At 39.5% G+C, this 144179-nt stretch overlaps 1 protein-coding gene across 1 annotated transcript; it reads right to left on the bottom strand.

The window, feature by feature from the left end:
* Positions 1-59333: 59333 nt before the first annotated feature.
* LOC122805820 (extracellular calcium-sensing receptor-like) lies at positions 59334-134671 on the bottom strand (the record flags this gene model as incomplete). The annotated part of the gene is made up of 6 exons (XM_044076081.1): positions 134414-134671; positions 120516-121352; positions 112418-112645; positions 82184-82307; positions 64642-65525; positions 59334-59345 (listed from the first exon to the last, which is right to left on the bottom strand). Coding segments are annotated over exons 1-6 (2343 nt in total), but the record flags the coding sequence as incomplete, so codon positions are not given.
* Between the last annotated feature and the right edge of the window lie 9508 nt (positions 134672-144179).

The following is a 144179-nucleotide window of genomic DNA, read 5'->3' as shown; positions in this document are numbered from 1 at the left end:
ACCCTAATATTTTCCAGTACATCAAGAAAAGAGGAGTGGGAATCCTGGGGCATGATGGGGTATCTGTAGCAAGCTACAATTTGGATTGTAGTTTTGCCCAGAGTTAGTTGCACTTGGATAACCTCAGATGCATTATGCTGAGCAACTAGCCTGGAGGTGTGGATATCCTTAATGAATATGGGCACACCTTCACCTTTGGTGTTTCGGTCAAGGTTACATGGCTGAAAAGTGTGGTATGAGTTATTGCCTGGTAGTGCAGGGGTGCTCTCTGGAGCCTTGAACCAGGTCTCAGTCACTGCACAGATATCGAAGTTCTCCATTTTAAGGAGTGTCTCGAGTGAGTGCATTTTGAGAGTTAGACTTCTAGCATTGAGTAGCATTACCCTCAGTTTTTGCTTGTCTGTTCCTGTTACAGTGGTGAATTTGTCATTTAAACCTTGCCTAAAAAAGGCACTACAGGGGCGGTAAGAGCCTTAGCCAGTATCTGGATCCCAATGGTAACAGGTGCAGGGCACCTGATCCCGGGAACTATCGACCTATTAGCCTGACGAGCCTGGTCTGCAGGTCCATGGAACGTATCATCATGGAACTCATAAACAAAGACATTGGTAACCTCCAAACTCTGTATCCCACCCAGTTCGAGTTTGTGAAAGGCAGATTATGCCTCCTGAACCTGACTGACTTCTTTGAGGCAGTCACCAAAGCCATAGATGAGGGTAAGGTGGTTCACACAGCCTATCTTGACCTCGCCAAGGCTTTCGACACCATCCCCCATTCTGGAATTATAGCTAAACTCACTAAACTAGGTATAAATCCCTATGTCACAAGATGGGTTGCCAACTGGCTCACTGACAGAACGCACACTGTAAAAGTTGCAGACTCCAAATTTGACCTCAAAGCAGTGACAAGTGGAGTACCACAGGGTTCCGTCCTGGGACCTCTCCTGTTTGGTATCTACTTCTCTGAAGTACAGGCTAACACAGAAGGCCTCTGGCTAATGAAGTTCGCAGATGACTGCAAACTAGGAGCCATAGTCAAGTCCCCAAATGATGTGGACATCCTACAGAAGGGCCTCACTGAGACAGAAGCCATGGCCTCAAGCTCAATGCCAAAAAGTGCAGTGTCATCCCCTTCGGTAAAAACTCTGTACCCATGAACTACCACATAGACAGCAACCTACTTAACACCGAATGCATGATAAGAGACCTTGGGACCCAGGTGGACAGTAGTCTCTCCTTTGATGGTCACACCTCATCATAAAAGGGTTCTCATCCAGGAAAAAAAGAGGTCATTGTTCCCCTCTACTCGACACTCATTAGACCCATTATAGAGTACAATGCCCCTTTTGGAATGGACCTCACAAGACATCTGCAGCAGCTGGAATTGCCACAGAAGTACCTCACAAAGAGGATTACTGGCCTCAAACAAATGCCCTACACTGACCACCTCAAAAAACTCCAGCTTTACTCCGTAGCATATCGCCTACTCTGAGGTGATCTCTGCCTGACATATAAAGCTATGTCAAACCCAGAGCTGCTGGACATGCTACACCTAAAGAAATTCCAATCCCTCCAAGCTACATGCTCTAGAGACCTAAACCTTGTCACCATAATAAACAGGACATGCTGGAGGGATAGATTTCTGTCCCAGAGACTTCCCATACTCTGGAACAGGCTACCCATCTATGTCAAGCAAAGTTCTTCACTAGCACTCTTCAAGAAAAATCTTGATGAGTGGATGGGAAATAGGAAATACACCCTGGGGATCACTTCTGTGTCTCTGCTCGACAGTGGCACAGGAAAATAACTTTCTTGGGTGGCGTAAGCCAGGGAACCTTGTTGGTTAGGCTTATGTAGGCCCTTGGTCCTATAGCCTAGTACCTACCTATGAACCTATGAATTTCTACATTGCCTCAAGATGCCCAGATTCATCAGATAGACAGGAGAGAACACTGGGAGCTGACCCTTGGACATGCCTGAATAAAAAAATATTTTCCTCTAGATAAGTTAGGAAAGTGAGCATAAGAGCTGTTTTTTTCTCTAAGCAAGTGAGAAATGTAAGTACAAAAACTGTTTTCCTCTAGGTAATGAGGAAGGTTGAGTGCTATAGTAATTAGTAGCTTATTTAATGCTTACAAGTTCTGAACAAGTGCTGAGCATGAATAAGCAAATTTAAGTGCTAAAACTAAGAATCTGTTTCTGCACTAGACAAGTTAGAGGACAGAAACAAGTGCAAATGCAGGCTTTCAAATCAGAAAGTTGAGAGAAATGGAAAAGATTGCCCAAACGGCCAATAACTACAGTTTCTGGGCCAGAACCACTCCTTATGTGATAGACAGGTCACCTAGTGCTTACCACTCCCACTGATAAGCTAGAAGGCTTCCCTCCAACACAGAAAGGCTTGGGGTTCTCAGAAGCTTACATACAGTCCTGGATACAGCAGATCTGTATCTGGAACACTAGTTACAGGAAAGGGAGTAAACAGGCTTACAGTATTTTTTTTTTTTACAGAAAAGTAGCTAAAACGACAGTAAAAACAATTCACATACAGTGCAAGCTAGCACACTTGAGTATGTAGCAATATTAGACCAAAGACAGTTTAAAAAATGCAATGAAATTAAAAAGGACTAAAAGCAAGTGCAGAAAAAGTTTATTAGGTAGAATGTGGTAAAGAGATGGGACTGGGGGAGTGTCCCAGATCAAAACTACAGTAGGGCGGGCAACTGCAAAAGCCACCAAATTTAAACTACAAGCCAGAAATAAGGAGAGTGGGTGGGGCAAAACCGTTTCAGCAGAGATCTAAGCAACAATTAACAGTACAAACTCTAAAACCAAAAAAATATACTCAGCACTGTATATTTGCAGATAGAATGAAAAGCAGTCTCTCAGAACACAGGTTCCAGCAATGAAATGCAGACTGTTACTAACAGGTCTAATTTTATGCAAGTGATCCTTGAGTTAGATAACACACAAGCTGTAAAAACCAGTTATACCAACTGAAGACACAGAAAAAAATAGGGGGAGGTGGGGTAAACAGTTTCAGCAGAGATCTAAGCAACAATTAAAATTATCCAAAAATAAGTATATGGTGGGGTAATTACATGTTTCCTCTATCCATGAGGGCAAACAGTAATACACTGGGGGTTCATTTGCTGTTACCCATCCTTCTGTCCAGATTACATTTGAGTAAAATAAGATTTGAATTCATGAATTCAAGCTTCCTTAACTAGTGCTCTATCTCCTGAGCTACAATGTGACTCCTGTCATGACCACTAGAATGATTTGATCATGTGCTGCAGTTGGCTTATGTATGCTGGGACCACTCTATATGTGCATTTATGACACATCAGAAGATGCTACTATGTATATCGACAAGGTAGGTTAATTACTTATCTGACATACTAACTACTGACTGTGACTAGAGCTAACTGCTGCAACATGCGTTGTTCTAACCCTTTGTTGTAAGGAGTATTACCACTACTACTAATAAAAATAATAATAATGAACTTTATACAGGCTTTCACTGGGGGCTAGTTTAACACAGTTTCCTCCAACACATTTAGGCATATCAATACTTGTAACCACTAACCAGCAATGACATGTTGAAGAGCATGTGTAATGACATGGTTTGCTTTCAGAATGTTTTGAAATGCTGCCCTCCTAAAGTGAGGATTCAAGCAGTGCATTTGTTGAAATCTCTTAAAAGTTTTTTTGGTCTCCTCAGACCTCATGGTGCCGATCCAGCTCCAAGTGCCCCACATCCACACAGGTCTACCAGCCATCCTCCTACCCCCTTGAGTATTCTATTTGCTGTGGTCAGCCATGGATCATAACAGCATTCTGGGGTACAGCTGCCTATGCTTTTGTCTAAGGGGGGGCTCTTTTTATACGCCCTACCCACTTTCTCTTTCCCCACCCCCAGCCACTTAAAGTTTTATTCTCTTTAATACTTTAATTTTGCTCTTTAATACTTTAATTTTATTTTCAAAGTAGGATTATCCCTACAAGCTTTCTGAATGTAGCTCACATGCCTGCATGGACCCATGTCATCATGTTTAGCATAGTGGTTATAATGTACAACAGGGGATGAAAGCATTTCAGTGAACCAGTCACTTGGGGAGGAGCAAAAACAACATTAAAAAGTAATACTCACCACCAGGTTACAGAGATAATGGTCACTCAGAAACAAGTAATATTAAATGAATACATAAATCTGTGCAGCTGTGTTCATTAAATATTACTGTTGTCCAAGTGCCATTTCAGTCACCTAATGTTTCTTGCTGGGGCATTTTACAATGATTGGTTACAAGGTCAGGTAATTCAAAATAGACATAACTCCCCTCACAAATTATATGTTCTGTTGACAAGTGAAATAAGTTTATTGGAGAAAAAAACTGTCAGTAATCAAAAATAGCAGAAATCATTCATGGTTAACAAGTGATAGTAGGGATTGATTGATTTTTTTATCCATTAATGCATTAATTTGGTAGGTTAAATGAATACAAACCCTTTGCTGCCATGACCAAGGCCTATATTAACAAGTCAATATAATATAACTGACGTACAATAATCTATTTATACCTGTCAAGTAAAGCAAATGCTAAGTTAATTTTTTTACTCCCCTCCCCCATGTCTACAGACTACCTGAACAATTGGTATGAATCATCACTGAACAACAATCACAGAGACAGTCATCAGTGGATTTTGGTTTACTCCCTAGCACCCCTCAATGTGCATGCCTCCACAAATGTTCTAGGGGTGGGTGTGAACTGGTTACAGATTGGGGATATCACTATCTCACATGGGTGATGCCCATCAGCATCCCTGAACCCCTAGTAACCACATGGTTTCTATTACTTTTCCACTCTTCACTAGGTATACATTCATGAGAATTGCACCTCTGAGACATCTCTTTTTTACCACCCATGGACAGCCAAGTAGGATATACTTCACAATTCATTGCACTTTCCAGCTAGTTCCTCTGCTGCCCAGACCTCTAAAAGAATCAAGATTGTCTTGGTCATAGTCAGGACTTCATGCCTCTACATCATAAAACTAGCTTAATCAATTAAAGATACAATAATTTATAAGTAGTCTATCCTGCACAGACTTCAAAGGCTATACCAGCAGCAGCAGCGTGAAAAAGAGCAAAGTTCAGTGTGATACGATTAACCATGAAAATATCATACAAACAGAAATGGAAATCAGTGTGATACGATTAACCATGAAAATATCATACAAACAGAAATGGAAATCAGTGTGATACGATTAACCATGAAAATATCATACAAACAGAAATGGAAATCAGTGTGATACGATTAACCATGAAAATATCATACAAACAGAAATGGAAATCAGTGTGATACGATTAACCATGAAAATATCATACAAACAGAAATGGGAATCAGTGTGATACGATTAACCATGAAAATATCATACAAACAGAAATGGAAATCAGTGTGATACGATTAACCATGAAAATATCATACAAACAGAAATGGAAATCTGGGCTGAGTATTGCAGAGTTAATAATGACTGACGGAAAAATGATAGAAGGGCAGGGGAAGTAGTACATGGAAGAAGGGAATGTTCCCTTCTCCCACATCAATGTCAGTGGTGCAACAGGTAGCACACTCACCTTTGGTGCTGTCTTACCAGAATGTTGTGTGGTTCTGTTCCCATACCAGGTGACTGGATTGCTGATGCTGCAGTGCCCCATAAAGGGTGCTGCATTCCTGACTGAGTCCCCCTTTGGATTAGACACCTAAACCAATATCCCATCTGCTTGAATCGGTGGTAGCTCAGGTGGACGGAAATAGGGGAAGTTCCCCCACTGCTCTGGCCAAATTTCCCCTAGTAGTATAAACAACACCTCAGGTCTTCCCTGAAAAGAGGGAAAAGAGGTCATTAGCTTAGTGTGACTAACATTGTCAACAAAGGATAGATGAATAAAATAAATAAGGTGAGGAAAAAGGAAGACTGAAAAGATTGGGAATATCAAATGTCTGAATGTACGAACTTCAGTGGAAAAGGGAGGAAGGCAGGTGGGCAACATCATAATGGTTATGAGACATGAACACCAATGAACAAATAACATAGGCATGTATAAAGACGTTTTATCATATGTAAAACCCTCAAGCAGTGACAGAGCAGACACATGTTATAAAGCCAGGGACCATAGCAACACAGAGAATATAGGATCATCTTGTGTGTAAGTATACCTTAACATCCTGTGAAAAACAAGATTTCAAAGGGAGTAGTACATAGCATGTGAAAGCCTGTTCTGTGATTAGAACATTAATCTAGTTTGTCAAGAACCCCAATCCAAACTAGTAAATGTACAACATGAGATGCCTAGAAAGCATGTAAGCTGTAACGAACATAACCATCTATACATTCCTGTGCTTTCTAACCTATTAATGAATCAATCAATTAATTATTAATTGAAGAACCATTTGCTGGGATTCAATTCATTATATGTAATTGATCATATCCCAACCTGTCAAAAACAATGTAAATAAATAACCCCTTCCAGTTCTAAGTATGCTAACTTCAAGACCACACAATAGTGGGAAAAAGGAAAACCTTCCCTATCCCATTATACTATGAACCCACTTAACATCATGTGATCAATCAGTTGTGTTTTAATTGGTACATTAAAATACATAGTGTAGCAACAGACATATATACATATACATAGATAAACACACACACACATGCGGATGCATTCAATATGAACGCCATTAAAGGACCCATTTCCATCTCCATCTCTACACTTTCTGTTCTTTTTCATACCTTTCTCCCAGCATAACTGACCCCCATGACCCCCATGTTTCTTGCAAAATGAGATGGAGTATTCATCCAGCATCTCAGCTATTATCCCTGCCTTCTGTAATCAGAGACCCATCACTGCTCAGCCTGCTTGGGTCTGTCCCTCTAGTCCACTCTCATTCCAATCTTCCGTATCTTTTTTTATCCCTTTTTCCAACTCATTTTTCACCTACACACCTTTGCACGCCTTTCATCCTATGTTGTCCTTTTGCATGTATCCTTGTACTATATGTTTTGCATTTCCCTGAGCTCTCCCTTCAACCTCAAATTTCCAAATGAAAGCATCATATTCCTGTGTACCTGCACTGGCATTTCCTTTTACCTGTTTTTATCTTTTCATATCAATAGCCTACAGTACTCAATCCCTGACTCACTCCCAAGGCTTGCTCAAACTCTAGGCTTGTATCCAGTATCACATGAATCATCTCTGACCTTTGCCTCAGCTTAAAATAATCCACCCCTAATTGTTCTGATTATAAATATCGCCCTCTCTAAATATCACAGTGACACAGTCACTAAACTTTGACAACTTCCTCACCTGGACACCTGACCCCACTCCACCTTGGACCTTCCCAGTCAACCAATGCAAATAAATAAATAAATAATACCTAAATAAATTATCTCAACTTTCTGTGGTCTGAAACATCATTCATCTTTCATTACTTCTCTACCCTGGAGTTTGGACTGTGCCATCCTGCTACTGTCAGATTTAGACCTCCCTTGAAAAATAACCCTTTTTCCTCATGTTCCACTCCTTTATTCTCACCCTGCCGCTGAGCCTCCTGCATGTTTACCAGTGATGTCCTGGACTTATCCACCAGCATACTTCATTCCTTTAGCTTACCTGCTAGGGTTTTTCCACTAACTTCTGAGCCTAACCACTTCCTCCTTTTTTGATGAGGTGGTATTTTCCGCTAACTTCTGAGCCTGACCACTTCCTCCTTTTTTGATGAGGTGGTATTTTCCGCTAACTTCTGAGCCTGACCACTTCCTCCTCCTTTGATGAGGTGGTATTTTCCTTTCATCTCTGGCCTTGCATTCAATGTCTTCCTGCATGATAATTTCTATGACTCCATTCCTTCCTCCTGTTCTTCCTGAACAATGTATTCCCATGCACCACCATGTCTTATGCATCTTGCCACTGGTTCATGTTTTGTGATACTAGTCATGTCCACTTTTACATTCTACATCAGTTCTTGCAGCTTTCCCACCTTTCTTCCATGACTCATTTTATTGCATAGTAACATTTTATACCAATAATCAGTGAAACTAATCCTGGATGGGGCATCACAGAATGCATACAAACACAATCTCACAAGCAAGACACTCATGCCTACTCGCAGTCTGGACAACTGACAATTTACTATGGCACATTTTGGGGCATGGAAAGACTCTGAGCCACCTAGCAAAAACTGAGCAAATATAAGGAAGACGTGCAGACTATGCAGAAAGCACCCCTTCCAAGAAATGAATTGGCAGCCAAGGACTGTGAGACAACAATGCTAACTGTTGTACCCTTATGCAGACCCTACAAGAGATAGTCACCCCAAAATATTAGGCATCTTTCCTTGTTAAAAAAGAATGCATTTTAGAGGATATCTATATACAACAAAGTATCTCTCTTTTTAATAAATCAAGAGTGACAAAGTTTGAATCTGATTTTTTGGTAAAGGATTGAAAATCAGTGATGGAAGTATTTAGTAGATGCATTGAAATTCAGTTTTAGAGTCATTACAGGGTCACAAATAAAGCGACAATAAAAAGGCTTCAAAAGAAAGCAACGTGACTATTAAGAGGGTATACAGACTGAACTATGAATGAAAGCTGGGATAAGGAACATAATTTATGTGTGCAAAATATTATGGGAAGTCTTTGAAGGGGTGGATTTGAAGAAAAAGAAGTGGACAAGAGGACATCAGTGAGAAACAGGAAATTAATTTAAACTTAAAGAAGTCCTATTATCACATGGAAGGCAATGGGCATGCAGAATGATCATCCATTGTCAGTGGTATATGCTGCCTCAACTAAATCCTTTAAGAAGGAATGCAGTAGGAGGAACAGAGGAAGCTGGCTTACTTGCAGAACGATGGCTGTTAAGACCATAGAAGGCTACAAAGACAAACTGACTCCTTCTGCATGTAGTACAATGTAACTCCACAACAGAAGTAAGTACTTAATGAAGTGTATGAAATTGTTTTCTTATGATTTCATTATCTGAAACAAATGTCCTTTCCCTATCTCTTGTTCCATTTCATTTGTCCCTGTGGATGCTACCTTAAACTTCAGTCCCTTTTTCCAACTACTACAGGAAATATCTTTTTCCATTGTCTTTGGTTAGTTTAATGGTTGGATGTTTTCTGTAAAAGTCATTGTTGTTTAATTTTGTTATCACTGATGACATCTTGATATACGTGATGTAAGAACATGGACAGGCAAGTGTACTGCCTTGCACAGCAGGTAGCACACTTGCCTGTGGTGCTAGGAGACCAAATGTCTGTGGGTTCTATTCTCACTCCAGGTGACTGGATTGTTGACATTGCAATGTAGTATTAGGTGGTGCTGTCTTCCCACTGTGTTGTCCTTTGGATGATATGTTAAACCAAGATCTCATCTGCAGAAGGACTGTGAGACAGCAGGTCAGGTAGATGCAAAAGATAGCCCCGTCACTTATTAAAAAGAGTAGGTGAATCTCATTAATTCCCTGATTAAACTTTCTTAGTAGTTTAATTACCACCTTGGGTCTCTCCTGAAAACAGATCACCAGCCTATTGGAGTAACGTAGTGAACAAAGGAAAAATAAATAAAACAGGAATGGGTTGGTATAATGGTTAAGGTCTTTATCTCACAGATACAAGGTACAGGGTTTGATTCTAACCTCTGGTTGTTGGCTAGGTTTGTAATGGCATGCAAACTGATAGCCAAATATTTACCTATGAACCCATATAAAGAAGAAAGAATGAGTGAGCTGCCACCTGACAGATACATGAGAAATGCTGGTAACGTGTCAAGCTTTAAGATTTCTATGCTGCCATGAATGAAATACCATACCACACTAAAATATTAAATCATTTTATCATATTATTGCAGTTTCAAAATACTTTTATTTGTATGTCTGTTATTCATTTGCTTCCTAACCTGTTGGGAAAGCCAAAAAATATTTATGTAGTTTTTCAAATATTTCATAAAGTATGAAAAACTGTATCAAAGGAGTCACTGACTAAAAATATACCCAGGCTGTGCAGTACAGGGCAATTGCATAAAATTGCATAAAATGATCTTTTCATAAAAAAATAATGCCATCTTCCTGAGTGAATGCTATCATGATTTAACAATATTTATTCATTTATTTATTAATTTAGTCTTTGTTAGCCAGAATAGAACACTGATCTAGATGAACATTTTTATGGCTCAGCTGAGGTGTACATTATCTGTAAATATAGACAGTCAATGTACGCATTAGAAACATTACAATCAAAATAGATATTACATGAAGCAGAACAAAGTGAATGTAGTACCATGCATTCAGAAGTAAACCCTCCTCGGGATTCATGAAGCTCGGCGCAAGGCCGACGTTAGGCATGCGCCGACCGTGTGGCATGAAGATGGTACAGTAGCACTAAATGCATATTAATGAAGGCGTGCTGCTGCCACAGCCACGTGCATAGGGAAGGAGTGCGAGTGCATAGGGCGTGTCGAAGTGCCGCAATGGAGACGTGGAAATGTCAGCTGTCGACGTGCAACCTAAAATGCTTGCATATAACAATTTGCAAGCAATAGTAATCACATCTGTCAGTGTCCGTGGATACTGAAACGCATGCAAAGCATGCAAGACAGTTCCTGCGAACACAAAATGAAGAAGCAAACACAAATGCATAGCAGGGAATAACGGGTCCCTATCCCTCGAACAAATGACATTGAAAACTGTGTGCCCATGGTCCAACGCAGTGTAGATAGTTATACCAAGTGAAAGTGAAATGCATCATATGTTAGCGCGCCGCCAATAGGTACATCCAGCCCAATGGTCAGGGTCACCAGCTGACCCATATTGTGAGGGAGAGTACACAGCTGGGCAGATGTGTCCATAACAAAAAACACGATAAATGTAAATATCTACCGACCATATGACCGAATTCTATCCCACAACGCATGTAATAGTCACATACAATAGGTATGTCTGTATTTAACATACCATATGTGACAGGAAATAGAATAAGCATGTAAACAAAACAGAAGGCGCATATAAACTGCTACAACAGTAAGGCAACATGTAGGCTGAAAGGAACAGTATTATCTGTAGTGTTGACTGTGGGTACGTGTTGTCCAGTACAATCGGATATGTGTCTGGAATATATCCCATCCTGGACATAGGAAAAGGTGGCATCCTACCAATCATTAGAACAGTCGACCAAAATCTGCACATCTGCTGTCCAAGCCGAACTTGTCAGGATGTGTCACAGTTGAACGGGTATTACCCGGGTATACCAACCATGTCATGAAAGTTAAGTATGGACGTGTACCTATGTGTGTGAGGTATAGCATGTGGAAGGTCAAACATGGCAGGGTAGTCCACACAACCATACAGGTACCTGACATATGTAGGGTATGCAATGTGTTACCTTGACCGTGTCATGGGCCATCAACCAAAGCAGTGATGGATGGAGTGTCAGGAATATGTGTGTGGGGGGATGGGTAATGGTATAATCCTCAAAGGCGAGACTGTGTCATATGCAGAATAGGTGAACTGGAGGTGTATGAGGGAGCAGCGGGTGAAGCAGAAAGAAACAAAAAAACATGTATACACATCTGCAATACAACCAGACAGGCCATAGTGTAGAACACAATCCCACAAACATATGAATATTAAAATGTGCAATACAAATGTACAGAAATGTCACCGGCACATAACCACAGATTGGTCCTGATGGAACAGGCCATATCAAATGCAACACACCTGGATGCATAATGGACTACCCAGCATCCCCTCCACAGCACACAACCTGCCCCCAAACCTGAACATCCACCAAATCCAGCCATATGTGGCCTACTAGTTTGGCGCAGCCACATCTACACATAGTCACCACTACACATATGTAGTAGATAGTGTCACCCTAGGCAGTGTCAGGATTGCAAATTATGTATCCCTTGCATGTAAAACCCCCAGCACATTTTCGTAACGCCAGAAGAATGGTCGGTATCGGTCTTGTTATTTTCGGTTTTGTTAAATTTTTGGATATCCCTCATGGGATAAGTAACCTGTGTAAACATTAGAATGGATATCAAGACACGATTTCCAGTCCTGTAGACATCTGGACACAAGTTAGAATGTGCAGTAGTGGTGCACGAGACTATCCAGCCCTAGATGGTCATGCAGAACCTACTACCCAGGATCAAACACCTGCCCGTGACGCTCGTGTCCTGACACGAATAAGCGAGAAAATATATTGCACACATTCACATAGTGGCACATGGTATAAGGTTGATGAAGGCACTGACGTAAACAGGATACCCCCTGATGCACTGTGTGAGGGACAATTACTGTGTGTAGGTGTGACCTGACCAACAATGATACAATGCCAAATGTCCTGTGATTGTAGGAAATAACTATGTACCATACTGCATGTAACAGTTGCCTAAAGTGGTCACATCAGGATAGAATAAACGTAATTTGTACAAGAAACAGGCAAACAACAAAAGTGCTAAAGGTATAGGCTCACAGCTAGGAAACTAATGAATGTTCTAAACCTGCACTGACCATGGCTATGTGTTAGCCTAAACAATCTGGTGTCCCCAGGAGGGTTACCACCCGTCCCACTTTGCAAGGGACAGTCCCTCTTTGGGCAGTTGTGTCCAGACAAAAAATATTAAAAATGGCAAATGTCCTGAGATTGTAGGACATAATTATGTCCCATATGTTATGTAATAGTTGCATAAAATAATTATTTCTGTATCTAAAATACCTAAATGTTACAAGAAACAGAATAAGCAACTAAACCACTACAAGAATAAGCTTTTATTTAGGCAAAAAAGTAAAGTTCTATCCTTTGTACTGACCGTGGGTATGTGTTGGCCTGTAAAATCTGATGTGTGTTCTGAAAATGTCCCATCTTGGCCATTTGAAAAGGTGGCAACCCTAGTCCCCAGAATAGATCCCAACCTGTACATATGACAATGTCAATGCTACCAATGGTCAGAGCATTCGCACAATAACTGGCCAGCCTCTTAACCACTCACAAAGCCAGTGACCTTTGGAGGAAAGGCGTTGAATGAGAATGACTACTTACAACAATGAAGAGTAAAAGACGCATTTAACTGCAGAAAATTAGTAGTATTACGAATCTGTCAACACGTTCCAAGTTAATAGTACTAATATGGTAGAAGTGTCCGTGATTGTCCCTGAGTTGACATAGCCTTGTCCCTGTCACTGTAGAAACGAGTCCCCGAGTATCGCAGCGGCCCATACACATAAGTGCACCAACCAACTGTCAAATCTGTTGACAGGACTATTGCATACCTGTAGTGAATTTATAATTGATGTCCAGAATAATATTAATTGTATCTATAAATGAATGAAATAGTCAAATGGGAAGGGAAACACGTGGAACCCCCCCCACCCTGCATTATGTAGTGGAACCACTCCCCGCCATAAATTATGTAGCACTGACCTAATAACACCCGCGTCTGTAAACACAGGTAAAAAGTTAAAATCTGGAGTAACTCTGTCCATGTGCTACATCTGATATTTGAACAGTGCCAGGGCAGTTCTAGTCAGCAGTCGGCCGAGCCTAAACCCAGACCAAAGCACATGAACACCCTGACAATCAAACACGCGTATGTGCGAGGACTATAAGCGTAGGAGTTCTGAATATCCTTGGAGTGATTAGACATGCAGCACGGGTCCAGAACAGTAGGAAACAGGGAATGTTGTAAGTGTAGTACTGCGGTTTTCCCAGCAGGAGAATGGATGCCTGCTGTGTAAGGGAATGTCAGAGTAGCTATGAACCGTGGGTGTACATATAAATGAGCCAGAACAACAATAGTGTAGTGGTTAGAGCATCCGCCTAACGTAAAGGCATTCCCGGTACAAGTACGAGTGTAGCACATATTAATTCTGTAATGAATGCCTCTGTGCTGTAAAGCCAACATTTATACATGAAAAGGTGATCGCGTTCGCATGGGTCCGTTAACCGGATTCCATCAATCAAAGTGGTACTTTCATAAGGAATAAGGCACATGTAATCCCAAAGAAGTGCCAGTAAACATATGTAACTCAGAATAAGTAGATGCAAATGTGCCTGCGTGGGAGTACGCAGCTATTAGCATAGCAAATGTATGTTGTCTTGTACAGCTGTAACTTTTATATAGATATAGATATGTATATATATATATATATATATATATATATATATATATATATATATATATATATATATAGATATATATATATATATATATATAGATAGATAGATGTGTATAGATAAATATCCACAGACATAACAGAAATATGCAATTTTATATATATATATATATATATATATATATATACATATATATATATATATATATATATATATATATATATATATATATATATATATATATATATATATACATATATATATATATATATATATATATGTATATATATATATATATATATATATATATATATATATATATATATATATATATATATGTATATATATATATATATATATATATATATATATATGTAAGGAATGCCAAAAGATGAAAGCAAACATAAGGGTTGTGAAGGGAATCTAGAGCAAGTAAGGAATTGTAAAGTGCTTGCAGCATATGTCAGATAAAGCTGCACAAGTGTGAGTAGAGTACCGCTATTCACACCAGAGGCAGGGTTATACCAATGGCCATAACATCGTTGAAGTGCTACTTCAACATTGTAAACAGACGGAATGTAGTACATGTTGCGACCACCTACACTTGTAACCCGCAAACCGTTCATAATCCATAACACCAGGAAAGGCAAGTATGTGCAAATATGAATGGATGGTGAGCCTGTGAATACAAGAGGCGGTACAAAATGTGTGTAGGGCCCCAACGCTCTGGAGAGGGCAATGTGTAAAGGTGTGTCATGGCTGCGATATCAGGTGTATAATGGCTGTTATGCTTGGAAACTCAACACGGGTGTGCTGGAGAAACTATGGATATGCGATTATGGACACAGGAGTGCTAGGGTATGTTGCGCCAGGTGCAATGGAGCAGCCCGTGGAGGTCAGCTAGTACGTAGGTGCGATTCCCAGATAGAGCATTGTTTGCATGGAGACATGCATGAATGGGCGTTTCTTTGATGGACATTGTGCATCAGGGCTGGCAGCCCTGCACGTAAAACCTGTATGCCACCCATGAGCGGAACAGAGTTCTGCTGTGACAACCGCAAACCGGGAAAAGCAGAAAGACACAATTACATGAAGACATCAATACGTTGACGTACAATCTCAGTAACACAAACACTCAGTCTATCAACAGTAATAATATGAATGTGCACAGAAACAAACACAGTAGCAGGAATAATAGGCTGCACATACAAGTAATAGGTCGAATGACACTGTATCACATCACACCTATCAGCGGCACCCCAGACATGAAAACTGTGCGACATCTGTCCGCTGTATAATGTGCAATATACTGATCACAAGTTCACCGGAGTGAAGTGTCGCTGTCATAATGACTAAGGCAATAGTATGCTGTTGAAGCAGGGATAAAACCCAATACGCATGTAAGTGTCTATGTCCGGAAATGTATAGGTTAACGGACACACAGATATATAGATAGATAAAAACGTGTGTATATATATATATATATATATATATATATATATATATATATATATATATATATATATATATATATACACAGATATATTTATACAGATGTATATATATATATATATATATATATATATATATATATATATATATATATATATATATATATACACACACACACACACACACACACACACACACACAAGGATATATATATATATATATATATATATATATATATATATATATATATTTATATATATATATATATATATATATATATATATATATATATATATATACACAAACAACAGGTATTGATATATAGACATACACACAAAACAAATATATATGTCATTGTAGATATACACATGTACATAACTAGGTTACTTTACAGCAATCAGGGGTAACATATCTACAGCCCAGAAATATGTGACTGGGAGGTCCAATAAATAAACGTTGTACCCCCCACACTGCCCAGCTAGGCTGGTCAGACATACAGACAGGCAATACAGATCAATACACTGCTGCTGTCCAAAACACCGGTAGGAAAGTACCAGTGGGAGAGATCTGCAAGGTCTACACTTTAAACATGGATAACGGAGTCCCTTGCAGGACCCCAGAAATTCAGGGTACGTGTGAACCTGCTGTCATCGATGCGAGCAGGATGTAGGTGTACATGGAACAGTAGGTTGTGCAAGTGTGATAATACATGGGTTGACAAAATGTACGACATGTGTCCTGAGACGGGGAGAGTGGGCAATGTGTAGGGGTGTGCTCATACACCAACTGCGCTCGCAGTAAGTATTTGTCATGACTACTGTAGAGGGGTGCCAGTTAGGTGGACCATGGGTATGCAATAATGGGCTTAGGTGTGCAGGTGCTGGTTGGCAGAGATGTAGTAGGCCCACCCAGTGGAAGTCATTAATATTCATATGTGGGCATAGCATACGCCTACACCTCCCAAACCTTGAGAGCACATCTACCGGATAGTCTGTAATCCATCGGGGGAATACATAGAGACCAAATCAGTGCTGTGTACCCGATTAGCATGGACGTCCATAGTTATGAATCGTAATGTAACAAAGTCCAACTAAACACTTCCAGAACTAGTGATATTAGGTGGACAGGTGGCGGAATACAGGTAATGACAGATGACAACATGTATGAGTCATAAACAGCATGTACCTCGACAAACGTGAATGAATACATATGCTCTGTGAGTGTAAATGTGTCTGGTTAATAGAACCAACAGTCTAAATGTGTCCCACAGGGTGTTATGCATTGTTCCAGATACAGTGTTCATTCACACCCATTGGTATGTGAGGTCTGCCAGTGACGGAAAGTGCATAATTTGCTGACCACCTTAGGTAGATGATAGCATAATAGATGAGGTTCAACACCCATATGCCGTTGAGGGACACATCTGTCTGGGCAGTTGTGTCCTGCAAAATGACAGTTATGGCACATGGCCTGTGACTTCGGGAAAGGAGGCTATATAGTGTGTGTAGTGGTGTCAGAAATTAATTTGTTGTATCAGAAACAGCTACATGTAATAGGAAACAGTATTAGCAATTATAATGCTACAAGAATAACCTTAACGTATGCAAACCGTGGAAGTCGTCAGTTTACCACTGGCTATGGGTATGTGTTGCCTTGACACATGTGATAGCTCTACATATAGGATCTATAGGGCCACCACCATTCTGAATGGCCAAAGTGGAACCTGCTCTGTAGAAATGTCAGACGTACCAGGGCAGAACATACCTACAGTCATGCATAATACAGAAATATACATATCAGCACAAATCAAAGTGTAGTCTAGCAGCAGTAAGGTTGCTTATGCTACTACATATAACATATCGATGTGTCAGGTATACAAGACCTGTAACAAGCAACCACTACAGACATGTAACAACATGAGAATGTCCCCTAATCAGGACAGTTGCAATGGCTAGAGTATTGTCCATACCTCTCAACTGTCCCTGATTTTCAGGGACGTCCCTGATTTTGAATGAAAGTTTAACTCTGTCCCTCTGAATCCCTCCTAAAATTAGTGATTTTTTGAGGAAAGGTGGTGAATTACACTTAATGTCTAATGACAATAAGTAAGAGTTATAAACTTCTTTTACTTCAGAAAATGTGTATTAATTGATATGCTCTGATTCTGTCAATGTTTCAAGTTAATAGCACTACTTTTTTAAAAGTGTCCCTGATTGTCCTGATGTTTTCTTGACTTGTCCCTGATTCAGTAGAAATTCGTCCCCGATTGGTTGAGAGGTCTGGTATTGTCACATGACATATGCCTAATGAGGGACTGTCCCATGCAAAGTGGGAAAGGTGTCACTCCTACAGTCTCCCGTCGTGCAATCTGAAAGGTGGAAAACGTACAGTAGGTATACGGTAGCATGACTCGGCGGACAGCTGCATTAACAAAATCATATTCACTTGTCAGCATTGCAGAGTATCAGTTCCCATGTATCTGGCAGATGGGAGCAGATCGTATGAGGAACACGCATATAATATGATTACGCCACTGGACAGGCCGCCGAGTCCGTACAGTCGAATGCCTGCTGTCGCCAAATGGTTACACATACCTGATACTGTAGTGATGTAGTCCGATGTAATACGCATCACAAGGGATTGCACACACCCAGCGTGAGTGACAAATGTAAGCAGAAATGTTGGTGAGCGAGCGGCTGTAAGCGTGTTTGTCTACCAGTATGCCAGTAGTGCACTGTCAAAGAAATGTGGAGTCTAAATGGGTATAAGGTGCTGTAACCAGAGGTCAGCATTGCTTAACACTGTGCAAACCCATGCACAACTGATCCCACCTGCTGGAATGTGCCTTACCTAGTCCGTATCCAAAGGCATCGGTCTGTCCACAAACAAAGAACCGCCCTGTTCACATGTTGGTAGCAGTCCCTGTGCACATAGCGCATGTGAATTAACAATAGACCATGGCATATGTACAGACAATAGACCACACACACACCATACAGCGCAGTCATCCAACAGTATAGCATATGTACTGGCAGATATGTCTGGACCACTGGTGCATGCATGCCTGGCCATCTTGTTTTTCAGTGTGTGAGCATGCCCAGTATGACTGTTACGCATGTTGTTGACCGACATTACCATCATACCATCATGTGTGTGAGCATGCCAAGTATGGTCAACTGTATCGCATGTATCACATGTCCAGATAGTTAGTACTGTGTTGCTGACCCCTCCGTTCTACACAGACTGGTGTCATGCTGTGTCTGCAGGGTAGCTAATGGTCATGTGGCATTGACAGTTGCAACATGTCTGCATAGCATGGGGGGACATCCGACCGCAACCACAGTCCTACACAGCACCGTGGGTGGTGCACATGACTCTCACATGTGTAGGTTGGACGTGGGGCACAGCTGACAGTTGTACACATCTGCCGCTACTGTACTGGTATGCCAGGTACTCCATGTCAGTGTGTGGACCTACCTAAATTGCTGGTTGGAGGGATGCCAGTTTACATCAGATCCCAGCTTTAAATACCAGCACAGTGGTGTTGGACGTCCTAGCTTTCACAACCTACATCAAACTGCCTGGCCTGCTGCAGTCTGTGTGTGTCTTAGGGGGTTGGGGTCATTCATTGGGCATATCCATAGGCCATTGTATATCATTTGTCTGTATTGGTCCACACCTGTCCAGCTGCATGGAATGTGCGTGGGTTGTACGGACACACATGATGGTCAGCCCATAATCTGCAGTGGGTTAGGACACCCTGTGTACTAATGGCTAGCATTGTGACCCCCGTATGTGCTACAGAGGTCATGGTGCCACTATGTATGTGTACTGTCTGCTGCCCTAACTTTTGGCCACCACAGTCACTTGTATGCTCACACACATACCATAGCAATGGGTAAATACACATTCTAATACATCTGCCAATTGTTAGGTCGATAGACGTACCCTGTAGGTGTTCTGGATCTGAGGACGGTGCTGGAGGGCTGCCTATGTCGGATGCACACAGTGCACCTCCTATACATGGCCGAGCACAGGTAGTGTCATGTTTGGCATCCATTGTACTGTGTACGGGTCAGAGAGGGGAAATCCATGGGTACCTACTGTGTCAGTGCATATGCCTTGTGTTGCCTATTTGCCAAGGGCAGGTCATGCTGTGCACGGCCTTTCGCTGACTGTGCCCTGCTCAGGTTGTTCCTTCACCAAGTCACACTGTGCCTGTACAGGCCTTGGCAGTGGTGTTGGGCTGTGTGGCCCTGCCCCATGCTGTTCCTGCTGCAACTGTTACTGCAGGATAAGATTGTGTAGCATAGCAAATACCATAACAACTTGTGTGCATGTAGCTAGTGAATACTGCAGGGCTCCACCGGATGTGTCCGGATACCAGAACCGTGAACTGAGCATCCCAAACACATGCACAATTATATGTCTTGCCTGTGCATCCGCCTCATTATGGTGTGAGTGTTCAGGTGTGTGTGCATTGCTGATGGGTGTAATCAGCCATGACACCAGTGTTTACCCAGCATCCCCCACTAGGAGACTGTAGGGGATGTCCATATTGGGATTGGTGTGGTACAGCTGTGTCAGAAGCCATATATCGGAATCATCATAGCTTCCAGGGCAGACAGCACACACATTCAATCTCATGCCCTGGCCATCGCATATGGCCTAGCTGTTGGAGGGTATGCCCCTGCAGTGACTGTAGGCCCTACTCCACTCACTGGGTGGTGCTTCCATGTGTATGTGTGTGCAGGCTATAGCACCCAGCACCCCAGGGTAGTCATCCATGTGGTTGAACTGATGCATATTGCTGGTCTACTAATCACGTGTGTTGAGGACATGTACGTGCTCACTAGCATGTGTTGACATGGCATCTGTGAACTGGTGCAATAGTCTGGATGCAGACGCCTGTGAGATACCCATGATATCCCCAGTTGTGCTGTGTGAGGTACCTGTTACTAGTACACCTAGGCCAACACATACCATGGTATCCACTGTGATGGGTTTCCCTCGGCCTGTTTGATATGTCAGGTGTGGCAGGCACAGGTCAACAAGCCACTGTAGGAGGTCTCTGTCCACCCCATAGTGCTCCACCATCCTCAGCTCATGTAGCCCCTGGTAAGTCACCCTGGGTGTATAAAGTCTTGTATCACCCCATGTTAGAAAAAATATGTATTAATGTGTGTATGCTTAATGCCAATTAATAACCAAGTATTTTAATACGCTTTTCATTCTATTTTTAATGCACTGTATTTTATACAAATTGAGTTTCATTTGAGACTGAAAAAGATGCTCTTTGCAAACTGCAGTATGCTTTCTGAAACTTGCAAGTTGCCTTCTGACCTAGTAACTGCTAGCACAGCAGTATTCATGTTTATGCCTTTTGGAAATGTACTTGAGAAGCAGGTGCTTATCTGCTAGGTCAGGAACGAATGAATGAACAATTCTATATTCTGTAAATGTAATGATTTTAGACAATTAGCTCTGTTCGAAGGATGGGAACATGTGCAGCTGCAGTAACTTAGAGATAAAGTAGACAAAGGATTATTAGAGAAATGAACTGCTAGCATTGTGCTTGAGTTAGCCATAGTATCTTGAATGGTAACATAACATGTATCTAACTGGGAGTAATCAAGGCCATGTTGTTTTCCTCAGGAAGTTTCACATAAAAATTGATAAATCAGCAGAAAATCATGGGAAAGATGGTCAGCAGATGATGATGAAAAAGGTGGTAATCTGTTACGTCAGCATGGTAGGACATAACCAGTTTAAGAATGTATAAAAATGAAAGTATTTCCTGTTTCTGGTTAGACAAACTCTGTATTAGCATGTTTTTGTCTCCTTGCTGCAAGATTAAAGTGCCTTAACCTGAACCTACCGTATTTTGATCATTTTTAAAGTATAATTTTCCTTTGACAGTTTGGTCCTTCGGACCGGAAAGTACCTCTCACTCTAGGCCTAGGTCAGAATTGGGCCCGGTGGCATGCATCCGTATGGAGAAGAGGCCAAATCAGCTCTTCTGCTTTGAAAGACCTCCGACTGAATTGTCGTTTGAAAGAGGCCAGCCACTGTTTCTGATCTGGGATTGGAGGACGAGTCAATGATCCGGTGGATCAACTCATGGAGGGTCAGGTAAGGAGGAATTACCTTATTTCTGTTTTAAGATCAGGGACTAATTACAGAACTGTTTTTTGTCAGGTAGATTTGCATGTGCAGATCAGGGAGAGAAAAAGCGGTTACTGTTTTTGTCATAGATCAGGGAAACAGAATAGGTAGGCAGTTATTCTAGATAAACTGTGAAAAGGTATAGAACTGTGGTACCACGTGATAAAAAGGGTTACGTAACAATTTACAGCTTAGCTAAGGCAACAATGGGAAATCAGTGCACAAAAAGTTCCCGAGACCCGCCCCTAACTGAAGACGCGAAATATATGCAATTACAGCGTGCCGACAATGTTAAGTATTACACAAAATGGGTTGATAAGTATAAATTTGATGGTAATTTAGATAAACTTGCACTTATGAAACTTGTTAAGCAATTAAAAATAGACACGAAAGGTCAACTATAAAAGCAACGACAATTAGGAGTCCCTCAGGCACATAGGTGGCTTGAGGAAGCAAATCGCAGGGAACAGAGAATAAAGAATTCAAAAACAATGTCCTTAGACAAAGAAGATAATAACTTGGTAATAGCAACGGCCCCTCCTTCGCCTCCTCCGCTTCCCTTACCAGAATACGAAGCGAGTGGACAAACCGATCCACCTCCGCTATACCCAGCTGTTCCTGCAAAATCACAACTGTTTGTCAGGGATCTTATCGAGACAACGTCTCGAACACGTGACTTGAGGAGGGAGATTGAATTAAGTGAAATAAATAGAAAATCACAGGCTATGAGCGAAGAAGAGATATGTCCACTCATAGAACTACCAAATCCTCAGGCAGGACAGGATCCGACTCTTTTAGTTTATAGACCATGGACATCGGAAGATATCCGGAAAGCCACAGAGGGAATTCCCCACCCAAAAGTGAATTTTCAAAAGTTTTTAGAAGACTTACAGGGTATGAGATTAAGTTACCATTTGAATGGAGAGGAAGTAGAAAAAGTAGTTAGACAAATTGTGGGTCCAGATTGGCACATGATCAGTGGCGACTGGAATCCTCATGATGCACAACTTAGACCACTCCCACATACTAATGCAGAACTGGATGGCAGAGTGAAAGGTCTGACAGACCGAATCTCTGAAAAGTGGAAGCCTAGGGCTGATTGGACTTGCATTAATCAGTGCATTCAACAAGAAGGTGAAACAGTTGATAGATATTATGCTAGACTGTTAGAATGTTTTAATAACCACTGTGGAATGCAGATACCAGAAAACCAGACACAAGATTCCTCATATGAACAACAGTTAAAGAATGCATTCTTGAAGGGTAATATAACTCCCATTAGCAGCTTTATTACAAAGCACATGGTAGATCATCATACAAGTAGATTACAGCCATTACTTGAATATGCTAGACATGCAGAGAGACATTTTAATAGTAAAAAGAAAAAGAAAACTCAAGTATTTTCGGCAGAAGATGGGTCAGAAGTATTTGTAGTACAAACTGGGAGAAAGGGTAAGAAAAATGCCCAGGGAAATAAACAATCTGACAAGTGATCAGCAGATTTCGAAGAAAGAAAGAAAAAAGGTGAATGTTTTAAGTGCGGGAAAAAAGGACATTTAGCAAGGGATTGCAGGCTAAATAAGAAGGTGACTACAGAGAATAAGGAAGATGAAGAATGACTATATGATAGTCAGGAATCACTAAATGAAAATAAGCAGGAAAAGACAAATGCAAATATGATAGCAGGAGTAGAGGACGTGACAGAAGGGGTAGAGGATGTACATGAATTTGCAGACATCGAAGAAGATGAAATTTTGGACTTAGCTTTATTGAGCTTAGAGCTTTACTTAGCAGACAAAAAATCAGAAGTGACGCTTCTGGTATAGGGGAGGGAAGTAAAATTTTTGTGTGATTCAGGGGCTTCACGGACCCTGATACACCCTTCCAAATTACTGGAAGATTCAGAATCACCAGATTATATACTAGTGAAGGCAGCTAATGGACAGCTGTATCGGGACCCACTCTCCCATGGCATAGTGATAACAGACCCTGTTTCAGGGATGACCCAGAGAAGTAAAATTGTGGTTTCTGCAAAATGCCCAGTAAACCTTTTGGGTAGAGACTTAATGCAGATATTTGGCATAGCCGTAGTTCCAACCATGCAGGGTATGGAAGCACAGCAACAGATGGATACTTTTGTAGTGCGACCGGAGGGTGAGACATATTATTGGTACAGCCAGGACTTAGTTACGACTGGTCCAGGGGCAGTAACCGAAGAACTGATGAACGTAGCCATCAGTAAGTCCCCCTCCCTCGACAGTGACAAACAGCATTTGTTGCATTGTACTTTATATCACTGTAATAGACCAGGACCTGATAAAGATTATGAACAGGAATTGTTTCAGAACCATGCAAACAGACTAGTGTTACGAAATTTGTACTGGGATGCAGAGGGAAACAGTGTAGTGAGCTGTTCATTGCCCCAGGAATTTTTAGCACTTTACAAACCTAATCGATTGCCACATGTCAGCTTAACTAAGAATAAAAATTTGAAATGGGCAGACTTAGGTGAAAAAGTCACAAAATGGGAAAAGCAGACAGAATTAGAGCTCTCTGAACAAGGAGTACAGAAACAGAAACTGAATTGGATTACACAGACACACCCAGCTGTGCAATCACAGGCTAGTGAGAATAGTTGAGTGTTGCTCTTATTAGAAGAAGAGAAAAAAGCCTTGCGAAGCATACCAGACATTCTCTGGTTAGCAGTGAAATCAGCTGTAAGACTCATACAAACAGCAGGACCAATTACTATTACACCAAAGTCAGCATTTAGACCCCAGAAGAGACAGTATCCCTTGGGAAAGGATGCAGAGATAGGAATCAAACCTATAATAGCAGCCTTACTTAAGGAAGGAGTTTTAATAGAATCTCCTGATTCACCATGTAATACACCCTTATTTCCTGTCAGGAAAGCAAATGGGGAATGGCGTATGGTCCAAGATTTACAAGCTGTAAATAATGCAGTCATACCCAGGGCACCAATGGTAACAGACCCACACACCTTACTGAATGATTTAAAGCCAGAGCAAAAATATTTTTCTGTGGTAGATATTAGTAATGCATTTTTCTCGATACCGATACACCCTGACACTGACAGCCAATATTGGTTTGCATTTACATTTCAGGGAAAGCGGTATACATACACAAGATTACCACAGGGATATTGTGAAAGTCCAACAATATTTGCACAAGAAATGGCAAGCAACCTGGCGGGATTTATCCCACCAAGAGGTAGTCAGATTTTACTTTATGTAGACGACATTCTGCTGGCAGCCCCCACCCAGCAAGAATGCAAGGAGGACACAATAGCTTTATTACAGTTTTTAGCTACTCAAGGTCACAGAGTAAACAAGGGCAAGCTACAACTTTGGAGAAAACAAGTTAAGTACTTGGGATATGTAATATCCAAGGAAGGTAGAATATTAGACAAAGATAGAAAAACTGCAATATTACAGGCACCTAGACCAACTACCAAGAAGGAAATGATGTCCTTCCTGGGAACTACTAATTTTTGTCGAAGCTGGATACCAAATTATGCTTTGGAATCTGCTCCACTGGCCAATTTAATATTTAAAAAGCCGATGGCTGCACAAGATTTATTACAATGGACACCAGAAGCAGAAGCAGCTTTCTGCAAGCTGAAACAACTGATAGCATCATCCTTAGTTTTAGGCTTACCAAACTATCATAAGCAATTTATTCAAACTGTAGACTGTAAGCAGGATTATATGACATCAGTATTGACACAGCAACATGGGGACAAGCAACGCCCCATAGCTTACTACTCATCACAGTTAGACCCAATGGCGCGGTCCCTGCCCCACTGTGTACAAGCAGTAGTTGCAGCTGCAATGGCAGTGCAGGCTTCAGCCTCAGTAGTGTTATTTCACCCTCTCACATTGAGAGTGCCTCATGCAGTCGCAATTATTTTACTGCAAGAAAAAGTAGCATATCTTTCTCCTGCTAGACATCTTTCCTGTATGACTATACTGTTGATCCAACCTCATATGACAATTGAATGATGCACAACTTTGAATCCGTCAACCTTGCTCCCAACCCCGGCAGATGGCAATCCGCACTGCTGCCTGCAGGAGATTGAGCAAAAGACATTACCTAGACAAGACCTTACGGATGTTCCCTTGGATGATGCCGAGGTGACATACTACGTGGATGGCTCATGCAGGAGGGGTCCTACAGGATGGATCCTAGTGGGGTATGCAGTCATTTCTGATACTGAAACTTTAGAAGCAAAATCCTTACCACACAATTTATCTGCACAGGCGGCAGAGTTGATTGCCTTGACAAGGGCATGTACCTTAGCAGAAGGTAAGAAAGTGAACATTTATACTGACAGTCAGTATGCTTTTTCTACTGTACATGTTTTTGCGCAGCAGTGGAAAAATAGAGGAATGATAACATCTACTGGTAAACCAATTAATCATACGCAATTTATTTTAGATCTATTAGATTCTATTCAGTTACCTAAAAAAGTAGCTTTTTGCAAATGCATAGCTCATACAAAGCAACAGGATAAGATTTCAAAAGGTAATGCATGGGCTGATACACCTGCAAAGCAGGCAGCTTCAGCCACAGAAGCTTTTCACTTGAGTGAGGAATTACAACCCTCTGAGACCTTAGATTTAGAAATGTTAAAAACAATGCAGACACTTACTACAAATTTAGAAAAACAGAAGTGGATAAAACGAGGAGCAACCCTTGAAAAGGGACTGTACATCTCCAAGGAAAAGAAACCAATTTTGCCATCTAATTTGTTTAGATATGCAGCGTTGTTGAGCCATGGGCAGAGCCATGTCTCAACAGGGGGGATGGTACAGTTAGTGAATCGAGTGTTTACAACCTATGGATTTACAAATTATACAAAAAGGTTTTGTGCAGCATGCCATGTTTGTAACAAGCATCACGCAGAAAGTGCATTGAAGCCTAAGCAAGGGAGTTTCCCTACACCACCGTATCTGTTTCATACTATTTGTATGGATTTCATAGAATTTAATAAATGCGAGAATAAAAAATATTGCCTTGTCATTATAGATATGTTTTCCAAATGGGTAGAAGCTTTTCCGACTAAAAATCCAGATGCAGCTACTGTTGCAAAGGTCCTTGTTAAAGAAATTATACCCAGATTTGGCATACCGGAAAAGATTTATAGTGATAACGGTACACATTTCGTGAACCAAACAGTACAGCAACTCAGTCGTTATTTTGGAATATCATTGAAAAATCACTGCGCTTACCACCCCCAATCTGCAGGATTAGTAGAAAGGCATAACGGGGTGTTGAAGAACAAGCTTAGGAAGCTGATGACTGAGACACAGAAGAACTGGGTGCACTGTTTGCCTTTAGAACTGTTGAGCATGAGAACTGTTCCAAATGCAAAGGGATTAACTCCTTTTGAAACTTTGTTTGGGAGGGCATATTATACACCTCAGTGGAAACCTCTCATGTCTGCAAAGCAGGAGGCTGATAGTTCACTTGCAGGGTATATGAGGAGATTTTTGAATAACAAACTTTTGCAGTTAAATTCTGTTTCAGATAAAGAACAACCGAAATTGGAAGCACTAGTAGCCCCAGGCACCTAGGTCTGGGTGAAGATTGTGAAGCGAAAGAATTGGAGTTCTCTGAAGTGGGAAGGTCCGTACCAGGTACTACTGTCGACACCCACTGCAATCAAGAATCACAGAGCGACCTTCCTGGATTCATTTGACACACTAAAAACTGGTTAGGAACTTTGAGTTGGACAAAAACTTTGTTACTGTGTAAAAATCACCAAGCTCAAGCGTCAGGAAGAGTCCACCAATTTATTATCGAAGGTAGTTTCAAAATAATCCTCTTGCAAATATTAGAAACAAGAATGGTTAAAATCAAACCACTAAAAACAAGGACCACAATGTTCCGTTAAAGTTACTAGGCACAAAAAATCTGTAAAGCGCTTTTCGTTCGGGTTCATACCCGAACTTCATCAGACAAATTTCAGTTTAAAGTGCTTAATACAAGGCTTAAAATAAACTTTCTTCTTTGAATAAGCCTATCAGAAACTTTGTTGCAAATACGTCATTAAAGTCAATACTCAATACACAATACAGGTTAAAATTTAAAGTTATATTACTTTAAGTTCTCATCATACTTTTACCTCAATGGTAAACAATTGGTTCGTTAATACTTGTCACAATAACCAAGTGTAAAAAATATATGTTACTTCGGTTTTATGTAACAGCAAAGTATTTATTATGTTGGAAACAGAAAAGCTAAGCAAAAATTTCCCTCAGCTAAGTAGTTTCGGTATAAAAGATAAACGGCTAGGTCACAAGGAAGTGTAGGTGCCGTTAACGTGATCTAGTGTCAGTTCTTAAAATAAATTTAAGTTTAAAAACAGAAGCGATCGACACCTTTTAAAGGAACCATTTAACCGGTATTTCTTAAATCCCTGTTCAAGTGTTAGGTCTTATAACTCAGTTAACCACTTTATCCAACCCTATACATTCCATCAAAAGTAGTTGTACTACCGGATCTGTCCCTTTATATAATATTATTTTCACTCCCATATTCAGTCAAATTAAAATGTAGGACAACATGTCAGTAACTATGTGTACTAATACAAGTCATAAATCAATAATTCAACAGGCATAGGAGGGGAAATCCACTACACCCAGGGTTCAAGGTTAACAGTACCAACCCATAACTACTAGGTCCAGTCCTCCAAGCTGAAACTCCACTTCATCTTCCAGTCATAAACTCAAAAGTCTAAGCTGGTATTTCTTTGTCCCCTGGTTGTCTAAATATGTACTAATACAAGTCGTAAATCCAGTAGTTCGACAGTAATAGAGGAGGGAATCCACTACACCTGGAGCTCAAAGTTAACTGTACCAGCCCATAACTACTAAATCCAGTCCTCCAAACGGGGACTCCACTTCATCTTCCAGTCGTAAACCCAGAGTTCTAAAGTGATGTTTCTTTGTCCCCTGGTTATCTAAAAAGGCTTTTCAGTTTTAAAATGCATGCTATCGAACAGGAATCGTTGATCCCTGGTTCGGTGCTTGCATCTAATCTTATCTGCCAATTTAGTTCATTCTTTTCCAAGAGTAACTGTATCATGCTAATGTTCGCCTGTCCAGGTCCAAACTTTCTTAGGTCCATGCTTGAAATAACCTTAAATTTAAAATAATGGCCTTCATTGTTTTCACAATGTTTCGCCAATGCGTTCTCCCTATTCTTTTTCCTAATTGCGTACCCATGTTCGTAAATACGGTCCCTAATTCTCCGCTCTGTCTTTCCGACATAAAATGCCGGACATAATTGGCACTCAGCAATATAAACCACAAACTTAGTGTTACAATTGTAGTTTTCTTGTATGTAGAAGGTCTCTCCTCTGATTTTAAACTTATTATCTCTATCTATGTTGGTGCATTGTTTGCATGTTCCACACGGTTGTGTACCTCCTCTAGGTCTACTCCGTTCTATGTGTTTCCTTTCGAGCAGCTCTTTAATGTTTTTCCCCCGCCTAAAACTAATCAGAGGGTTTTCACCTATCTTCTGAAAAATATCTTTGTCCAGTGACAAGTAGTACCAACTTTTTCTAATTACTGTTTGGATCTCTTGGGCCACTGGTGTATATGTAAAGGTGAACGACAGTGTAGACCACTTAACATTCACCTTTGGAGCCTCATTGTCTGTCCGTGCTTGTACTCCTGGAGACTGGAAGTCCAGTGGTAGTATACCTCGAGGTTCATTATCAGTAAACAGACCCACCTCCCCCTGGTTATCTGGTGTTCTTGAAAGGATGGGCCTATATGTTCCTTTACTTCTCTTAGTCTTAACTTCCTTAAAAATATTATTTAGGAAGCCCTTAGGGTAGTCCCTTTGTATGAACATACTATATAAAAGGTCACATTCTGTCTCATAGTCGTCATCCAAAGTTATCATACGGGCTGCCCTAACCAGTTGCCCCTTCACAACTGATTTTTTCTGGTGTAACGGGTGTTCACTAGTGAAATGCAAGAATGTGTTGGAATAAGTTGGTTTTCTGTAAATTTTGGCTATATATCTCCCCTTAAGTAAATCCTTACTAAGGTTAATGTCCAAAAAGTTAATTGACTCAGTCTGATAATTGTGAGTAAATCTCAAAAATGTAGTTGTTTGATTTAAAAAGTCCACAAATGCTGACACATGTGGTCTATCCCCCACCAAGATAACAAAAATATCGTCCAAGTACCTCTTATATGTAATGACTTGTTTAAATAGTTCACTAGTAAAGACTAGGGTGGTCTCCCAGTGGGCCATAACTAAATTGGCAAAATTCGCCCCCACTGGTGACCCCATCGCCACTCCTACCTTTTGCAAATACACTTTGTCGTTAAAAATCAAATAGTTATTTTTCAACACAATATCAAGAAGTTGTTCAATCAAGAGACACTCATTCTCTGGTGCCCCTCGGTCTCTTATGTGTTCCACTACCCATTCTACCCCAACATCGTGTGGTATGCTGGAATATAGGTCAGTGACATCCACTGTGAGGAAATTACCTTCCTCTGTGAATACCAGTGAATTAATTTCCTCTAGGAATGCCCATGAATCCTTGCATATTTGTTTTTCGTTTGCTACATATTTCTTCAATATGAGGTCAGCGACCTTTGCACAAGGATAAGTGATAGATTGCCTACCATCAACTAGAGCTCTAAAAGGAGGGTTAGAAAGGTCTTTGTGGATCTTAGGTATGCCGAAAAGTCGGGGGGTCCTAGGGGCCAGCATCGTCAAGTACTTATCCATTGTCGTATCAGTAAGGCCATCTATAAATAAGTCACCAATAAATAGCCTAATTTTGTTATAAGCCTGATTCAGTTCGTTAATACTAGCTTCCTCATAAGTGTTGTTGCCCAAGATGGCTAGAATTCCTTTATTATAATTTTCTTGGTGCATGACCACTAGCCCCCCTCCCTTGTCTGGTTTCATTATCCTAATCGGCAATTTGCAAAAGGCTTTAAACAAGTCATTTTCATGTGATGTTGTGTTAGTACTTTGTGTTTTAAAGTTCTTGTTATACTTCTGTACTAACTGTCTGATTTCATGTTCACATAAAGTTTCAAAAAGACTGATATTGGGATATAAAGGTGGGTTATAAGTAAGGTAATTTGTTACTGTTGTATAACAAGAACAAAATGGCCAGGTACAGTGCAAATAGAGACATTGAGCAACCTCAGAAAACTTGTATGATCATTTTAATTGTTATGGTAATCACACTGTTCTTTTTGTTGTGGCCAGTCCTTTTTCCTGCCGCAAAGGTTGAACTGATTAGACGTAATGAACCAAACACAGACTGGCATCCAAACTTTAACACTTATCAGGCAATTACACGTGTATACGCTGAGACTTTTAATGTTTCAAACTGCTGGGTCTGTACGGCCATACCAACAGCATACAGGGGATTATTGATGACTGCTATCCCCCTAGGGGTCAATGAGACCTGGGAAAATCTGTTTTTTGACACAGTTGCTATTAAAGCACATGATAAAGTAGCACTGTATTTGCCTGTGACACAAAAAGGAATTGTATGTTTTTACAAAAATGACACCATCCAAGTAGGATGGAGTAAGTGTAATGTTACAGTACAGTATAAATGTTATAGAAAACCAAATGATTTGAGTAGATCTTGTAGTACAGATTATGACTCATTTTTGAAATCTATGCATAAGACTCTTGATCAGGTACAATGCAATCCTGTACTTTTTAAACAGTTATCTGTAATAGACAGGAAAATGTTTCATGCAGGGCAGTCATTTCGTAACAAAGTAACAACTAAAGTAGAGGACTGTTATTTTGTGTGTGGTAAAAAGGCATATAAATGGCTACCTGAGAATTGGTCTGGCAGTTGTTTTTTGGGGTACCTGGTTCCGGCCATCCGACAGACTGAGTCTTTGCCTCAGGGAAATATTCAGAATACCCGAGATGTGACCAAAAAGACTGTTAAGAAACCTGAGAATCCAGTGGGATGGATCTAAGCGGGCTGGAAAGACCATCGTGATGTGGGAACCAAACTTGTACACATGGACTTGAGTGATGCTGTCATATCCTGGGCAGGTATATTACCTTCATATGGTGCAGTTAAATCGATATGGGAGCTGCAAAAACTGTCGAAACTTCTCGAAGTAATGAGTAATGCGACTTTTTCTGCTCTTGAACTGATAACTGATGAACTGAATGCCATGAGAACTGTAGTACTCCAAAACCGAATGGCTCTTGACTTCACCCTAGCGGCGAGGGGTGGGACTTGCACTTTAATCAAAGAAGAATGCTGTGCATTTATTCCTGACCATCAGCATGAAATTAATGATCATCTTGAGGTGATTCAGCAAGTGTCGGCCATGGCCAAGCCAGGCCGAAACCCTTTGACAGACTTTTTCCAGAATGCATTTAGGGGGTGGGGTTCCATCTTTATGAACATATTGATTGCCATTGGGGTAGGATTACTCCTAATAGGAGTTTGTGTTTGTTGGTGAATCCCCTGCATGAAGAGATTAATTAAAGAATTCATAGATATATCCGTATCTGAGACTATGTATCAAAGTACTGAATTTGAAGAGCTACTAGAACACGAAACACTTTCATAAAAGCTTAAACTGAATGACTTTCTTAACTGCAAATCCTGAGTGGAAAAAGTTAAGAAAAGAAGCAAACTGTTTATTCTTTTTTTGAAAATAGAATAAAAAAGTATTAACAGGAGGGAAATGTTAGAAAAATATGTATTAATGTGTGTATGCTTAATGCCAATTAATAACCAAGTATTTTAATACGCTTTTCATTCTATTTTTAATGCACTGTATTTTATACAAATTGAGTTTCATTTGAGACTGAAAAAGATGCTCTTTGCAAACTGCAGTATGCTTTCTGAAACTTGCAAGTTGCCCTCTGACCTAGTAACTGCTAGCACAGCAGTATTCATGTTTATGCCTTTTGGAAATGTACTTGAGAAGCAGGTGCTTATCTGCTAGGTCAGGAACGAATGAATGAACAATTCTATATTCTGTAAATGTAATGATTTTAGACAATTAGCTCTGTTCGAAGGATGGGAACATGTGCAGCTGCAGTAACTTAGAGATAAAGTAGACAAAGGATTATTAGAGAAATGAACTGCTAGCATTGTGCTTGAGTTAGCCATAGTATCTTGAATGGTAACATAACATGTATCTAACTGAGAGTAATCAAGGCCATGTTGTTTTCCTCAGGAAGTTTCACATAAAAATTGATAAATCAGCAGAAAATCATGGGAAAGATGGTCAGCAGATGATGATGAAAAAGGTGGTAATCTGTTACGTCAGCATGGTAGGACATAACCAGTTTAAGAATGTATAAAAATGAAAGTATATCCTGTTTCTGGTTAGACAAACTCTGTATTAGCATGTTTTTGTCTCCTTGCTGCAAGATTAAAGTGCCTTAACCTGAACCTACCGTGTTTTGATCATTTTTAAAGTATATTTTTCCTTTGACACCCCAGTAAGGGTTGTTCGACAGCATACACATCCTCACTGCCCTCAGCCTCCTGCACATGTTGGTATATGTTGACTGCTGCAGCCCTTCTCATTTGGTTGGACTGTGTCATGACATGTCCCCGCAGGTATACACCGGTGGTGTAGGGTGCAGAAGAAACCTGTGTGTATGCTGCTTGTTCACATTACCATACTGTTCAGGTGCGGGCTGGCCATATCATCTGCTGATTGTTCTGATCAACACCTGTTTGTGCATCCTGTACCCCCTGCTACCCCACCACTGCTGTCATCCCTCCCAATGTCACCAGGCAGGTATAGACACACCCCTAGCTTAGGCGTGCTAAGGCAGGAGCACTCCCGAGGCACAGTTCTGCAATGTATGTACAGTATGCCTGACCCCCCCTCCCATGCTGTCAACTATATTCGAGCCCTGCACCAGGCTAATTACACACATACACATCAGGGACCTGCATCACACCCTGGGGATAAATGGGATACACTATTGTCAAGCTCATCTGCATAGTATAGTCGTCTAAAGAATAGTCATATGACCCATACCAAACCTCCAAATTAATAACCACTGCTCAGTGTCACTCAGATCCGTACACAACTGGCAACAGGTGCCTTACTATCACCATATTCGATGTCCCATGGTCTTCCCAGCAACAAAATAACCAGTGTCTACATGACTACAACCCATGGCCCTGCACACTACAGACAATGTGCATTACCACTACGCCATGGCAGATGTACATACATCCCAGGTTATCACGTATAGATCATCTGGCACAAACATTCAATAGTGCTGATGTCCCCAGACATATATGATCACATCTATGTCTATCTCTCTATATCTACATATATCATATATATTATTTGTATACATATATACATAGACATATATATATATATATATATATATATATATATATATATATATATATGTATATACATACACAAATATGCATGTACACACATATGTAGATATTGCATATATATCACAACAGCGGACCACATGACAGCAAAGCATTAGACAGGAATGAAAAGGAAACTACACGTGCCACCTGCATCATGTAGTGTTGTTACTATCAAGGCACGTGTGTTTTGTTGAGTCACATGGGTCAGACTGTATCAAGGGTAAGAGTCGGGCTGCTGACATTTACTCACCAGACCTATTGGCGAATGTATGTGTTGACAAACCAGTGTCTTGGCAGAATATGCGGGCTGTGGACACTATATAGGTCAGCAACAAAACACACTGACAACATCCTGCAGCTAGCCACCCACAGATACCAACACATACGGTATAACTGCCAAACACACACACCTGCTATGCCTTGGAATTGAGCACCTACCTGTCTAGTCTACTACACTACAGCATTACGCAGTAACAGAACATGCTACAGAGATTACTGGAACACAGCACTCCCAGAGGCATACTTCTAGGTGGATGACATCATCCGCAAAGGCAAAGACGCAGATAGGGAATGTATGGGGAGTGAGCCATCTAAAAGCATTACTCTGTCCCCAGGCAGCTGGAAACACACACACACACTTGGCAGGGCTGGGAGTAGAACATACACCTAACTACCTTATCACACTACAGCATTATATAGTTACAGAATGCACTACCGACATTACTTGAACACAGCACTCCCAGAGGCATACTTCTAGGTGGATGACATCATCCGCAAAGGCAAAGATGCCGATAGGGAATGTATAGAGAGTGAGCAGTCTAAAAGCATATTACTGTCCCAAGGTAGACGTAGACAAACACAAGGCAGTGGTGTGGGCAGGACATCTGCCTATCTACGGAGCACTATTACAACACTACATAGATACGAGACGCGCCACAGACAGTACACCCTTCAAGACAGTCAACCAGTGTGTTCAATATAGGAATCCATCCTGACGTGGGGTATGGACATCTGTTGCCTGGATGACCACCATCGCTATACAGGATTTCAATGGCCATGCCCATACACAGAGGCACATAACCGACACAAGGTGTCACTGGGCATGCTCACACACTTAGTATCACACGTCCATTTGGAATGTACTGTGTGTCCATCTACACAACGGCATAGTGGGCATGCTCACACACTTAGTAGTAGTTAAGGGCTGTCTTGCATGCACACAGATTCTAAACACGGAAGGGCACAGTTTGAAATGTACTGTGTGTCCATCTACACAATGGCGTACTGGGCATGCTCACAAACTTAGTAGTAGCGAAGGGCCTTTTCGCATGCACACAGATTCTAAACATGGAAGGGCACAGTTTGGAATGTACTGTGGGTCCATCTACACAACGGCGTACTGGGCATGCTCACACACTTAGTAGTAGCGAAGGGCTGTCTTGCATGCACATGGATTCTAAACATGGAAGGGCACAGTTTGGTGTTACTGTCCCCACGTACATGAAGGCCACTCACATGTACTGACCAGTACACACTCAAGAGCCATCACAGATGTCTCAGGTGCATATCACAGTGGTAAATGCCGCATTCTACTATGTAACCCTCAGACATCACCATGTCCTTGGACCAGCAACACACATCCATACATTACTACAACACCATGTGACTCATGACCAGTGGACTGTACATAGGTCTACAGCAACTGTGCAGACTACATATGTACTGACACATGTGTTATGCAATGCAATGATACCACTGTTCATAACCAGGTCGGCTCTACACATAACAGGGGCCCTGGGTCTTACACAGCTGTAACAGATGACTGTTGCTGTACACCAAAGAATACTCATGTTTGGATATGACATACATGTAATCGCAGTGGATATGTACATGGCCCACACACACACACAGCACATATGTACATAGCATAACTTTTGCTGTCCTCCATGCAGACAAGTGGCTACAGCAATCACACGCATGCACATGGAAGGTAGGTCCATGGCTGTTGAATGCTAACAGTACATAAGGTAGCAATGTTGACCGAGGTAACATTCCCTCTGTACTAGTTACCCATGACAACCATCATATCATACAATAGTCCATGTGTTATGTATGTCATCACACATGTCCCCCAATTGCAATGCATACAAACATGGCTACATGACAGGAATGTAGGACCAACACACATGTACATGTAGTAGTGTGCATGCAGCTATCATGCATGTGCAGTAGCTGATGTCATTCATCTGTGCCTAACTACAACATGCAGTTGCAATGCAGCCCCATCACTGACACCTGTATATGGCGAAATACTGACAGTACGGTAGGATGTACATCAGGTATGGATGGATGTGTGTACATAAAGTGGTGATCCACCTTTGCAGATGGATGTTTGCTGAAGACGGCTCACAGGTGTGGCACAAGCCATCCTACCATTACATGTGCAAACAGTACACTATGTTACTGTTACTTGAAGGTGAAGACATACAACCTACACAGTGGTCAGGGTGTTACTGACTGTAAATCACTTGACACCTGGAACACTTACATCCTCCCGTGTGCATATAGCAGCACAACTGCCGAAGGTAGTGTTGGTACACATAATGCAGCCAATACTGCTGCATGTCTGTCAGACATATCATCATATAGCAGGTGTATGATTCACAGTACTGCCATGTGTGTTTGCTTGTGTGACCATATATGCCACATATGGTGGGGAATACATCCCAATTGTTACACAGCCCTGTACACTGTTGTAGAGATCTGTACATACTGCAGTGTAGAAAGCATGACATAGGCAGGGGTGGTGTGTGTATCACACACATGTCAGCTATCTGTATGTGAATGACATTTGTGGACTCCACAGTGTGTGTGTGTGTATGTATGTATGTATGGTTGTCTGGTGCATGGAGTGAGGGTGTATGCTACCATAGAGAAGAGACAGGATCCCTAACCCCTCATGGTGATGCAGTCCACTACCCTGTTGATGCCATCGGTCTCAGCCTTACTGGCTACCTGTACATGTTCATTCTCTGTGTCGCATTGTGTGGGTGCACAGTACTGTGAGGGTGATTACCACATAGGCGGGGGTCTTCACCTCAACACTATTGAGTGTGCATTATAGTGTTGTTGACCCCGTGAGTGTGGGCATGTTACTGTGAGTTTCTGTGTATGTCTGTGTGTGTTCTCATCCTGTAATGTGACAGTGTATTACTGCTACACAGTGAGGCCTCATGCTATCAAGTGGCCTCTAACGTTATCATCTGCCAGACTGCTGTGTAAACCCCCCACACCATGTCACCATACCTGTGATGTGACCTGGTATGGATGTCACGTCTCTAGCCACTGTAGCCTATTAAACAGCCTACATGCTTCTGGATCAGTAGATGTGTGGACATCTGTGGAATGGTAGCCTTTCTAACAGTGAGGTTGAGGCTACGATAGCATGCTGGTATTGCCATACATGCCTGTGAGTACTCCACATTTACACATGTTAAACTGCAAACACTGCTACTTTTTGGCAAATGCAAGTAGACCTTAAGGAGGGAAGCAGGGCATAATTACCAACATGCTGTTACCGTTGTTTCCAAGACACATACTGTGAACATATAACAATGCATTATAAACCTGTACTACATGGTATGTCTGGTGTGTGTCAACAGTACACAACTAATGTAATATACACTTATCTCACTATTCTGTTCACCCTGTGCATCAGACCATATGAGCATGTCCCTACACCGATGGTGTGGATGACAGGGATGTGGCACAGGCATCATCATATTCACAGGGTGATAATGTTTGCCAGGGGCATAGGCTGCATCAGTGGATAACATCATGTGTGTGGGTAAGGGCCGGTGATCTGATTGGACATGTGTGGTCATTATGCATGTGGGTGTTGCGGTGCCCTACAGATGTTTCTGCTGTGTGCATGTATGTCTGCACACAGTTCTGCCTTTTGTCAGGCCTACACAGGGGTATTATTGACAGCTCCAGATTGTACAGACCAGGATGTACAGCTCACTGTGTCTGGCCACGGCCACGTGACCTGTGCCTGCCAGGGGTTGCATGGGCACTACCAGGTGGAGGTACAGATTGGCTACTGTCCGATGACACATGTCCACTGGAACTGTGTCCACACTAGGAATGTCCATGGCCACATCCACGTGGCCTGCTGTGTCCTGGTGTGGACAGCATAGCACCAGCTGCACTGCTACTGCTACCGGCATTATGGGAGCGGGCATGTGAGGTGGCTTGTTCATGTTGACCTGCACTAGGTGGTGTAGTTGGCCTACATCCACATGGCCTACACCTCACTCCAACCAGATGTTCCAGCACAGACAGCTCATGCTCGTGGATTGCCATGCCACGGTCAAGGATTCCAACCATGTCACCCAATCGCCTGTCCAAAACATCAGCAATCTGCTGTTATGCATTTGCCAATGCCTGGATGTTGTCATTTAGAGTACGGATAGCAGCCCTCTGAAGCCCCTGCCCTTCTCTGTTCTGCCATTCAGCACATGTCTGTGCCACCATCACAGTCTGGAACATGCGTCTGGTGACATCAGCTGCTGCACTCTGTCCTGCAGGTGCATGTCTGCCAGAGGTCCTCCTACGAGCGGCACTGGCCACATGCCTGTGTGGCACATCTGCAGTCATTACACTGACACCATGGTGTGGAGACACACCTTCTGTAGCCACCACACATTCCTGTTCCAAGCTAACACACGCTGACTGTCCTTTCTCTATGGCCACTGGTGATGGGGTATGTGTTGGCATGAGAACTGTGTGCGGGGAAGTGGGGACATAGTTGGGATGGCAACTATTGGCACAGATTCAGCCCCTGACAACCCTGCCTGTACCTCATGCATATGATCATCACTGCTAGTATCTGTGGGGACACCAACATCAGATGGACCACAGGAGGGTAACGCATCTACATGACCTCTGAATGCAAAGAAAGACTCTACATTACAATAGACACACAGACACACAGACACACCATGCATGTGATTTGACAGACGGCATGCAGCATGCATGTGATACAGCAGATGGCATGCAGCATGCATGTGATACAGCAGACGGCATGCAACTCGGACATTAATACTGATAGTTAACATACCTCCCTGGGTTGCACACAACAGCAAGCAGGTGTCATATCAGTAGCCATGCAGTTCACACAATCATGGTAGTAAGCATGCATCCCTGTGATACATCATGTGGACCAGCACAGATTAACAGTACTCATGGCTGAAGTGACCTTGACATGTAATCTGCTGACGTGTGCATTGACATGCATACATGTCTGACACAATGGTGTCCTGACACATGTACAGCGTTGTAATGGGTATCACATTGCAGTGTTGTCTGTATGCCCTACAGATAGAATGCACTTTTAGTAAATGTGCATGAGCATTGAAGGGTAGAGTGAGGCATCTACATCACTATACAGTGTGAAGTATAGACACTGTGCCATTGCATGGCATCATGAGGCATCTATATTACTATACAATGTGTAATACGCACACAGTGCATAGCCATAACTGCATGGATACACATTACATAACTGTGGATTGTGACCCATGTCACTGAGGTGTATACACACCAAACCATGCTGTGTCATGTGACAGGTCACTGGAAGACCTACGGATGACACCCCTGCACAACTACTACAAAGTCTTAGCTGCCTGGCAACCATGTCCACACATGGCAGACTTGTCAATACACCATGTCCCACATGACATTAATGTACCACACACACAAGGTGCACAGCTGACAGTGATGTCCTACAGCAGCAAGGGAAATGTATGGTATCTGTGGCCTGATGTGGTGTCAATGTCTGTGGAAGCTGTACAGGTGACTACTGCCATGATATGACACAGTCGTGATGTTCAACACATCTTATATGGTCAAATTAAGTGACACCTCCACTAGCTGTGCACAGGCTTTTAGGATGTCTAGTGTTCCACATCAACTATATAATCAGTCAACTAAGGCTATAGTTGGACCATGTGTGGACAATGTGCAACAGGGTGTATACACATCACATCTACTGTGTGGCTACATGTCTCTGGCCATCCTCCATGGCCATGTGTGAACATGTGTTGGCCAAATGTTTGTGATGGCCGTCTATCTCACATGTCTGTGTTGTCCCATATGACATACACCTATAGATGTCAGATATGTCACTGTCCACAGGGCTATGCAGACAACGGGTTGTATGTTTGGTATGTATTATGGGATAGTGGGACAGTATTGCAGACGGTACACTACATGTCTGGGACATGTCAGATGGCACGTCACAATGTGTGCACCCATTGCAGGGGCATATTACACAATGGTGACTCCTGTGGGCTGCCCATATCCCAGCTCACCGTGTGGTACTGTTTGCGTACCACTCATGTGTTGTTCCAATGTATAGTACATATGCCTGCATTGAACACCTCCACCATTGTATGCACAGCTGTCCACACATCTAGCAATGACATATACTGTGGTATCATGTCGGTGTTTCATTTAGTTTGTATATATTGCACATGGGTAGCCAGAGTGAATGATGACAGATGCGACCTGTATATCGTTACTGGACCATACATTATGCGTACATGTGTTAACCGGCCACATGACGGATAGATATATGCATTAACATGCCTGATACTGATAACTGTCTCACCTGCAACGGACTGCTGTCTGTGCGGCATGCCAGAGGTACATGTATAGGGGTGACACAGCAGTTTGAACATTATCCATGACTATATGACAGCCACAGGGTGCACTGTTCATGTTAACACATTCGCCTGTACAATAGCATATAGTATGCACATGTGTGCATACACAGGGTAGCATACTGTAGTATGCGGCATGTGTGTAAACATACCTTGCATATGATGTTACATTACATATTGTACAGTGACACATGCTACTAAATGGGATATAATAGTCATATGTGCAGTACTGACTTACCAGGCAACTCCAGGCTCATTGGTTGGGAGACACCCACCTCCACGATGGCAGCTAGTGTTTGTGGATGCTGTTCTGAGGGTGTCCCCAGGCTGCCAGTAGCTCCTCAGTGGGTGTGAGTGGGGGCTGGGTTGGTGGCCTGCCACCTGTTCCACCTTGTTCCCTGGCGATTGCTTTGGCACGCTGTTTCGCATGTCATATCAGGTCCGTGCAGTTTCTGCGCACCTGCTGGTAGGTGCGGTTATGGCCACCCACATCATTAACCCTCCTGTGAAGGTCCTGCCACAGGTTGTCATGCTGCTGGGCATGCTGTGGCACATGGCTGAACAACACCTCATAGTTCTCATGGAGGTACGGGATGAGGGCATCATCCTCCAGGTGGCTATACGCTGGCAGGCGTGAATGAGGCATTATCTGGAAGACATAATGATGGAGACAGGTCACAGTATCACAGAGATGTACAGAGATACAGCTGCACATACATTTGTATTAAATCTAGTACATCTGAACAGTTATCTTTGCAAATCATCATGACACTGACATGACTGACATGCTTGTGTCAAACACATGTAACACCCATTATGCATTGGATATCATCACCATATATGTGTGTCACCTCATTACATTGCTCATACTCCATGTGAATGCTGTCTTGATGTGGGCATGTCTGTTTGCCTGTACTGGTGTTCTTACCTATCAGCACATGCCTGTGTGTGTCCACAGTAATGCTGTTAACTTTGATGCTGTGTATATGCCACATATCAACACATACACTGCCTTAATGGACATGAGCAGTGACAATGCACACATACACATGGAAACCTTTACATGCATGTGTTTTGCCATATACATCTACACAGCACTGTACAGCAGTTCAACATCCTGCCACATATCGCCTGTGTAGCACATGTGATAGACATGGGACAATGGCTAGCCAGACGTCATTCGCAGGGATGGTTATCAACTATAGCATGTACAGGCAAGGTTTTCTAGCTGTATCCGACAGCCATTTTGCCACCGCGAGGTGCATCAGTGCCACATTACTGATCCAGACAGTTAATAATACATCTACCATGCAGTCATCGCACCATGTATGACAGAGATGACATGTGCAACTTTGATGGACAGGGTTGCATGGTATGGCAGGAGTATTTAACATGTATGGCATGGGGATCTGTCCAGCATGTGGCGATCCTTGTAGTAGGATGGTGGCTGTCCATGACGTATGTCTTTCAGATCAGGATATGTACATGTAGCATGTCCAACATCACAGTGTAGCACATGTCTTTATGCAAGGTAGCCAGTATGCTGCATAGTGGAGGTGAGGATTGTGAAGGCTGGTATCGCCCATCCACGCATGGCCAATACCCCTTAAAGGTGATATATGATCTGATATTGGTCACCCGAGTGCTGAGTATGACTGTCCAATGATCTCCATGATCATGGATGGCACCCTGTCATGACATGGGTGCCTCGTATGACTACCTAATAGGCCTGGAGACATCACCAACTCAGGGAGGTGAACTGCACTGCACCATCCCTTACACAGTGTCCATAATGTTGACTGCTGCCTAGGTGGTAGTTAATGGGTACAGGGTTATTCACCTAGTGGTGACAATGTTATTATCAACTCTCAGATTGTGCACATATGTCACACACCTCACTCACAAAGCCCATTCTGTATGTTGTCCACAGCACTGAGACAGCTATTGCTACACAGATTCCTCCCATTTGTCTGTGTGGTATGGGCTACAATGCGGGGGAAGTACAAAACATTAACCCTGTTTTACTGTAGCTGCCACTGGTGTGATATGCACATGTCACTCAGACACCTTTTGTAGTGTTGCTTCTGTCAACAGGCCACTGGTAGAACACTCCTGTGACATACAAAGGTGCATCTAGTATACCCAGTGTAGCTGGAACATGATATTGGTGATGACGTCCTATGACATGTCACAGGTATGCTATGCAGTGTGAAATCATCCTTACTGTCATCTACTTCTGTACTGCTAACATCTACGTTGATAAAGGTTCATAGACTTGCAAACCATACTCAGCAGGGTAATAGTGCAGTGCCTCCAATTATGACTGTCGTCTCCGCTTGTGGGTTGATATTATCCAGCACCCTATCTGTATTGCATATTCATGCTCAGCACTTGTTCAGAACATGTAAGCACTTTATGAGCTACTAATTACTGTAGCACCCATTCCAACTCATTTCTTACAAGTACACTATCTGTCCTTACATTTCCAGCTTGCTTACAGTACAACAGCTATTGTACACACGTAACTCACATATCTTGTGAGACATGGTTGAATATACAGGCATGTCCAAGTGTCACTTACCAGTGCTATTGCCTGTCTATATGATGAATATGGCAAACATGTGGCAATAGAGCAGTTGTCTCATGTACACAGTCAATGCTCACCTCCCAACATACAACACTACAGCCAGTGGGAGATGCACATATGTAGCCATGCTGGGGGTAATGCTCTCACCAACCCAGACTGAACCTGACATTCATGTGAGGACGTTTAACATTTGCAACACACCCCACTCATCACATAGTCTCACTGGATGTCCACCACCACAGGCCACACATAGTATGAGTATGACATTTGCAGAACCTCTCCATACTCTGTGTAGGCACCAGAGGCATCCCCCATCACCAAACACAACAACAATTACTTATAGCCCACAGACTCATGTGTGCTCATCACCTACAGCCAATAGGGTGTTATAACATACCCAACACACCGGTCATAGGTGACTCTGTAGGCAGTCACACTGACATCAGGGATCACTGCAGTGGCTGTGCTGTCCAGAGGTGCAGGTAACACATGGCTCTGCTGTTCACAGACAGGACACTACCCTAGAGAGGTGCCGCCAGTGTGAACACTGCAGTTGTGCTTACACATAGACTTGCCAGACAGCATAGTACCTCACTATGAACCTGTGAAGCTATTACATGTCCTTTGTGCATGGTTAATTGAGTAGCTCTTCCATTTTGATTAGCTATCATGCTGTTACAGTGTCCTGTGACTAAAAGCCATATGTATCCTGTTATTGTGTATTGTACATGCCAATTGACGATACCTTTTGTTTGCATGATATAACAGTTATGCTTTGTAGAATATCTGACATATCGACCTACAATACTGTACATTACACATATTTTACACATTATCCCATAATGCAAAGCATACTTGCACAGCAGGACAAACTTAGGCATGTTATTGTCGTTATATGCCCATACACATGCCTACTGTGACAGTATATCAACATATACTATCCCCTGCTATGGCACGTACTTGTTGGACATATCCTACCACTGATGGCGGGTGGTGTGGAATTGTTCTGTTTAAAGCCCTCATGTAACATCTCTTGTGGTGTATGTGATGTTTATCTTATGGCCCACAGCAGGACACAATTTCTACAAGCATTACTATGCTCAACAAGACATCACTACATAATACCTTTTCCCACTTTATGCATTGCGTACACTTTAATTAATACAAAACAGGCTCTACATACACTAACATACTGAGTGTTCTACATACCTTGTTAGTGTTCTGAATCTTCATAGATATTTCTCTTACACCTTTACTGCTTAAACGGTTCTATGGTATGAGCATACGGTTTGAATGTATGGCAAGTCATCCTTATATACGTCGATACCTGTAACATGTGGTTTCCTGCCGCCAGTTGGTGTTCTTGAGTAAGTTATTACATGCACATCAGCTGTGCAGCTACTCCATTTGCCAATTACGCGGCAACAGTGGGGTATAATTGAATTCTCCACTTGGGCGTTGCCCTTTTGCCCTACCTTTGGGGAGACGGCCTGTATGTGTTTTGTTGTGAGGAATTGCAACTGCTATTTGTAGAGACACGGATATTTTTAATTCATGTCCCCTGTGGATTGTGTGTGACGGCTAGAGTATGTGGTTCTACATGTGAGTGTACCTATCATCTCAACCGTCTGATAAGGGAGTATTGTAAACAAAACCTGTAACATCGCTGTCTGTTCCATTATACAACAGCTATGATTTCACATGGCGCCTTTACAAATGTGTCTCTCACAAGGTATGTTAATGCCTCTGCAGATGTAATTAAGTGAGTGGATGTTTGTGATGTTATTACAGTCTGTATTGCAATTGTTTCGGGTGTGGGGGAGATGTAGGTGGGTGTACATAGCATATACAAGTTTGTGGGGACTGCATTTCTACATATCCCATATATGTGTGTGGGCTCCTTCCCTAATTGAAGACCTATCAGTTAGCAGACTGAACTATGTTTGTTACGGGCTTATACATTGAGCCATTGTTAATTGGTTTCTATATAGTATGCAGGTGAAGTTGATAGTTCCATACCTCCGGAAATACAGCAATATGTAAAGGAATGTTACTAAATGACAGCTGTCTCGTGTATTTCTGTCACAGATATTTGCACTCATTGCAGTTGTGTTGGTGACTGAACCTCTTTGGCATGGGTTGCCACCTTTTCAAATGACCATAGTGGGACATTTGCTGGACACACATCGGTGTTTACAGGCCGACACATACCCACGGTCAGTACACAGGATAGAACATACTTTTATCCTGAATACATACTTATTCTTGTAGCACTTTAGCTACTTATCATGTTTCTTGTAACATTTACGTTTTGTAGATACAGGCATAACTATTTAATGCAACTATTACATAATATATGGGACATAATTATGTCCTACAATCTCGGACATTTGCCCTTTTTAATATTTTTGTCAGGACACAACTGCCCAGGGAGGGGCTGTCCCTCTTAAAGTGGGACAGGTGGTAACCATATGCCTACGGCCAGCTATAACCACACCTACCATAATGATCTACCTCTGAGTTAGCACTAACAGACACATGATGCAAACACACACACACACACACACACACACACACACACACACACACACACACACACACACACAGACACACACACATTACAGTCCCATGGAAACACACATGGCACCCTCAACACAGACATACACAGACTACAGCAATCACAAACACAGTTGAGCACAGTACCTACATGGACCGCAACACAGGCAGTGATAACTAAATGTCCCTTAATATCGTGATAATATTATACGCGGTTCCAGTGTTCCGGTACTGTGTTCTTTCGGTCTTTAAGCCTCGTGATTACACGTGTCGGTATGTGACACATTCCATAGTTGGCAGTATCCTATTTATTTCTACCTCCATGGTTGTGTACATGTCATTGACCTATCTATATATTTGCAGATATAGGTGAATCCGTATATATCAACATATATCTCTCTATCACCCTTTCTATCTCTATATATATATGTGTATGTATATATATATATATATATATATATATATATATATATATATATATATATATATATATATATATGAGAGAGATTGGACCTGTCACATTACACACCTGCCGTTGGTACATCTTGGGTAGCTTAGTGTTAGGTGATTATGTACATGATTGCGTGTTCTACTCCTGGCAGTGGTCGTTTTACCCTTCAGAGCAGGCACTATTAGTACAGGGGTGCATAATGCTAGTTTCACCTGTTCTGGACATCAATGACCGTGATCTGCGCGATATTTAGAGAAGCTTAGCCATGTTTCGCACATATCCGTATAGTCATGTTTAAACTATGCTTACCAGCACTGGGCAACGCATATTCCCACTAACATGTGCTAAACCTGATCTGATGACCTGCATCTAACATTCATTATTCTTGCCTTCGGGATTACGTAACGTTCCTTGCAGGACGTGGAACCGGGAACATGCACGACAGTCAGTGCATTTACCACTTGGGCATTTGGGATTTGTACAAGTGTTATGGCATTTTGTATGTGGACTGTGCTACGGCTGTTACTCCATACTGCAATCAAATGGGTAACTCAGTTAGTTTACATATGGATGAGACCTATTAATGGTATGTCCAAGTGATGTTTAATGGATGTGCTCCAGCATTGGGAATGTATGTCACAGTGAGCCACACACTATAATGTGCTACACCTTCACACAACCATAGGTGGAGCATGCTGGAGTGACAGATACCTGTCATGGGTACACCCCATGCTTTGCCACTACATCCATGATTACATTATATGGAGCCCCTCATTAACACACCAGGGAATCCATGCAGAGTGTGTGGGGAACAGTGATTACACACATGGATCCCGCAATTGGCCCTGCTCCACTGAGGGACAGTTGGTTACTCGATGTGGTGGTGACAGCAGACACTGTTTGCCTCGATTGATGAATGGCCTCTGACAATCGGGCGTGTACCTACCGATGTACCTAGGAACCTATACATACAGTACTAACATATGCTGATAGGTGCGTGTACTGTTCAGGTGTTGACATTACTTGTTCCAATAGCTGTTGTGTGTGCAATGGTTGAGGGCTGCATATGTAGGATTCACACAGTAGGCAACCTATACATTACAATTTACAGGTGGTCATGTGTGTGTGTGCCATCCATTTTACTGTGTGTGCAGGTGGAGAGGTGTGTTAGTCCACAGGGGCCTACACTGTCAGAGTATGTGCTATACGTTCCCTCTTTGCCAAGGTGTAGGCATATTGGGCATGCCTCCGTCTGCCTACTGGGGCTGGCACAGGGTGTTATGGTCTGAATCCCTCTGTGCCTGTGGTGGCCTTGGCAATTGCAGTGGGCTGTGAGGGCCTTCACCATTATGTCCCTGCTGCAGCTGTTTCCGCAGGATCATATTATGTAGCATGGCACATACTATGAAGATGTGGGCACACGTGCCTGGAGAGCACTGCAAGGCTCCACTAGATATGTCAAAGCAACGGAACCATGATTTCAGCATCCCAAACACACGCTCTATGATGATTCTGGTTTGTGCGTGTGCCTCATTATGGCGTTCTTGCATGGGTGTGTGTGCATTTCTGATGGGAGTCATCATCCATGGCTCCAGTGCATAGCCAGCATCCCCCACAAGGTGGCCATGTGGGATGTCCCCCCTGACAAATACCTGATACAGCTGTGAGGCATGCCAGATGTGGGAGTCATGGTAGCTTCCAGGGCTGCCAGCACACACATCCATGATACTGCCCTGGGCATTGCACACAACCTGGCAGTTGATGGAGTGGTATCCCTTGTGGTTTATGTAGTGCCTACCATGCTCACCAGATGGTGACTTGATATGTATGTGCATCTATCGCACCCAGTACCTCCGGGTAGTGTGCCACATGGTGGAAGAGATGCATATTGTTGGCCAACTCCTCCTGAGTTCGGGGGAAGTATATATGCTCATTGACATGTGGTAACATGGCATCCAGGAAATGGTGTAGTACCCTGGATGCTGATGCCTGTGAGATTCCCATTATATCTCCTGTTGGCCTTTGAAAGGTACCTGTGGCTAGTATTCGCAAGCTTACACATACCTTTGTGCCCACTGGGATGGGTTGCCCTCTGTTGTTTCTGGATCTCAGGCGTGGCCGGCACAGCTCAACTATTTGCTGTAAGATGTCCCTGTCCACTCTGTAACACTCTACTATCTCCAGATCATGTAGCCCCTGGTAGGTTACCCTTGGTCTGAACACTCTTCTCCTCCAGGGCCTGCAGTGGTTGTCAGCATCATCCTCCACAACACCTTCAGTCTCTAACAAATGGTGATGAATTACAGCTATGGCAGCTCCCAACATGTACATTGTAAAAGTTCCCCATCTGTTTACACCGATGGTGCAGTGTTTGGGAATACACAGGTGTGTGTGAGGTGCTTTCACACTTTATACTATTGTGCTGTGAACACTGATGATGTCATAGGGTGTGTATGTATGATCATAGCTACAGGGTATCTTATGTGTTTCACGACAGGTACTATTATTGTGGTGCCTTTGGTGTTGAATTACATTTGGCTGCCGTGGATTACCTCTTGCCCTTCCCTTTACATTTCTTAATGTTTCACCTCCCATTTTCTGGCATGCATCCAGCAGCCTGCTTTCATTTGTACTTTCCTAAACCTGGCTTATCTTGTGTAATGTATTCTATGGCTGGTCTACTGCAGGTTTGCTTTGCTCTGCTATGACAGTTCTCTTTTCTTTGCAATCCAACACCTCCCCTATCCTGTTTTGCGGGTTTCTGCGAGCAGACTTGCCAGCTGCCGTCGATTGCCCACTGTGAGTTAATAGGTGTGAATTGCTCAGTTGTACTCCAATTACTCTACTGCAGCATTTCCTTATTTTCTTCCCCTAACCTTCCTGTTTGAGCTATGGTGCGTGCTGCGTGCGTACACTTACCGGGTTTCGGGCACGTTTTCATCCCCGTACACGTGCACTTTCGGGCACCATATGTGCTCTCAGCTAAATGATGCTATACCTACATCCCCACCCCTGTCCTGCGGCTTTGCTTAGCAACGGCCAGGCAGGATTTGCAATGCTCCAATGTGCTTACAGCTACGGTGGCACACCCCACTGCTAATGTCATGTATACCTCTAAACCACTCCTCGGTGTTGTAGCACTGCACTGTATGGTACATCCTTAGTCCGGCAGGGCATTTGTGATTCACTATTACATGCCTCATTTGCATGGAATTGACTACTAATTCCTAGTTACTGCACCGAACACTGTCACAGACCCTTAGCAACCCTTGCAGCTTGGTTGTGTTGTACCATGCATACCACTGAGTATTATGGTGAAATCATGATTTGTATTACATTGCGATTTTTATGACATTTGTATATATTTTCTTTGTATTCCCGTTTGCGCACACATGCCCTGCGGTTGTACTTTGCGTTACTGTGGACATGAGATTAAATGTTGTTTTTTAGGTGTTGTGCATCTTTTCTTATGCCATTGACTGTATATTTAGCCATTGGCATATGTTAACTTTGTAATACATGAGTCTGGTCCACTTTCATAGCTCCGATGTTCTGTTTGGAAAAATGTAAACCATTTTTTTTTGGTTTACATTTCTGTGGGCTTACGCTATGCCTGCACCACTTCATGAATCGCTATGTACCTTCATTTGCATGATACAGCACTGCGCATGGGGTGATTAGCATACCTAAGCCGAGGGCTGCACAGATCTGGCGTACGCTGGTAGTGCACGTGGAATTGGATCATACCTGAATCGCTCGGTGGCCATATTTGGCGTTATACCACCTACGCTATGCCTGCGCCTGGCGCAAGCTTCATGAATCCCGGGGTGAGTGTAGAAAAGCACAGCAAATGTAATACAATATATCACTGGTGACATAAAAATATGGTGCTGTAATATCAACATGACAAATGGGGAGGATATTGATGAGGAGTGTTAGTTATATATAATGTGGAGTATGGAGATATATTGATGGGGAGTATTAGTTATATATATATATATATATATATATATATATATATATATATATATATATATATATATATATATATATATATATATATATATATATAATGTGGAGTATGGAGATATATTGATGGGGAGTATTAGTTATATATAGTGTGAAGTATGGATATATTATGAACACAACTTTCATGATTGTTGCCAAATATAAAGTCTTCCACACTCCAAAATTTAGAAAAACATTTGGCACAAAAAAATGCCACTTTTTATTAAAATCCAGAAGCAATGTTTAAAAACCAAAAATGAACTAACGCCTCGACATACACCGTCAAGGTTCAAAAGTTTTAAACACAGTAAAGCACTTAACTAGTTTATCAGTTAGAACAGTACTATATAGCATAATAGAATGTACCAGAATGCATATGAATTTAAATGAAAACATAAAGCAAAAATAATTCAGTTGAAACAAATGAGTTCATAGAGTAACAATAATTATAACAACAATAATAATAAGAAGAAGCCAGATGAATACAAAAATATACATATCCTACCTTCTATGAAATGAGGTTCCAAGATACTTCCAAAGCTGTTATATTAAATATTTTATAAGTAATTCATTATTAAGGCTCTTTGATTACAAAGTATCATAAGTGAAAAAAAACAAGCCTTTCTGTAGTAACATATCAGAAGGATCTAAGTATAAGTAAGAACATGTCAACACATACATTATAAAAAACTTCAATAAATCCAAATCACTATTATGATATTTGAAAAAAATGTAACACTACAGGGCTGATAGGAGAATTATTTTTGACATCTCATATGTGTTCATTTATCCTCATCTAAGTTTATGTATAGTCTTACCGATGTAAAACTTATTACCGGGGCAAAGTAAACCATAAATCACAATTTTTGATAATTAAATACTCCATGAACTTTAAACAGCTTCCCATTAATGATGTATTTAGTTCCCTGATCCATGTAACTACAAGTACTGCATCCCTTACACTGAGATTCCAAAACCTCACTACTCATATATGTGTCTACTTGCTGTGCTAGGTGAATTTCTTTATGAAATATTCAGTCTTTAATTTTTATATATCACATCCAATGTAATAATATACCAGTGTTTCCTCAAGATACATGATACACCTTCAATAAACGCAGCATGAGTCACAAAATATATATATATCTTCCTGTTCCCCTTTATAATTTCCAAACACCTTTTCACCACATTTATATTTCCAAGTAAATTGGTTATCACCACCTACAACCTTCTGCCATGTGCTAATGAGAAGATTGTAATTATAACCCCTAGATAGTAATCTATCAGCTATATCCACAGCTACTGTCTGAAAATGAATATCATCCGAACATAAAGTTCTAGCCCTAAAGAAATGACCACAGGGGAGAGATCTTATCAAATGTCCAGGGTGTGCACTAGATGCATAAAATAGAATTAACAGAAGTTTTGTTTAATGTCGAATGTATTGTATCTTTAACAATATACAACCCAACATGCAAATAATAAATGGCATTATCATGCATGTTATAAGTAAAAGATAAACCAAACGTATTCGTCTGTATAGCCTGCATAAAACCAACAAACTGTTCCTGTGAGCCCTGAGCTATAAACAATAAATCATCAATGTAGCATTTATAAAACACCACATTACTGACAGTATAAAAATCACTATACAAAAAAATTTCCTCAAATCGTCCCTTAAACAAATTAGCATAGCTGGGAACAAACTTAGCCCCCATAGCCATACCTTTAAGTTGTCTATATAAAAGATCCATCAAAAGAAAAACAATTATTATTCAAAATAATGCTAGCTATTTTTAAAATACTCTGTACTCCTTTAACATTCAGTAAATAACATTCAATGGCCTCTAGTCTATATCTGTGTTCAGTAGTAGTATACAAACTACTAACATCAACTGTTGCAAAAAAAATACCCTTTCCACCACTTGATACATTTAATTTCCTTAAGGAAATGCTATGTATCCTTAATGTGTGAGGGAAGGTGCATCACATAAGATTGTAGTATTTTATCCAAAATCTCCTCTGCCCTTTCTGTGGGACCCCACACCTGAGATACAATTGGTCTCCCCAATAGGTTCTCCATATTTTTATGAACTTTGGGGAGGGCATAAAATAAGGGAATACAGGGTTCACCATGATATATATATATATATATATATATATATATATATATATATATATATATATTACTCATATATAATGTGGAGTATGGACGGTGCAGTGCTTTCCTTGTGGGGCTGCTCCAGTTTCCTCCTACTCTCCATGGACATGCAGTAGGTGGATTGGACACTCTAAATTGGCCCTAGGTCTGATTGTGCGCATGTGAGTGTGTATGATGCACCCTCTGAGGAGGGTTGGGCCTTGGGCTAGCAACCTAAGACTGTAAAACCCATAACTGCTACAGCAACAACAAGCGCTGAAAGGTGCTCATTGCTCAATGTGCCACATGGTACGTGAGCAGGAAAGAGAGGAGAGTCTGGAGTATGGAGATATATTGATAGGCAGTATTAGTTATATATGGTGCGCAGTATGGAAACATGAGAGTCTTATATATTAAATGGTGGAATAGAAAGAGAATATGGAGGGGTATATTTTTGAAGAAATGTTTTTGGCATTATGTACAACATCTGAATAGAAGAATGGGTGGTTGTTTAGGAGGTGGATGTGATGAAGGTTGTGTAGGGGAAGAGACTGGGAGGATTAAAGGGAGTATGTGTGGGATGAGTTAGTGCAAGAGATTTTTCAAGTTTCAGTTGGTAGTAAAAATTGGTGTTAGGGGTAAGATGTGTTAAAAAGGGAGTGGATATAGTTTAGTGACACCCTGTGAGTTATGTGTGTATATTAACCATGCATAATGAAATAATTTCATTTATCTTTTCATAATCTACTCATTGCAACTCATTTGTAAATGAAAAAAGCAGAAAATAATTGTATATGCCATTTATTTATATTAGTTTGCAACAATACTGTATTTTTTAAAGTATATCTTATCCCACCTCTTTTAATCCCATGTTTATGAAACTTGAATTATTTGGATATCCTATTTATCATTGCAAGTAACTGCTGACTAGGGGAAGTGCAACCTTTCTCATCTACACAAAACATACTATTTCTAGTAGATATAGTGACATTGGAGAGGTGTTCCCTTCAGTTCTTACTTACAGTATCTGATTCCTTTAAAATTGGGCATTATTTGGTCTGTAGTCAAACAGTTCATTTTATTTATTTATTTTTATTTTTAATTTGTTTATTTTACATTTGTTTACCGGGAAAGTCCGACTGGACACAGGTCCATTTTCAGCGGAGGCCCGGGGAGAAAAGCTCCACATACAATACATTACATGAGAGTAAAAAGTAGAACATACATACATATGGTGTATATACACATCGGGACAACATGCTGGGGATTAACAAACATACATATAGCATATATACACACAACAGGACATCATGCTAGTGATTAACATTTCTTACAGTAGACAATCAGAGGTACATTTTTTATTTTAAAGATAAGTTTTGTAAGGTAAATGTATACGGGTTTGGAAGCTTTCAGGGGAAAAACTGTTTACACATAGTTGTACCCTGACAAATTCTCTTGGTATGGATTAGCCTGGTGAGTGGCATGAGCATAGCCAGTTACTTAGATAGTGGGTTTTCAGGAGTTTTTTGAATTGACTAAAGGAGGTGGTAGAAGTTATTTGGCTTGGTAGTGTGTTCCAGGTTTTGGCAATGGTGTTGGCAAAGAGGGACTTACCAGCTTCGTTTTTATGTTTGATGACAGTTATGAGGTTCTGGTTACTAGATCTTAAGGGTCTAGAGGGATTGTGGGGCTGAATTAGGTACTGAAGTACTGGAGTTATCTCAGGAAGGTAGTAGAGTTTGTGCGCTATAGAGAGTTGATTGAGTAGAAGTATATGAGGCAACTCAAGCTAGTTGAGTTGCTTAAGGGATAGACAGTGGTGGGACCTATATGAGGCTTCAGTAGCAAACCTGGCAATCTTGTTGTAGCAAGATTCCATTTTATTTAGATCAGTTTGGCGGAGATTGGTCAAGATGGGAGAGGCATAGAGGAGGATGGATAGAAGATGAGTCCTTGCAATGGTTACTTTGGTGCGTTTTGTCATACACTGTTTGTTCCTGTTGAGGAGACCAAGTTTTTTATTAACTTTCTTAATGGTTTGTGCTATGTGGATATCGAACCTCAAGTTATTGTTTATTTCTACGCCTAGCAGTTTAGTGTGTGTGGTTGGACTGATTTGAATGTTTTCTTTGAAGCTAATGGTGAAATTATTATTTAGAGAAGGAGCTCTGCAAGGACTGAAAATAATTAGTTTTTTTGGGGGGATTAAGAAGAAGTTTGATGTTATGAACCAAGTTTCGGCTAGGGTGAAGTTATTTTGGGTAAGGGTTTGCAGTTCACTAAGGGTAGGGGCAGCACATATGAGGGTAGTGTCATCTGCATATTGTACTATTGAGGCAGTGGGAGAGGATGAAGAGATCTGATTTGTAAATAGAGAGAACAGCAATGGGCCAAGGATGGATCCTTGAGGGACTCCTATGGTTACTGGTAACAGGGAGGACAATTGGTCCTGCCATAGGACTGCTTGCTGACAGGCAGATAAGTAGCTGTTGAACCATGATATAAAGGAGGGACTTGTACTTAGGGTGGATAGGGTATTAAGAAGCAGACTGTGGTTTACCATGTCAAAGGCTTTTGATAGGTCTAAGAATATGGAAGAAACAAATATACCCTTGTCTCTGTGGTGGTGAACTATGTTGGTGAATGATAGTAGTGCTATTGTGGTGCTATGGGAAGGTCTAAAGCCATGCTGGGATATGGAGAGTAGGTTGTTATTCTGGAGGTACTGTATTAGTTGAGTATGAACAACTCTTCTAATATTTTGGATAAAGGTGATAGGATTGCTATTGGGTGATAGTTGGTGCGCTCTAAGGAGTTGCCTCCTTTGTGCAGTGGAATTATATATGATGTTTTCCATGAGGTGGAGACTTTGCATTCTGTGAGAGATCTGTTCATGAGAATAGAGACAGGATAGGCTATAGCTTCAGCTGAGATATGAAGGAAGTTTGCTGGCAGCTTATCAGCTGCAAGAGTGGTTGGTTTAAGTTTACCAAGGAGTTTAGATATTGATTTGGTGGATACAGAGTGGAGGTGAAAATTGGGGCTATTGTTTTGTATATTTGGGTGGGTTGAGGTAGTTATTGGTGTGGGCTGCTAGTACTATTTTGGGCATTGGCAAGGGTCTGGACTGTTTCAGTAAAGAATTTGTTAAACTGAGTAGGAATGTTTTCATGGTTATTTGGAAGCACAGGGGTTGGAGTCGTGGACTTTCCTGGATGCAGTATACCATTTATTGAGGCCCAGAATTTTTGTGGGTTGTGAGCATATTTTTCTTGCATGCTTGTATAGTAGCTGGATTTGTCTAGTTTGATTTGTTTTTTGGCTTTGTTACGGAGCTCTACATAGTTTTGTCTCAAGGTCGTGGTTTTGTTTTTCTGATACTGAATCCAGGCCTTGTCCCTTTCTTTTATTATAGTTTTAGTATCTTTTCTTAGCCATGGGGCATAGTTAGTTTTTATTCTAATGGTTCTAGGGGGTACATGATGGTTTATGATTTTTTTATGGAGGTTGTGTTAAAGTACTCAATGACATCGTCTAGAGGTAGATGTTTTAGGGGGGAGGGGGGTCCAGTTACAGCTTTTTAGAGTATTGATGAGATCAGTAGCTATAAAGGTTTTTTTGTTTCTAACTACTCTGAGGATAGGTTGGTTGATGGTTTGGGATCTGTTCCTAATTAGGTAGGTTGGATGATGGTCACTTAGGGTATCTGGAAGACAACCAGATTGCTATGCAAGAGTGGGATTAGATACCAGGATCCAGTCTAAGATGGAGTGGCATTTGGAAGTTTTGTCAATTCGAGTGGGGGTGGTTATAGTTTGGGTAAACTTGTGGAGGTTTATGAAGGAAAATGGGTTATGGCTGGAGCAGTGAAGCCAGTCAATATTGAAGTCTCCTAATAGTATGGTTTCATGTGGAATGGAGTCGGAGGTCCAATTAAGCAGGCTTTCCATTACAGTGATGTTATTGCCTGGTGGTATATAGCCACCTGCAATAATTATATGTTTGTTGGAACTTATTTTTAATTTGGCAAGGATTAGTTCTACATCTTTGAATTTGTGGGTATTGCAATCTAGTTATTCTTAAGCAAGATGATTTTTGAATAATATTGCAACACCTCCGCCCTTTTTCTCTGATCTGTCTCTTCGGATAATGTTGTAACCCAAGGCAGTAATCTCTCTGAAGGTAATGCTACTCAATGCTAGAAGTCTAAACCTCAAAATGCACTCTCTCAAGGCACTCCTAAAAATGGAGAACATCGATATCTGTGCAGTAACTGAGACCTGGTTCAAGGCTCCAGAGAGCACCCCTGCAATACCAGGCTACAACTCTTACCACACTTTTCGGCCACCAAACCAGGACCTAAACACTAAAGGTGGAGGAGTGTCAATATTCACCAAGGATATTCACACCACCAGGCTAGTTGGCCAACACAATGTGTCTGAAATTCTCCAAGTGCAGCTAACACTAGGTAAGACTGCAATCCAAATTGTAGCTTGCTACAGATCCCCACCATACCCCAAGATTCTCACTACACCTTTTAAACATACTGGAAAATGTTAAGATAGAACCAAACACCCTAATACTGGGTGATTTTAACTACCCTGCCATTAGCTGGGAAAACTACTCATGTCCCAATACCTTTGCACAACGGTTCTTGGAATTCATAAATTCCAACACCCTGGATCAACTAATCCATAGTCCCACCAGGGCTCCAATATCCTAGACCTGGTCATTACCAACATGGCAAATCAATGCTCCATACCTATGGTCACCCCTTCGTTAGTCAGGTCTGACCATAAGCTAATCACCCTTAACATCCACCTCCCACCCCACCCCCAGTAAAGAAACCACCATAAAAACTTCTCCAAAGCCAACTTCATGCTACTCAAGTCAGAAGTGACAAACTTCATGACACCCATGCAGACGGAACTGAAAGTTCAACTGCTGAATCCTACACTAAGGCACTGTACGAGCACATCCACTCATGCATGAATCGTGCCATCCCAAATAGAACCAAAATGCTCTCATCCAAAAAAAGGAAGCCAATCTGGTGGTCCCCTGCCATAAACAAACTTTACAACAAAAGGAAGAAACTTTTGCAGAAAAGAGGAAAATCCCAGGATGCAAAAACTCCCTTACTAGCCTCAGTAAGAAACTGAGATGCCTCATAAAATCCTCCAAAGCTAGTTATGAAAATAAAATTGCCAAAGATTCCAAAGACAACCACAAAGCATTCTATAACTATGTCAAGAATCTAAATGGCAATGCTCAGATCTGCTCTGAGCTAAAACAGAATGGCAATAAATATACTGATCCAAAGGATATTGCCAATATCCTGGCAGATCGATTCAGTGCCAACTTCACCCCTCTCACCCCTAAATGGCCCATCTCAATACCGCAAGATTGCCAAATTCCAGTAATAATGGCCACACAGGTACAAAACGCACTCTCTAATGCCAAGAATACAGCATCCATGGGACCAGATGACATCCCAGGCTGTGTACTACATGAACTACAATATGAACTGGCACCTCACCTAAGTGTCATGTTTAATCATAGCCTCACCTCAGGTTTCGTGCCCACTGAGTGGTGCAGAGCTACAGTTATCCCAATCCACAAGGGGGGATCCACCTTGGATCCCGGAAACTACCGTCCCATCAGTCTGACAAGCCTTATCTGCAAGGCCATGGAGCGTATTATCATGGAACTTATAAACAAAGACATTGGCAACCTTCAAACACTGGACCCCACCCAGTTTGGGTTTGTGAAGGGCCGATCTTGTCTCCTGAACCTGATTGACTTCTTTGAATCAGTCTCCAGAGCCATGGACAAGGGTAAGGTGGTCCACACAGCCTATCTAGACCTTGTCAAGGCCTTTGACACCATCCCCACTCTGGAATCATAGATAAACTTACTAAGTTGGGTATTAATCCCTATGTCACCCAATGGGTTGCTAAATGGCTTACTGATAGAACCCACACTGTAAAAGTAGCCGACTCCAAATCCAGCTCCAGACAAGTGACAAGTGGAGTACCTCAGGGTTCAGTCCTGGGGCCGCTCTTGTTTGGCATCTACTTCTCTGAAGTACAGGTCAACACTAAAGGACTCTGGCTAACAAAGTTTGCAGATGACTGCAAACTGGGAGCCATTATTGAATCCCCAAATGATGTGGATACTCTACAAAAGGGCCTTACAGAAACAGATGCTTGGTGCCAGAGCCATGGGCTCAAGCTCAATGCCAAGAAATGTATTGTTATCCCTTTGGGAAAAAACATGTATCCATGAATTACCATATAGGTGGCAGTACACTAAACACAGAAAGTGTGATAAGAGACTTAGGGACACAGGTGGACAGTGGTCTCACCTTCGATAACCACATCGCCACAACAGTCAGGAAATCCTTCTATGTGGCACACCTCATCACGAAGGGCTTTTCATCCAGAAAAAGGAGGTCATTGTCCCACTGTACTCATCCCTCATTAGACCCATTATAGAATACAACGCCCCATTTGGTATGTACCTCTCAAGACATCTGCAACAACTGGAAAGGCCTCAGAAATACCTCACTAAAAGAATCACAGGCCTAAAGCAGATGCCCTACGCTGATCGCCTTAAGAAACTCCAGCTATACTCTGTCGCATCGCCTACTCAGAGGCGATCTCTGCTTAACATACAAAGCCATGTCAAACCCAGAGCTGTTGGACATGCTACACTTAAAGAAATCCCAATCCCTCAGAGCTACACGCTCCAGGGATCTAAACCTTGTCATCACAATAAACAAAACATGCTGGAGGGATAGGTTCCTGACCCAGAGACTCCCCAGACTCTGGAATAGATTGCCCATACATGTCAAGCAGAGTGCCTCTTTGGACCTCTTCAAGAGGAACCTTGACGATTGGATGGGAGAAAGGAAATTCACCCCAGGGATCACGTCAGTCGCCCTGCTAGACAGGGGTCCAGGAAAGTAAATAATGTGGGAAGAAATAGCCAGGGAATTGTTATGGCTAGGCTTGTATAGGCCCTAGGGCTGATAGCCTAGTACCAACCTATGAACCTATGAACCTATGTGGTTTGAGCCATGTTTCAGTTAACACAGCGATATCTGGTTTGTATAGAGCTAGTAGGGCATGAAGGTCATGAATTATGTTAAGTATACTTCTTACATTAATGTTTAAGAAGAGGAGAGCTGAGGTAGGTCTCTGGTGTAGTTTGGGCTGATTGATGTTTTGGGTCCTGGATTGGGATGTATATCACCACTGCAAGTGAGTTTATGGAGTAGGTGTAGATAAGAGTTTGGTCAATTTGTGAATTATTTTAGTTTGTCTTTGAGAAGAGAGGGGGTTCATTTTGATTTTCAGTTTAATGCATGAGTAAGAGAAGGGTGGGGGGGTAAGGTCACATGGCGATATAGGGAAGTTTTTTAGTTTGGTGGTGTTGGCTGTGGAATCAGTTTGCCAAGGGGATGGGGTGTGGTTATGAAGCTGAGTGTGGTAGGAGGACAGGATGGAAAGTAGGAGTAGGTGAAGATTATTAATGGTAGAATGATGTTTTTAATAGTTGGGTTAGATATCTGTAACCCCATGTTATCTAGTTTCAGAAGGAATGTGTTATATGCAAGAGTACTATCTATGAATGAGTGAGATCGGTGTATTAAAGGTGCAGTATTAGGTGTATGTAGGAGTTTGTTGTTAAGAGGGGTAAGAGACTTGAAGTGATAGGTGGATGAGAGTGTAAGACTTGCTAATGGGAGTTGTCTGTAGCTACAAGCTGAAGTGATGTTAGGGACTTAGGAGCTATATAAGCATCAGGTAATGCTGAGTATACGGCTACAGAAAAGTGATGAAGAGTATGGCCAGTGCAAGAGCTATCATTTTATGTGTTAGGGCGCTGCAGTATGGGCAATAAGTATTGGTCAGGTAATTGGTATCCTCTAGTTAAGAGAGGGTAGCAGAGATAGTGAGTTAGTAAATACGGGGGGATACTTGCTATTTTATATGTAATGATGCTCTTGACTATGGATAAGGTGAATGATAATTTTGTATTGCCAATTTATTTGTACTACATTCAGATATGCATATTTACTGCAGTTTCAAATATTAATTATAGGTAATAGTTAGTGGTTATAGGGTGGTGTGTATAGAGAGGCGATGGAGGAGGTAAGGATTCTATGTTGGAGGCAGGAAGTAGGCTAGAGTGTTTGTGAGGAACAGGAAGGGGAGAAGTGTGTGTGTAGGAGGAAACAGGTGGTTAGGTATAAAGGAAATTATATGGGGGCGGGTGGTGAGGGAAGTGAGCCTGAGCATAGCAAGGGCGAACGGAGCAGGGCTGCACCCACAGCAGCTGTAAAAAAACAATCAATACCTTAACATAAAAAAATATCAACAGTGAAATGGATGAAAGGGGTGGGAGTTGGCTAAGAGGAAGAAGGTTTGCAGCTGTTGCCCCTGAGGTATGCACTCTAGCTGACTGTAACAGATTTTAACAAGGCATAACAGTAGTCACAAAAGCTGACACCTACACTACACAATTGAAAACAACAAGGTTCATGGAGTTAAACCTGGGGCTGCAGTCTATTTTTGGATGACTGCTGGTTAGAGTTTCCTTTGCTTTTAGCTGGAGTGAGAAGATTCCTTGCTCACACAAGTGAGGGGGGGGACCAAAAGCGATCAGGTGCTCAGTGGCTACTACACAAGTGGCAACAAAAAGGTTCCTGGAGTTAAACCTGGGGCTGAAGTCTATTTTTGGATGATTGCTGGTTAGAGTTTTCTTTGCTTTTAGCTGGAATGAGAGGATTCCTTGCTCAAACAAGTGGGAGGGGACCCAAAGCGATCAGGTGCTCAGTGGCTACTATACAAGTGGCAACAACAAGGTTCCTGGAGTTAAACCTGGGGCTGCAGTCTATTTTTGGATGATTGCTGGTTAGAGTTTTCTTTGCTTTTAGCTGGAGTGAGAGGATTCCTTGCTCACACAAGTGGGGGGAGGTCCAAAGCGATCAGGTGCTCACTGGCTACTACACAAGTGGCAACAACAAGGTTCCTGGAGTTAAACCTGGGGCTGCAGTCTATTTTTGGATGATTGCTGGTTAGAGTTTTCTTTGCTTTTAGCTGGAGTGAGAGGATTCCTTGCTCACACAAGTGGGAGGGGACCCAAAGCAATCAGGTGCTCAGTGGCTACTACACAAGTGGCAACAACAAGGTTCCTGGAGTTAAACCTAGGGCTGCAGTCTATTTTTGGATGATTGCTGGTTAGAGTTTTTTTTTGCTTTTAGCTGGAGTGAGAGGATTCCTTGCTCACACAAGTGGGAGGGGGACCCAAAGCGATCAGGTACTCAGTGGCTACTACAAAAGTGGCAATAACAAGGTTCCTGGAGTTAAACCTGGGGCTGCAGTTTATTTTTGGATGATTGCTGGTTAGAGTTTTTTTTGCTTTTAGCTGGAATGAGAGGATTCCTTGCTCACACAAGTGGGAGGGGGGTCCAAAGCGATCAGGTACTCAGTGGCTACTACCAAAGTGGAAATAACAAGGTTCCTGGAGTTAAACCTGGGGCTGCAGTCTATTTTTGGATGATTGCTGGTTAGAGTTTTCTTTGCTTTTAGCTGGAGTGAGAGGATTCCTTGCTCACACAAATGGGGGGAGGGGGACCCAAAGCAATCAGGTGCTCAGTGGCTACTACACAAGTGGCAACAACAAGGTTCCTGGAGTTAAACCTGGGGCTGCAGTCTATTTTTGGATGATTGCTGGTTGGAGTTTTCTTTGCTTTTAGCTGGAGTGAGAGGATTCCTTGCTCTATCATATACGTTCATGGGAAAGTATATGATAGAACACAAAATCTTGATCATATTTTGACAGAAATTTGTGGCAAAATATATAATCAAGCTTTATCTAAACAGAAAACATGTTTACTGAAAAGATAGAAAAACAGCCCCTTTTCCTCTTGGTGGAAAGGAATACATACACACTCAAAGGACATTCAATCACCCAGCACTTTAGAAACAGAGATTTTTCCACAAAGTAAGTCAGCACTCTCATTTTGCAATTTCTTCAAATCATATTTCTCAGTTGCAGTGTTCTTGAAATTAGTAATTTAATTTAAAGTAGTAGGTATGTGTACAGTATGTGTAGTGGGATTCACAGGGGTTTCAAGGCAATTCAGTCTCTTGTACATAAATACCTAGTCTGTACTCATCTTTAGGTTGTAACCCCTTCCTCAAACACTGATAGGCCAATTAATTCTGGGGTAAATCTGAAGGTATACATCAAGTAATCTGGGTTCTGTTTGAGGAATGATAGTGTAAATCACTGCTTAGGTTGCAGTACCAGCCTATTCCAGAGAAGAGGGAGGCGCTCTGTAATGAATTTATGTCTCCATCATATTGTGTTTATGTGTTGGTGAAGATTTATGTCCCTGGTTCTAGTATTTGCTCAGCTTGTAGGCTATCGGAAATATAGAAAATCAAGGACAACAGGGTCATTATTCCTGCAAGGTACAAATTGCCCTTCACAAGTCTATAAGATACTGAGTAAAGGGGTAACATTTCTAGTCTATCTTGGTCTTTTAGTATCTCAGTGTCTTTAAGCCTAAGATATTCTAGTTAGGAACCCTGGGGATTCTCTATTTGTTTGATATGTTGAGTAAGGTACATCATGAAGGGGGCAATGTACTCTAGAATTTGTCTAATCATTACCGAATGAGAGAATGATGATATTTTCAGATCTGGATGATATACCCTTGGCTATTAATTGTGCTAATTAGAAGGGTTTTCTCACTGCTGTTGCTATATGATGATCAAAGTACAAGGAACTGCCAACTCATATACCCAGGTCCTTGACTGTATTTTCATTTGTGGCAAACTTTTTTTGCCAAGGAAAACAATACTATACTTTTTCAAATTTAATTTGAGCCCAATTTCAGTACAACAGGCATTAACAATGGTAAGTTCTTTCTGAGGGATGCAGATGTTGGAGGGGGGGGGGCCTTGGCAATATCACTCAGTATGCAGTCATCACCAGATTAACTAGAAGTCTTGATTCCCAGTTTGGAATTATAAAAAAATGTTGATATGATGGTGTCCCAAAACAGAGGTCTGCGGGATTCCGCTACTTACTTTCATACTTTCAGATGAGGCAACTGCCACAGAATCTGTGTGGGTTCTGTCTTTTAGCCAGTTTTCCGCCCATCTTACCACCTAAAGATCTGTATTTAAAGTCTCTGTTTACTTGCAAGGCTGTACTGGTTATTGTGTCAAATGTTTTAACTAGATCAAGATAAACTGTGTGAAAAGCATGACCACTGTCAACAGCATGTGTGTCTCTCAAAGAAGTTAATCAGATTTAATAGGCAGTATCTTCCTTTGATGAAGCTCAGCTGCTTAGGGTTTAGTCTAATTAGTTTATTTTTTTATATTATTTATGATTGTCTGTGGGAGCACGTGCCCCACAGATAAAATTATACTTTAAATTACTAAATTAAACACTATTGTGAAATGAATAACAAAAAAGGCTTCTTCTGTACTTATCTCAGAACAAATACATGTTCGGTCAAAAAACATATTTATTGTTGCATGGTCAGTAAAACTCCTTTTAGAGATTACAGGAAACTGTTGCTGACTAGAAATGTTTTCAGTTAGCTGTAACAACTATGGTTTGTAATACAGGAAACATACTGTGTCTCACTTTGCAGGTTAGATATGTCATAATTTAGAGGAGGTATACTGATTGTGACACCATATTCCAAAAATGTGCAATTATCCTAAAAATTCCATTCTCACAGAGTGGGATCATTGAAGATAGTTTCAAAAGACTTGTTAAAATAAATTACCACAGGACCGCATTTTCATTTCAACTGGTACCTTCTATGAAAAGGGTTTAGTGATAAACTGCAAGTACCTTCAAATTATTATAAATACCTCAGTATGCTTTTCAATTATTGTTTACTATGGTTTTGTGTCAGTTTTCCCTACCATAAAGCTCCTGGTGTTCAGTTCTGGTTTCAGTATTATAATGTAACACTTAGGAAAGAATATGCAGCTCAGCATTCCAGCACTAGAAGCCAAGATGGCAAAAATCTCCACAGCCACCATGTACTTCCCCCTGGTGCTCAAGTATGCAGGGATAAATGACAGCCACACACTGACAAACATAAGCATGCTAAAGGTTATGTACTTGGCCTCATTGAAGCTACCAGGTAAGTTTCTGGCCAGGAAGGCAACCACAAAGGAAACAACAGCTAACAAGCCCAAGTACCCCAGCATTGTCCAAAAAGCAAATGCTGAACCTTCATTACACCCAATGATTATTTTTCCATCTTCTGAGGTCTTGTTGAATTCTGGGAATGGAGAAGATATAGACAACCAAACAAAACATATGATGACCTGAACCAGTGATCCAGTGATGACAATAGGAATCGATACTCTGGATCCTACCCAGTTCCTCAGTCTGCTGCCTGGCTTTGTGGCACTAAAGGCGATCACCACAGTAACAGTTTTGGCTAAAATGCAGGACACACAAAGGGAAAATGTCAGGCCAAACACCACTTGACGAAACATGCAGTTCAGTTTCATGGGATGACCAATAAACAGCAGGGAACACAAGAAGCAAAGTGCAAGGGCCAATAACAGAAAGTAGCTGAGCTCACGGTTATTTGCCTTCACAATTGGAGTGTCCTTGAACTTAATGAAAATGCAGAGAATGGAAACTGTCAACACACTCAGAGTACTTGAAGAAAAAAGTAATGATGCTCCAATAGGGTCTTCGTAGGACAGGTATTCTAGGATTTTTGGAATGCACGTATCTCGTTTGTCATTGGACCAGAAATCCTCAGTGCATTTCAGGCAGCTCACAGCACCTTGGGGAAAAAATAATCACAAGTCAATTAAGGCTAGTTGAATTTCAAATAATTATCATATTATATATTTCAGTTAATCATATCTTTTTATCAATATAATCTTAAAAGTAATGCTGGCTTCCATTATCTGCAGGCTGATAGGTAATACTTTGAGAAAATTGTTTTCGGCAAAAAAGAGAAAAATAAAGCAAAAAAAAAGTATCAGCTAATGACAGAGTAACAAGAACAGTTATAACAATTACTTAACTACTCCAGTCCTTGCAGCAGATTCTTCACTGAACATGGGCAAACTATGCAGTTCATCCCCCAAAACTGTATTCCCTGTGTACATCTTATATAACAGTGTCACCAAGTGGTAAATTTTGTTTGAAACTAATTTCTCACCAAGATGGACGTGGAGTGAGTTGTCACATCATATCATATTATGAGAAGAATGTATCAAATGACAGGATACCTAATCCGCTGATGTTGTGTGACTTTCTTCGAGCCATTGTTACTCATAATAAAAAAATAAAGCACTGTAACTACTTCCAGAAGCTGATTACCCTTTTGATGATCAGATGACCTGAGATCTATCTGCATAAGTGATCTTTCGTTAACTGGATATTATCTGTGTAGCTGTCATGAAAAGGTAAGTGATGGTTATCTGATATATTTCAGTCAATGGCATTACAACATTGATTCATACAGTTAGTCATTTTCTGAGATTGAATTGCAGTAGTACTCACATTTATAATTCAACTTTAAAAATTAATTGTTGCAAATGCAATGTTTTCTGCTTGTTTTTTCAAGCCTCTCAACCTCTTACTGCAAGAATTCTATACAAAGCCAAAATAATTCTGGACTGTTGAGAGCTGTGTGTTTTTTGAAAAGTCTTAAAGAAATGAGATATCCTTTTGACACGGATTTGCTTCATACCTACATGAATAATATGAAGACCTCACAGAGCTGCTTTCACTCATTGTTATTCAGACAGAAAAGGAAGGCACTTTGTAAAGCAGCTGCATTCCTTGCAGCCCTGCCTTCCCCTGCTGGAATCCCTTATATAGCACTGAACCAATCACAGTGTAATTCTGAGCAACTGAAGTCATAGAAAAGGAAATATCAGATCTCTGATTATCTTTTAATGTGCAGAGAATCAGCTAAAAGTATTACCAGAAGGATTCGAATGTATTATTCTTTTCATTCAGATATGCCGCGGTGGTACGGTGGTAGAGTTGTTACCTCACAGCAAGAGGTTCTCCCATTCAATTCTCGACTGGGCTTGGGAGTGCCTTCTGTGTGGAGTCTGCATGTCCTCCCCACGGTTGGGTAGCATTCGAAAGACATGCGTGTGTAAATGGGCGTGCCTTCGTTGAAGGTTGGGCGTCGAGCTGGCACCTCAGCGTTTCGTAAAAAAGTCTACTGCCAGTCATTAGCAGACCGGAGTTCCGCTGTGGCGAACCCTTACTGGGAAAAAGCCGAAAGACAAACAACAACAATTCTTTTCATTCAGATAACAAGTTGATATGTTTTTAAGTTAACATGCTAAGGTAGAACAGAGGAACGTTTACGAATTACTTTTAAAAGTTGAGCGATGGAAAAATTATTTGTTAACAGTGTTTTAATGTTAGCTGTATATATACATATATATATATATATATATATATATATATATATATATATATATATATAGTCATTATAATCTCTATTTCATTACAACCTAGTCATAAAGAGCTTGCCACCAAAGAAAAAAATCAATCTGCCTTTTAAAGTGACTCAAACATGACAATTTTCCTAAATGCCACTGGGAAATAATTACACACCCTGATACTCTAATGAAAAAAGTTCCCCTTTTTACTATTGTATTTGTCAACTGTTGTAAGTTCTTATTTCTCATATAAAAGTTATGACAGGGCAAAATAACCAGTAGTAACCAGCAGGGCACATTTGTATGTCCAAATTACATCTCCCCTCTGTAATCTACATTGAACTGCGTGTAATTAAGAAACGTCAACCTTCTACTGCAAGGTAAATTTCCACAGTTAACTAGCTACTTAGACAAGAATTCAGAAGTTTTATACTAACTTACTCATATCTCTTGTACTATAACAATAAAACCCAGAACCATACTATAATGCTGGCCTAACTGTTCTTATACAGTGGTATAAGAACATCCCTATGTTTAGAAGAATTTGACCTGCAATAACTTTTTTAAAATAGCTTTGACATCAATAGAAGCACCTGAATTGTCATTAAACATTACCCCAAATGCCCATGAACTCAATACAACTTGCAGCAATCTCTTGATTTCAGGCATAAGGACAAAGATTACTGGGATGGCCCAAGTGCATGATATTACATTTGTTGCATTTATAGAACACAAGTTGTACATCTGACCACATCTATCAATTATTTAATTGCACTTGTATGCTTTTGTGATCATTTGTAGATTGATTTATTTAATTATTGACATTTTTTACAGGGAAGGTCCCATTGGGTGAGTTACCCATTTTCAGTGGAGGCCAGTGGAGAAAAGCTCCACTAAAAAGATGTTATAATTAGTTTAACAGTAACTAAATACTATACAAAATGTAATCATTATTTTCTAGGTTCAAAACGATCTAAAAGTATAACAGTTGACTAAAATAATGTTTTCTTGATTTAATATAAATGCACATCATGGATTAAAAAGCAGGAGAGGTATCACACAAAGGGACTTTACAGAAACATATACAGTAGGTCTTAGAGTAGATAATAATTATGATATGAAATGTGAGATGGAAGAGATTCATTGAAGAGTAAAAAGATTGGAGATATTCGGATGTGAAAAGTTGATAGGATAAGGACTGGGAATAGATGTTAATAGTTATAGCTGTTAGTAGGAAGAAGTTAACTTGGTGAAGAACAACGACAGAGATATGTTTTGGCTAAGTTGCCTTTTAGGGTGACATTGAAAGACTTAAAAGTAATGAACTGACCTGACAGATGTGGTTAAGGCATTCCATGACTTGGCATCATAGTATGAGTAAAAACTCTGTCCGGTGTAATTGAGAGGTTTGTGGATGGACAGATTTTGGTCAGTGGACTGCAGATCTCAATTAGGGGTATAGGTAGTGAGAATAGTGGTTAGAGTAGAAGAGGTAGTGGTGTGATTAGTGATATATATTACAATACCTGTTAATTTGATGTCATAGGCAAATTTACAAATCCATATTTGTTTACTACTGAAAAAGGTAAACATAAATGTATTGAAAAGGAATGGTCCTAGTTCAGAACCCTAGGCCATATCTCTACTGACTTCAGAAATAAATAAATAAAATTGGAAGCAACCTCATAACTTGCCATAGCAATTTCTAGATGATAATCATTCTGTGATCCATTGGGTAATATACAGCTTAATGCCTCATATTTGAAGGGTTTCCATGATGACGCCTGCAGACGTTTAATTGTTGTTGTTTATCTTCTTACCCCCATGTATGCGCACAGTATTTGATTATGCTTGCCTTTACTAAAGTGACAGCGAGTCATATCACCAAGCCACTTTCACATCACTATATATTAGGTGTTAGTATTGTACTCTGTGTTACCTTGGGCTGCATGTTATCTTGTACTATGGAGCAGTTACAACTCAGCGGGTTAAGAACAAGGGACTTTCTATGGACTTCTACTCCTAACTGAACATAGCAGAATTAGGCAAACACAATTTTTAGTGACATATAAATGTCCTTTCCTCAGTATTGCACCAGGACTGTTCTTGGTCATGATAGAATGTGTCAGAGGAGACACACATTTAGCAGTACAAAAAGTTTAAATAATTAATAATAAATATTTTACTATTAATTTATCTAATTACCTGCCACTGAATTTCTTATAGTTTCTGATGTAGCAGATTTTGTTAACACATGAAAGTTTTTTTATATGTAATCTGTGACTGTAAGCTTTAAGACATTTTGATCTGTCATAGAGTATTTTGAATTTAGTCCTCCATTTTCCAAGATCACTGTCATGTAATTTATAAGATTGTAGCAATCCAATATGGAGACCCGATGTGATAGTGACTAACAAAGGAAGGAGTGTCCCCAGCAAGACAAGACAAGGTCATTTATGTAGTAAATCTGTGATGCGAGATTATTGTGAAACATTATATCTAGCCTTGGAAGCTCTAAAATAGAGAAGTAAGCAAATTATTCCAGACTTTTCAACCTTTACCTCCTTACTATTTTCAGATTCTGTCCACCTTCAAGATAGGCTCACAGAAAAATAAATCATCAGAAAGTGACAAAATTTGCAAGTGACCTGAGAATGGCCAGCAGTTCATGTGCTGGAGTGCCAAGTGGGGGACAAGGAATACAGCCAGTGCTGGTTCTGCTTTCTTGGGAGAGGATGTGGGCTTTACTTCAGGATGAGGTTCTTACAAATGGACATGTCACTGTATAACTGAACACAAGTAAACCTTCAAGAAGTCAGGCACATGAAAGTATGGTGTGGAGCATGCCTTGTATCATTGTATAGTCAGTCTGGTCTGGAGGAAGGCTGTTCTTTCACACATCCATTTCCCATGCAGAAAAGAGGAAGTAAAATCCACTCATTGGCTGCAATATTGCATTCTCTTCTCTGACTCTATAAAAATCATCTGGAGAAAAGGACTGAGGGTCAGTGGCAAAGACTGAGGTAAAATATAAAAATTGTAAGGAAATGTCAGAACTATATGTTAGAGATACTGCATAAGTTAAAAGCTGATGTGATTTACTGGTATGAGTTACAGGTATAGAGGTCTGTAAATGGTTAGGGAAGTGAGTAACTTGATATAAACTTATTTTGATCCATACTATTATACTGTTGCTGATCCTATTCATGACAGTTCTTTTGTATCCCCCATTGCTTATTGCATGCATACCCCTCCTCATACACATGCATTCTTATACTGTGATCTTTGCCCTTGACTGGTTTGGAACACAAGTTCCTTATATATATATATATATATATATATATATATATATATATATATATATATATATATATATATATATATATATAGCTAGATATAGATAGATATAGGGGTTCCCTTCAGAATTCTGAATTCCCAAAACAACAAATTTCATATGGTCGAGACCATATAATCAAAGTTTTAGAACTTTGAAATTTTGAACGGAGATCTGCATACAGCATAGAATGGGAAATTCTCCCTGTCCCTTACTGTTGGTGATCTCGGAGTTGGTATATTTAAATAGCAGGGGGGTGTGGGGGTGCCAGGGGGCTTTCCCCCTGCAAAAGCATTGAGGAATATGGTTTTGTGTTCCATTTAGATTTATTTCAGAGTTTCAGAGTTTTAAACTTCAATCATATGGTCTTGACCATATCAAATTCGAAATTTTGGGAATTTGAAATTTTGAAGTGAATCCAGGTATAGATAAAAACATATATAGATATATGTATGGATCTACTTTACAAGCTCAAAGTTTCAAAACTGCAAATGATCAAGACCATAAGATCAAAGTTTTGACACTTCGAAATTGTAATAAAAAAAATTAAATCTAAAAATCTTTTTTACATTTTTGCAGGGGGGTATACCCCTGCACCCCCTCCCACACCTTCTGCTAAATAAATATACCAACTCCAACATCATACTACAATGTGGAAAATGTTACATTTCCTTCTCCTGCTCTACAGCTGTGATGCCCCACCACCGAACCAGTAATCAAGGAGCCTCAATCCTTACCACTAGCACCAGTGGGGGATGTACACTGGGAGGATGACAAGCACACACACAGTATTTCCAGATGCAGTTCACCTCATCAAGTGTAATTTTCCTTAAGAGAACACAGAGACCATAGTCAGTCCAGGGCTGGTTTCTCCCTCTTTCTCCAGATCTCCAATAAGACTCCCCACTGGCACAGCAATAGAGTTGAGTCCTTAGCCAAGGTTCCAAGACAAGTGCTCCAACACTCTCTCTGTCCAACCAATGCTTTGTGTCCCTGCCAAAGTAGCTGACACGCATACTATTGGAGATTTGTTTTACACACAGACACACACACACACACACACACACACACACACACACACACACACACACACACACACACACAAACACTCACACTCTCCTGGGAAAGGCTGGCCCAGGTTTACTAGCTATGCCCCCTTCTGCTAAGACTATAAGGTAGTTATCACTGCCACCAGAACCCCATATTAGCTACTTTAATGCTCTTAACAAAGGGTGTCAAATCTTACTGTGTAATCTTACTATTAATACAAAGGGCAGTTTGACCAAGAGCAAGGCTATTAGGAGTGGCCTACACAGTGTCACCATATAAATATGTAAGTAGTCTCAGAATTTACATATCTCTACACAGATCATCCACAATGACTAGTTTACATATATTTAATAATAAATAATAAAAGAACAAGACAATGCTAAATATATATTTACAGTGACATCAGAGCTCAAAATCACAGGAAATCATTAAAACAACATTGCAGGACAGTCTCAAATAAATAAAGAAAAATATCTAAACTAAGCTTTGCTATGTTCCTGACTATATCTAAGAGAATTACTACACCCTAGTTAACTTGCTTACAGAGCAAGGCAGGTGTGGTAAATGGATCTTCTAGTTGTTGTCAGATCAAAGACAGAAGAGAGAAAGTTGTCTCTCTCTCTCTCAGAGACTTCTTAAATTAATAACTCAAATATTACTGCTGGGATAGTTTGCAGAATAGCATCAATTCTTGTTATCTGACTCTTAGTTCCCAGGCCAAAAACAACCATTTATGGCAGCTGGTAGCATTTAGCATCTACCTGTAAAAATACATAGACAAGAGCTTTTCCTTAGATCTTTGGCAGATGCTGGAAGTCATAAAACAATAAAACACTTCCAAGAACATACAGAAAGTTCCCTAATACAGACATTCTGTCTCCTTGCTGTGTTGAAACGGAAAGATATCATCTTTTATTGCGTAACCATAAAGTAATTTAATTTCACCTATTTTTCTAAAGTTTTGCTGGACTGAAGTTAACCTCCTGTATTCCTGTTTCCACTGTTAAAATATATACATTTAAGCAGTTACAATAGTGAGTGTATATTTCTGTTGTATTCCAGCAGGGCACACTGTGGATACATTTTGCAAAAGCCTTTTTCCATACGTCTGTACAAACAACTTTGATATACACATGACTTACAGTTCTAATACAGTTGTAGCACAAGCATCTTATATGAATCATGTTGATATTCACAAATGACATATAATTATTTATAAAATTCCAGATAGCTTTGCTGACAGTATCTCACTTTGCCACAACACGATCTCCATTAAAAATGTTCAAAGTTTCTAAACTTCAGACTTATGGTCTCAACCATTTGCAGTTCAAAGTTTTGAAACTTTCAGCTTGTGAAGGGAACATATATATATATATATATATATATATATATATATATGTAAAGAGAGAGAGAGAGATGGATATAGATATAGATATGTAGGTATATATCGATATGTACGTATAGCTATATATAAACTGTAGAATGTTCTGACATTTTGCAGATACGATTCTGCTATAAGAAGCACCACCAGGACATTTTTTTAAAAGATAGCATCAGTCTGCTGTACTGTCCATGATTCCTGTTAAAAAAGTGCTGTCTCAGCAATTAACTTTCTGTGCAGAAGGTAAAGTCTATCTACTTTTACTCCATAGTTCCTGTCAGATAAGAACAATATTAACATTTCAGGTTCAAGATATGCAATCTACCAAATTTCCTCTCCATTGCTTCAATCTGTGCTTTATTGCTAGGAGACAAATTACTAAGCCCTGCCTCTTATAACATGCTGTTGAATGGCACTGACATATGAGGAAGTCTGTGGACAAGAGTAAGAGTGGAAGGTTAAGAAAGGTTACAACATTTAAAACATCAAAACAACCACCATTTTACTTTGCTTCCCCCTGCAAAATATCTGTGATGCTCTGATGATGTCACAGAAAGAAACAAAGTATAATGGTGGCTGTCACTGAGGTAGCACATTGCCATTTCCTTATGTGTGTATCTATCTATCTCTTTATCTATCTGTCTGTCTGCATATCTATATATCTATCTGTCTATCTATTTACTTTGTTGATTATAAAGTTCTAACTTGGCAAAAGTCAATTTCAGTGATGGCCTGAGAAGAAAAGTTCTACAATAACATTATGTAGAATAGTGTGTGTGTTGTACCTTTAAGAAGCATTTCAAGGACAGTAAGTGCATATAAATAGCAAGCATGTACAAGCTTCAGCGCCATTTTGAGAGTGCAGCCAGAGAGTAAGCATGTATGAGTGTGATAGCTAGTTTGTTTATAAGTTTATTTAAGTTACAGTTATTAAGCCTAAGTCCTGATCTGTTTGTACAAAATAAAGCTGCTTGAACAGAACCCATGAATGCCTGTCTGTTTTATCCTGACCAGACGAGTGACATGTTGTCAGAACCAGGATTCCAGAGACTACTTTTCAAAGCATTGAGGAATATGGTTTTGTGTTCCGTTTAGATTTATTTCAGAGTTTCAGAGTTTTAAACTTCAATCATATGGTCTTGACCATATCAAATTCGAAATTTTGGGAATTTGAAATTTTGAAGCGAATCCAGGTATAGATAAAAACATATATGGATATATGTATGGATCTACTTTACAAGCTCAAAGTTTCAAAACTGCAAACTGCAAATGGTCAAGACCATAAGATCAAAGTTTTGAAACTTCGAAATTGTAATTAAAAAAAAAATTAAATCTAAAAATCTTTTTTACATTTTTGCAGGGGGGTATACCCCTGCACGCCCTCCCACACCTACTGCTAAATAAATATTCCAACTCCAACATCATACTACAATGTGGAAAATGTTACATTTCCTTCTCCTGCTCTACAGCTGTGATGCCCCACCACCGAACCAGTAATCAAGAAGCCTCAATCCTTACCACTAGCACCAGTGGGGGACGTACACTGGGAGGATGACAAGCACACACACAGTATTTCCAGATACAGTTCACCTGATCAAATGTAATTTTCCTTAAGAGAACACAGAGACCATAGTTAGTCCAGGGCTGGTTTCTCCCTCTTTCTCCAGATCTCCAATAAGACTCCCCACTGGCACAGCTATAGAGTTGACTCCTTAGCCAAGGTCCCAAGACAAGTGCTCCAACACTTTCTCTGTCCAACCAATGCTTTGTGTCCCTGCCAAAGTAGCTGACACACATACTATTGGAGATTTGTTTTACACACAGACACACACACACACACACACACACACACACACACACACACACACACACACACACACACACAAACACTCACACTCTCCTGGGAAAGGCTGGCCCAGGTTTACTAGCTATGCCCCCTTCTGCTAAGACTATAAGGTAGTTATCACTGCCACCAGAACCCCATATTAGCTACTTTAATGCTCTTAACAAAGGGTGTCAAATCTTACTGTGTAATCTTACTATTAATACAAAGGGCAGTTTGACCAAGAGCAAGGCTATTAGGAGTGGCCTACACAGTGTCACCATATAAATATGTAAGTAGTCTCAGAATTTACATATCTCTACACAGATCATCCACAATGAATAGTTTACATATATTTAATAATAAATAATAAAAGAACAAGACAATACTAAATATATATTTACAGTGACATCAGAGCTCAAAATCACAGGAAATCATTAAAACAATATTGCAGGACAGTCTCAAATAAATAAATAAAGAAAAATATCTAAACTAAGCTTTGCTATGTTCCTGACTATATCTAAGAGAATTACTACACCCTAGTTAACTTGCTTACAGAGCAAGGCAGGTGTGGTAAATGGATCTTCTAGTTGTTGTCAGGTCAAAGACAGAAGAGAGAAAGTTGTCTCTCTCTCTCAGAGACTTCTTAAATTAATAACTCAAATATTACTGCTGGGATAGCTTGCAGAATAACATCATTTCTTGTTAACTGACTCTTAGTTCCCAGGCCAAAAACAACCATTTATGGCAGCTGGTAGCATTTAGCATCTACCTGTAAAAATACATAGACAAGAGCTTCTCCTTAAATCTTTGGCAGATGCTGGAAGTCATAAAACAATAAAACACTTCCAAGAACATACAGAAAGTACCCTAATACAGACATTCTGTCTCCTTGCTGTGTTGAAACGGAAATATATCATCTTTTGTTGCATAGCCATAAAGTAATTTAATTTCAACTATTTTTCTAAAGTTTTGCTGGACTGAAGTTAACCTCCTGTATTCCAGTTTCCACTGTTAAAATATATACATTTAAGCAGTTACAATAGTGCATGTACATTTCTGTTGTATTCCAGCAGGGCACACTGTGGATACATTTTGCAAAAGCCTTTTTCCACACGTCTGTACAAACAACTTTGATATACACATAACTTACAGTTCTAATACAGTTGTAGCACAAGCATCTTATATGAATCATGTTGATATTCACAAATTATATATAATTATTTACAAAATTCCAGATAGCTGTGCTGACAGTATCTCCCTTTGCCACAACGGCGATCTCCATTAAAAATGTTCAAAGTTTCTAAACGTCAGTCTTATGGTCTCAACCATTTGCAGTTCAAAGTTTTGAAACTTTCAACTTGTGAAAGGAACACACACATATATATATATATATATATATATATATATATATATATATATGTATAGATATATATAGATATATATATAGATAGGTATAGATATAGATATGTAGGTATATATCAATATGTACGTATAGCTATATATATAAACTGTAGAATGTTCTGACATTTTGCAGATATGATTCTGCTATAAGAAGCACCACCAGGACATTTTTTTTAAAAGATAGCATCAGTCTGCTGTACTGTCCATGGATCCTGTTAAACAAGTGCTGTCTCACCAATTAACTTTCTGTGCAGAAGGTAAAGTCTATCTACTTTTACTCCATAGTTCCTGTCAGATAAGCACAATATTAACATTTCAGGTTCAAGGTATGCAATCTACCAAATTTCCTCTCCATTGCTTCAATCTGTGCTTTATTGCTAGGAGACAAATTACTAAGCTCTGTCTCTTATAACATGCTGTTGAATGGCACTGACATATGAGGAAGTCTGTGGACAAGAGTAAGAGTGGAAGGTTAAGAAAGGTTACGACATTTAAAAAATCAAAACAACCACCATTTTACTTTGCTTCCCCCTGCAAAATATCTGTGATGCTCTGATGATGTCACAGAAAGAAACAAAGTATAATGAAGGCTGTCACTGAGGTAGCACATTGCTATTTCTTTATGTGTGTATCTGTCTATCTCTTTATCTATCTGTCTGTCTGCATATCTATATATCTATCTGTCTATCTATTTACTTTGTTGATTATAAAGTTCTAACTTGGCAAAAGTCAATTTCAGTGATGGCCTGAGAAGAAAAGTTCTACAATAACATTATGTAGAATAGTGTGTGTGTTTTACCTTTAAGAAGCATTTCAAGGACAGCAAGTGCATATAAATAGCAAGCATGTACAAGCTTCAGCGCCATTTTGAGAGTGCAGCCAGAGAGTGAGTATGTATGAGTGTGATAGCTAGTTTGTTTATAAGTTTATTTAAGTTACAGTTATTAAGCCTCAGTCCTGATCTGTTTGTACATAATAAAGCTGCTTGAACAGAACCCATGAATGCCTGTCTGTTTAATCCTGACCAGACAAGTGACATGTTGTCAGAACCAGGATTCCAGAGACTACTTTTCAAAGCTGTGAGGTACAGAGTTTACAGTGACAGTAAAACTAAGTGAACTGAGCATAAAAAGGGCCAGAAATGAACCAAAAGTAATGAAAACTTCCACAAACAATTTATTTATTAAAAAAGATAAAACAGAGCATTACAAGGGCACATAATGCATTATTAAGAAAGCGAGAGGCACAAAAAGTTTGTTAATTAAACAAAATGTGTAAAATTAAGATATGTGATAAAACAACTATCAGAAAAGCACATCAGGGGGTTGGAATTACCTTGGAATTGCAAAATGGGCATGTTTAGAGTAAAACAAGCACAAGAAAAGTATAATGGGCATGAAAAAGATTAAACAATCAAAATGAATATAATAAGGGCAAAATGTGCACATTAAATAAAGCAAGGCTACTGCATGTTTTTTGGCAAAGTACTGTGTTTTGGCATAAACTTCTGTTTTGCATTGATTGAAGCTATTCAGGGCATAAATAGAGTTATTCAAAGTATCTCAGTGTGCAAATGTGCTTACAGTGTGTGCTTATTACTGTGCATTTATTCTGAAGAGTTTATTGGTATGCAAAGTGCAACTATTTCATAAAGTGTAGTCAAAATACAAATATTTTGAAAAGTTTCTTCACCCCAGTGTGTCTATTTGCAGAGTGCTGTCATTGCAGAGTGTTTCTTGCACTGTAAAGAGTTATTTAGAAAAGTACAGCCATTTTGGGAAAGTTTCAGAGTGCTGTGTACTGTTTATTCGCAAAGTGCAATTACTTCTAAATATTTTTTACTCTGAGCTTCTTCTGCCCAATTTATTCACAAAGTGCAGTTATTTTGAAATGTTTCTTACACTGATAAGAGGTGATTTCTTACAGTACAGTGATTTCAAGAGTATTCCTGTGCCTGGGAGACTTATTTAGCAAAGTTCAGTTTTTCAAAGGCTTGTTGTGCTATTGGGCATAGTTACAAATACTGGCATAAATTTCTGCCATATGTATAAGTGCGCATGTTCATACAGTTACCAGTGGACTTGGGTTGCATTGTGTTTTACTGTAATTTGTTGGCATGGCAGATGGATTTTGAAAACCATTACTACTTGTATTTGATCAGAATATTGCAGAGAATTGGAGAATATTTAAGCAAGAGTATGATATTTTTATACAAGCAGCTTATTCTGACAAAGATGCATGCACCAGGACATTCATTTTGCTAAACCTAGCTGGGTCAGAGGCCATTGAAAGTGAGCATTCATTTGTGTATGAACCAGCAGTATATGAAGGAGAAGGGGAAAACATTCATATTGTTGTACAGGCTGAATCAAGGGAAGAAGCAAAGTGTTTGTAACACAAATTCAGGAAAATGTGCAACTCCCAGACAAATGTTACATTAGAGAGGCATTTGTTTTTCACAAGAGATCAAAAACCAGGAGAAACTTTGAAGCTTATATTACTGACCTGAGAAATAAAGCTAAATCTTGTAGGTTTGCTGACTTAAAAGATGAGTTAATAAAGGACAGGCTTGAGTGTGGTATTAATAGTGCTGCAGTGAGAAAGAGTTTGCTTCATGACACTGATTTAATGCTGAGCAAAGCTATTGAGATTTGTCAAATCCATGAAAGGCATACAAGTATGCTTGCAAGTGATAAGTTTCAGCATGCTCCACAACAAATGTAGGCAGCATGCAACACATGGCTAGCAGAAACAGGCCTAAGCACATGGCAGTTGTAACCCCTGTGTGTGTGGCAGGTAAAACCCGTAGTTTTTCAGCAAGTTCTAAGACTAGTTCACTGAAAAAGATGTGCTCAGTGCAGTGCAAGGGTAAATCAGCAAAACCCAAATCAAGCTTTATTGTTAACTGTCACAACTGTGGTGCCAATCATGAGTCTATAATGAGAAAAGTGTTTAACATTTGGTTAGCAATGCCACAAGTGTAAAAAATAGAACCATTTTCAAAAGTTTTGCAAATCAAGTAAACCTCACACACTTATAAAGGAGGGTCACTTAAAAAAGTGAGTTGATCAGATAGAGAGCTGCAACTCTACTTTCTACATAGATGATGTATCAGTAATTAGTGAAAAGGTTAATGCAGTAAATTTGTTGGCAAAGAATGAAGTGTTTTGTACTGTCCAGATCAATGGTAAATCCACTGAGCTCAAAGTAGACACTGGTTCAAAGTGTAATGTTATGTATGTAGACACATTCACTAAGGTGAGAGCTGGTGAGCAACTAAATGTGGCCAGCTGTGCGGAACTTGTTGCATATGGAGGTGAATAAATTCAAACCGAAGGCTCAGTAGTGCTTTCATGTTATTTGGCTAGGAAATGCTACAGCTTGCTTATTCTATGTAGTCTGAAGACCTGTTCCATCATTGTTGGGTTTCAGAGACAACTTGAGAATGAATCTGCTTTCCTTTACCAAAGAAGTTCATCACATAAGCACATGTCCCAGTTACAATTTTACTGAAGCTACTTTCTCAGAGTATGTTGATGTTTTCATTGACAAGTTAGGCAAACTTCCAGTTGTGTATTCCATGAAATTAGACCCAAAGCTCAGCCCAGTGGTCAGACCAGCAAGAAGAGTTCCGATAGCTATGCAGGATAAAGTCAAAGCTCGGTTGGATATAATGGTGCAGCAATGTGCAATTTGTCCAGTTACAGAACCAACAGAATGGGTGTTGTTCATGGTAGCAGACCACAATAAAGGCTCCAACAAAATCAGAATGTGCATTAACCCAAGAGATTTGAACAAAGTATTAAAGAGACCACATCATCCCCTGGTACAGTCAAAGAAGTCGCAGCCCTAATACCGAATGCCTCTGTTTTTTCTGTCCTGGATGCAAAAAGTTCATTTTGGCAAGTGATGCTTGATGGCAAATCTTCACTACTGACTACTTTCAGTACCCCATTTGGAAGATACAGATTCCTCAGGATGCCATTTGGAATAAATTCTGCATGTAAAGTCTTTCAGCATGCAATGGAGCAAATTTTTTTGGGTTATCTTTGTGCCATAATAGCAGATAATTTATTGGTTGGAGGCAATGGTGAAGCAAAGCATAAAAGAAACCTTAAGAAAGTTCTTGACAGAGCATGTGAAGTGAACTTAATGCTCAATCCTCTGAAGTGCAAATTTAGACTACCAGAAGTTACACATATAGGCCATTTATTTACTAGCACTCTCTCGCGACCAGACCTATCCAAGCAAGCAGCCATTCTAGAGATGCCAGCACTGGATAATTTTCAAACTCTACAATGTTTTCTTGGTATGGTCAACTATTTAGGCAAGTTTATATTAGACATCAGTGAGTTGACAGCACCTTTGAGAGAGCTGACAAGCAAAAATGTTACATGGTCTTGGTTGGAACAGCACCAGAAAGCATTTGAATACCTTAGCAGAAAATTGCCACCCCACCTACATTAAGATACTGTGATGTCAATAAACCAGTAACTCTTTTCTGTGATGCTTGAAAATATGGTCTTAGAGCAGTTATTCTTCATTTACATGTGAAGAACAATATGTGAGGCAATTTTGTTGCACTCAGTTTGTGCTTTATAATGGTGTCATTGTTACAACACATTTGAAACTAATTATTTAAATATAGTCTGCCATATACTGTAATGTATGTTTCTTTATGGTTTGTGATCATATAGTTCATTCACATAAAAATGCATGTAATCAGCATCTTTAACACTTAGATGGAGTTCATAGTTTTAAACAATCAAACACTGATACCTCAATTATAATTAAATTAAAATCAGGATGAAACGTTTTTCACAGGGAAAATCCACACAGCAATATAGAATAAAATAATACATCATCTCACCTCCTCTCATAACTGTTGTTTAAATGCAAGGTCAGTGCAAACTTCCCTGAATGTTGTAACTCAGGATTCCAATGATCAAGAACTCTTAACACATTGAAAAGAAAGATGAACCCAAACTTAGAACAAATTGCTTAAACTGATGTATTAATGCTCTACTTGTTATATCATGCAACATCTTGTTAAGCTGTTGACATTCTTCAATATATAAGCAGTTTCTTTAGTTTTAATAAAACATTTAATTCGACACATTTAAAAAATTATAGATTTTGTTTGGAGACCAATGAAAACTAGAAAAGAAAAATGTAGATGCAATTTTCCAGTAGTCTTTGTTCATGGTACTCAGGTTCCTTAACATGAACCGCCAAGGAAATAAGGGAACACACCCGAATATAATTACACAAACTCACATATGCACATTAAAAAGTAGGTACATAGCTATCCTTTTTACATATTTGTAAACATGAAGTCACCAGAGCAGCAAAATATTCCATATGGGGTCTTAACAACCATCTGTTTAAAGGGATAACAACACTGTGCTGTCAGTTAATGTACTTGCTTACCTTAGTTTATCTGACATAACCACCCCTAACCCCTTTCCACTTTTGTTCTTATTACTTAATATTTTCTGGTTACATACTGCTCTACTGTTTTGTTTGCACAATCTATTGTTAATCAATTTTGGTATCACATTTAAGCTGTTATGTTTTAGACTATTTCTCCAGTCTTCGTAAGTTCCTTTTTATCCAAGCTTTGCCTTCTTGGGTATCAGCTTATGACATGTATTTATGTCTTTAACGGAAAAGACACAGATCTTCTCTAATATCACTGGCAAATATATTGAAAAGGAAATAAATGAATGAGTTATCTGACAGACATGTCTGCCAGAAAATTCCTGCTATGAACTAATGATACCCTGGGTTTTTTGACACATGTGCTTCCTGATTTTTTCACCTTCACGTTTATTCTAAGATTTACAGTAGTTCATGTTGCCTGGGGTTAGTATTGTAAACAAAATCAGTGCCCATCAGTACATATATTGTCTTTGTATCATGGAACCTGAGTGAGTAGTTAAACTGCACAACTCTGTGTTTTATAATTCATTCTGCTTATGTTTCCAAAACACATTTTGACTGTCTTGATAATTAGCTGGCATTGTGTGGTATTTACCAGTTTGGTTACTGATTTCTCCCTTGGAGCAGACTAAACAGTCAAAGCAACAGATGGGCTGTCCTCGACGAGCAACCTTTTGGTATCCAGGTAGACAGCTTTCACTACAAACAGAATGTGGTACCTGTAAAAAAAACAACAAAGTCACATTGTTCATTATGAAGGATTAATATACCTTACGAGAAGGCATTGCACCTTATTACACCTGAAAAGATGTCGGCATTCTGAAATAATTTTCATTATAACCCAATGCACTTAAACTTCACACAGTAATATACTGTGTATTGTAGAACTAAAAATGCCATGAATAAAAACTAGCTGGTGTTTCTGAAAGTGAGGCAGAATGTAAAGGTTGATACATTTAAAAATATTTTACAGATCAAGTGTAATAGACTGAAAATGAAAGTTGTTTAAATCTTCTATTTCATTCTTTGCATGATCTATGTAGCTGCTTATTCATAGTGTGAGTATGTGGGGCAGCTGCTTATTCATAGTGTGAGTGTGTGGGGCAGCTGCTTATTCATAGTGTGAATGTGTGGGGGGATACATTGGAAGCATTATATTTTGGTAAATTTAGTTTTAAAAATGTTCTTACATGCCCACTGTGTCTTGTGTCATTGGGTACCAGTTAACAATAAGGCAAGATCACGGGAGATGTGATGCCATGTTTTGTGGATCCAATAAAAGGTATGAAATTCTAATGTGTGGCTGGACTATTAAAGTATATTTTATTTCTAATCACACACACACCTAGAGGTAAAAAACAAAGGATGAGGGAAATCATTTTTAGTAATACTCTAATTCACTTCTTAAGTAAATATTAAAGCTGCTTTTACATCACACCACATTTTACTAATAGCTGCAGTGACATGGCTCATTCTTCAAGTCTCCATAGTGTTAAACAGTAGTAGGACTTCATGCACCCAGAACAACACCCTCAAAACTTGTGATGGAATGACGTGGGTCTGGTGTAGAGGCTTCACTGCATTAACCATCCTGCTGTACAAGCAGAAACATTTTAATATTATTTTCTATATATGTACCTTATTTGCACTGCTTTTCAGTGAGTCAGTAATCAATAGAAAAACAAGCAGACTGTCAATACCTCTAATTTCTAAAAAAAAATTTGAATGGTAAGGTGGATACGGTAGACCTCTAAACTTGATCTTTAAAATTATAGCAAAATTTGACAGGTGCTACAGTCCAGAAGAATGAGTAACAGAATAATAAGTATTCAACTGGATGTATAAGAGAATTTAAGTACCTTTTATCTGCAAATTTTTCAAATAATACGGCATTTAAATTGAGTTATTTATGTTACATTGAATATTAACTGAACTGGAAGTTTTGACTCTGTTTTGTCAGTTAGTTCCCCACTCATCCTCCCTGTTTTTGTTTTGGTGTTAATCTTGGTGGCTTTGAAATCGCCAGCCCGTCTTGTAAGTTTGTGTTTGGATACTCCTTCTGGGCCCATCTCATTTGCTCACTCAACTGAGTGCAGAGAGATTATATTCTGATTTCAGGCACTCCTTCTGTGTACAAAGAGAGCATCTGGTAAAGAAAAAAAAAATTTTTAAGCTTGTTTCCTGCCTTTCCTGTAAGTGGTCTAGACTGTTTGTAGTCTTCCGAAACCCCAAGCTTTTCTGTTTTGGAGGGAAGCCTTCTAGCTTAATTTTGTTTCTTAGAACTAGCCAGTTTTCTAGTTTCAGCACTCAAATCTGGTTCTTTGAACTCAGCACTTGTTCAGAACTCATTGTAAGCACTAAATAAGTTGCAAATTACTACAGCACTCAACTTTCCGGACTTGTCTAGAGGAAAGCAATTTTTAGTACTTAATAAATAAGCACCTATCCAGGCATGTCTAAGGGTCAGCTCCCAGTGATTTCTCCTGTCTACCTGATGAATCTGGGCATCTTGGGGCAATGCAGCAATTGCCTCATGTACACAGACAACCCTCTCCTTCTACCACCCAACACTACAACTTGTGAGAGATGCACTTATATTGCAAAACTGGAAGCAAAGCTCTCTTCACCTAAGACTGGACTAGACAGTCAAGAGAAGAAGGTAAACACTTGCACCACACCACACTCATCACATAGTCCCTCAAACCGTACACCACCAAAACACACACACATAGAAACACAAAATACACACCCACTTTCACGGAGGCTCTCAATAAAAACCTGCCCAAGCATCAGGGACCTCCAAAGCAGAAATGCAAGCAAACTCCACCCCCCCAACACAACCAAAATGACACATAGTCCACAAACTCAGTGTGCCACTCAACCACAGCCCATAAGGCATAACAACGTACCCAACACTCTAGTCATAGGTGACTCTATAGTCAGGCACACTGATGTTCCACTCACCAGGCTAAACAAGGATAAAATTACTGTCAGCTGCCTGTCAGGTGCCAGGATCCACCACATAACGCAAGCACTCGGGTCACTCCACAACAAGTACAAATATGACACTGTCATTGTTCATGTTGGTGTTAATGACCTGAGACGTACCTCCCTGGACTACATGAAAAGAGACATGATGGAGCTCTCCGATCATGTAGCCCAGGCAGGTATAACCCTGGCCCTGAGTAGCATCCTGCCATCACCCAGAATGATGCCACAGTACAAGGACAAAATGATTGACTTCAACAATTGGCTAAGCTTATGGTGTCATTCTAAGGGGATCCAGTCTTTGTCTGCCTGGGACGACATGATCGACAGACCATGATGCTTTGCCAGAGATGGCTTGCACCTGTCGACCTTGGGATTCCGGATACTGGCTAAGGGTCTTGCCACCCCTATAGTGCCTTTTTTAGGCAAGGTTCAAATGACAAATTCACCACCATAACAGATACATGCAAGCAAATTCTGAGGGTAATGCTACTCAATGCTAGAAGTCTAAACCTCAAAATGCACTCACTCGAGGCACTTCTTAAAATGGAGAACATCGACATCTGTGCAGTGACAGAGACCTGGTTCAAAGCTCCAGAGAGCACCCCTGCATTACCAGGCTATAATTCATACCTCACCTTTCGGCCACCTAACCCAGAACAAAGCACTAAAGGTGGAGGCGTATCCATATTCATTAAGGATATCCACACTTCCAGGCTAGTTGAACAGCATAATGCATCCGAGATTATCCAAGTGCAACTAACTCTGTGCAAGACCGCAGTCCAAATTGTAGCTTGCTACAGACCCCCCACAATGCCCCAGGATTCCCACTCCTCATTTCTTGATACACTGGAATGTATTAGGATACAGCCTAACACCCTAATAATGGGCAATTTCAACTACCCACCATTAACTGGGAAAACTACTCATGTACCAACTCTTTTGCTCAACGTTTTCTGGAATTCATAAATTCCAAAGCCTTGGATCAACTTATTCACACCCCCACCAGGGGCAGTAATATCATAGACCTGGTCATTACCAACATGGGCAACCGGTGTTCCACACCAGAGGTCAATTCCTCGTTGGTCAGATACGACCACAAGCTAATCACCCTAGACATCCACATCCCGCCCTCACCCCCAATTAGGGAAACCACTGTAAAAAACTTCTCCAAAGCCAACTTCGCACTTCTTAAGACAGAAGTGGCAAACTTCATGACACCCATGCAGACAGACAATAGAGTTATGACTGCTGAATCTTACACAAATGCACTTTATAAGCATTTACACGAGTGCATGGATCATGCTATCCCTACTAGAACCAAGATGCTATCCTCCAAAAAAAGGAAGCCGATCTGGTGGTCCTCTGACATAAACAAACTCTACAACAGAAGAAAGAAACTGTTGCAAAAAAGAATAAAATCACATGACTGGAAGAATGCCCTGGTCAACCTCAGCAAGAAGCTGAGATCCCTCATAAAATCCTCCAAAGCTAGTTACGAAAACAAAATTGCCACTGACTCTAAAGACAGCCACAAAGCATTCTATAGCTATGTCAAGAATCTCAATGGCAACACTCAGATCTGCTCTGAGTTACAGCACAATGGTACTAAATATACAGAACCAACTGATATTGCCAACATCCTGGCAGATAGGTTCAGTGCTAACTTTACCCCCCTCTCACCCCCTAGAGGGCCCATCTCTATACCGGAAGAATGCAAAGTTCCTGTAATCACAGCTGCACAGGTAAAAAACACACTCTTCAAAACCAAGAACACAGCATCAATGGGACCTGACAATATCCCAGGCTGCATTCTACACGAACTACAGAATGAACTGGCACCCTACCTAAGTACCATGTTCAGTCATAGCCTCACCTTAGGCTTTCTGCCCACTGAATAGTGCACCTCGGCAGTTATCCCACTCCACAAAGGGGGAGCCACGATGGACCCCAGGAACTACTGCCCCATTAGCCTGACAAGCCTGGTCTGCAAGGCTATGGAACGTATCATCATGGAACTCATAAACAAAGACATTGGTAATCTCCAAACACTAGACCCTACCCAGTTCGGATTTGTAAAAGGCAGATCATGTCTCCTAAACCTGATTGACTTCTTCGAAGCAGTCACCAAAGCCATAGATGAGGGTAAGGTGGTTCACACAGCTTATCTAGATCTCACCAAAGCTTTCGACACCATCCCCCACTCTGGAATTATAGATAAGCTCACTAAACTAGGTATAAATCCCTATGTCACAAGATGGGTTGCCAACTGGCTCATGGACAGAACTCACACTGTGAAAGTAGCAGACTCCAAATCCGACTTCAGACCAGTGACAAGTGGAGTACCACAGTGTTCAGTCTTGGGTCCTCTCCTGTTTGGTATCTACTTCTCTGAAGTACAGGCTAACACAGAAGGTCTTTGGCTAACAAAGTTTGCAGATGACTGCAAACTAGGAGCCATAATCGAAACTCCTAATGATGTGGACATACTACAAAAGGGCCTCACTGAGACAGATGTCTGGTGTCAAAGCCATGGCCTGAAGCTCAATGCCAAAAAGTGTATTGTCATCCCCTTTGGTAAAAACTCTGTACCCATGAACTACCATATAGCTGGTAGTCTACTTAACACCGAAAATGTGATGAGACCTTGGGACACAGGTGGACAGTAGTCTCTCCTTTGATAATCACATCGCCACAGTGGTCAGGAAATCCATCTACGTGGCTCACCTCATCACAAAAGGTTGCTCATCCAGAAAAAAAGAGGTCATTGTTCCACTCTACTCATCACTCATTAGACCCATTATAGAGTACAACACTCCTTTTGGTATGTACCTCACAAGACATCTACAACAACTGGAAAGGCCATAGAAATACCTCACAAAGAGGATTACTGGCCTCAAACAGATGCCCTACGCAGACCGTCTCAAAAAACTCCAGCTTTATTCTGTCACATATCGCCTACTCAGAGGTGATCTCTGTTTAATATACAAAGCTATGTCAAACCCAGATCTGTTGGACATGCTCCACTTAAAGAAATCCCAATCCCTCCGAGCTACACGCTCTAGGGACCTAAACCTTATCACCACAATAAACAGAACATGCTGGAGGGATAGATTCCTGTCCCAGAGACTTCCCATACTCTAGAACAGACTACCTATCTATGTCAAACAGAGTTCCTCATTAGCACTCTTCAAGAAAAAACTTGATGATTGGATGGGAGATAGGAAATTCACCCCGAGGATCACTTCTGTGGCTCTGCTCGACAGGGGCACAGGAAAATAATTTTCTTGTGTGGCGAAAGCCAGGGTAATTTTTTGGCTAGGCTTATATAGGCCCTAGGGCCAATAGCCTAGTACCCTCCTATGAACCTATGAACATATGAACAACATTTTAATTTTGTCTGTGTACCTGTGACAGAAATGGAACATTCTAGAAATTCTGCCACTCAGAGAGTACAGTCTGAACCATTGTATCACTAGTGGGACACACTCCTCCCAGTGCTTACACATCCTCCTAAGGGTCCTCAAAACACATCAGAATGGACAGAATGAATACTATGTTATCTATTCTCTGCTGCTTCCCTGATCTTCTGATCCTCTGCAGACCTCACAGAAATTAAAGGCAACTTACATGGGCCCTGTTACTTTTTCTGCAGTCATATCCAGCCGGTGTTTCTGGGATTCACTAATAGTCTAGTGATGGAAACAACTGGCAGTGTCCAGAATGGGTAGCAGAATTACCCTCCTTATCTCTTGTACATTGCACCAGCTTTATCCAGCTGCAATTAATGTTCGACACTGAGAGCCCCATTAGCCATGCATGTACTACGTCAAATCTCAGTATTCTAACCATGGATAGTGGTAAGTGTCAGAATGTTCTTCTGTGATTGTTTTGCCTTTATTGTAGCCACTTTAAAATCCATCCTGAAACTAGACCACTCCATAGCAGTTGCACAATAGATATTGATTGGAGTACCATCTATATCATCTACTGATGTTTACTAATGCCTGGTATTTAGACTCCTGCCATTTAAATTTAGTCCCATTTTTGTTGCATATCTTACAAGAATGGGAAGGGAAGACATATAACCTAGGATAAATAAATCAAGTTTTCAAAAGTATAAAGTTGGGATACTGAGGTAAGTAAGAGATTACATAACAGGTATGTTTCAAATTGTAAACTAGAAAGATATAAAATGCAGTTTAGAAGTTATGTTTCCATAAACATAAAATAAAGAGAGCAACAAGTATTTATATTCAAGTAATATTTAAATATTTATAATGAGAAATTCAAAAACCCAATTACCAAACCAATCACCATGGTGGTCTACCAACTTTACAAGAAAAGAAAAACTCCTAAAACTATATTGCAGATCCAAACCTTCTCATATCAAGAATTGTATCAAAACTGCTACAAAATTTTGAAAAATGCTGTTAGGTGTAGTAAATATACACATGAACTTCAATTAGCATCTAAAGTTAAGGACAATTTCATATTCTTTTTACCTACGTCAGGAAACCGGAGAATAATACCCAACAATAGTATGAACTTATTCTCAATGGCACTTCCTTTTCATACCCAACTGATATTACCAATAACCTAAACACATTCACTGCTAACTTTACCTCTGAGACATTCATCCAAGCTCCTCATATACCACAGTGACTTACTTCTCCCATTCTTGCAAAGGAACATGTACTGAATTTGTTATCTATGAAAAATACCTCTTTCATTGGGTGTGCCAATACATCTGGTCATTTACTAAATAGCATTAGACAAGCCCTTGCAAAACCACCTCTCAAACTGTTTAAACTATACATAGCTACAAGTTTCATCCTGGACATTTGGCACACCACAGTGTCGATGCCCCTCCATAAGGGTAGCCCCAGAAGAGAACCAGGAAATTGCAGACCCATCAGCATGATGAGCCTCATATGTAAAGCCATAGAATATATTACAACTGACCTCATAAACTGCAATATTAAAAATCTTACTAAACTTGACCTCATGCTCTATATGAGAGCAAAAAAATAGTCTCTTCATCAATATGGCACTCATTAATTTTCTCCTAAGGAGGGGCATCATCTGCTGACTCACCCTCACATTTATGTGGGGAGCAAAAAAAAATGGATCTGCTGATCGTGCTCCCTGATACATTGTGCCTGGACCCCATCATAGCTACAATTCTGCTCATGCTCTCCAGCAAAAATGTGCACTCATAAATATCTGGTGCACTACAAATTGGCTGAAATTAGATGCAAAAAGGGCAATATCTTCAAACCACTCCTCCCTTTTACATACAGCATTGATAATACTGCACTACAAAATAAAAATATAGTTAGATACCTTGGTACTTGGTTTGATAATTGCCTCTTTTTTTCTGATCTTCATGTGGCAGTATTATACCTCTCAACCTCTTAAAGCAAGAAATCTGGACAAAGCCATAAATAAAAGTGGGACAAAGGCCCCAAAATAGGGACAATTTTTAAACATTGCTTTTACAAACTTAGAAAGTTGATAGAATAACAGGTTTTGCATTAGCATGAATTTTCTGAAGGGTTTGAAGTCTGAAACCCAAATGTCTGTCATTATTTTCTAACTTCAATCATTAATAATTTCCCACTAATTTACCAGAAAACACAATTTTCTGAAGAACAGACCAAAAATATAAGGTAAAAATCTGGACATTCTGAGAAAATCTCTACAGTTGAGAGATATAGTAGTCAGAAAATCTCCTACCTGGAACAGTTAATTGCCAAGGGAATATCAACCAGATCTAAGGAGTCATCATTCCCTTATATTCAGCATTGATAAGGCCAGTTACTGAATACAACACCCACTTTGGGATGTACCTCACTAAACATATAAAAGGACTAGGAAGACCCCATAGGTTCCTGGAAAAGAAAACATTAGCTTGAAAACCCTGAGCTACCAAGAGAGGCCAGAAGCACTGTACAAGTGTTCGATGTCTTATAGGAGATATATGCCTAGCTTTCCATGCCATTAAAGACCAGTTCTCATGGCCCTCCTGTACTTATGCAAGTCAAATAATTCCACTAATTTCAAAAACAGTGACCTAAATCTAAAATGAGCTATAGATAAAGATTTATCATGCAGACCTCTCCCACCACTTAAAAAAAACTGCACCACAGGTAAAAAAAGTGCAATACACCATAGTCCTTTAAAGAGAACCTGAATGAATAGATGGGCACCTACAAATTTACCCCAGGGTTGACTGATGTAGCCTTTCTGGAGAAGAGAGTAATGGACTAAGGGTGTACCAGAAGGTATGAGACTGAATTGCCTTAAATGACAACAATGGGATTCTATTATTAAATGTTCAAATTCTCTGTCCTTTTTCTCCCTATTTACTGTCCCTGCTATCAATAAACAACAATACAGCATTTAAAATATTTTAAATTGTCTGTTTTTCTCCACTAGAACAGTACCTTACTGTACTGTGGTGATTTCACTTTCAAAAAACTTTTGTCCCACCCTGGTAAAACTTGCTGCAGTCTCCAATTCATTGATGTCATCAACACCAATGAATGCAGGTAGTTTTCTTGGCCAAGTCCTTCCCCAAACTGACATCTCCATGACCTTCCTAAAAACCCACCCATGCTCTGATGTCACAGCTCCCTGGTCCTTCCTCTACCCATGCAGACGGTAAAGGCTAGAACAAGGAAACAGTACATGAGTCAAGTCTCCTGCTGTGGGCTGTCAATCACAGGTGATAGCATCTAAAAATTACCCTTAGCACTTTGACAGCTAGGGAAGCTAGGTGTTAAGGGAGATGGGAGATGTGTCAAAGTAGTACAGTTCAGGCTTCACAAAACACTGCAGTTTAGCTATTGTAAAAAGAAGCAGCAGTAAAAAGCACTTTGAAAGTCTGTTCTGTGGCATTTGCATTGTTTGTGTTTTATGTAGTCACTGAACGACATGAAATATTACTTAAAACTAACTGACTGAAAGACAACAGTGTATGCATGTAAAATCAATGCAGTGTCAGGAACTTTAAGAAGAAATAGGCATGCATGACATAATTTTTTTGCAGACAAGCACTGCATTATGGAGCAGACTAAACAATCAGAATTATTTCAGGATGCCAAACCCCATGTGGTCAGACTCAGAAATTAAGTATAAAAATATTTAAAAACCTATAAATAGTCCTAGAGTGGTGCTAAAATGTAGGAAACACCAAACCATGATGGAATAAACATGTTTGTTTGAATCTCTGGATGTGGTTCTCCTAAAAACTCCCATATCCTATGACTTTTAACTAAATTGCCTTAAGAATTCCTATAATTCCTATGGATTTTGACTGAACTGCCTTAAGAATTCCTATAATTCCTATGGCTTTTGACTGACCTGTCTTAAGAATCCCTATGATTCCTATGACTTTTGACAAAATTGCCTTAAGAATCCCTATAATTCCCATGACTTTTGCATGGTTGAAGAATTGCTGTACGGGTGGCTTTATAGGAAAAGGTTGCTTTGGCAAAAGCACTGGCCAAAAAAATGGCCAGTGGAAGACAAGTATAGGAGTATTTCTCCTTTCCCTAAGCTACAGTAGACTTTGACTTGATTATATTAAGAAAGGGGTATGGGGGGGGGTGTAGCCTCATGTATGGTTTGAGCACCTTACAGAAAAACAGTTTTGACCATTCTGTCACCAGACAAGTTTTCTGGCTGACTTGCATTTTTATCACAGTTGCTGGTGGCCTAGCAAATGAGACCTATGGAGTAATATTAGCAGTAGAAAAGAAAAAAAATTAAACCATTGATTTAGCAGTGCATTCCAGATCTTACAAGTCACCTGCATAGGGGCTAATTCCATTTTCCAGGTAATTGTTAAGTTCACTAAACCATGCCCAGATCCTAATATGATCAAGAAAAATTATGCTAATAACATCATTGCTGTTTATCCATTTGCAGTCAGTCAATAAATTATTAATAAATTAGAGTCAAAGTGAGGCATTTAGTTACTGTCTTTTATAAAACTGTTCATTAAATTGTGGTAAATTAATTTAATACTAATAACATTTAATATTTCTTTAATTAGAATTTAATAGTATTCAGTTACACCTTTTGTGAAATATATGTTCCATAATATTGCTTGCAAAGGGAACCATCCCTTTAAGTCCCCCCTTAAGAGCTGGGTGTATGTATGCATGTAATGCATATGTGTGTGTGTGTGTGTGTGTGTGTGTGTGTGTGTGTGTGTGTGTGTGTGTGTGTGTGTGTGTGTGTGTGTGGGGGCAGCACAGTGGTGCAGAGGATAGCATTGTTGTCTCACAGAAGGAGAAGCTGCTGTCTTTGCTGGTCAGTACTGGCAGATTTGACTACCTAGTGTGAGACCTGACCATAACAAATTAAGCAGGAGGTACTTAACATTTGTTAAGTTTGAGTCTCATGCTATAGTCGCACTTAATTGATTTGTCATTTTCTGGATATTAGAGTGTAATCACCATGCTCCATTACTACAGCATTTATACTGAAATGTGTTTTACAGTTACATAAGATTAAAGTTGTTTTTGTTGTTGTGAATACGGTTAAAGAATAATGTCATATGGGATTAAAAGAACAATGACTAGAAACTAGTTGTATCAGTGGAAAAAAAAAAAACATTTTTTATTGTATAAGACATTATAACAAAAAAATCAGATGGAGGTGTTAAGATGGGATTAAAGATTGCTATCAGACCTGTGATTATTGCATGTTTGATTAACACACCCATACTATTAAAATGTCGAATGGCACTACGTTGACTGTACTATAGTCGAACACGGAAGTTCGAAAATAGTAATGTCGATGTCAAAAAAACAATCTAGGTATGGTTTTAACATGGGTCGAGGTAGGTGTTCAGTATTATTCAGAACTACAAACATCTCCCCTACCTCGACCCATGTTAAAACATAGTACTAGATTGTTTTTTTGTCGTCGACATTACTATTTTCGAACTTCCGTGTTCGACTATAGTACAGTCGATGTAGTGCAGTTCGACATTTCAATATTAAACTGTGTAGACTGCATATGTGTGATAAGACAACCCTGGAACACATTAAAATTATTGACGACTTTAGACCTTCAACTTCGCGTGCTGATGACCTAGAGGAATTCATACATTTCTTGCATGAAACACTGAAAGGAGAAATGGTAGTTGCTGGAGACTTAAATTTACCAAAAACAGATTGGAAAAAATACCAGTTCTGCAACTTATATGCTGATAAATACATCAAAAACTAACCGTATGAGAATTGGGAAACACAGACTGAAAGGTTAACATTTAATACAACATATACTGATAGTAGATTCAATTAAAGATCTGAGTATAGGAATAGATCCAGCTTTGAGAGTTTCTGAGCATATCAACCAAATGTTAATGATGGTTATACACCTATAGGCTGCATGAAAAGATTTATAATGTCTAGGAAACCACAAGTGATAAAATCATTAAGTTACATCAGGAATAGTAATATTCCTTGTAAGAAAACTAGCATAAGTAAATATGCTCTGCCTACATATTTGAGCAAGGCAATTCCCACAAGACATGCATCCCATAAGTGGAGCTCCTAAATAGTCTTTTTAATAAAATTTCTTGACAGCCAACTGAATTTGGAAAAGTGCTATGACATGCATATTTCTGGTAATATATATATATATATATATATATATATATATATATATATATATATATATATATATATATATATATATATATATATATATATATATATATATATATATATATACATTATAACTGGTAGGTTTCAAACTCTTCAAACTCAGAAATGTTATTGCCCACCAACCATGGCAAATAAAAATACTAATCTTTGTATTTGAATGACATATTCATTACAGTGCAATAATTCTATTAAAGGTGTATGTTTTGGTGCTGACAATTTGTATCACCTTCCTCAGGGAATTGTGCAGAACTACTTTTCAGTATCAGATTTAGATCCTTGGCTTACTGAAAGGCAAAATAATGAATTAGTAGAACCAGGTGCCCAGATGGCAGGAGCATGAGTGCATGTATTTGGTACCCAAGAAGAAGAAGAAGATGGACAAAAATGATTTATTACCTTTCACTGAACTTCATGTAGTGGGACCCATGGAATGTCATTCTAAATACCTGACCTAAAACCCATGCATCCTGTGGGAGGTAAAAGATGTATGGTCGTATTCTGAGTACCCGAGGGACTGCATCTGCATATTTTAGATGATCTATCAAAGTCTTTAAGTGGAAATACATTATAAGGAATTGTACAATGAACAGCAATTAGTACTCCAAAACATGGACACTTATCAGGCAGAGATTTAGAGAGCCCATTGGGGTTGTCATATTACCCACAGAAATAAATCCAGGCAACTGTAACTATTAAAACCAAACAGAAATCAAATGCAACTATCAATATGTTGGAAGGCAAACTGCCTTCCACAAAGGCAGACATAAAAATAAAAGCAAAGCAAAAGTCACAAAACTTTTTAAAAAGCTTGCCACTAGTACATCAAATGTCTGCAAGATGAATGTGCATTCCTGAGTACTAAAAATTAAAAATGTGGCATAAACTGCATTCTGCTTGTGTACCATATGAGCATTGGTATATACATATCCAATGCATGTACAGTACATTAGGAAACCATTCCCACCCATGAAAGATAACAAAAAAAGACTACACAAACAAGTTCAGACACACAATCCCATTATTTAAAAAAGTAATCAGTTCTTTTTAAATAATGGTGTTGTATAAAATAATATTTCTGTAAGTGTGGTTAATGCAGGATTTACCCATAGCTGACTTTGTTTAATCATTTTGGCTTTATAATCACGATCAGACCATAACATTCTTGGGTAAATATTGCATTATCAACATTCATTTATCATTGCTTAATTAAAAAAAAAAAACAGAGTTTGAAATATTAAAATCTAATTTGTCACTCAGTCGTCCAAAGGGGAAAATGAATGTACAGGGGAAATACAGTAGAAACAGACCAAATACTTATAAAATCAGCGCACCAAATGGGAAAAAAGTTTTGTTCCAGTACCATTTCTTTCAATTGATAACTCAGCATTGAGAGCAACAGTTTTCATTAAACAAAGGCACCATTTCAGTGCTGTTTATTGGTTTGACACTTTTTTCTTACTGCACTTTCTACACTGGAAAATGAAAAGCATACATTTCTCTTAAAAACATGCTTTACATAAGATCTGCTGTGAGCAGGAACCATTAAAATATTCAGTGCTTCTACTGCTTAACACAGAATAATGCTCATTTTAGACGACTCAGAAAAACTTTAAATGCATGTGTGTGTGTGTGTGTGTGTGTGTGTGTGTGTGTGTGTGTGTGTGTGTGTGTGTGTGTCTATGTATAAGTCTATTTTCTGAAATCAGTATAGGCCAGGTGGCACTACATATGCAATTAAGATTTCATAATTCTGTATCTACTGAGATATAGAAAAAGGATTGCGGTAAAGGAATTATTTTCCGTCAAAATCCTACATATAATTCAGTTTTATTTTTTTTTTTTTGTTACTGAGACAGAGCACTGCTTGCAGCATGTCCAATTTCAGGCTTAAAAAGACAAACCCTCTGTACGAAAAGCAGAAAGAGAGAAGTCCCACACAAATCCACTTTATTAACCAACAGGATTGAGCGCTTTCATAAGTTTATAACACAACTTCATCAGAATCCACAAAAACCACTAAAAAGTTCAGCTTAAATAGTTAACCAACTAATCACCTGCCTAATTATCTTTTAAAAAAACCTTGAATTAAAAAAATCATTCATAATAAATATACAAATCCTTACCTAGCTACCAATAATTAAAATATAACTTACTTATACATATATTCAGGTAATAAATAAATATAACCAAAAAAATATATATATATATATATATATATATATATATATATATATATATATATATATATGTGTACATATATATATATATATATATATATATATATATATATATCTTTATATATATATATATATATTTATTTATATATATATATATATATATATATATATATATATATATAAATAAACACAAAATATATAATAAATAAATAAATATATATTCATATATGTTGAAAGACAAGAAATGCAGGACAAAGCACCTCAAACACCAACAAACTCTTCAGCTATTCAGCTCTTTAATTAAAATTGATAAAAGATGGACAAACCACAGTACCACACTGTAAAGTTAAGCACTTTTCCTCTGGTTCTATGACCAGACTTCTTCACACAAAAACAGCCAATATTCATATATATTATATATGTGTAAAAAAAGTTAGTGATGTTATGCAACACCATTAAACATAATAGGACCTTAACCTTAACACACTAGCTATTGAGATGGACTCATTTAGTCCAGGGGAAACCGTGGCATTCAACCTTAGTTGCCAAAGCAACTCTTTATATTCAATTAGGTTGTAAACTGTGTCTAAACCAAAAAATAAAAATCCATGCTCAGGAAAATTCATCAAATGACAATAAAGGGAATTACTGTTTTTTCTGTTTTTTTGTCATTTAGATGTTCACATATTCTCTCTCTAAATTGACGGACAGTTGTACCCACATAAAAACATGGGCATTTTTTTACATAAAGCTAAATATATAATCCCCACTGTCTTACAATTAAAATTAAAATTGCTTTTTATAGTGATGTTATTAACCTTAACTTCATTGGTTTCAAGCAGACAGGAACACTGACTACAACTTCCACACTTGAAAGTACCACACTTTTTTTGACTAAACAAGTCAATAACTTTATCGTTCCCTTCCAACAAACTTTTTAAGCACCTAGCTTGAAAAAAAGACCAGTTGTTGATAATAATCTGTTTAACTGTAGCAACAATTACATGTAACATCCAAGAGTAGAACACAAAGGTAATGTAAACTAGTCGGACACAAAGACATACTATGTACAATCTTTAAACTATATTACATGTAGGAAAGTGTAATCAGAAAAGTAACAAGAAAAGGGAGAGCAGCAGGTTTATCATTTGAAATTATAGGGGTAGCCCATGGAGTTTAGAGGACAAAGCAAGAGATAAGTAATGGTAAACATACAGAGTCCTCTGAGACAAACTGACTGAGAAAGGTACAGTGAGCAAGTAAAAAGTGAAGCTATGTGCATATCTGCAGGAAGTAGAAACTTGCCAGGATCCAGCAGAGTAGTGCGACAAACAGGATGATGTGCAAGGACATTTATCTAGTGCAGAGTAATGTTGATTGAGTGATGTGCCCTGCATGCTGGCATTTTTATTGCTCCAACAGATACTGGTTGTGTTGGGTCCTGAACTTAGTGTAGTTAGTATACTCTGTTAGAACATGAGGAAGGGGTTGCCACAGCTTTGAAGCAAGTACACAGAAACTACAGTCAATGCTATGTAGTTTAGTAGCTAAAGTCTAGAGAGTAGAGCCTACTGTGCCCTGACGTCTGAAGTTGTAGGCTGGGATTGTAGTGATTAGTTTTGTTACAAGTGGAGAAGGTTAATCTGAATAGCTGGGAGCACAGAATAAGGTTAGATCTGTCTTGAAGTGGGAGCTAGTTTGCCTTGGATGACTAAAGCAATGGCATTTAAGACAAGGGGCAATGTAGATGAATGGTCTGTGGTGCAGATGTGTTTTTGTTAGAGGATGTGCCAAACAAGAATAAGTCATACCCGAGTGGTCTGAACAGGACACCTTTCCCAATGGATGCCTTAGCTGCTGATGAAAGGAAATCAACTCAGAAAATCATGTTGCTGCTTTTTTTTATCTAAGTTTTTGAATAAACTCATGAAAGCTAAGAACTGGTTGAGTCAGATGCCTGGGTACCTGAATGAAGTTATGATGTCAGTAAGGCTGTTGTGCTGGTCCAAAAGCTTGAGGGAGCTGAGAGCTTTAGAACGTCTTTAATAATAATCAGAAAAAAACATATCCACAGGTAGCCAGTTTCCTAAGAGCAATAATGCTCTTCAGGGTGGTCATTACAAGGACATAATAGACTTTTCAGAAGTCGGGAGACCCTCCTTCTGTGGCATCAGGTCTTACAATACCGCTGAGCAGTTTGTTATTTCCCTATAATTTCAACCCTGTTAAGCATCATTGCTTGATTGCCATAGCTTTAAATATGTTACAGCTGTGACACCCCACCACTGAACTAGTAATCAAGGAGCCTCAATCCACACCACTGGCAAAAGTGGGGGACATACACTGGGAGGTTAACAAGTACACACACAATATTTTCAGATGCAGCTCTCTGCATCAAGTGCAATTTTCCTTAAGAACACACAGAGACCACAGTCAGTCTGGGGCTGGTTTCTTCCTCTATCTCCAGATCCCCAATAAGACTCCCCACTGACACAGCTATAGAGTTGAGATCTTAGCCGAGTGACCAAACCAAGACCTCCAGCACCCTCTCTGTCCAACTAGTGCTTCATGTCCCTGCCCAAGTAGCTGACATGCACACACTGTTTGAGGTTTGATTTATACACACACACACACACACACACACACACACACACACACACACACACACGAGAAAGGCTGGCACAGGTTTACTTGCTATGCCCCCTTTTTCCGAGACTATAAGGTACCACTGCCACCAGTCAACTCCTTATCAGCTACTTTAAGGCCCTTAACAAAGGGTTTCCATTCTTACTGTGTAATAATACTATTAACAAAAATGGAAGTTTGACCAAGAGCAAAGCTGTTAGGAGTGGCCACCACAGTGTCACCAAATAAATATACAAGTACTCTCAAAACTTAAACATCTCTACACAGATCAGCCACAATGAAAGGTTTAAATATATTTAATAGAAATTAATAAAGGAACAAGCAAGGCAGATGTGTGGTGAATAGTTCATGTCAGGTCCAAGACAGAATGCAGAATGCTGTGTCTCTCTAAGAGAACATTCAAATTAATATCTCAAATATTACTGCTGGGATAACATGCAAGATGACATTATTTCTTGTCGCCTGACTTTTAGATCCCGGGTGAAACCCCCACTGCTGGAAGCTTGGCAGTATTTGGCATCTACCTGTGAAAATCCATAGACCTCGGACCTTTGGCAGATGTTGGAAGTCATAAAACAATTGCATTCCTTCACACTTTCAGAGGTAGTAATTAGTTCATTCCAAAGACAATACAGAATGCTTCCTAGTTTTAGATATTGTGTCTCCTTGCTACATTGGCACTGAAAGATACCATCGTTTATGGTGCAGCCATAAAATAATTTAATTTCAGTTATTTTTCTGAAGTTAACCTCCTGTATTCCAGTTTCCACTTTTAAAATATATACATTTAAATGGTTACAATACTGCATGTACATTTCTGTTCTATTCCAGTAGGGCACACTGTGGTTACGTTTCAAACAGCACTTTGCCAAAACCTTTTCAACACACACTTCTATACCGGCAGTTTGATATATACATGACATACAGTTTTAATACATTTGTAACACAAGCATCTTATATAAATCATGTTGGTATTCACAAATGTCATATAATTATTTAAAAAATTCCAGCTAGCTCTGCTGGCAGTATCCCCTTTGTCACACCCCCCCCCCCCAAATACTCAAGATAGTTTTTCAAGTGACCCTTGAGAAACATTGCTCGAGGGGGAATAGCCAATCTGGCAATACATTACCCTATACCCTGTCATGAGAGCCCATCTGAATTGACATTGCTAACCCCACTGTGGTGCTGCACTGTCATATCATATGCCTACAACCCTAGGCTCCACTGTAGCAGCTTGGCATTTTGCTGGCAGGCTCAATGTAGCCATGTTAAAGTATTGTGGTCTGTAACTACAGTGAATTTCCTTCCATAAAGATAAGGCTGAAGTTTCTGCAGTGCCCACACTATGGCTAGACATTCCTTTTCAACAGCTACATAGCATTCATCTCTGGGTTGGAGCCTATGGCTGAGATATACCACTGGGTGCTCTTATCCCTCTAAGGAACCCTAGCTGAGTACAGCCCCCACCCCATGGAAGCATCCACCTGCACAACAAATTATTTGCTGTAATCTGGACTGGCTAATACAGGGGGTCCTCCCAAAGCTAATTTAAAAGCTTATGGAATGTCTGCTCACATGTTGTGGTCCACACTACCTTATCTGGGTTGTTTTTCCTTGTCAGGTCTGTGAGGGGAGTACCTATTGTACTATAACTGGGGACAAACTTTCTTCAGTACCCTGCTGTCCCTAAACATCCCCTCACCTGCTTTCTGATAACAGGGGCAGGCCATGTCTGAAAGGCTTTCACTTTGGCAGGTTCTGGCCTGATCGTACCACTCCCCACTCTATGTCCCAGGTAGGAGACATCAGCCATACCCACCTGACACTTACTGGGCTTAATGGTCAACCCTGCCCTCTGTAGTCTACTCAGCACCTCCCTGATATTCTGAAGGTGCTCTTGCCAGGAATGGCTGTAGATAGCAATACTGTCCAGGTAAACAGGGCAAAATCTCCTGCTCCTGCTAGGATATGATCTACCAGCCTCTGGAAAGTTGCTGGGGCATTTTCCATCCCAAAGGACATCTTTGTGAACTCATACAAGCTGAAAGGAGTCACAAAGTCTGACCTCTCTCTAGCACTGGGAGTCAAGGGCACCTGCCAGTAGCTTTTGGTAAGATCAATAGTGATAAGATAATTAGCCCCACCCAGCTTCTCTAGGGCTTCATCTGTCCTAGGCATGGGGTAAGCATCTGACTCTGTGTGACTATTTAATTTCCGGTAGTCTACACAGAACCTGGTGCTGTCTTCCTTCTTTGGTACCAGCACCACTGGGGAGGCCCATGGACTTCTAGACTTCTGGATTACCCCCAGTTCCAACATTTCCTTTTCTCCTCCCTCAGAGTCTGTTTGACTCTCTTAGATACCCTATAAAGGCTTGCTTAATAGGCCTTTGGGGTCTTATATCCACATTGTGCTGCACCAGGTGGGTGCACCCTGGTTTCCCAGTGAACATGCCCCCAGTCTCCTGTAACACTGCTCAGTTTTCTTGAACCTGGGTAGGTGAAGCTGCTGGGACATTGCTACCCCTTCCACTGAGGTGTCAGTTTGAGCCTTACTGAGGAGATCAGTCACCAGATCCCCCTCAGGCTCCTCCTGCCATCCCTATCATGGTAAGGTTTCATCATGTTAACATGGTACAGTTTGTGCCCCTGCCTCCTGCCTAGCAGGTCTGCCATTTAGTTTATTTATTTTTATTTATTTTTATTTTACATTTGTTGACCGGGCTAGTCTAGCTGGATACATTTCCATTTTCAGTAGAGGCCCGGGGAGAAAAGCTCCACACAAATTTTAACAAAAAAAGTCAAAAATAAACAAGCAAATGGACAACATCATAGTTAACATCACTGACCTTCCTTACCACTTTGATGGGTCCTTCCCAAGCTGCCTGCAGCTTGTGTCTGACAAGAATGAGAACCATAACCTGCTGCCCTACAACATACTCTCTAGCTCGAGCATTCCTGTCATACCAGACCTTTTTCTGCTGGTGGGCTTCTGCCAAGTTCTCCTGGGCCAAGCTCATGTGTTCCCTGAGCCTTGTCCTGAAATTTTGGGCATATGCCACAACAGACTCCTTGTGAGATTCACACTCACCCTTCCACTCATTGGGAATCAAATCTAGAGATCCCCTCACCCTGTGCCCATACAGCAACTCAAAGGGTGAAAAACCTGTGGATTACTGGGGCATCTCCCTGTAAGCAAACAACAGATGGGGCAATTATTTGTCCCACTCCCTCTTAAACTGGTCTGCAAATGCTTGTAGCATGGTCTTTAATGTAGAGTTTAACCTCTTCACCAGGCCATTAGACTAGAGGATGGTAGTAGGTTCTTTACCCCATAGCACTCACACAGACAAGCCAGCAGGTCTGACATGAAATTGGCAACTCTGTCACTCAATATTTCTTTTGGGAAACCTATCCTGCTGAAAATCTCTAGCAAAGCATTTGCCACCTTTTCTGCCTCAATGGAGGACAGATCCACTGCCTCAGGGTATCTGGTAGTATAATCTACTACCACTAGGATATACGTCTTCCCTGTGGGACTTGGGGTACTCAGAGGCCTCACAAGATCCATAGCTACCCTCTGAAAAAGCCCTTCAATCACTGGCAAAGGCATCAGAGGAGATTTGATATTGTCTCCTGACTTGCCTACTTTTTGGCACTTCTCACAGGTCCTGCAGTACCCTGTTACATCCCTGGAAATCCTAGGCCAATAAAAGTTATGCATAATGCGTGTCTTTGTACACATTATGCCCATATGACCTGCAAAGAGAATGTCATGAGCTATGGTTAGACATTCCAGATGGTAGGCTCTGGGCACTACCAACTGCTGTATTCTCTCACGGCTTGCCCATGCTCAGGGGTCCACTCTCTGTACAGTAACCCTTTGTCCAAGTATACAGACTCCCCTTTTCCTTGAGAATCAGGCACCCCCCCCCCAGACTACCTCCCTCAAGCCTTGTAATGTAGGCTCTGAGAGCTGTGCCTGCCTCATCTCTCTCTTTGTAATCCTTCCCAGCTCCCCTTCCACAGGAAGTCTGGTATCCTCTGACAGCAGTGCCTCACTGTCAGCCTGGGTACTACTACTCACCTCTGCCCTTGCAATCACTCTGTCCAAGGAAACATCAGTACCCACAAGCAGCTGTGGCTCACCTTCAGTCTCACTGCTACAGGGTAGCTCCCTCCCTGAAGTAACCACCTCACCAGTCCTGGCTTCAAGCATGTGGTCTGTCTGGGTCCCCCCAGGCTACCAGACCCACATGCTTGTTTCCAAGCCTAACTGCATGTAACTACATGCACACAAACAAGGGAGCCCACAGGATTTTTTGCAGAGGGGTGCAAACCCAAGGCCCACCCATGCAGCCCCACCCCGTCTGCTGCCCCCACCCCACCCCCGCCCACACAGTCATTCCAGTGTCCCATTACTATTTCTCCCTATTTGTCATAGACACTGTTTAAATCTCTCAGTGTGCATACTGTTTTATGCTTTACTTCTACAATGATTACAGATATTTGGATTTCATTTACAACTTTTATTTCAAATTTTATAGCACAAATACTGATAGACATTTACTAAACCTAAACAAAGCAATAGTCTTACAATGAAAAGAGACTTAGCATTAAAACTTCTCTACCTTTGAAACCCACATTCACTGAAACAACATTGAAACCCGCATTCAAAGAAAATGCATCTGGCCAGTGGCAGGGTAAGTTTACCTTTGGGCTGTTTTCAAATCATAGGCTCCTTGCACACATTTTTAGAACCAATCAAAAGTTATTTGATTCACTTTCCTAACTGTATTAATTATACTATATAATAATTGAATTATATCCCTTGTATAATACAGCACCACTTGCTAGAGTGTGTTTTAAATTTATAGTTCTGAACATTTTTCCTTTAAGCAATGAAACAAATCATATGAACCAATAATGACAACCTGCCCAATTCAGAACATTTCAACTATAAAGGGCCACTCAAACTTCTGTCATACAATCCACCAATATCAATCAATATGCAGAATCTCTGCAGAAGTAAATGTCATCTGAATAAATTCCACATTAAAGAGATCTGAAACTAATGCAAAGGTTGTTGCTAGAAAACTTTATATTTCAGTGTTTCATCTACAAATTCAGTGCCTACTGATCTTAAAGAATAAATTGCCCATGCTACATTAAAAAAATGGTAAGTTGGTATACTGCAATAGGGAATGGGTGGCAAGTTGAAAAACTGGTTCATAGTTACTAGGCATTTCCTCCAAAGGGGGACATTCTCAGGACTGCAGCACCCCATCCCCTTAAAATACAAGTCTATATGCTGTGGGATTAGAACCTATAGGCCTCTACATCAAGGTGCAAGTATACTACCTACTGTGCTACCAACACTGCTTTCAAATTCTATATCACAACAGTGATACCATTTGCTTATCAAAACAGTTGCACATTTTAAGCAGGCTTAGCATGAGCAGCACCAAATTTCTCTTCCCTTGAAGCTCACAAGTCCTTAAAAAATACACGTGAAAATAAATTCCACCTGCTAACACTAACTAGGGCATTTCACACTCTCACACACACAACCCTCATCGTCTTAGTGCAAGGAATCTGAACAAAGCCTAAAATAAACAGGGACAGATTATAAATATTGCCCTCATGAACTTAGAAAGTTGCTAAACATAACAGAATTTGTTAGTATGCATTTTTCTAAAGGATATGATGTCTAAAACCCAAACATCTGTTATTATTTAGCAACTTCAATCCTTTTAGGAGGAATATGGAGCAAAAATCTGGACATTCTGCAAAAACCTGGACAGCTGAGGGGTATGCTACCTCACTTTTATACACACACACACACACACACACACACACACACACACACACACACACACACACACACACACACACACCATACCTCTCAATCTCTTAGCACAAGAAATCTGGACAAAGCCTGTTATAATGTTGGGGACCAGAGCCCAAAACTAGAGACCCATTTAGAAAGTTGCTATAATAACAGGATTTGTGTTAGAATGCATTTTCTAAAGGATGAAGTCTGAAGCTCAAATACATGTCATTATTTAGTAACTTTAATCCTTAGCTCATCCCAGTGATTTATAAAGAAAAAAATATTTTTTATGAGGAACAGACCAAAAATATAAAGCAAAAATCTTGACATTCTGTGAAAATCTTTACAGTTCCGAGGTATGACACACACATACATTCCCATACCTCCTTAGAAAGTGGATAGAACAACATGTTTTGTATTAGTATGCATTTTCTGAAGATATGAAGCCTAAAACTCAAATGTCTGCCAATATTTTCTGACTTTAATCCTCAGTGATTTGCAAGAAAAAACACAATTTTATGAGAAACAAACCGAAAATATGAGGCAAAAATCTGGATAATTGTAAGGTATGACCTCTCCTTACTTACTTACACACACACAGACCTACCTCCCTCTTACACACACACACACACACACACACACACACACACACACACACACACACACACACACACACACACACACACACACACACTTCCCTCCCTCTTACAAACACACACACCTCCCTCCCTCCTACAAATGCACACACACCTCCCTCCCTCCCTCCCTCTTACAAACGCACACACACATCTCCCTCCCTCTTACAAACACACATACACACACACCCATACCTTTCCCTACCTATTTCTTACACACACACACACACACACACACACACACACACACACACACACACACACACACACACACATCTACCCACCTATTTCTTACACACACACACACACACACACACACACACACACACACACACACACACACACACACACACACACCTACCTTCCTCTAACTTACACACACACACACACACACACACACACACACACACACACACACACACACACACACACACACACACATCTTTCCCTACCTATTTCTTACACACACACACACACACACACACACACACACATATCTTTCCCTACCTATTTCTTACACACACACACACACACACACACACACACACACACACACACACACACACACACACACACATATCTTTCCCTACCTATTTCTTACACACACACCCATACCTTTCCCTACCTATTTCTTACACACACACAATCAAATGAATGACCTGGCAGCAAAAGCAGCATTACACTTGAATGAATGGACCTGGCAGCACAAGCAGCATTGAATTCACACACACAAGCAGCATTGAATAACCTGGCAACACTGAATGAATGACCTGGCAGCAAAAGCGGCTTTGAATGCACACTTGCAGCAGCATTGAATGAACGACCTGGAAGTAAAAGCAGCATTGAATGAAGCGAAAACTAACACACGATTAAATTTGAATGATCGAAGCAGAACTCACAGACATTTTCTCCCGCGAAGCATTTCAAATTGGGAGTGGACCACAATGCATGTTATTCTCCCAGGGTGCGAAGCATTTCAAATTGCGAGCGGACGACAATGCACACATGGATGTGATGCATTATGGGACTGGCCCCGTATCCTTTCTTAAAGAAGAATGTCAAGTCTTTCCTTAAAGAAGAATGCCAAAGTATTTTTTTTTTTTTTATTAAAAGAAAATTAATCTCCTGGCCAGCCAGTTCAATGGGGGTGCAAGTGCACCCCCTTGCACCTGCCTGCGGGCGCCCTTGCACACAAGGTACTGCATTATCAAAATCATTCCCTATCAGGACATCTGCATGGATAGCCTCAAACATACTTACTTGCTTCCTTCCTTTTCCACCCTCCCAGTCAAGATAAACCCTAGTCAAAGGTATTTGGAATGGGGTCCCTTCTACAGCTCTGACTGGAGTAGACTGCCCAAGCAAGTAGTTCTACTCTTTCACCATTGCAGGCTTCACAAAGGTTAGGTCAGGAGCTGTTTCTCTCTTAACAATGGCCCATTTCCCATCTACTAAGATAGGATATAACTTTGTGTGGTAGTTTGGTACCTTTGTCATCTCCAGACAACTTACCACTGACATTCTGCCATTCCTACTTACTGGACCCCCACCTTTTGTTCCCCGCCTTGCCTCCATGGACATCTATATGCTATATGGCCCCACTGGTTAAATTTAAAACATTTAAACCTTGTTCCTGGCCATATACCTGAACTAGTGGCTTCCCCTATTACTGGCAGACTCTGTTGGGGCAGCTTAGGCTGCCCACCATGGGTTCCCTTAGACCCATGTGGAGTACTGGGTATCCCTTTCCTATACAGTGATGCCCTGCTTGCTAGGTATAGGTCTTCTTTTTCCCCAACTCATCTACAGTATTTCATTCCCTGTCTGACAACCAGATTCTCGTCACCAAAAGATCTGCCAGCCCTACAAATGTAGTGACCTGACACCCACTCACCCATCTATGAAAATAAGTGCTTAACTCAGCAATATATTCACCCACACTTTCATCTGCCTTGCGTCTATGCTCACGAGACTTTTTTCTGTAAGCTTCAGGTGTTAACTTAAAACATTCTAATAAACAATTTTTAGCAATATTATAATTTAAGCAATCAGTATCAGACAATTTAAAAACAGCAGTTACAGCTTTACCATGGAGTAAGGGGGTTAGGAACCGTACCCAGAGCCCTTGGTCAATGGTATACTGTTTAGTTTACATACCCTTTCAAACATATGAATAAAACTATCAAAATTATCACTCTCTGTAAATTGTGGAAGAAATGTATTGACCTTTATTGCTTCTGGGATTCAGTTATTCCCTTCCCCATTACCTTCGAGACCCTGGTGAAGCATCAGCATCTCCTTTTCATGTTGCCTCTGCCTCTCATTTTTTCAGGTTCCAGATGTCTCAGTCTCTCCACTGCTTCTAATTCCAATTGTTTCTCCTGCTACAGTCTCTCTGCTGACTCTAGTTCCAAATGTTTGCCTCCAGTTCAAGTCTCTTTAACTCCAGATGGATTTTTAAGTCCTCTGAGGCAAAGTTGAACTGTCCATTTTCTGAGAATTGTACATCCCCAAGGCCAGTCTGGTTGTCCTCCTGATTGCTGGTCTGTGATGCAGCTGTGGCTAAGGCTGCAATAATTTCTGTTTTGGCAGGTTGGCATGCACCAGTCCTTTGGCTTGGCACATCTCAGCCAACTGGCTCCTTGTCAGCTTGCCATAATCCTCTGCTGACACCCTTGCCTGCTCTCCCTGACTAACTAAGTTAACAAAAAATAAATAAAACTATTGTGAAATGAAACTCTGAATGCCTATAGTGTGGCTGCTTCTTTAGTGACCACTATTTACAGGCTACAGGAGTTCAATATCCACACCACTGAATCCCAGAATGTGATGTGGATATCCCATCACTGCCCGCCAATATGTGATGCTCTATCAGAGGGCCAGTAATAAAGGAGCCTCAGTCCTCACCACCAGCAACAGTGGAGGACGTACACTGGGAGGTTAACAAGTACACACACACAGTATTTCCAGATGCAGCTCTCTGCATCAAGTGCAATTTCCCTTAAGAGCACACAGAGACCACAGTCAGTCTGGGTCTGGTTTCTCCCTCTTTCTCCAGATCCCCAATAAGACTCCCCACTGGCACAGCTATAGAGTTGAGATCTCAGCCAAGTGCCCAAGCCAAGACCTCCAGCACACTCTCTGTCCAACCAGTGCTTTGTGGCCCTGCCCAAGTAACTGACATGCACTCTCTTTGAGGTTTGATTTATACACACACAGGCACGCACACACACGTGCGCACACACACACACACACACACACACACACACACACACACACACACACACACACACACACACACACACACAGACACACACACACACACACAGGAAAGGCTGGCACAGGTTTACTAGCAATCCCCCTTCTGCTTAGATGATAATGTGGTTACCACTGCCACAAGTCAACTTTTTATCAGCTACTTTAAGGCCCTTGACAAAGGGTGTCCAATCTTAATGTGTAATATTAGTATTAACACAAATAGTAGTTTGACAGAGACCAAGGCTGTTAGGAGTGGCCCACAGAGTGTCACCAAATAAATACGCAAGTACTCTCAAAACTTAAATATCTCTACACAGATCAGCCACAATGAAATGTTGAAATTTATTTAATAATAAATAATAAAGGAACAAGACAAAACTAAATATGTATTCACAGTGACATCTGATTTCAAAACCACAGGAAATATTTAAAACAACATTGCAGGACAGTCTCAAATAAATAAAGAAAAGCATCTAAATTAAGCTTTACTGTATTCCTGACTACATCTAAGAGAATTACTATACCCTAGAAACTTACTTCATTAGAGCATGGCAGATGTGTGGTGAATTGCTTGTGTGAGATCCAAGACAGAATACAGAATGCTGTGTTTCTCCAAGAGACCTCTCAAATTAATATCTCAAATATTACTGCTGGGATATCTTGCAGGATGACATCAGTTCTTGTCATCTGACTTTTAGTTTACAGGTGAAATCCCCCACTGCTAGAAGCTTGGCAGTATTTAGCATCTACCTGTGAAAATACATAGACCTCAGATTTTTGGCAGATGCTGGAAGTCATAAAACAATTGCATTCCTTCATACTTTCAGAGGTAGTAATTAGTTCACTCTGAAAACAATACAGAAAGCTCCCTAGTTTTAGACATTGTGTCTTCTTGCTGCATTGAAACTGAAAGATACCATCTTTTATGGCGTAGCCATAAAGTCATTTAATTTCAGTTATTTTTTCTGAAGTTAACCTCCTGCATTCCAGTTTCCACTGTTAAAATATATACATTTAAACAGTTACAATATTGCATGTATATTTCTGTTCTATTCCAGTAGGGCACACTGTGGTTACATTTCAAACAGCACTTTGCAAAAACCTTTTCAACACACACTTCTGTACCAGTAGTTTGATACATATGACATACAGTTCTAATACATGTGTAACACAAGCATCTTATATAAATCATGTTGATATTCACAAATGACATATAATTATTTATAAAATTCCAGAGAGCTGTGCTGGCAGAATCCTCCTTTGTCACAACAGCAATTGTGCATGTCCTACTGTAATATCTAATGGATGAAGCAGCCCTGTGTGGTGCAACCTACATTAAAGGCATGTATCCTATGCTTATTGAATGACAACAGTTCATGTTTATATGTGTTTTGTTGTTTTAATAGAAGGTAAATTATGCTCATTGTATCAAACATGACATGAATGTATAATGCATTTGATGCACAAAACATACCACCACTGAGACGTATGACAACAATAGATCATGCAGGTAGTCACAGGTGATCTGGGACAGGATCCACAACATGGTAAATTCAGTTAGTTAGGTACATTCTGTGTTGACCTGTTAATTAGCTGCCCTGAATTTGTGTTTGTGCATATCATTTTGTTCAAATGTCCAGGGGATGTTCATCCTCAGGCTATACTCCATGGCTTATGACAGTTTAGCCAGAGGTTATGAGTTATTTGTACATGTTTGAGCTATATGTTAGATATTTTACTGTAAAATATTCCGTGATACTGTGGAATGGATAAGTTTGTATTTCAGTTTTCTTACTAGTTCAATGTTTTGTTAGACATCTACTATGTATTCTCCTTCAGGGTTTATGTACTAATCAGATCACATGATTTACAGCTTTGATATGTGATATACTGAATCACAGCATGTGGAACTTTATTCTTCTGTAGGACAGAGCACCCTGTATATGCTGACTGTACAGACTGCTACAGCATATTTATACAATGATGTGCTTCTCCACTGATCGATGTGCAGAGCCTGGGCTTTGGGGTATCAGAGAATTCTGCTGTAACATTTCTTGGTGCCTTTTGTGCATGTTTGATGTATCTGAAAACTACTGTGGTAGAGTGTTATCTACAGCATTGCATTATACTGAGTCTGTTGAGTATGTAACACTTGTCTATGAGACTGGATGCTAAATAATACAGAGATTGATGAGAATTAATTAATCCATCAGCCATGCAATTAGAGTGTGAACAGAACAAGCACTGTAGTGAGAGAGTGACACACAGATGTGTGGATTAACTACGCTTATACTGTACCAACATTGCAATGAAAGAGTGCAGCAGACGTGAGAAGTCTACACTTACATTGCATCACCACTGCAGTGAGGTAGTGCACCCAATTGTGGTGAGTTATTATACTTGTACTGTATCAGTATTGCAATGATAGTGTGCCAGTGAGTTTCAGCATTTATTTTCTACCAGGAGTGCAATGACAGAAAACACCATAGATGAGATGACCACACTGTACCAGTACTGCAGTGAGACGGTATGCCACTGATATTGTAAGTGGCTGCATTTACCATTTACAAAAGTGTGTGCCACAGATGTAGTGAGTATCTACACCTATACTGTACAAACACTGCAGTGAAAGTGACTGCCACAGATGTGGTGAGTATCTACACATATACTGTACAAACACTGCAGTGACCATGTGTGCCACAGATGTGGTGAGTATCTACAGCTATACTGTACAAGCACTGCAGTGAGTGTGTGTGCAACAGATGTGGTGAATATCTACACCTATACTGTACAAACACTGCAGTGAGCATGTGTACAACAGATGTGGTGAATATCTACACCTATACTGTACAAACACTGCAGTGACAGTGTGTGCCACAGATGTGGTGAGTACCTAAACCTATACTGTACAAACACTACAGTGAGAGTGTGTGCCATAGATATGGTGAGTGACTGCATTTATACTACACCAATACTCAGTGAGAGATTGTGTCAGCTAAGTAATGAGCATCTCCTGTTATATTGTACCAACACTGCAGTCAGACAGTGTACCACAGAAGTGCTAAGTTACTTCCTTTATCTTTATTTTACCTTTTTTCATTCATATGTACTGCAGTGTATCATCTATTAGCGTTATGCCATGTTTGCCTTTATAATGTGGTATACTGTAGTCCTTCTTTTTCATCGGTTATAATCTGTTGCATTTTGTTGCACTTTGCTTTGCTGCCGTCCCTGGGCAATTGTCTAGTGCTGTATGCAGCTATAGTGCCTGCTTTTTATTTGTGTTGTAGGGCCATGTGATGTTAATGCTGGTGTACCTTACCTGAATATAGCTTTATGAGTAGCACTCACAGAGAGCTTTCAGATTACCAGACAGATAAGAACTAAAACCTATATGACTGATGAGGTAAAGGTATACAGTGCTATGCTTAGACGTAAAACTAAGTGAAGGTACATCATACTACACTTAATGTGGCTTAGCACTGTCTGTGGAGAATAGAAGGAAAGGAAGAGATAAGGAGGGAGGTAAGGAAAGAAGGAATAAAGGTCGGGATGGTGGCTGGGTGGCTCTGAGTAATAAAAAGTAACATGGAGCTGGAATTACCTGATTGAATCTTTCATTCCATAAAATGTCTCTTACATTGATGATCAGCTCTGGTCTTCCAACAGCTTTGTTCTCAAAGCTACCAACTTGAAAGTACTTGCTATTTCCTTCTGGGAACAAGGCAAAATTTAGAATGTCATACCTTGCAGGTGGGTCACCATTTGCATCAAAATACATATATTCACCTCCTGTATTTTTAAAATTGACATTCTTCATGTAATGAAGCAGCTACATAGAAGAGACAATAAAAGGAAAGTCTTATATATTACAAATTAACTTGTTATTAACTAATGTTGCTTCCTGATAAGTAATCCTATAATAATTGCAAATATATTCTAAGGTAGAGAACAAATGAAAAAAAAATGTAAACAGCTTTTAAAGCAGTTTTTCCATATTTACATTTTTAGCATTATCAAAATTCACATGGATCCTCTAAGAGAGAGAAAATAAGTGAAAAACCTATATTGTGCTTCAAATCAGTTACTCTGTAGTGTTATCTTGCCAGTACTAATGTCACATGAATACACGTGAATGGCCTCATTTCTTTCTACAAGATATACAGAAAGTGTGAAGAAAGTGGTACCTTTAGATTATTTCCTGAATAGCCTGTTTTATAAAACAGAAGTCCTAGACATGGAAGTGCCTTCTTAGGCATTTCACGTTGTTACTACACAGACCTTCATGTCAGTTTCAATCCCAATATGCTTCTGTCTGCATGTTTTCAACTGAATGAAAGGGAATATTGTAACTAACCTAGATGAATATGCAGGTGATCTTTGCCTCAAAGCTGCCAGTTTTCATAAATAAAAACATTTGCAGATACCATTCTGTCTTAACAAACTAGCTAACTTCTAAATGTACATTTTAAACTAAAGTTCTGCTTTCCTTTATTTTGTTTCTGATATGCAACCTCCTAGCTATCAGACATTATAAACCAAGTGGTGTCCAAGTGACACACTTCTTTCATCTTAGTATGTGATAATATTGAATTAGATTGCTTTCATCAGCATAATAAAACAGGCGTCACTCTAATTTAGTAAAAGACAAAAGTTACTATTTCCACAGATTATACCAGCTGACTCCATGTTATTCTTCAAATTATTCTAATTTGTCAAAATTTAACACACAGGCATTGTTTAACCTGAAACACAAGACCTTTTGGCCAGTGCTTTCAAAGACCCAAGGTAAGTTAAATATTGTAGTAGTATAGGACCATGAGAGTTCTCCTGTATGCATTTCAATTGCCTTCCAACTAGGGGAAAGGTGTTCCTCAACTTGTATATTCTCAGTTCTAGTTGTTTTTGTTTTTTTTTTCTTTCCCCCTGACTTTGTGTTTTACATAGCATACTTTATAAATATTTTACTACTTCATATTCAGTGTTATAGAAGTAACTTGCATCCTGCCTCTTGGTTTGATAGGACATTTTAACACAAATTAATTTCCTATATCCATCTCTGCTCCCCAATAACTGTAAATACCCCTTGCATGACCCAGCTTTATTTCTCACAGTAATTAATGATGTACATGCCTATCACTATATTTATGGGTGCCTTCAACTACTTCTCCATAAACTAGGATACTTACACAACCCATAATTTACTTGGTCAGAGATATTTTGGACTTCATCAATGAAAATTCCCTAGAGTAAATAGTTACATCCCCAACTACAGGTACAAATATCCTAGACCTAGTATTCACGAACATGGGAGGGGGGTGTTGCTCCATCCCATTCATTAACTCCTCCCTGGTAAGATCTGACCACAAAATTATCTCCTTTACTACTAAAACTAACCTAAACCCCACATCAAACTCTAAACTTGTTGAGAACTTTCCTAAGGCCAATTATCTCAAACTAAGTGACAGCTTATTAAACTGCTAATCCCTTCTGAACCCAGATAACACTGAGGCCTACTCGAGCTGTATATAAAGGCACTGTACAACCATATTCATAGCTGCACAGAGGAGGCAATAACCGTCTGAGTCAAACCTATGATTACTGGCAAAAATAAACCACCCTGATGGAGCCCTAGCATAAATAGGCTAGTCAACAAAAGGAAAAAAATCCCTCCAAATCCAAGAAAGAACAGACTAAACAGTGCAAAAAGGCACTCACAGCAAATTAAAGAGCTGGTCAAATCTGCCAAAGCAAACTATGAGGCAAACAACCATCCCCCTACCAGTCATTACGAGGGAACAGGTCCTTACTGCACTCACTAAAGCCAAAAACACAGCCTTTATGGGTTCAAGATGCTTCTTAAAATAGCTTAAAACAGAATTTATCAGGGCCACTAGAAACCCTCTTTAACCACAACCTCTTTACAGGCTTTGTCCAGAAGAATGGAGGATTGCAACAGTCGTCCCTCTGCACAAGGGAGGCCCATCAACTGACCCAGGGAACTACTGACCCATAAGCCTGACCAGTTTTATCTGCAAGGCCATGGAGAGAATTATCATGGATCTGATCAATAATGACATAGGAACTCACCAAACAATGGACCAGACCCAATTTGGCTTTGCCAAAGGGAGGTCTTGCCTGTTCAGTCTGGTGGACTTCTTTGAGAAAGTTACCAAGGCCACAGATGATAGTAAAAATGGCACGCACTGCTTATCTAGACCTGACCAAAGCTTTTGACTCAGTTCCCCCACTTGGGGATCACAGATAAACTTACTGAGATAGGCATAAACCCCTACATCATCAGATGGATAGCTGCCTGGCTCACTGACAGGGCACATGTTGTCAAGATAAGTCAATCCACTTCCAGTAAGAAACCTGATACTAGCGGTATCCCACATGATCAGTGTTAGGACCCTCCTGTTTGGTATATATTTCTCTGAAATGAGGGCCAATGTTGGGGGCCTCTGGCTCACCAGTTTTGCCAAAGACTGTAAGCTGGGAGCAATTATTGATTTCCCGAATGATGTTAACATCCTATAAACAGTCTTAAAAATGACAAATGACTGGTGCCAGAGCCATGGTCTGAGACTAAATGCTAAAAAATGTGTAATCATACCCTTCAGTAAATCAGCTATCCCTGCAAATTATAATGTTGCTAGTACACCCCTAAAAATTAGACCCAGTGGTAAGGGACCTAGGAAACAAACAGATAGTAACCTAAACGTTGACCATCAGGTAGCTATGGTAGTGAGGAAATCCTTCTGTGTGGCTCAATTTATAAGTAAAGGCATGGGATCAAGACCAAAGAAAATCACAGTGCCATTGTACTTGGCCCTTATCAGGCCTGTAATTGAGTACAATGCTCTCTTCTGCATGTACCTAACCAGGCACTTACACCAAATGATGAGACCTCAGAAGTTTCTCACTAAAAATATACAAAAAATAAAACATGTCTTATGCAGACTGAATAAATGCCCTGTCCCTTTACTCCATCTCATATCGTTTATTGAGGGGTGACTTATGCCTGACCTACAAAGTATTCTCTGATCAAGCCCTGATGAAAATGTTACATATTCACAAGAAGAATTATACTATAGTTATGTGTTCCATGGACCTGAACCCTATTTGTGATTCTAACAGAACTTGCTGGAGAGACAGATTTGTATCCTAAAGGCTACTTCATCTAAGGAATAAACTTCACATCTTCGTAAAAGAAAGCCTGTCCCTCACTCTCTTCAAAAAGAGTTTGGATAAATGGATGGGGAACTGTAAATTCCCTCTCAGGGAACTGCCCATGTCCCTTATTGGCAGAGGCAGTCTGTAAAATGACTCAGGGCTCCAACACCAAAGACCCACTACCCTGATACTACCACATCCCATATCTGGAGAATTAAAATACATTATCATATGCGGGGTATAATTGGCTAGGCTTGTAAAAGTTCTTGTGCCATTAGCCTGGTAATCACCCATGAACTTATGAACCATTTCTAGCTGGTAAAAAGACAATATTAAGACAGGAACTACCTTCCCACCTGTCCTAACCAACCTCTTTGCTTGCACTTAGAAAAAGTCCTACTAGTTGTTCCAGATTAAGTTTTGGTAGGTCTAGATCTGGCTTCCACACCAAGGTACGGAGACACAGAGATGAATTGTCCTCACTCCCACCCTACCTATCCATCCATAAACCAGTGTGCTTTCTGTCCAGCCATTAGAGTTTGTATCATCCAACAAGAAGATGTGATGTGCCATGTAAAATCTGACATGTGATACAGTCCTATGTAATGTTGAATACTGCCTTGCTGAGTTCATCATTTTAAGCATCACTGCAGCCTACCATTAATCATTATATACTTTAATACCACCTTGCACTGGTATTTCAGTCTTGTCTGAAATTAAGCTTATCTCTGTCCATGATTACTCATACAATATTTCTTCCACAACCTGCTTATCCATTATCTTGGAGCAAATCAGGGATATCATATGTAACCTAAAAAGAAAGAAAGAATAAAAGGGCTTAAAGGGTTTAACTTTATTCATGTCAGTTCGGTAGACAGAACAAGTTTTTTTTAATTACTCAGCCCATAAAGGAAGTGATATGTTTATTCAACTACTGGACCTAATCAGTCTAATATAAGGCCCAATGTTTCCAGATAGCAAACAATAAAGGGCCTAAGGACTGACCATGCCAGTGATATACCATATGTAATAAAGCTTTCCTCCTCCAGAATTGGTTATAACATTATAAATCTAGATACATGTTGGTTCAGAAATTAGGCTATGCCCCCATATTCATATAAAATTCTCCCATCAAGTTGCAATATGCTCAGAGATGACAAATCCTGTGAAGATTATGAAGTTTCAAGACTGGCCACTATAGCTTTCTTTAATGTCTTATTTTATATTCTGTCATCATCTTAACTCACAGTAATTATACAAAGTAAACTCAATATAAAAATTAATAATGAAAAAAATACATCCCTTGACTGTGGCTATGGACCTCCATCTCCAAACAGGAGATAGTTAATGACACATTCTTTTGGCTCATATCTAACATGATTGTATCTGACATGCCTAGTAACCACCTACCTATTTTTGATCTCTTGACACAGTGTAAAATTGACAAAACCTGACATTATTCTTTCAGTAGAAACACTAACTCACTTAATATAGTATCTTTCAGTTTTGCATTTAGGCAGGTTAATTGGCCCCAGCTTTACCTGCTTGATCATGACATTGAGGTACAACTTTTTAATAGCTGTTTCTTCTCAGCCTTTCATTTTATGTCCCTTCTGTGCTGCTTCCCCTTCCGAAAAAGATGGATCAAGGCTGCGCCATTACCATTAAAACAGGGAGTCTAATACCTCTTTTTACAGTCTAATAAGGTCCCAAAACAATATTATCAGGATAGAGCCTCCTGAATCTAAGAGAACATTGTGATAAAGTAAAAATCTGTTTTACAGTAATAAAAATTTGGGCTTCAAAGTAGATTTTCCAATGTCCCTAAACAATGTTGGCATGGAGTTAACAGTTGAATCAAGCCTGGAAGATATGTCAGACTGTTCTACTCTTCATGCCTTTCCTCAGCAGGTTGCTAACCATATCTGTCAATTTCTACTCAATACTGCTACTCATAATCGTTCATAGCACCAGGAATCTTCACCTCAAACAAATCAGTTTGTTTTGACTAGGCTACTGAAGTAAGTGCCACTCTAATTTGTTAAAATGGTCAAGAGAGTTAAGATGGGAGCAAGTGACCTGCCTAAATACATTGTTATGCATTGTGTGGCGCTGCAATTTGTGGTATTGCATTACATGGTGTTGCATTGCGTGGTGCTCCATTGTGTAGTTCTACTTTGTGTGGCGCTGCATTGCATGGTGTTGCTTTGTGGTGCTGCATTGTTTGCTGCTACATTGTGTGGTGCTTCATTGCATGGTGCTGCACAGAGCAGTGCTCAGCACTGTTTATCACAGCAGAAAAAATAAAAGAAATACTAAAAGATTAACTAAGAATTCAGCCAAAATTGCCAACATCCAGAATACAGGTGTGGTTTAATTCCCTGCAACAGAACTATCCCCACTGGTTCTTAGAAACTAACACTTAACTAAAACCTAGCTAGAAAACCTATAAAATATCAGCAATATTAAAGACAGAATAAAACACTAAATCAGATACCAGAAAACCTTTACCAATGCAGTAACAGCCAGGTGACTGTAAAAACACAAAAGAACATTTTTTTTTAAACTAAACAGTAAATATCTACAGTAAAAGTCAATAAAGTAGCACTTAACTCTGCAAATCACTACATGACTATAAGTGCAACCAAAAACAAGTATTATTTCACTGTTAAAATGTGGAATAAGCTCAAAATGTCAGAATTATCAGTCAGTCCCCTCTATTTATAAGTCTCCCAAGCAAACAACACTACACATTTACTGAAAGGCAAGTACAATGCATTTTTCCTTTTGTATATTAAGGACGTCTTTGCATATATTTTTATTTGATACAGTTCCAATACAGCAGATTTATTTTTTATGAAGTTTTCTTTTGAAAGTTAATAAAATTGCTTTTAACATTATTCTAGTTCAACTCATCAGAAGCACTAACATTAACAAAATTAATAAAATTACAAGGCAAGTAATTAACTATGCTGGTGTCTTGGAATGGAGCCTTCCAATGGGGAAAATGGTGCAAACAAGTCACCATTATGATTTTTATATATATATATATATATATATATATATATATATATATATATATATATATATATAAGTCAAATCTATCACAAATAAATAGTAATTCAGCAATTAACATGATAGGTCAAGTTACAGAAAAGAACTGTGATTTAAATAGGGTAGTGCAATAAAAATAAAATATAAAACTGCATCCAACAAATTAACTGCTTTACTTCATTTTTTCTGTTTATAGAAGGGTTTCCTCCTGTAATAGAACCACAGATCTGAATTAGAACAGCACCTGTAACTAAAATCAGAGCTGTGGGGACATATAAAGCATTATACTACTAGACTAATTTCATTCTTAATATCACTGGCATTGTCATGGAACCTCTTTTAAAAAGATCTCTTTGTCTCCCCTTTTGCTTCTTTGGAGGAAGAGCAAAATGAAGCAGCCATGACTTCTGATGTACAACCATTATAAAAAGCTACATTTTTTGCCATTATTCTTATGGGTATTTATTTGTATCACCAAGCTGAATACTTGTCATCTTGCACAGACCTGTGGCAGTCAAGCATGATAATCAGCAACCCCCTTTTTCCCATTTTCTACATGAGGTTGGGGTGTTGTCCCAATTGTCATCTCCCTCAATTCAATGCCACTCTCCTACCTTCTTCCACGGTCATACCTGACTGTCACAGGTCTACTCCCACATAATTCATCCACCTCTTGCTGGATGCCCTCATTTCCTCTTGCCTTCTTCCTGTCTTTCCCAAATCTCTTTCACCAGGTTGTCTTCTGCCTTTTTATACATCTGACCAAACCACCATAATTTGTTCTCTTTGACCTTCTCTGCAATTGAAGCTACACTGGGCTCAGAGTCCACTCCCCTGGGAACCCCTCTATGAGACCAAACACTGTTCATACTTTAGTCATTGGATCCTCCAAAGCCCACATATAGGAACTTTGCTCATTGCATCCAATACTTAAACATTAAGAAATGTGGGTTTTTACAACTCAAACATGTCTTTATGACTCCAATGTTCCTGCAAACCTAGGCATGTCAGCTCACTTAACTGCATTTTGCTCTTGCAGCCACTAAACAAATGCAAACATTATGGCATTCATAATACTTGACCTTAAGTCATAAGCAGTAATTGTAATGGAATTCACTGTTCATTGTGCACCACAACAGTACTATCAAATCGCAATGTTACTTTAAGTTGGGTATGATATGTACATACTGAAAACAGGTCTTCTGTATAACAGTACTAAAAATTACCAAAGTGAAGAAAGGTTTAAAAACATTAACTAATCATATTATTAATTAGTATCATTTAATAAAGCAATACTACCACCAGAGAACTGCTCTGATTCTTACTGTGGTCTTAGTCATTTTCCTTGGGATACAATGGCAGCCATTAACCTACACATCTGCGGTTCTAACTCTATAAGAATCACACAGTCCAAGATCACTCTAAGTGTAATCAGAATTTTTAATGGGAAATGGGATATTTATTTTACTTACCTGCCAAGGCAGGAAATCATGGAAGCTCCCACACTGCCCATTCTGAAATGGCCCTTCTCCATTTCTACATGAAAGCATGTTGTGAAGGGAATGTGCTACCACATATACTGCATTATATATGCTAAGCATGTACGTAAAATTATATACATCGTAGACAGAAATGCTGAGAGTTCTTAAATCTTCATAACTTGTGCAAGGTGAAAATTTTTTATTTGTCATTGAGTTTAATAAAATATTATTTCCATCAGATTTTTGCCACTGACAGCCAAAAGCTTCCTCCCAAAATGCTGTTATAAAGATATCATTAGGAAACTTAAAAGGATGGGCACTATACAAGAACTCTGTGAGCCCAGGAATCTTGCCTTTATGGATGAAAAATCCTACACTGCCATTTAACATTTTGGCAGTCCTTGTACTGAGAATGTCCATGTTTACTTGCCAGCCAGTAGAACTGATCCATACCCTTCCTGTCACATTTTGAACTGAAGTGGCCTCCAACAGTGGAACCAGATTTTCAGCAGTAGCATAGACCACAATGACATTTGCTGATGACTTATGAATCACATTAACAATATAGGGAATTTTCTCTTTATCCTTTGTGATCATTTCATTAAATGCTATACAGCCCCCGGCCTTGATAATTTCTCTTTGGAGGGTCTGGCCACCCAGTATCCCATAATCATTGTCTGAGGCCAAAACCCCTACCCATGTCCAGCCAAAATATATTAGCAACTGGGCCAAACCAATGGCTTGAAAGATATCATTTGGAACTGTCCTCATAAATGATGGATATATCACTTTGTCACTCAACAATGAAACAGAAGAACCATAGCTTACCTAGAAAGAAATATGATGACAAAATAAAAGAGGAGAAATGTTGTGCAGGTACACAATAGAAAACACTAGAACAGAGAAAAGCTGTGATAACTTTCATTGGGCCAGGACAGGTTTTTGTTGTTTGAAAATAATGAACTCTGAAGGCTTTAGATTATATGAGCCCTTTGTTTGGAGGTGTACATCCCTCCACTGATCTAGTGATCAAGGAGCCTCAATCATCACCACTGACACTGATGGGGAACATTCACTGAGAAAAAAATAGACATGCACAGCACATAGGAAATGCACACTCTAGTCCTGGGGCTGGTCTTTCTCTCCAAGCCCCAAATAAGACTCCCCACTGATACAGCTATAGAGTTAAGTCCTTAGCCAGGTGTAAAGATAAGTCCTCTAACACCATCTCTGTGAAATTAGTGCTTTCAGTGTCCCTGTTCAAAGTAGTTGACACACACATTTTCTTTGAGATTTAATTTTCACACACACACATACACACACACACACACACACACACACACACACACACACACACACACACACACACACACACACACACACACAGGAAAAGCTGGCATGGTTTACTCACTTTGCCACCTCCACCTAGACTATGAGGTATATACATTGCCACTGGAACACCCACAAAGCCAGCTACTCTAAGGCTGTTACCAGGGTACCCAATTACTCTTAGTAAAATTAATACTTAAACAAATGGTAGTATTAACCAAGCAGCAAGACTTTCAGGAACATGGAGCCACAGTGCCACTAAATAAATGCAACTACTCTCAAAGATTAAACATGTTCTAAAAGACCAGCCACAATGAAAGGTTTAGACTTATTTAATAATCAATAATAAAAACATGAAAATACTGAATATTTATTTACAATAAACACCAGAGTTTCAATTCACAGGAAATATTAAAAAAAAACAACACAGATGGAAAGACTCGGACAGATACAGAAAAACAGTATTTAGCTAATCTCACTACATTTTCCTAACTGACTGAAGAATTACTGTTCCCTGCTTACTTGCTAGAGCAAGGCGAGATGACGTGGATGAGCACCTTTGTTGTCAGGTTCCCTAAAACAGTGCTGAGTGCTACTCATACATTTCTCACTAGTATCTAAATACAATTTCAGTGTTGGCTACAGAATGAAATCACATCTGGTCACTGACTCTGTGGTTCCCACACAACCCTCTCACTAGAAATTGAGCCAGGATCTGGCACAGATGTGTCACAATATGCACATAAAAGTTTGCTCAGGCTCAATACAGCATCTGGAAACAATAAAACAATTGCAGTACTTCCACCCTTCCTGCAGAAAGGCTTTTCATAGGCACTGCATCTCTGGCTGCATCCAGACTTGTGAGATAGAATTTATATGGCCTAAACCATGTCATTTAATTTCAGGCTATTTTTCTTAAGGTTCGCTGGGCTGAGTTTAACCCCCTTCCTTTCCAGTATTCTTTGTTAAAATATATACATTTCATTTCAGCAGTTACAACAATACAGCTTGACATACATATATATTTATTTTCTGTTCAGCAGGACCCACTGTTGATACATTTTTAGCACAAGCAACTTTACAAATACATTTTTAACACAAGCATCTGTACAAATCAGTTTGATATTCAAATGACATAAAATTATTTACAAAACTCCAGCTAGCTATGCTGGCAAATGTTACACATGCACTGGCCTACTCTCTCTCTCTGGCACAGCTGACACTATCTCACATCATCACAGGATGTAATCCTAAATGTAATCTATCTTAACCCAAGGAATAATTCCTGAAAATGCAGTCTGAAGTCTCATGCAAGCTACATTCTAAAACCTATGTTGGTATAATAAAGGGCATCATATCATCTCTGTATACTAGAATTTTAGAAAGACTACTGTCTGTCTGCATATGTGTATATATATATATATATATATATATATATAAATATATATATATATATATATATATATATATATATATATATATATATAAACTGGATCTACGTTATAGTGTCAAAAAACACTAGTGAAATTCACAACATCTACACCAATTTTTCTGAAACAGCATGTTACTGAACACCCAGAACATCACAATTTCACTTCTGGAAATGAACCACTGGGCCACCATGGTGAACTTTGTCCTTTTCTCCATTATAGTGCAATCTCAGAGTTGCTATATTTAGTTGAGAGTGGGAGGTGCAGCTCCCCACATGTGGATGTGGGGGGTGGAGCCCCCCACATGGGGATGTGGGGGGGGTGGAGCCCCCACATGGGGATGTGGGGGGGTGGAGCCCCCCACATGGGTGGGTTTGATTTGTTTTGGTTTGGTTTGTTTTTTCTGTGTTGGTGGACAAGTGGTTCATTTCCCGTAGTGAAATTGCAATGCTCCAAGTGTTCAACAACATGTCATTTTGGCAAAGTGCTCTCGATGTTGTGAATTTTACATACATGTTTTTTCAACAATATAAAGTAGATTCCCTTAGTTTGTTTTAACTATGAGAAGGGATTGAATAGTACTCTACACCCAGTTCAGGTGTTTACTTACTTTCTTACTTACTTATTTTACTTGTACTTTGTTCACCAGAGTAGTCCCACTAGGCCAGTGGCCCCTTTTCAGTGGAAACCCAAGCTGAGAGTCATCAGTAATCCTGTAGGGCACCAAAACTAGAAAAAGAAAATGAACCAACAGAGTGTAATATCCAAAAATAATGAGTAAGGACTTTCATTTTTAATAACACACAAACACTTCTTCAGACAGATTAAACATTGAGCAATGCCACATATTTGTACTATGGTAAGTTTTTATTTTTTATTCTTGTCTAGAAAACGTGTAGTGGCTGTTTTCTACGTATTTCTACATTCACTGGACATTTACTATTTGGTGGTTACGTTCACTACGACTGGTATTTTTGCTTTTTTATGACTTTTCACCAGGCGTACTCCGTTTTTCTTTGGTGGTTTGGTTATTATGGAGGATAGTGAAGGTTACACCACACCCACAAATCAGAAGGAAGGTTCCAGAGGATCCAAGGTGGGAGAGTTCCGCAAAATTGCAGGACAGTTGACACAACTTATTGATTTGCTTACTCCAGTAAGCCAAGGACTTGCCGCCATCCTTTCCAAGAACTTTACAAACAATGGGAGTGATAACCAGGAGCTATATTATACCGACCAACTCCCCCCTGGACAAGGTAACAGTGGTATGGTCCCTGGAGCAAATGCGGATGTTCCTGGAGGTAGCAATTTTAACTTTCAAGGTACCCCGAATCTTTTTTTACCATCTTCTTCATCTACTAAAAAGGCTAGCATACCTGTGGAATTAAAAGATTGACTCAACCAAAAATTATCATTTCACTTTAATGAAGATGGAAACACGAGGACTATAACCAGTGACACATATAGAGAATCCTTGGACAAATTACAGACAGTTTTATTAAGGTACAAGACCTTGAATTTAGATAATGTATATTTACATGAGTGTTTGAAAAAACATATTGTACCTAAAGGACTAAGGATATTTAAGTATCCGAATAATGTAGTGTAAGGAAGTGAATTCCACAAAGAACCTTTGAACATTTTTAATAACTGTGGCCTGGAGACAGTTAAAGCTATCACCAGGAATAATGATAGGGAAATTAGTAAAATGCAAGATATGATTGAAGTATATAATGAAAGAGTTACAGAAGACTTGATTTTTAGCATAGAAACAGAAAAGAAAAGGTATTATGATATCAGAACTCAAACTGATAAAAAATGTGAGGACATTTTAAAACACAAATATAGGAAACTTGAACGTGATAGCAAAGAATATTAGGAAGGGCAACAGTACCCAGAACCCACAGTTACTAATTATACATTGTTTAGTAAAGGAACAGTATCTAATTTATACAATTCTTCCCCCATTATGAGGAGAACATGCATAATTTCGAACCCACTGATGGTGTAGACTCTAGTGAAGGCAATTTTGAGCCCCTTCCACAGAGATCTGAGAGAATCCATAATAGATTTAAGAATGGGAATAATAACCATTTTTTCAGGGGACATTATCAACAGAGAGGAGGGGGTTACAACAGGAATTGGTAACAGATGTAGATTCCAATGTTACTATAGTATGAGGGGATAATTATGAAGTGGTGAGTCAAGCTGGATTCCATATTTTCAATTATAGCAACATGGAAGTGACAAAAGAATTTTTTAGTCTATTCACCAAAGGTTTTTAATTTGCACCTAGTCAGACTAGCAACCTAGCACAAGTTATATTAGATGTGAAAATGTTTATTAGAAAATTAAATCTGGAGAATATGTTTGGAAATAACCCAAATAGGATACAGAACAACATATCCAGGAAATGTAGTACCTTTAATCCCCCCATTCACCCTCAGTTGAGGAATTTAGAACTCAGTATTGAGAAACAAATTAGGGACAAAATAAGGTACAACACCAACACATCCAATTTGGAAGTGGGTGAAAAGCAACTTTTAACAACTTTAAGAGAAGATCCAAATATCAGGATCATGGAACCAGACAAGGGAGGGGGGATCATATTAATGGACAAGATTATTTATGATGGCAAAATGTATTCTATTTTGCACAATGTTTCTAGATACAGTAAAGTATCTATTAATGAAATAAATATCTCATGCAAAAAGATAGATCTGGCCATCAAAGATTTATTTGATCAGGGGATGATAGACTATGACATTTACCTGTATTTGGAAAACAAAACACCTAGGGTACCCAAGGTCCATAAAGATGTTTCAGATCCCCCTTTAAAACCTATTGTAGCATCCGAGGGTTCTAAGATTTCCCCTTTGTCCAAATTTTTAGATTGGAAAATGAAAATATTGTGGGGTAAAGACAAATATTTATTAAAAGACTCTTGGGAGTTTATTGGCAAAATTACTCCAGATTTAAGGGTACTGAATCTTAAACTTGTTACTATAGATATAACTGATTTATTTTCTGTTATACCTCATGACATGGGATTAGCTTGGGTTGAAGAGGCTCTTAGACATGACCCAGGTGTCAGTGAAAATGATCTTTATGTAACTTTGGAACTGGCCGAACTTGTTTTGAACAACAACTTTTTGTACTTCCAAGGTGAATTTTTCAAACAGGAATCTGGTGTAGCTATGGGGACCAATTGTGCATCCACCTATGCAGATATAGTTTTATCTGTATGGGAGAAAAAATTTCATAAACAATAATAAGTATTCCAAGTATTGGAATTTATACACCGTATTCTTAGATAATATATGCATTTTTTGGACTGGTACAGACCAACAATTAGAAGAATTAATTGGGTACTTAAACCAAAGTACCACCTTTTTGAAGTTAACACAACGCATGACTATTAACCAGGTCAATTACTTAGATGTTTCTTTATACGTAACTGAAAATGGGTTCAGTTCTACTATATATAGGAAACCCACTTTTTCAAACACTTATATTAGGTTTACTAGCACCCATCCTTTATATCAAAAGAAGGGAATAATAAAAGGACAGTACGTCTGGGCCTGTCGTATGACATCCATTGAAGATGACTTTAATAGAGAATGTGAATTACTTACAAAAATGTTTTTGGAAAGGGAATATCCAATTGAATTAATCATGGACATACAAAGGGAGGTTTGTTCCAAGAGACAGGGTAAATATAAACCCATTTTAGGGATGGGATTAATACAAGCTAATCCCCATAAAGCTAGTCATCAGGAAGGTGAGGCCGGTTCATGATATAATAGTACCTTTGTTACAAATTTCAGTGTCAATGCTTATGCAATTAAATATATTGTAGAAAGTGAATGGGCTAAATTCAGTGAATTCACAGATTTATTTAATTTAAAGGGGAAATCAGTCAAAACTGTTTTCCGGAAAGGTTACAATAAAAAAGATTTTTTGGGAAATATTAAATATTCTTCAGTATTTTCCAGTAAATCAAAGGGTACATACAAGTGTGGTGCATACCCCCAATGTAAATATATCATGCACAAACAAGAAATATTTGTGACAGCCTGGAAAAAATGATTAAAAGCATCTAACTATTCTAATTGTAATTCCCAGGGGATGGTATACATTGCTATGTGTGAGGGTTGTGAGGGGTTCTACGTAGGAAAAACTAAAAGAACTCTGAAATGTAGAATATATGAACATATGAATGATATTCAGAAGCAAAGTTCCAAAAATGCCCTGTACAAACACACCCTCCAATGTCCCCAAGCCAAATTTAATTTTTATGTGGTGGAAATGGTTCCTAAAGAGCTTAGGGGAGGCCCCTGGGAAACAAAATTAGAATTTAGGGAGACATATTGGCAAATTATTTTGGAAGCCAACAAGCCTCCGGGCATGAATGACCACATATCTATTGTCCCCTTACTTAAACTTAGATCTGCAAAACTATAGTGTAAATAATTATGGAATGCCAGTGTGGAAAAAAAAATTTCATTTAATTTTCTCATATATATAATTTCTATACATTTCATGTATATTGGACTTTATTGCTGGGATTATGTAGCCCATCCTATTATACCTTTTACATGCAATTTATATGTGTTTCTATAATATGTTTTATAGATTTTATTGTTTTAAGAATTTTTAGTATATGCATTATTCACATTATTCATTACTGCAAGTGTTTTTATTTTTAAACTTGGTTTTATAAAACAAAGTTATGGAATTGGTCAACATTTATGTATAACAACTACTATAAATGCAATTTCAACCAAGGGTTCTTTAAAAGTTTAATTAATTAATTAGAGAAGTATTTTAACAAGATGTATAAAAAGGAAGTGATGAAATGATTTTTTTTAATATCTGATGAAGTTCGAGTGTAACTCCTACAAAAACGTGTTGTGGCAGTTAGCAATGTTAATATATTCAGAAAATATGTTGTGGTAGTTTTCCATCTATATTTCAATAAATTGGACATTTTATTATTTGGTGGCACAATCATTTATCTAGAGAAAGTGTAGTGGCAGTTTTCTACGTATTTCTACATTCACTGGACATTTACTATTTGGTGGTTACGTTCATTACGACTGGTATTTTTGCTTTTTTGTGACTTTTCACCAGGCATACTCCGTTGTTCTTTGGAAGGTTTTATTTTGTTGCATTATGCTGGTTCGTTTTCTTATTCCACATTTTGGTGTCGTCAAGACTGATAGTGGTTTTCACTTCTGGTGGGATTTTATCAAGAAAGTTTTTTTTTTTCAAGGTAATTTTCATACTAATTAATAGAAATCTGACTAGGGAGCAAGGTAACGCCCCTGCTCTTTTAGATAAGTGCCATGGTATATTTTAGATCCACCTGAGCTACCACTAACAAAAGCAGGGCATGGTTATAATGTCCCATCACAAGAATGGCACAGTTAGGAGTACAGCATTCCCCTTGTGTGCACTGCAGTGTCAGTACTAGGAAATGAGTCCAAGCACCTGGTATGGGAATAGACCCCACAATCTTCTGATCTTCCACTGTCAAAGGTGAATATGCTACCTATTGAGCTACTGACATTGACAAAGATATAAAACTGGAAAGATACCCTAGTAGTTGTATATATTCTATAATGAAAATGTATATTCTATAATGAAACATTCAATGATTATACAACATGAGAAGATAAGTTTCCCAAGTGGTAGCCATGGCTTTGTGTCATGCTTAGGATCATAGAAACAGTACTAGGCAAGTGATCACAGGAAACATAAGATGCCTAGCCATATACACCTTTAAGTAGACACTCTTAAACTTGCCACCTTTCACAAACCCTTAATAGAGCTAATATCCAAAAGTGAACAGGACATCTACCTATCTAATCACCACTAGCTTTAAAGCTAACCAAAAACGTACTTTGCTTGACCTGTAGTAGCAACTTATTGATTGGCTGGGAATATGTTGAATTAGGAACCCATTCCTTCCAGCAAATCTCATTTATTTGTCGGTGTAGAGTTAGGTTCCCAGTATAGGTGTTTGTAAATCCATTGGTTTTACAAAGAAACAAGAGCTGAAATAGTGTTGTTTTTTTTTTCTTGGCTTGGAAAATGAGGCTCAGGCTTCTGAGTGTAACAATAGACATGTTAATCTGTCAGGAAAGTTAAAGGTTCAGTGCCTTTAACTTTTTCGGTTAAAAGATTTTGTGGCCTTTCCAGCTGAACAATATTCTTGGATTTTCCCACATTAAAAGAGGCACTGTATTCAAGGATGGGTCTGATAAGGTAGGCGTATGGTTATAATGATTTCTTTGTATCTTGATAATAGTCTCTTGGAACCTAACTGGGTCAGATAGAAGGATTTCCTGTCTATGGTGAAAACATGATCAAGTAAGACAAAGATGTTCACAGATATATCCCAACCTCTTATGATCGTATCTGTTTGAGGATTGCCACTTATAACATACAAGGTTAAAGCACATTTTTGCCAAAATATAATATGCTGCACTTTTCTGCATTTCTCTTGAGACTGTTTTTGGTACTCAGGAATGTGTATATTCCAGCCCTTGCTGCAGCAGTTTGGTATCATCAGATGAGTGGATAATAGTGTCCAGCTTGCAGTTGTCAGCAAACATGATCAACCACACTTCCAGGGTATTAGCTTGGATGCCTGCAAAATGAATGCCAAACAGGAGAGGGCCAGGCATTGATGCCTGTGATATACTCAGAGGGGGGTACCATCAACTTTCACATTCTGGGATCTCTTGGAAAAAATAATTTACAATCTAGAGGACAATGTAGGGGGTTGCCTTAAGATTATCTAATTTTTCAGTAATACAAGCATGGAGGAAAATAGCGTTGGCCATGTCAAAATAAACTGCATGCATGGAATACCCAAAGCCCACAGCCTCTGTAACCTTTTCAAAAGAATATTTACTTGCTTTAGGAAACAGGACCTGCCCTTCACAAAGCCAGACTGAGATGAGTCTGATCAGTTAAGCTGCCTATGTCTGCATAAATGAGTTCTGCTACAATACATTCCCTGAATTTTTATATAAGAATTGTGAGAATGATGAGCCTGAAAGTACCTAGGTTTGTAGAGGGGCCACCCTTGTTTGGGGGAGTCTCGGTGGCTGTTCTCCAGGCATCAGGCACAAACATTTGTGAATACGTAAATAGACTGAGGTTAAACAGTTTAAGTAGAGACTTGGTACCTACCTGGCACTGATGAGAATGCAGCTCAGTGTGTTATCTAGTACCACTGAAGAACTAGTTTTAGTCTTTAATACAAATTCTGAGACTGCTTCCAAGATGATTTCAAGGGAAATTGAATTTTCAGGGACACTAGAGGCAATGGTGTGGGGAGGTGAGGTAAAGTCAACTGTTTTTCTGCTAATATGTTATTGAGATTAGAATGTCTGATATTTTTGATGAGCTCAGTTCATTGTTGAACACTATTCAAAACTTGGCTTGCCAAATCTGACCTTATCTTGAATCCAAAGAAGACAAAACTACTAATTGTCTCTCCTAAGTCCAATGCTGATTGCAAAACAAATCAAAATAACTTCTACAAACCATCAAATGCAAACCAACGAAACAACTTTTGCCAACAGAGGAGTTTTTTCTCCACTGAGGTGTGACCCCATATTAAGTATATTTAAGTTTGGGAAGAGTTGGGGGTGTTCCCCAAGATGGGGGGGGGGTGGAGAGAGCCTTGTCTCTCCCTGCAAAAAAGTTATCTCAATGTTTCAGCAAAACTTGTCATTCAGCACTCAATGAAAGTGCTGTCAGCTGATCAATGTGCATCCCTCCAACAGTACAAGTGCAAGTGAAGTAGTCTCCAAATCTAAATTATGAAATGTCATTATTGATAACAACTTGAAATATAACTTACATATTCAAGAAGCTATCAAAACAACCCACCAAAAGCTGGATCAATTATACAGGAATATACACTGTCTCAGCAAAAGTAGCAGGGCAACCCTTGCCTCCAATTATATTCGCCCCATACTCCTATATGCCGCAACAATTTTTATCAACCTCCCAATCTCACAAAATATCAAACATGAGCATTGCTACAATAAAATAGCCAAAGTTGCCTCCAGTAAAGTTTACTGTTGCCCTTAACCACCTCCGCTGGCTAGAACTACCCCATTACCTTACTCTCTCTCAACCACAAGTAGGACACAGTGTAGTGCTTCATCCTGAAAGGTGCTCTGCTCTAGGCTGTTTGCTACTAAGGTATACTCCCAAGCAGAAACTCTGCTTTAGTTATAAACATCTCCTTATGGTTTAAAAGTCTAGCAACATAGCTGGAGGTGCTCTGTATTCCAGTGATGTCTATAAGCCCTAGAACTCCATCTCACTCCCTATTAGACTCACTGAAAACCCACATATCTTGAAAACAAAATTCAGGCAACTCCTCCTTAACTCTTCATTATGCCATTGTTACACTCCAGAATAATATTTCCAACTAGCACTACCACCATATCAAATGCTGTGCTTGAAATTCTGTTGAGCTACCTCAGTACAGAAACTATAGTATTTTTCTAACACTCCTACAATATATTATCCCTAATATGAATTCTGATGCCTTTCTGTATTACTATGTCTTACTATTTTGTACAAATGTATAATTTCTTATATGTATTACTATTATGTATTTATAATGTCTTAGTATTTGCATAGAATATGAAAATGTGATAGAATGCATTGTTCTTTAATTTCATGTGCATATAGATTTTCTCCCCAGGCCTCCACTGAAAAGGGGCCTTGTAACCAGCTGGACTTTCCCTGTAAACAAAACAAAATAAAATAAATAAATAAAATAAAAACTTACTGACATCAATGAAGAAAGAGTTGCAGTTCACATTTCTATTTGTGTGGGTTTGCATGTATTTCTGTGTGGGGGGAGGGGGGGTTGCTTCCACTGCCTGCTGAGCATCAGACACTATATCTGTCAACTGGCCCAGTCATTCCTCATCACCAGTGTGAGGGACGACTAAGAGGGGCAGCTATCAGGAGTAGTTCAATTTTTTGCTGTTTACAGCCCTAACCCACTACACATGTCCAGTGTCCCAGTAACATGTTCAAACAGAAGGTATTTGACACATGGTAGAAAAATAGCTGCTAGCTTAATTACTAGAATACATGCCATCTTAGATGGCCCAGATGTTATATGTGTACTCTATGTACTCAACTGCCCTTCATCTAATTATGTTATTCATCTTGAACTATGTTTGTATTACTGTAATTTTTATACATGCAGTTACATCTACTTCTTGTAATCTTGTACTTAAATTTATCTTTATTGTGGAGCTTTTCTCCCCAGGCCTCCGCTGAAAAAGCACCTGTGTCCAGTCAGATTTTCTCAGTCAACAAATGTAAATAAATAAATAAATATATATATCCTTTACGTAGAAATATTTCAGGTGTGGGCATCAATGCCCTTCTAGCATGCCAATATACCGAAATACTTGTTCCATAATAAGTGTCCAGGCTGTTCTTAAAAATATCTACACTAGTACTTGCTATAGTGTAATCTGGTAGTCTGTTCCATGCATCAGCTACTCTGTCAGAGAACCAGTTAGTGCACTTCTCATTCCTATAGAATCTTCTACATAGGTTATCTGATGATGCTCTATTAAGTTTTGATAACCCCAGACATTCCCACAGAAAGTTGTCTCTAAATGCCATATGTACCTGAATAAGATCTCCTCTTATATATCTATAACAGACACTGTACACATTCAGATATTTTAGTATTTCATAAATGCTTAAAATTTCATATCCATGGATGCCCGTGGTATATTTCCACTGTACTCTTTCCAGTTTACTCATGCTTGTTTTCTTATAAAGTTTCCATATTGTTATTCCATACCCAAGTTTGGGTCTATTGTAAGTAACAAACAATGACTTCATTATTTCTGATTTCCTAGACTTTATAAATCTTTTATACAACCTATAGTTATATAACTATCATTAACCAATTGGTTGATACGAATAGAAAAACTCAAAGCTGGATCTACCCGTATACCCAGGTCCTTAAATGAGTCCACAGTTTCAATCACTGTGTGCTGCATTAAATATTCATGTTTTTATTTATGTCTCCCAAATCTCATATGCTTGGTTTCTGGTGTATTTATCAACATATTATTCTCCTGTGCTCAAATGGTCAATTTAGTCAAGTTCTTTTACAGACATGCATCCTTTGGGAATATAGGGAGGATATTCCTTGCAAAAGTGGAAAGGATATATGGGACAGAAACCACAAGACATATATTTGCACTTTTTAGCAAGGGAGAAGGAGATAAAACATAGCATAGCAGGATAAATATAAAAGTTCTGGCATTAAATTGATGTCTAAAGCTTGGAAAGGCTTCATAAAGGGAAAGAACAGTGATGTAAAACTAGAAAACATCAAAATGCTTAGGAGGGTACTGTAAAATGAGGCATACCCTTCCAAAAAGGAAAAAGCTGAGAAAAACACAGAATGATTTAATAAGAGGTTATGACATGGCAGGAAATTTAGAACAGACTCAATAAGGAGGTGGTTCTCTATAAGGATGGAAGGTGGCAAGTGCCTAAAAGTATGGAAAGACCGGTAATTCAGGGATTGTCTCTCTGTTTTAGACCTCAAAAGTATGTATATTTGGTTAGGTACAAAATGACTGATAGTATACTCAGGTATACTCAGATTTTCACATTTTTCTTCAGGACTGAAAGGTACTTTAAAATTTGCAAGTTATATTTTTCCTTAAGTATACAAAGACAGATGTTTTTACTGATGGAACTAACTCTAGAAAAAATTATCACATTTGTTTTCTTTCTTTAACAATGTCATGTAATTTGCCACAAAACTCAAAGCACGATGTAATAAAATGTATTTATTATTTAGTATGTCAAAATGATAATAGTTAATGATAAGTATAATAAACATACATGCAAATATGTAAAAAATCTGTCAAAGGGGTCACGTATGCCATTTTTCACAAATATAAGCTGAATGCATTTGTATCAACTGTTTTCTTCTGTGTTAAATGCTAGACATTCTAGTTTAGTATAGCTTCAATGAAGCCATGATTATTAATTTTATCTGAGGACATCAGCAGAACATACTACAGAAACCATAAAGTGCAGCCATACCTGGGGATACCTGTAGAGTCCCAGTATGGTAGCCATGATCAGTGAAGATGATGAGGGGGTATCTCCAATTATAGCAGGTAGTCTGGAAACAGGTTTACAGCTGTAGTTTGGAATCAGATTCTGTTTTCCTGTTAAATATGACAGGGTAGCCAGAAGTGCACGTTCTCTTGAATAACAGGAATCAAAAATCTTGAATCCCAAGGTTATGTTGGATAATAATTTATGGTCTCTGTTTATCTCTTCAATTGCAAAAATCATGGATAGAATAAACTGGTAGTCAAAAATGTGGAATCTATTAAATTTAGTTAAAATAGAATGTAAATTAGTAGTTTCAGGCAACAGTTCCCACACATTAACTAAGGACAATAAGCAAATGTTCTAAGACGCAAAGAAATATAAGTTGAAATACAGTGCTGGGTATCTAACAAGCCAAGTACAAGCATGGCTCAGTTGATGACAGGCAGAGAGTGCTGATTGTGATACAAGCTACTGGGGTTTAATTAGCACCCCAACACTGTAGGAGACAAGCAAGGAGGGGAAGAAATAAAGGGCATGTGGCCCTCTTGCCTTTCCGGGGGGAGGGGGTGAGGAGGTTGCATCCATTCAGAGGCATGCTGGGCACTGCAAGTTCCCTGGTGGAGACATGCAAAACCACTGCTCATGCTTCAAGGGGTGGGGCAGGACTGCTAAACTGGAGCATGAGTAGCCAGCTCATAACACATCCTTCACCAACACCTTACTGGTCATGTGCAAGGTCAAATGGTAAGAAAACAAGAAAACCCATAGAACCACCACTGATGGCTGTCCAAATGATGGCTATCCCAGCAAACCCTCATCCCAGTAATGGGACACCAATGGGCTGATTCAGTGGGAGAAAGAGATGACAGGGCAAAGTGTGCAAAAAGAAGAAAAAAGGACAGGGTTCACTTCATATTTGAGTAACAAATCACCACTCTTATAAATCATCAAGCTTATTGAAATAAAACTGACATAAATTTTTACTTAATGTGAATATACATCTATTCTCAGTACAGCTGACATATCTATATCTATATTCTTTATCTATAGCTGTACTATACATTTTTATTTGCCACAATGTTAGTTTATTGGTTGTGATATACATATCCTTCATTGACCTTTTCCATGAAAAAACTGTGTAAAGCAACACTGAAGCCTGTTCCATTGAAGCACAGCTTTAACATGGATCCTGTGGGAGTTCAAGCAATACCTGTCCCCAGATCCAGCCTTAGGTTAACTGGTGCCCTAAGTGAAGAGCTCAATGGTGAACCCCATATTGCCCTCTATACCATCACATCACCCAGTGCCCCTTACCCCCCACCATTCTGGCCTATCCACACTGAACAGAGTTTTTCTTCCTTTTCTCACAGTTTATCTTACTCTTCAGATTTTTTCCAATATTTATTCATACATCACTTCCTAACTAGCCAAGACTACACTCTTATTACTGTGTAGAAAATAACAATATTTAGACAGGGGTCTGTGGGCCTAGCAGTGGGGGATCCCAGATGCTCTGATGTACATTTCAGAGGATTTTTTAAACCTGTTTCAGCCAACGACAGCCTGAAAATTCCATATTAAGGAAAAAATATCCAGTCTTATTCTTCAACTTCACTTTTTACTGCATCCTTTCAACACATCCTAACTGACCATGACTGCATTGTAATAAATGTGGATGAAATAACTGAATTAAGCCATGGAAGTTCTAGATGCGGGAGGTGGATTTTAGACCTTTTTTCCAACCCTTTGATCAAATGATGCCCTGAACAAAACTATTAATAAAATAAAAATGTTATTGTTATTCTTGAACTTTGCCTTTTCCTGCATTTTTTCAGCAGGCACCCAAGTGACCAAACTATGTTTGGAGGGAAATAACAGCAATAAGCCAAGGATCTGGTAACCGCTAGAACCCCAGATGCCATGGCGAGTCCTAAATACATTTCAATTTTTTTTAAATAACCTATTTCATCCAACAATGGCTTAAAATTCTGATTAAAGAAACAAATTCAGTTTTCATCTGCAACTTTGCATTTCCTTCATCCTTTCAAGACATCCTAACTGACCAGGACTACACTGTAATAACTGTGGAGAAAGTAAGTTAATTAAGCCAGGTGTCTGGGGGATGCTAGACCCCTAAGAACCATGAGGGTTCTAGATGTTCTGAAATGCATTTCAAAGTTTTTTTTTAAGTAGTCTTTTCACAATGACGGCCTAAACACTAAGCAAGATTAAGGAAAGAAAGTCAGTATCACTCTTCAAGTTTGCTTTTTCCTGCATCTGCTCAGTACACCCTAACTGACCAGGACTGCATTGTAATAAATGTGGAAAAATAACTGAATCAAGCTCATGGACTAGGGATGTGGACGTTCTAGATGCTGGAGGTGCATTTTAGGTATTTATTCCAAACTTTTTTATCAAATGATGGGCTGAACAAAAAATCAGGATTAAGGAAAGAACGTCTGTGTTATTCTTGAGCTTTACTTTTTCCTGCAGCAAGACTACATTTGGAGAAAATACCTGCATTAAGCCAAGGATCTACACCAGCTGGCCATTCTCTGATCTGGCACCCTGCCTCCCCAGCTCTTCATATGAAGTGCAAACAAAAAAAAGGTCCACTCTATTAGGCTGGCTCTCCAAGCCAGATACACACCCCTTCCCTCCTGTGTATGTGCATGTGAGTGTATACCAGTTAGGGTTATGGTAAGGATTAAGTTTGGAGACAGATCTAATGTATGTGTCTGAGGCTGATTTCTATAGTGGCAGTGATACTGAAAAGTTTTTCTTTTTAAAGTAAGGTGTAGGATTGGTGGCAGGGTTAGGGTTATAGTTCGGGTAGCATAACCTCCCTGCCCACCTTAATAATGCATATAAACCCAAACACCAACCCTAACTTTGACTCTGTCCCTAACCCTAACTGTACACCTTATCTTAAAAATGCCCTTTCCATAACACTACCATTGTTCAGACAAATATGGACTAGTGTGTGTGTGTGTGTGTGTGTGTGTGTGTGTGTGTGTGTGTGTATATATATATATATATATATATATATATATATATATATATATATATATGGATTCACTTTATATCCTCAAAATACTGAAATATCAAAATTCAGTATGTCGATGCTATAAAGTAGAAACCTGAAAAGAACAAAACCTCAGAAGCGCAAAATTCAAAATCTCGCATACCGGAGATTTTGAATTAGAGCTTCTACTTTACACAAACACACACCTTTCTCCCCACACACAAACACAAACTCTGTCCTACATAAAAGCAGGGGAGGCAAGCCCCCCTGAACCCCCTATGTGGGGGGCTGCGCCCATACCCCCCCCTACTTAAATATTCTAACTCTGAGGTCACACTACATACAAAAACACACAAAACACCACCACATAAGCTACATTCTCCTTGCACACACACATCACAGCAATAAAACACACTAACACAAACCACAGCCCCTACCCAAAACCCTTAACACATAAACACTTACCTGAGTCCATAACCACAGCGAAACACCAAAAGCACTAATTCAAAATCTCCGGTATGCGAGGTTTTGAATTTCGTGCTCCTGATTCCACTTTACAGGCTCGAAATACTGAATTTCGATATTTCAGTATTTCGAGCTTCTAAATTGAATCTATATATATACATATATATACATATATATATATATATATATATATATATATATATATATATATATATATATATATATATATATATATATATATATATATATATATATATGGGTCTACTTCATTTGACTGAAAATGAAATCAGTGGGATCACTTCACTGAAAGCCCACTTCACTGAAAACTCATTTGACTGAAGCTCATTTCGTTGAAAGTTATATATGGCCTTTTTCCCACTGTAGTGCGATCCTTAAGTCATTTTAGACAAGCCGTTTTTCTTCTCATGCCCCTTCGGTATGCTTCTTCTGACTTCATGTCCTTTTAGAAATGCCACTTCTGCCACCATGTCACTAGTTGGTCTCTCATATATAAAACAAGAAGGCTTGGGGTTTTGTTCTGATGCTTTAATACATACAAACACATCAGGATGGATAGCAGCATCATTAAATACAAACTGGTTAACAAACAGAACTTACATACATACATGCTTACATCTTAACAGCTAACTACAAATTGGTAGTCAGGCTTGCACGTGTTCAGTATTTATACACTTGTGCAAGCCCTTGGATAGCTTCTTAAAGGTATATACACACATATTGATCTACAGGACCTGTCCATTATATATGCCTAAAAAACAGTTACACTTTCCTGTGATGCTTCGAAATTTGGACTTGGTGTAAGCATATTTGTGTGCTTTTCTGTGAGCTCGTATATCTGACAAATCTCAATGGCCTTATTCAAAGCTAAATCACTGTCACGAAGCAAAATCTTGCTCAAAGCATCATCTCTTATGCCACACACAAGTCTGTCTTTTATCAACTAATCCCTTAAGTCACCAAATCTGCATATTGTAGCCTTCTTTCTCAGGTCAGTTATATATGTTGCAAAAGTTTCACCAGGCTTTTAATCCCATGTGTAAAATAAGTGCCTCTCCATTGTAACATTTGTCTGGGGGTTACACATTTCTCTAAATTTACATTTTAAGCACTCTGGGTCCTCCCTTGGCCCAGCCGGTTCAACAATATGATGATTTTTCCTCCTAGATAGATAGCAAGTGCATACACAAATGAATGTTCCCTTTCAATAGCTTTTGACACAGCTAAATTAAGTAGAATAAATGTCTTTGTACAGTCATCTTTATCAGAAAATGCATCCTGTATGAAAATGTCATACTCTTGCTCAAGCAGTCCACAGTTCTCAGCAATATTACTGTCAAACACAAGTGCACTGGGTTTTTGAAATCCGTCTGCCATGCCCATAAAGTATAAACAAACACACTGAAAATATGGCCCTTGTAATTATGTACAAACAGTTCAGTGAGTTTGTAACAACATTCAAATGTACAATAAACTCTTCAAAATACTGTACTTTGCAAAATATGCTCTGTAATGGCTGTATTCTGTAAAATATGCCTTGTAATGGCTGTATTTTTCAAAATAACTTTACTGTAACACTGCACGAGCATGTGGATACTTTATACACTTCTAATAACTCAGATATCTTTGCTTAATACAAAAAATACATAAGCTTTGTGAAAAATGTGGTCATTTCCCCTTATTTTATTCATTTTAAGCAATTCAGACTTTATTTCAAACATTTTCCGTAATAATTTGAATATTTTTATCAACATCACACATATCGGTTTATGCGAATATTATTTAGAACATTCTGTATGCCTCATTTTATATTATGTGAAAAGAAATAGTGCTAAGCATGTTTTAACATCTGAAATTTGTTTCTGACCTGTTTTGCAAGTTTTGCACATTTGGGAATGGTCCACTCCTGTATATTCCACCAGCATCTAAATAAATTCCTTAAGTCATTTTAGACAAGCCTTTTTTCTCCTCATGCCCCTTCGGTATGCTTCTACTGACTTCGTGTCCTTTTAGAAATGCCACTTCTGCCACCATGTCACTCGTTAGTCTCTAATATATAAAACAAAATGGCTTGGGGTTTTGTTCTGATGCTTTAATACATACAAACACATCAGGATGGATAGCAGCATCATTAAATACAAACAAATTGGTTAACAAACAGAACTTACATACATACATGCTTACATCTCAACAGCTAACTACAAAATGGTAGTCAGGCTTGCACGTGCTCAGTATTTATACACTTGTGCAAGCCTTTGGATAGCTTCTTAAAGGTATATACACGCATACTGATCTACAGCACCTGTCCATTATATAATCTTGAAATGCTTCAACTATGTAAGACTGAGAGTTGCCCACCAGATTGGTGATGACTACTCATTATAGCAACAAAATACCATGAGGTTCAATGGCATGGATTACAAAATGGTGTTGTGAAGAGCAACAAGTCCCCCTGCACTCTCATGTGTGGGTCAATCCCTCACACCTCCCTGCTGTACTTATATATACTAATCCCACAGACCTATAACATTTCTGAACAGAAAATCTCAGCAGAACAGTGCACAGCAGTCTTAAACAGCCATTGTTTTCTATCTAATTTGATTGCTCAAGTGATTTCCAGTGGAACAATGATCTAGGAAATATGGAACAGCCTTTTTTAATGTATTTTCCTTTTAAATAAAAACATTCTCTTTATTTCTAAAAATTGGCCACATTCCCTGTATTTGTAGTTTACAAACTCTGTGCAAGCATTCTCTTACTAGTTTTTATTAAACAACTGTTTACTGAATGATTGCTAGTGAGTGTTTTGAAATTTACTTGTTACTTCAACGAACATATTACATGTGTGAAATTCTGTTGTGAAATACAATACTAGTGAACCCAATCCAGAATGAAGATGCACGCTGTCCTTTTCACTTTCTAGTTTCATCATAAATGCTATAATCAGATTAATTTACCTCAATGTGAAATGTAATCTCCTGTTATTTCTAGCTTGCTTATTTAACTCATTTATACATATTATCAGATTATCAGATCAGCTATCATCTAATAAACCCTGTTTCCGTATTTTTTTGTGTTCTAGTCTTGTGAGATGGGAGGTGTTAAAATTGGTAAAACAAAAAAGTCTGCCAACCAATTAAGATGTTTAGAGTTGTCTTTCAATTTAGTAGACATCAGGTTTAAATCTTGTAAGGTCTATATAGTTTTCACAGAACAATCTACTCTAAAATTGGTTATACTCCTAACAAAATAAAATCTTATGTCATTTTTTTGTTTAATAGCCAAATAGTAAAGATGAGAAAAAAATCATGTTCACTACATAAGGAGGCAGACATTCACACCCATGTATGTATGGGATGGATGTATATGGGTATGTATAAAAATGCACGCAAACACACACAGATACATATACAGTATATATATATATATATATATATATATATATATATATATATATATATATATATATATGTATGTATATATATATATATATATGTGTGTGTGTGTGTGTGTGTGTGTGTATAATACTAATGATCACTGATGAAGCTGAATAAAATATAAAATATTGTGACATTTCATCAGTGATCAAGAGCAAAGAAAGCAAAACACATCAAACCCTAATGATCGCAAATGAAAGCACTACACTTATATTTGCAACCATCACTTACTTTACCCTAAAATAAAACTAAACACAACTAAATACAAATACATCTTTAAAAAAATACTTTTGGGGGGGCACTGATCCTTTCCCTCCCACCCACAAAAAATTAAATCTACTAACTCCACAATCACACAATGGCAAAGTAAGTGAAATGCATTAAATTATGCTATAGGCAACCTCAGAAATTAGACTATAGCATAATTCAATGTAATTTTAACAGAAAAATTTGGCCTCAATAATATGAAAGGGAAACTAAAATAATTGTACGTGTGTGTGTGTGTGTGTGTGTGTGTGTGTGTGTGTGTGTGTGTGTGTGTGTGTGTGTGTGTGTGTATGTAAGAATCCATTGCAAAACATATTTCTGCTTTGCCATTTGAATTTTTACTATTATTAGTAGCCTTTTCATTACATTTGCTTGTTGGCAGAAGGAGAGAAATCTATCTAATTTGCCATTTTAAATGTTTTATTATTCTAACTCTCCCATCCTCCATATTCTTTTTCTACCTGATACATGCTCTACTGAATGCCTCTGTGTATTGCTGCTCAGCAATGCATTTTGTTAGCCTATTGCATGGTTTTCTAACCCTCTCTGTGTCTGAATTCTTCCAAAGACTTTGAAAGCAGTTGGCCTCTACTTTCACTGCCTATGATAGCTCCTTTCCCCATTGTCTTTCAGGTTCAGAATGACCTCTTCATATCCTTCTGACATGATCTGATGCACCATTATCACCCCCCTTTGGTTTCAAGTGGAAAGAGCTCTAGCTCCTCTAGCCTCTGGTCATAATCCTTCTTCTCCATTCCATAATATTTCTGGCAGTTTTCTCCAGAATTCATTCAAGTAGTCTAATGTGCTTTTTTCTTTTATGGCCTCCAGAACTGCACACATTCATCAAGGTGTGATCTGTGCAAGTCCTTGCTGATGAGTGTTTTGAAATTTAGTTGTTATTGTAATGAACATATTACATGTGGGAAATTCTGTTGTGAAATACAATACTAGTGAACCCAATCCAGAAAGAAGAATCATGCAGTCACTTTTACTGTTTTCTAGTACCTCTTTGCCTCTGGAATATGTTTTCCTGAGGATAAACCACATTGTTCTAGTTTCAAGGTACCTAATACCCTGCTCCTTGTGGTCCGATCCAGGTATGGGCAACACCTCAGACCCTCCCCCTACTGTTTTACTATCAGTTCCACTAAACCCATCTGACACTTCACTCCAGGTTATTGTGGCCGTAAGTGGAGGATTTTGCATTTCTTTGCACTGAACTTCAACTGTCATCTTTCTTTCAACCTTTTTATCCTTTCCAAATCCTTTGCTAGACTGTTTCTCCACCCTCCAGTATTGTATGCTCTGTCTACATTAATTTCTATTCAGAACATGTTTGTACTGAAGTATCTGAAATGCTGTTACCTTCCCTGCAATACTTTAATTTTCCTTTCAATTGTTAGTGCGGTGGCATAACGAAATGAAGCCCTGCATACACACCGGATGCCCTGTGTAAAAATGCTGTCCTGGGGAAAGGGAGGTGGCATGGTCTGCCACATCATGCTGAGGTACCCCACCTGGATCAGCATATGAGGCCATGTGCAAGGAGTAGTACTGCAGTCCTTGCCAAGCAGTGCTTAGGACTGTAGCTACAACTGGCACATGCACAGAGCTGCACATGTATAAAAGGGTGCAGTCACAAGACATGCATCAAGCTACTGTGTGAAGTGAAGGCAGAGTTTAGAAATCAGAAAATAAATCTGGTGGCTGCCTGAAAGATGGTCTCCTGTGACTGGCTTTTGCCCATAGGGAGCAGATATCCCACTCAAATAATGGAAGAGCTCAGATAATTAGTAGGCAATAAGGAAGAGTTTAAAAATTTTTTCCTTTTTATTAAAATAAATCTGCTCACAGTAAGACGTTGTCCTGTTCGATTCTCAGCTAAAGTGTCTTCTGTGTGGAGACATGTGTGAATGGGCGTACCATCGCTGAAGGTTGTGCGTCAGGGCTGGCAACTTGGTACGTAAAAAATCTACTGCCAATCATTAGCAGACCGGAGTTCCGCTGTGGCGACCCCTAACTGGGAAAAGCCGAAAGATACAACAACAACATTAAAATAAATCTGCTTTTATTCGTATTCATGACATAATCTTATATACTTCTGTATTGTGACATTTCATCTGTTACTCTCACTTCAGCTAAATTTCAGTCAGACAGAAGATGCATTCATATAGCACATATATAGAAGATATACATGTAATGAAAGGCTTAGTCATGTCATTAATCAGACCATACACAAAATTCATGTGTACCCCACTAAAGAAATTTCACATCAAATGAATTTTGACCAAATGTATGGAGCCCTTATTATGCAGGTGAGTATGAATATATTTGCTGTAATTGGGTCTGTGAAGGTATATACTCCCTGGGATTCACAAAGCAGTTATTTCTGTGCAGGAACAGTGTAGCCTCTCCTGCATGGAAAATGGCTGCTTTGCGATCCAGGAACGTGCCGTTATGATGTGCACAAGCAGCCCTACACTGTTCTAGCATGGAAAGCTGTGCTGGATGATAATCAGCTCATTTGCTGGGG

The sequence above is a fragment of the Protopterus annectens genome, chromosome 7.part0 (assembly GCF_019279795.1).
Source record: "Protopterus annectens isolate FY-2018-M chromosome 7.part0, PAN1.0, whole genome shotgun sequence".
NCBI lineage: Eukaryota > Metazoa > Chordata > Ceratodontiformes > Protopteridae > Protopterus > Protopterus annectens.
This window is presented reverse-complemented; position numbering and strand designations above follow the sequence as displayed.